Source organism: Heteronotia binoei, chromosome 5, assembly GCF_032191835.1.
Source record: "Heteronotia binoei isolate CCM8104 ecotype False Entrance Well chromosome 5, APGP_CSIRO_Hbin_v1, whole genome shotgun sequence".
NCBI lineage: Eukaryota > Metazoa > Chordata > Lepidosauria > Squamata > Gekkonidae > Heteronotia > Heteronotia binoei.
In genome coordinates this window covers 100541088-100671728 of record NC_083227.1, presented here as the reverse complement: position 1 = coordinate 100671728, position 130641 = coordinate 100541088, and the positions used below count along the sequence as shown (strand labels likewise).

The following is a 130641-nucleotide window of genomic DNA, read 5'->3' as shown; positions in this document are numbered from 1 at the left end:
TGTTGCAGAAGCTTAAATAATTGACACTCTTCAACATTTTAAAGTTTGTAACTGGTATTTTTCTACATACACATGCACACTGACAGAAACCCCTAAACCTTACCAAAGAGGAAGAGTGCCACCTAGAGTATGGAGAATCTCAGACATTGGGGTTTACATTAGAATACTTCACTTCCATTCTACATTGGAAAATCCTGACAAACCTAAATCTTTTTTTGACAACAGGAGAACCGTTTGAAATGAGACCCAGTCTTTGTCATGGAAGTCAGAATAATTAACTACTACAATGATGAAGTGTAAGACTAGGGCTTTTTTTGTAGCAGGAACTCCTTTGCATATTAGGCTGCACCCCCCTGATGTAGCTAATCCTCCTGGAGTTTACAGTAGGCCTGTAACAAAGAGCGCTGTAAACTCTTGGAGGACTGGCTACATCCGGGTGTGGCATAATATGCAAAGGAGTTCCTGCTACAAAAAAATGCCCTGAGTGTATCATTTTATTGATTTTCTCATTGGTAAAGATAGCCTTCATATTGGGGTTTGCATTGGACTGGCTCAATCAAATACTCATTCTTACAGAGGGGTCTGGCTTAGGTTGGATTCTATTGACCATAAATATTTGGACTTTTTGGATTTTCCATTGTCTTCAGCAGAAACTGGGGTTCACAGGAGGCTGGGTAGAGGTTAAAGGCTCATTCACCATCTTGTCACTGAAAGGAACCCGCAGGATTTTCAAGGCAAGAAACATTCAGAGGTGGTTTGCCATTGCCTGCCTCTGTGTTACAACCCTGGTATTCCTTGGAGGTCTCTCATCCAAACATTAGCAAGGCTGACCCTGCTTAGTTTCCAAGATCTAAGATTGGGCTAGCCTATGCTATCCAGGTCAGGGCTAAGCAAGGCAAACAATTTTTGAATGTTCAATGTTGCACTGCTCACATGGTGCAGAAATTAAAGTAGCAACCACAACTTACTATTTATGAAGGGTGAGAACTGGAATTTTAGTTTCATTATTTTTTGTTTCTCTATATTGCAGGAACTTGTCATCTGCCTTCTGTAGCATTCTTCCCATGAAGTATAAACTATTTCTCTTTATCAGCATTGTGTGATCAGTTTGTTACTTAAACAAAAAAGCTGTTTTGCAAATATAGTATGCTAAAGGTCAAGAGAAATTCCTTGATCTGCTGGAAAAAATGAAACAATTCTATGTTCTCTTATGTTTCAAAAAAGAAAAGAAAAAGACTGCTACAGTAGACTGCTCAAAGAAATTCAGCCAAGTACAAAATTTGATTTCCTCAAGATATTCTGTTTATAGCTTCTTACAGCTTAAAACACAAATAGCTCATAAATATACCCTGGAAATTATAGCATTACTGTGCAGGATACAGTAAAGGTACAATTACTAGTTTCCTGGAACATCTTGTGCTTAAAAACCAAACATTGGCCAGGTATGGACATAACTCAGTTACAAGGTCAGTTAAAAATCCTTGAAGACAGCAGTCACCTATGACTTGTTTTCCACTGTGACTGCTGCATGCTGCTGAGGCACATACTTGGCTGTCATCAGATGTATTTGAGAGTGTCCCTATTTTGCCTAGATATTTGACTTCTACCTACTTACCTGCAATTAATAAAGAATATCCAGAAGCACTGAGCTTGGAGGATCAGTACTGATGTGCATGTCCCCTTGTTTTGGGACCAAAGGCAATACAGTTATTTTTAAAAACACCATACACATTGCATAACTATTTGTACAACACTGAAAATGTTGTAGCATGCAAATTTTTGAGAAGAATGGGATGAAAAACTGAGATGAAGACAACATATTAACTGAATTTTACATGCCAAGCTGGAGGGAATCCACAATGCTCTTAAGAATTTAAGGTCTCACTGTTGTTGATTTTCCTGCAATATTAATCTACCCACTCGTTTTGTGAAAGCTCATTTACATAAACAATATATATGTAATTGATATTTTTGCACTTCTCTGTCAACAATTGCTAGGATTTTGATTTTTAAAAAATTTCTAGACACACTGAGATTTATGTGTGAGCAAACTTGTTTAGGATTGTTCCCTAAGTATAGTAGCAAGCAATACCAAATTGGCTAAACAAGAAGTAATTATACTACAGTCATACAGATAGCAAGATGCATGTAAGCAAAAATGCAAATTATAAGGGTTGTATCATTTTGCCTCTTTTTTTCCATTTGTAATATATGTTGCAATACTTTCGCAAAATAGTTCACGCTACACATAAAATGTGCTGTTTCTGAACAGGAAAGCCCACTTTCCTTACAGTAGCAAAGAACTAAGCACTGCATGTACTATAACTAATGTAAAGTGAACCCTAGTAAAATCCTGCAAAGACTATACCTACAGTACCCTGAAGAGGCTGCTTACAGGCTTTGGAGATTTGTATGTTCGTTTACGTCCTCTGGTATACTTAATAGGCAGAGTAAAATATTTGTGCTTGAAGATCTCCCATTATTTTGTGACTTAGTATGTAATCTCAAATCCTAGTCTGGGTGAGTGGTACAAACGATGCATATAGGCTGTTTCAACACTCAGGGTTGATTCTGATTTTGTGAGCATTTAGTCCGCCTGTAGAAAACTCCTGTTCAAAAGTACTCTTGTAAAGTGAGGAGCAATTTCAGAGTGAAACTGCTTTTGGTGCAATTCAAGAAAATGAGTGTAGACAATTTAAGATAATGTAAAGCAAGACAGAAGTGATGGTGGTATGCAATGTAGATGAACATTTTAAATGTGCACCAAGAGAGGATCTTTTGTCAAGTGTAGAAACAGCCATAGTCTCCACTAGCATTAAAAAGTGCAGAGTTTCTCAGTTCACTTCAGCTTTTGCACTGGGCTCTGTTTAAGTGCCACCTAGAGGAATACACAACAAACTACAGTGTTTTAATAAACCCAGGCTTCAGTTAAAGTAGATGGGATTGCCCATTCCAGTTCATATTATGAGGGAAAATTTACACTATATAAATCCAAAGACTGTAAGGAAGCTACTGTAAGGAAGAAAACCTACACCTCCATATCCACCCTCATTAAACATTAATAATTAAACACCCACATTAAACATACAGCAACCTGTACACAAGACTATATTCAATCCACGTTTTTATAATTAAAAAGTATAAAAGCATTTAAAATATACTAAATATTAAATGTTTACTTTTACATAGAATGAAAACTACCATCCACTGATTCTATACCGATCAGCACAGATCTGTGGGTCACAAGCAATGAAAGGCTGAGAGGAAATTCATCTATATCAATCCTAAAATACATCAAAAGAAGAGGGATTTCAGTAGAAGCAGTTATAGCCAAAAAATAGACTGCACACAGTAAGCCAAAATATAAATATTTCTTAAGATAATTCACAAATATAGAATTACCAAAAAGATGCCAACAGGCTATATACAAATAACAATTAGATAAGGAGAAAGGTTTAAATGGAATTTCTTCTTCCAAGCCTCAAAAGCAGGGATGGCCAAACTGCGGCTCAGGAGGCACATGTGGCTCTTTCACACATATGGTGTGGCTCTTGAAGCCCCCAGCACCGCATTGGCTGACTTGGAGAAGACATTTCTCTCTTTAAATCACTTCTTCAAGCCAAGCCTGCTGGCAGCTTGGAGAATGCATTTAAAGTTGCTTTCTTTCCACCTCTACCTCTCTCCTCCCTTTTTCCATCTATTTGCTTTCCTTCTTTCCTTCTGGCTCTCCAACATCTGATGTTCATGGCTTTCAGCTCTCAAATATCTGATGTTTATTCGATGTGGCTCTTATGTTAAGCAAGTTTGGCCACTCCTGCTCAAAAGCACATCAGAACACTATCAAAGTCAAGTTGCACTTTTAAGACCAACTTAGTTTTATTCAGAACATAAGCTTCTGTGTGCTCTAAGCACACTTCATCAGACGTTCTGAATAAAACTAAGTTGGTCTTAAAGGTGCAACTTGACTCCTATTTGGTTCTACTACTTCAAACCAACACGGCTGCCCACTTGAATTTATCTACATCAGAACACTGCATATCTTCATTCTGGAACTAATTACATGCAGTGATATTATAAAATAAAGTTATTATAACTCATCCAAAGCCTATAGTGTTTTATTTTCTATGGCCAAAACCTTCAAAAACTCAAGCAGCAGCCTTCAGGAATTCAAAACAGGGTAAAGTAGTTCTCTAAAATGTTTTCCCACTATAGGGACAGTAATACTCGTAGCTCTGAGATACTTAATTTCCAAGCTTAATCTTATGAAGATTAAAGGACATAGTATACAAATCAAAGTGACAATTAAAACCAAAATATATGAAAAAAACATCTGTAAATAGCAACTAATTAAAAGAACAGCCATTAAAAGCTGAACTCAGAGTCCTAAAAAGATATGATAAAACTACATTTCAAAGAGAGTGCGAAAGGTCCATGATAGAATTTAAACCACTGGGGATCATTGTTCTTAAAGTGCTTTTTACCGATGTTGTTTCAGCCAGTTTGATGTAGTAGTTAAGTGCATGGACTCTAATCTGGGAGAATGGGGTTTGATTCCCCACTCCTTCACATGCAGCTGGCTGGATGACCATGGGTCAGCCACAGTCCTCACAGAGGTGTTCTCTCAAGAGCAGTTCTTTTAGAGCTCTCTCAGCCCCACCTGCCTGACAGAAGTGTCTATTGTGTGGAGAAGAAGGGTAGGAGATTGTAAACCTCTCTGAGACTCTAGAGTGAAGGGTGGGATATAAATGCAATCTCTTCTTCTTCAGTCCTGTTTCACACCATGTTGTTGTTGTTCAGTCACACAGTCGAATCCGACTCTTTATGACCCCATGGACCAAGTCATGCCAGGCCTTTACTCTGAAGGACCCACAACAGTCTGCCATCTCATGCAAACAGGGTATAGAAGCAGAGAACCTTCCCTGATTTTGCCTCCTGCCAGGAGCGTAGCCAGGATTTTTTTAGGTCGGGGCATTTTTAAAGGTCAGGGGGCACTCATGGCCGCTTCTTGCCTTCCCTGCCTCTTATTTATTTATTTATTCGGGATTTATATCCCGCCCTTCCCACAAGTGGCTCAGGGCGGCTTCCACCAATTGATCAAGCATAAAATTTAAACAATTTTAAGTATAAAACAATTAGATACTTAAACATTTAAAACCTTAAAAACCAGTAACATTTCATTTCATATAAACAGATGGCTGCCAGTTACATCAAGTTTTCATCCCAGCTAGGTGTAAGCTAGCCGGAAGAGGGTCGTCTTACAGGCCCTGCGGAACTGAACCAGGTCCCGCAGGGCCCTCACCTCTTCCGGCAGCTGATTCCACCATGTGGGGGCCATAACGGAGAAAGCCCTTTCTCTGGTGACTTTCAAGCGGGCTTCTTTTGGCCCGGGGATAGAGAGGAGATTTTGTGTTCCTGACCTCAGTGCTCTCTGGGGAACATGTGGGGAGAGACGGTCCTTCAGGTAGGCAGGTCCCAGGTCATATAGGGCTTTAAAGGTAATAACCAGCACCTTGTACCGGACTCGGTACATCACTGGAAGCCAGTGCAGAGTCCGAAGACCCGGCCGAATGTGTCCCCACTTTGGGAGACCTAATAACAGCCGGGCCGCAGCATTCTGCACCAGCTGCAATTTCCGAGTCCGGGACAGGGGCAGCCCCATGTAGAGGGCATTGCAGTAGTCCAACCTCGAGGTGACCGTAGCATGGATCACTTGCCAAGCTGGAGAGGAGAGAGAGAGGCAGGCGTCCCCAAGCCGGGTCTTTGTGCTTCTGCAGCCGGCTTTGAAGCCAGCTGCAAGGGCACGATTACCCACCACAGCCACTGGCTCTCACCCTCCCCCCCCCGCTCAGCTGAACAGGAGGAGAGGACAAGAAGTGGCCTCCAAGGGCAGGTCTTTCTGCTTTTACAGCTAGCTCTGAAGCTGACTGTGAAAAGCACAAAGACCCACCGCATCTCAACCTCCAGTCCTGCTTAGCTGAGCAGGAGGAGAGAGAGAGGCAGGGCTGGCAGACCAGGTCTTCCTGTTTTCACAACGAGCTTCAGAGCTGGCTGCAAGAGCACAAAGACCCACTGCCTCTTACTCGCCCATCCTGCTTGGCCAAGCAGGAGAAGAGGACAAAAGACAACCTCCCTGGGCCAAGTCTTCCTGCTTTCTCAGCCAGCTTTGAAGCTAGCTGTTAGAAGCATGAAAGACCACTGCCTCTCACCCTCCCATCCTGCTTGGCCAAGCAGGACAGGAGAGAGAGGTGAGGCTGGCAGGCCAGTTCTTCCAGCTTTTGCAACTGGCTTTGAAGCCAGCTGCAAGAGCATGAAGACCTACTGCTACTGCCTCTCACCCGCCCTTCCTGCTCCTCTGGGTCAGAGGCCCTGAGTTGGGAGGCCTCCTCAAGAAGTTGAGGGACAGGGCCCCCAAATGCCCCCTATAGCTACAGGCCTGCTCCTGGCTACAGTATTGAAAGGTCTATTTGGAGTTTCCCTTTATTCACAATGGCTAGTAGCCCCTGGTAGACTTCTCCATGAACAGGTCTAATCACCTTTATAAGCCAACTTGGCCTGTGGTCATCACTACATCCTCTGGCAACAAAATCCATATTTGAATTGTTTGTGTAAAGAATCATTTCCTTTTGTCCATTCTTAATCTACTGCCCATCTGTCCACTCTTTTTACCCTGTGCATCATCATATCTATTTCTCAAATGTGGGCCCATCTGCAGACAGATAAATCCACAAATCAGGCCCACACTGACAGAAAAGAGATTTTTCTCCAAACTTTAGGAACCCTCTAGATTTCAAGAAAAATCTAAAAAAACTTACATGGAGTTAAATCACCCCAAAACAAAAACATCAATGCATGCAGAGTACTACCAGAATAAATTGACTGTTGCTGTAGCTTCTGAGGGCCCTGCAGCCATTGCAGCATCTCCCAGGGGCCCAGCCACCAACTGTTTCTGACAACCAGGCTGCAATAGCCAGCACTGTGGCTCTGGGGCCCTGCCGTAGCTACCATGGCCCCCATAGTGGGGAGAGAAAAGAAGAAGCTTGAGAAGGGGGTGGGGAGATTTCCTCAGAAGTGGAGTGGAGACGTGGAATGGGAAAGAGGGGTGGGGATTCTGGGAAATGGAGCGATTATCTGAGAAGGGGAGCAGGGACATTCAAGAATGAGGGGTTGAAGGAAGTGAGGGAAAACTGATAAATAGTTGGACAGAAAGAGAGAAGGGAAACACTGATAAAGAAGGGGAAGAGGGAAGGAAGCAAAGGCATGGTGATGTCACCTCCACACAAGTTTCTTACGATTCCCTAGTTTTATATTTGAATAGCCATGTCAGCCAAATCTAAGGATAATCAAATCCAGTAACTGGAGCTGTGAATGGACAAGACAGATCTTTCTACAAAGCTGAAAAATGCCCCAGGTTGCTAGAAAAACCTGAAACCTAAAAAATAAAAATTGGGTGGTTAAAAAATCCCAAAATGATAGAACAAATGCCTGTAGCTTTAAAAAATGGAAGACCTAAATGACAGTTGCTAGGCAACCACAGCATTCTAGGCTTGTCAGTAGAAGGTGGGGGTCTGGGCCCTTTCAGTCTTTGAGGGATGAATTATCAGGGCGAGGCCTGGCAGCAACCACTGAGTGACTTGATACCACCCAACTGCATGACTCACCTGGGCCTGGCTGCTTGCTACTGTTCAACAGAAGCCACCCTATTAAGCCAGCACAGTTTAGCACTCAGAGTTTCAGAGTAGGATCTGAGGGACCTGTGTTTAGATCACCAGTCTGCCACGCAAGCTCACAAGGTGATATTGTGCCAGCCCTCAGAGGGCTGTTGTGAGGATACAAAATAGGACAGGAGAATGATGTAAAGTTCTTTGGTCTTCATGGTGGATAAAAGTGGGATATAAATGAAATTAATAAATAATAAATATAGCTGGAGATGGGAGGCAGATAAAAAACAGGTTGGTGAATCTCTAAGACAATTAGGCAGGGAAAGTGAAGAGGGTATGGGGGTTTCCAGGAGGAGGGAAAGGGGAAATAATGTTGGAAGAAGACAGGGAAAAGCTGTGTGCTCCCCACAAGTCCTTGAAGGCTCCCTACCATGCAGGTGAGTCTGGTACAGTGGCTGGCATCACACAACTGGGCTATAGTTTTCCTAGGTAGAGGCTGATGGGGGGAGCTGATGACAGAGGGACAGGAAAAAGCACGTGGGACAGGAAAAAGTGGGAAGGACGAAAGGAAGTAGGAAAAGGGAAGAGGCTATGGGTACTTTCAACAAAGGGAAAATAGAAAGTGAAGGAAGAGAAAATGAAATACCTCCCACAAGTCCTTCTGGGTTCCTACTTGCAATTTTATAAACCTGCCCCGCCCCAGTCATCTCTTTTCTAAACTGAAAAGTTTCAGATCCTTCAGCCTTTCCTCATAGGATAGGTTCCAACCCCTTAGTCATCATTGTGGCCTTCTGTACTTTTTCCAGCTCTGTAATGTCTTTTTGAGATGGGGTGGTCAGAACTGCACACAGTATTCCCAATTAGGCCACCCCATAGCTCTCTATAGTGGATTATTCAAATAATCCCTAGCACAGAGTTAGCTTTTCCCTCCTCTGCCGCAGCACACTGCGTCAAACATTGTCAGTGAACTATTCACCCAAACCCCAGCTCTTTCCCTCTCAGCCAATTCAGATCCTATAAGGTGCAGACACGTAAAAGTTGGGATTTTTTGCTCTGATATTATTGCTTCATGCTTACCTGCACAGAATGCCATCTGCTACACTGTTGCTCTGTCACCCAGTTTGTAGAGTTCCTCTTAAGAACCTTCACAATCAGCATTAGTTTTCAATAACTTGAATGATTTTGTACCATTTGCAAACTTGGCCACTATGCAGCTCACCACCAGTTCCAGATCATGTAGGAACAAATTAAATATCACAGGTCCCAATACCAATTATTGAAGAATAGCTCTGCTTACATCCCTCCATTGAGAGAGCTGTCCATTTATTCCTACCGTTAGCTTTGTGTTGCTTAACCAATTTTTAATCCATAAGAATACTGGTCCTCTTATCCCAAGGCTGCTGAGTTTTTTCAGAAGTAATTTGTTTTTTCAGTCAAGTAATTTGTCAAGTAAATTTTTTCAGTCAAGTAATTTGTCAGAAGCATTTTGGAAGTATAAGTACATAATGTCTACCAGGTCACTGTTGTCTGTATGCTTGCTCAGTTTCTCAAAGAACTCTACAAGGTAGGTAAGGCAGTATTTCCCTTTACATAAGACATGCTGTTTTTCCTCATCAGGCTTTGTTCCTCTGTTCCTTATAAATCTATAATTAATTACAGTGTCTACTAATTTATCTGGGACAGATAGTAAGCTAACTAGCCTGTAAATCCCTTGTTTCCTTAAGTGCATGGACTCTTATCTGGGAGAACCAGGTTTGATTCCCACTTCTCCACATGCAACTGCTAGCAAAATTGGTAAAATGGCAAAAGATTGCCATGTCTGGAGACAAAGGAACTGAGAGGGAAAAGGATTGTTGGAGGGGGAAACACATTATAGGAGTTTGTATGTAAGTGCTAGAAGCCTCTGAGCCAGGAGTGGCCAAACTGTGGCTCTTTAACACATATTATGTGGCTTTCAAAGCCCCCATCACCCCATTGGCCAGCTTGGAGAAGGCATTTGTTCCTTTAAATCACTTCTCCAAGTCAAGCAAGCCAGCAGCTTGGAGAATGCATTTAAAGTTGCCTTCTTTTGTCCTCTCCCTCCCCATTTTCCTTCCTTCCTGTCTTGTGGCTCTCAAACATCTGATGTTTATTCTATGTGGCTCTTACATTAAACAAGTTTGACCACCCTTTCTCTGAGCCAATATGGGAGACCTGAAGTGCTTTATGCTAAATGACAGCTTAGATCAGGGGTGTTAAATGTCCGGCCCGTGCCTGATCTGGCCCCCAGAGGGTTTCTACATGGCCCACTATGGTCTGTTTCCTTCTCTCTCTCTCTCCTGCTTCTGTCATCACCATTTTTGTTTTTCTCTTTGGGATTGAGGCAGCTGAACAAAGCAGCTTCTCCTTGCACTTTCCCTCTCCTCCTCAGGAGGGGGAGGGAGGAGGAGTCTTAGCCATTGGAGGAGCTTGGCTCTGCAGCTCTGCTGTGTGAGAGAGCCTGGCACAGCTAGATCTCTCTCAATCAAAGCTAGAGCTGTGTTAGGTTCTCTCAATCACACAGCAGAGCTACAGAGCCAAGCTTCTCCATTGACTGAGACACCTCCCCCCTCCCCCTCTTTAAGAAAGAGATGCTGCTTTGCTTAGCTGCCTTAATTCCACAGGAGAAATACAAAAAGCACCTTTAAGACCAACACATTTTTATTCAAGGTAAGTAAGAGCTTTTTGCCTTGTTTATCTCTCTTTTTAGAGGGGAGGTCCTATGACTGATAGACAAATTTAAAAACTGATAAATCATCAGGCCCAGAAAACATACATCCAAGAGTGCTGAAAAAACTCAAATGTGAACTTGTGGATCTCCTGACAAAAATATGTAATTTTTCATTAAAATCTGCCTCCATTCCTGAGGACTGGAAGGTAGCTAGTGTCAAAGGGTTCCAGAGGAGATTCAAAAAATTACAGGCCAGTCAGTCTGACGTCAATACCAGGAAAGTTGATTGAAACTGTTATTAAAGAAGAAACTAGGAGGCACATTGATGAACAAAAGTTGAGAAAGACTAAGCATGGGTTCTGTAAGGAAAGATCTTGTCTCACTAACCTGTTAGAATTCTTTGAGAACAAGAATTCTATGAACAAACATATGGACAAAGGGGACCCAATAGATGTGGTTTACCTTGACTTCCAGAAAGCTTTTGATAAAGTTCCTCACAAAAGTAAGCTCAAGTAAGCCCTAAGTAAGCCCAAATGGACCCAAATAGGTTCCAGGAGGCTTTGTGGGATCCAATTCCCCCTGGCAGCCCATTGGATGAACTGGTGGAAGACTGGCACGGCCTTCTTTCTGAAGCCATTGCTGTGGTCACTCCCCGGCGCCCTCTGTGCCCCCGTACCAACTTGGCTCTTTGGTATTTCCTGGAGCGGAGGTGAATGAAATGGGAGCTGAGGCGACTAGAGAGAGTGTGGCGGAAGGCCCGAGATGAAGCTACAAGAATATCTTATAGATCGTTTATGAAGACCTATGAGATTGCTTCTGCAAAATCGCACTCCGCTCAATTATTTAGACTAATTCAGTCCTTAACATCTTTGCCTCAGGGCATGCCAAACGCTAGGGAATTGGATATAGGCTGCGTGGCTTTCGCAGATTATTTTGCAGATAAAGTCTTGTCACTCCACTGGGACCTCCCAGCCACAAAAGTAAGCTCAAGTAATCCCTAAGTAAGCCCAAATGGACCCAAATAGGTTCCAAGAGGCTTTGCAGGATCCAGTTTCCCCTGGCAGCCCATTGGATGAGCTGGTGGAAGACTGGCATGGCCGTCTTTCTGAAGCCATTGCTGTGGTCACTCCCCAGTGCCCTCTGTGCCCCCGTACCAACTTGGCTCTTTGGTGTTCCCTGGAGCTGAGGTGGATGAAACGGGAGCTGAGGCAACTAGAGAGAGTGTAGCGGAAGGCCCAAGACAAAGCTACAAGAATATTTTATAGATCGTTTATGAAGACCTATGAGATGGCAACGAAGTCAGCAAAGGAGTTCTATGCTGCCTCCATTGCTTCTGTAAAACTGTACTCTGCTCAATTATTTAGACTAATTCAGTCCTTAACCTCTTTGCCTTAGGGCATGCCAAACTCTAGGGAATTGGATATAGGCTGCGTGGCTTTCGCAGATTATTTTGCAGATAAAGTCTTGTCACTCTGCTGGGATCTCCCAGCCACAATTGATACAATAATAGAACTGGAAGCCCCTTGCCGGTCTTCAGGTCCAGTTTTGGACCATTTCAGCCTGCTCTCCCAGAATGAAGTTGACAAGACCCTGGCTGCCATGAAACCCACCACTTGCCCCCTTGATCCTTGTCCGTCATGACTGGTTAAAGCCTGCAGTGACAGTATACAAACTCCCCTGAAGGAGATCATCAAATTGTCCCTCTCAACAGGGGCATTCCCAGGGGCCTTGAAGGAGGCGGCTGTCCATCCTCTCCTGAAGAAACCATCTCTGGACCCTACAGTCCTAGTAAACTACCGCCCAGTTTCAAACTTGCCGTTCCTGGGCAAGGTAGTGGAGAGGGTGGTGGCAATGCAGCTTCATGCTTTCTTGGAGGATGCTGTTGTCCTGGATCCCTTCCAGTCCGGCTTCCACCCTGCCCATGGGACAGAGACGGTTTTGGTCACCTTGGTGGATGATCTCCAGAGGCATCTGGATCGAGGCGGTTCAGCACTGCTGATCCTTCTTGATCTGTCAGCAGTGTTTGATACAGTCAACTATGAAGTGTTGGCCCACTGTTGATGCAGGGATATGGGGGCTGGCCCTACAATGACTGGTCTCCTTTCTCCAAGGTTGGGGACAGAGAGTGGCACTTGAGGGTAAACTATCCCAGCAGCACCCATTACAATGTGGTGTTCCACAAGGAGCAATTCTCTCCCCAATGTTATTCAACATCTACATGTGCCCCCTTGCCCAGATCATCAGGAGGTATGGGTTGGGGTGTCATCAATATGCAGATGACACCCAGCTCTATCTGCTGATGGATGGCCACCCAGATTCGGCCCCAGAGGAATTGGATAGGGCATTGCAAGCCGTGGCTGGTTGGTTGCAACAGAGCCGGCTGAAACTGAATCCATCGAAGACGGAGGTGCTGTGTCTAGGTTACAGGGGGCTGAGATCAGAGATCAGGCTCCCATGTCAAGAGTGAAGGGGGTATATTTCTGGATTCCTCTCTAACTATGGAGGCCCAGGTTACCACCACCGCCAGATCGGCCTTTTTCTATCTGAGGCGGGTCAGACAGTTGGTCCCATATCTCGACCCCCATGACCTGGCCACAGTAACCCATGCAATGGTCACTTCCAGGCTAGATTATTGTAACTCTCTCTACATGGGGCTGCCTTGACCCTCCTCCGGAAACTCCAGCTGGTTCAAAATGCTGCTGCACGAATGTTGACTTCATCGCCTGTATGGGCACGGATCCATCCTGTGCTGCGTGAACTCCACTACCTACCCATTGAGTACTGGATCTGGTTCAAGGTGTTGGTACTTACCTTTAAAGCCCTATATGGCCAGCATACCTTTGGGACCACCTCTCCCTGTATGAGCCCCGTAGGTTCTTACAATCAGCAAGCCAACAACTTTGGTAATATCCGGCCCCCAAGACATCTATCTGGCCTCAAAGAGGCCAGGGCCTTTTCAGCCCTGGCCCCTGCCTGGTGGAATGAGCTTCCCTGGGAGATCCGGGCCCTGTGGGATCTGCTCCAATTCTGCAAGGCCTGCAAAACAGAGCCTTAGCTGAAAGCCTGGTGAAAGAGCTCTGTTTTGCAGGCCCTGCGGAATTGGAGAAGATCTCGCAGGGCCCGGATCTCCCGGGGCAGGGGCCAGGGCTGAAAAGGCCCTGGCCCTCTTTGAGGCCAGATGGATGGCTTGGGGGCCGGATATTACCAAAAGTTGTTGGCTTGCTGATTGTAAGAACTTGTTACCAGCCTCCCCCCCTCATTCCATCCCAGCACTACAAGATCTAGTGGACCTGGACAATAGGTCACATCTGTGAGGCAGAATCTGCCATCTTAGTCTTTGTAATTTTATTTTATATATTTTAAATTGGTTTTTTACTGGTTTTACTGTTGACTGTTTTATGATGTAACCCGCCCTGAGCCTGTTCTAGGGGAAGGGCGGGCCAAAAATCAAATTAAATAAATACATAAATAAATAGTCATGGGGTAAAAAGGACAAGTCCACTTGTGGATCAAAAACAAGAAATAGGAAACAGAGAGTGAGTATAAATGGGCAATTTTCTCAGTGGAGGGTGGTAAGCAGTGGGGTGCTGCAGGGCTCAGTACTTGGTCCGATGCGTTTTAACTTGTTCATTAATGATTTGGAGTTGGGAGTAAGTAGTGAAGTGGCTAATTTGTGGATGACACTAAATTGTTCAGGGTGGTGAGAACCAGGGAGGATTGTGAGGCACTCCAAAGGGATCTGTCGAGGATGGGCGAGTGGGCATCAACATGGCAAATGAGGTTCAACAAGTGCAAACTAATGCACATTGGGCCAAAAATCCTAACTGTAAATATACACTGATGGGGTGACAACTGGTGGAGACTGACCAAGAGAGAGATCTTAGAGTCGCAGGAGATAACTCACTGAAAATACAATTTCAATTAAAAAGGCAATGCTATGCTGGGGATTATTAGGAAGGGAATTGAAAACAAATCAGCCAGTATCATAATGCCCCTGTATAAATCGATGGTGCAACCTCATTTGGAGTACCGTGTACAATTCTGGTCACCACTCCTCAAAAGTGAAAGAAAAAAGGTAGTAAGAAGACAAAAAGCAACCTAGAGATTTTGGAAACATCCTCTCTTCAGGCCTCTGTCAGGTTCAGACCTCCCTCCGCCTGAGCCAGTACCCTGTCACCAGGGGCTGGTCACTCAGGCCTGGCCCACTTCACAGGGGTGGTGGGGATGGGACTGTGGAGTGGGGAGACTGGGGTGTGCCTCAAGATCCTCAGAGGCAGGTCAGAAACAAGTGCAAAAAACAGATCATAGCCCTGCTCAACTGCTGAGGCTGGGTGTATGGGGGAGTACTGAAACACTAAATAGTTATTTACTTGCAAGGATGATGACTTGTCTTCTAAAAGTGCTATATATACAAAAAGTAACTCATTTGTATGGAAATGTAAGACACATCCCCTTTTATAGTATCCCTTGGGGGCAAAAAAGCATGCATATGATTAAATATATTCATTGCTGCTTTTGTGAGTTCCCCAGTAAATCAATTGCTTTAACTGCTAGGAACCAATTGCTTTTGTTTGTATTTTGAATTAAAAATAATATTGTTAATTAGGTTTGCCTGTGTTCATTATAAAGTTTATATCTCCAGTACCTGGCATTACGTTTCCTGGAATATATGGCTCTGACTGACAAAGTAAAATTTATGTCAGATCTGGCCCTTGTACCCAATGAGTCCGACACCTCCGAGAGTGTGTTGGTTTTATCAAGAGCTGGATAGTACTTCTGAAGTAACTACAAAAGAAATCCAAATGGAGAGAAGTACAATAGCACACACCTAACACTTTTAAATTGAATCTTTATTACTTTGGAATAAATGTTACATTAGATTAGAATTTCTTTTAAAATTAATTTGCCAAATATTTCAAGGACTATAATAGAACAAGGTAAATGAATTAACAGTCAAATATGAATTAAAATCGTTCAAAATATTTGAGTTTCCCATAGTAGCTGTGACAAGAGGCAGTGATTTTTGTTTACATTTCCCCTACTACACATTGCTTGTCAGCCATTTTGTACGATACAAAGAGAGAAATCAGGTCTGCCCAGCATTTGCTCAACAGGAAACTGTAACCAATCCCAAGTCCCTTATAAGTGCACCAGCACAATGGACACTTTTAAAACTACATGTTTACTGCAATCATCTTTCCATCTTAAAATGTAATGTGTGAAACAGCCCTGAGGAGACAATATATGCTATAGATCTCTTGATCTTTGATGGAGCTGATAGGCAAGGAAACCTTTTAAAACCCCACTCCTAATTTATTTGGAAGCAAATCCAGTTGATTTCAAAAGGAAGTCAAAAGAAACTTTAAAAACTTATTTCCATCACAGCTTAAATTAAATTAGAATCCACAGCTTCTTAGTTTTTCATTTTCAAGTATTAACATAAATTTATATTTACACTTGCATACGATGAGTTTTTTCCTTAATTGTACATCCATCCTGTTTACAAGAAACCACTGTTATTACAGTAGATTTAAATGTAGCCTATAAAAATATCTACTATACATAAAAAAATTAGCCACAAAATTTTACAGCACGTTGAAAAACATGAAGAGTAGAAAGTAAGGAAAACAAAATATTTATTTCTTGTTGAGTAAAGGTTACATAAACATTTTACACACATCAATGAACTGCCTTTTGACTTACAGGAAAGTATTTGTGTGTTTTATAAGAACCATATTTATCATACATGGTTCAAAGGTATTCGTACACATTTTCTTCTTGCAGAACTTTGACTTTCTCACAATCTCCCTAACACTAGCAAGCTTCTTTATGCTCTGTGGTCCACATACAGAGAAACTGGGACCAGCTTGTCAACATGACTCATCTGTAAAACTATTACAGACTGGCACAAACCCTCAAATCAATTGTGCCATTTTGCTACGTTTCAACAGCAATGCTTTTCCAATCTAATATCTTCCACAAAGTGGAAATTACCTGAATAAATACAGAACCACATAAATGTATACAATCTTACTGAATGGAATACAGATAAAGCACTTTTGACAGGTGTTTGGTATATAAGCCATTGATAGTTTAACATATTCTTTTATTTTTCTGAATTATCTCTCTCTTTATGGCTTATCTCCAGAGCACTGAATATATTGCTAGAAATAGCTCATTGAAAAAATTCACAACACAACCGCAGATTATATTACAGCACCTAGCTCCATATAAACTAAAATTTACCCTCTCCACCTTGCAAAGCTACCCTGGTACGCTGCACAGTACTTAACATTATTAACAACAACAGAAAGCTAGAAAGATTCAATAAACTACCACTACAAGGATCAAGATAGCAAAAATTCCAATTGCAGAAGACAAAAGCTTTCTTCATCTCAAGATCTGACAGACACATAATCTGTTTCTTGCTGAGTTTCTGTGATTTAAAGAATTATATATACAATAGAGAATATCCTCAAGTAACAAATAAAATAGACAAACATGCAGAAACTATTCTCTAGCAGAAATGTGTCCTGCACAAATTCCATTCCTGGATTGTGTAGGATAAACACATTTCACAAATTCACACACAAGATTTGTTTCTTTTAGTGCAGAAAGATGTCTGAAAATCCTCCTGGACAAATCCATTTCTCCCTCGTACTTAATTTCCCTTTGGTCTCCAAAAGTAAGTAATGCAGCAAGGCTCGAAGAAAATGTGAAGAACTGCAGAATATTAATCATATCTATACTCTTTTTTTTTGTGAGACACTGCAACATTTCCCATAGGAATGCACAAATCTTACTCACTTCTGACAAGAGCCATGCATGGATAAAACCGGTATACTAAAGAATCCCTTTCATCCTATACATCCAATGCACCCTAATTTTCAAACAACCTCCATGCCACGTTATGCTAATCCACAATTAAAGACAATCAGATAATCAATTTTGGATGAAGAAAAAAATGAACATAATACCATTAAGTCACATGGCCATCTTAACAGGCTTGTCATTTGTTGCATGTCCTGCTCTATTAATGTTCAATTATCAATCTCTGGGAAATCTATGCCAAATTCCCATTATGGTAGTGGGAATAAGTGGTACTTATTATGTGTTATATGTAATTATGAACCATATGCTCTCTGTCATATGCTTAACTGGAACCTGAGTCTGGGTGCTTGGGTGTGTCTGTACAGATGTTTACTAGTAAGAAAGTAAAACAAAAACAATGTTTTTGCGGCTTTTAAAAGAACATGCTGACTCTCTCTATCAAACACGATTTTAAAACAATAGTCCAATGAGAGGGGTTGGATCATTTATAAAAGAAAGGAGTGTAGTGGTAGAACCTGCCCAGGAACCTGCCCATGAGAAATTGCACAGTACCAAGTAGAGCTTTTAAAGTATGAAAATGAAAAACTGAAAACAAGGAAGTCTGGAGCTAGGTGGCCTCTCACAGTAAGAACAGCTTCCAAAAATATTCTAGAAGAATACCAACATTTAAAAGCTAAAACAGAACATTAAAAGTGACAACTGAATTTTATAACCTTCTTGACATCCACGAATAAAGAAAAACAGAGTAAAAACAACAAGTTAATTTAAAAGAAATTTCATTCCCTGTTCCATAAATACTTGGTACATTTCACTCTCTAATGCCAAGCCCATCTTCCTCCGGGAGAGGAACACACATTCAAAGAGAGGAGTGCATGAATTTTAATGTCACTGCTTGGTTTTCTTGTAGGCTGTTTGTTCTCATGTCCCTGAGTTGTTTCTTTAACACTGCTTCAGCAGTTTGGGACGGTGTTGTAGGTCAAGGAAGCTACAAATGATTAGGTACTGTCTTCAAGGCTTCCTCTCGAGAGCGGTTAATGCATACATTCTGAAAAGCAAAACAAACAAACATACATTTCAGCATGCTGAACCATGTCCTCTCCATCTTAAAAAACTGTACTCCAGCATCAACCTGACCATGGCACTTTCTGCAATTAGTATTCCTAGATCATGCTAGATCATGAAATACTTATGAAAAACTCCAATCCCTTGCACACTTTCCAGGGACATCAGTGGTGCTTAGCTTGCCAAGAAAACATGAGCAGGATTGGGCTGAATTAAAAGAGAAGCTTTGTTCTGTGCATTTGTTCCAATGCTGATCTATGTCTGTCTGCAACATATTCCTTCTTAATTGTACCCTGGATATCAGATAAATTATACTGTAAACCAGTTTATCAGAGATTACAACTATCTCTTGGCTTGGGGCCGATGCAACTGTACTGAGATAGCCCAAGGCCAAAGACCAATTTTTAAGGTTCATTTCGAACTACTAACATGACAAATAGTACATACAAAGCATTATGTTGGCTATCCAAACCACCAAGATAAATGGCAAGGGCTTCCAATTCTACCAGGTAAACATAATACAAGCAAGGGAGCTGCAAGAAACTAACAGAAGAAGGGTAATCCCAGTAGTAGCTACACTCAGCTGCTGCCCTGTTCACTTGCTCACACATCCCCCTCTTCCTCTGATCTGCCTGCCTGCTATTATTGTTGCTGCTGTGCCTGCCCACTGTTATGAGACAGCAACAGATCGCAAGCCTCCTCCTCTTCTCCACCCCACCCACCTACAGTGTCGCCTTGGTAGCAGGGGGAGGGAAGGCAGTGGCAACACCTGGGTGGCAGTAGCTCAGACTCCTACACTTCTGCTCCTCCCCTCCCCCCCCCCAAGACACCTACAAGACATTCAGAGAAAGCCCTGACCTGGATGGCCCAGGCAAGCCCAATCTTGTCAGATCTTGTCAACTAAGTACTTGAATGGAATACAAGAGGTGGAAGGCAGGAGCAGGCCATCTCTCTGAATATCCTCCATGCTCCCAGAAGGGGTCAGTCACTGACTCGCCATGACTTTCAGGTGCACACACGTGCATGCACATATTAAAAATACAAAAAAAGGCATTCAGAGAAGGAATCTCACTTGGCCAGCCCTTCCCCACCACTCAGCAGGATGTGAAGGAGGGTGGCGGCAGCTGCCACTCTCTCCCCAGCCTTCCCCTACCCATCTGTAGCCCCATCAACTGTTCTTCCTATATATTTCAGGTTCTGCTATTTCCTCCAGACGTGCCCACCAAACCCCATTCATCTAAAAAATAAAGTTTTCAGATTTTTCTGCCAACCTGGGGATTCATAAATCTGCAGGAATATCTTTTCTCACTACATAGTATCAATCCATAGATTTAAGTATCTGCAGATGGGGCCATGGGAAAATTACACATAATGATATGTACCATGGAAGGAGAAGGGGGGAGCGACAGGGATGCAAGGATACAGAGACCAAGAACACTCCTGGGACAAAATCTCAAGACTCACAAGATTGCATTTACATTTCCTGCACATTTCATCTCTCTCTCTTTTTTTTTTTACTCCAAGTTTTCTTTGTCAAGCACAAAACTATGAGAACCTGCTGCTTGTCATAACAAAAGTCATGATCATGATCCCATTTGGGACATCTATCTAACTAGTCATACCATATACAGAGTTTCAGAATACGATGCAGCATTTTTGCAGAAAACAGGCTAAACCACAGGTACATGCAAAACATTTCAGTTCTTAGACATGTACTTTTTCAGATTTCTCTTCCTGCCAAAAGTAAACTATATTCTGCTGAGTTTTGTGGACTTACTGCTTTGATAAAATATGCAAAAAAATGACACTTAATCTCTGTTTATCTGCATTTAGAGTTTTCTACCTGTCAGCATAAGCTATTAATCAGCTTGGGTTTTTTATTTTTTTAGCAAAAAAATTACATTTCAATAGTTTAACAGCCCCCCCCCCCCCCATCAAGTCTCATCGGACTTATAGCAACCCCCTAGCGTTTTCAAGGCAAGGGGCCTTCAGAGGTAGTTTGCCACTGCCTGCCTCTGCATAGTGACCCTGGACTTCCTTGGTGGTCTCCCATCCAAACAGTGGACCAGGACCAGCCAGTATTTACCAGTATTAAAATCAAGCATTAACTACAGTGGCCTACAGGCCAGTACAATGTCAGAACTTGCCTTCACCAGACCAGAGGGCCTTGACTTGCAAAAGCAAAGGAGGACAAGATGGATGGTAGAAGGTTAGATTTCTACCACTACCCCAAGCCAACAGTTGCAGCTATCATTTCCCTTTATACATCATTCTAGCATCTGGATTGAGGGAGAAGGAAGCAAGCAAAATTCCCTACAGAGGGCAAGACTTGACCCAGGAATCATCAGAGGCTGTTCACTACGCTAAAAGAAAACACACAGGATGCCATTTGCTATGTATCCTAGGCCCAATCAATGCTGTAAGATGAGGTTAAAGGCCCCACAGGCTAAAAGAACCACATGGTTCAAATGGCAGCAACACCACTCAAGTAATTTCCCTCTTGCATTCAAACAAGTTATCTGAAATTTATGCCTCTGACATACTTCATGTAACAAATGCACACGCTTAACTAAAACAATTCTTGGATCTTCTGAAACTGTTCCATATGCAACATGGGATAATCAGCTTTGGGTTCACAATTTGAACATTTTCACCTTTAAGTCAAATCCTTCAAAAATGCATCCCAAACTAATCTACCTAGATCATCAAATACCATCAACTAACCAAACCTAGTTATATTTCAAAAGACTTAACCACCAATCCCCTATATCAGCAATTACTAGAAGCACTTTATATGATATGTACAAAAACTTTTCTGTTTATACAAGGTCCTAGCAAGCCTTCAAATTTATGAACTGTTTTTCATGTGTGTGGCTTAACAGCTAAAACGAAAATAAACCTCTATATGTACGATGCTGTTTGGAATGCTCTTAAAAATACTCTATGTAAGTAGAAAGTTAGCACGCCAGGAAGCAGGGCTGAAGTAGAACCCTCTCCCTTTGAGATGCAAATCTGGTATCTACAAGCAATTTTTTTAGATGGGGGAACATTCAAAAACAGCATATTCTACATGACATCTGAAGTGCTACAGCATATTCTATCACATGCAGTTTCTACCACTTAATTCTGCTACCCATGTGGACCAGTCAAACATAAGCCTGTCTAAGCTATAGTCATTAGCGTCCCATGCAGAAAGCCATGATAGCTAAACGACTGAGTTGACAGAGTGAACTGTGCCATTATTATCCTTGAAGAGATGTGAATACTTCCCCCCACCCCCGATGTCTTAGGATGCTTCATAATGACCCAATCTGAAAATTCCTGCAGTTCAGTCTACATTAATTTCACCACTATTTTTCAGACTCTTTATGGCTGTCATCTACTTCACTGACCTCCAAAGGCATTAAATGGGTTTCTGAAGGAAGATACGTGGAGATGTCCATAGACTCCAAATATAACATGACATTCACATATGCTTGTCCTGCATCACTAGCTGCTGCCACTGCCCCTGTTCATTTCCCTTTTCTCAAAGCACACGCACAAAAGGACAGACATGGCAGTGATTTTACAGGGATATCCAGTGACCCACCCACATCCTTGCCCTGACTGTAGCACTACAGCATGGAAAAGGCCCTTTACAAAGTTAAAATGGAGTGGTGGTGCATGGCAGTAAGGCACCCCACATCATACTGAAAAAGCACAACTTAGTTCTGCTCTTCTGTTTCCTGTAAAAACCAACCTATGAAGGGGTAAGAAATATTCTGTGGGCGGGATTAATGGGGATGTGTAGGTAGGCATCAGTCAGGACTACTGAAGTCAAGAGGATGGAGAGCCTCTGTTATCGACTTCAGAGATTCTGTGAGCAAGCCCTGAAGCTTGAAAAACTTTTTAAGAAACTTGAGATCCAAGGTGGCCCTCCAATCGGCATTCCTCTTGGAAAATGTGAATAAAATGGAATATACTCCCCAATCCTACTCTGGAAGGGGAATGGGCTGCATAACCCAAATGTGAAAAAATGTTGTATGGCTTGTTCCGTGATTATTCTCTGGGGGTAGACCTTGGGCACCAGAGGCTGAATGAGTTGTTCTGATGGGAGTTTAATACTAGGCAATGAAAAGACCACTGGGTAAAATTATATTTCCAAATTTGATTAAATGCATATTCAACTCAGTTCTCAAATTCTTATATCAGTTAGTAAAGCATTTAAACAATACATAGACAAAGTTCATTAATGAATTTCAGACACAAAAACAAATTTCCCACCTGTACAATCCTCAGCCAGTATATACTCTTCTCTCATAATTTCCTTTTAACCCCCCGCTACATTAAAGTCCATTGGAAAAGTGTGGAAGCATTGTGGATTCATATGAATGGACTTTAATTTATTTGATATAAGGATTTGAGAACTGAACTGAACATACGTTTAATCAAATTTGGAAATATTATTTTACTCAGTAGTCTTTTCATTGCCTTCCATTTCCTGTAGCAATTACAGACAGAGCATACAGATGCATGCTCCACCTGCAGCCACTCTGAAGTTTTCCATTTGGTTCAGAGAAAATGAGGATTATTTTTTTCTTTCAAAGCAAAGTGGGGGGAGGGGAACAGGAGAAAGATGTTCAGGCACAATATCATCTGAGCGCTCTTCCTTTATGTGGGGGCTTTCACTGTCTATGTAGTGAAAAATTCCAGCATGGAAACACCATTATACGGCTTCCGTGTTCATAATGCATACTGCAATACTCAGGGCCAGCCCTTGGACTAGGTAAACCAGGCAGCTGCCTGGGGCACAGCCCTGGCAAGGGCACCAGTGTGAGCCCCAGGAGGGCACTGAATGGCCCTCTCACCCATCCTCACCTCCATAGCGAGGGAAATACCGGTGAAAGCAGCCGCAAGGGAGCCACATGCCTGCATTGCAGAGCCCACTGCAAGGCTGCCTGTCACTCTGATGGCTGCATCAGATGCAGAGGCGGAACTAGGGCAGCCTCATACCATATTCCGCAGTGAAGGTATGCGGTTGCTCCCTGCCACTTTCGGAGGGAGCAAGGTGCTCTGCCTAGGGCACTGTTCTGCCTCAAGCCACTGCTGGTAATACTAACAATGTTTCTTACCAGCTAGTAGCCATGTTGGTCTGAAGCCGTAGAACAAAGTTTGATTTCAGTGGCAGCTTTAAGACCAACAAAGTTTTATTCAAGGTATGAGCTTTTGTATGCATGCACACTTTCTCAGATACCATGAAATGGAATTTACCAGTCAACAGGGCTTTTTTGGTAGAAAAAGCTCAGCAGGAACTCATTTGCATATTAGGACACACCCCCTGATGCCAAGCCAGCCAGAACTGCGTTCCTGTGCATTCCTGCTCAGAAAAAGCCCTGCCAGTCCATATGTATAAGGCAGAGGTTGAACAGCAACTTAGCATGCAACATAATTTAGATGTTTTAACAGATGCGTTTGACTTGAATTCTGGGGGGAAACAGTGAAGCAAATAAATATGTCAAAATGGAGACAGATGTGTAAATGTATTCTTCTTAACCGTGGAGTGCAAACACTGATTAACTGAGACCTTGTTATTACACTCCATCTGTCTCTTCTCAAACATGGAGGCAACCAATAGCATCTTTTTCTTTGAGGTGTGGTAATCTGTAGTGCAATGTTACGTCTCCTCTGTTATTCACTGGAAGGCTGTAAGACTGTATTTTCCTTAGAAACTCTGTAGTGTCACAAACATAACTAGGAGCACTCTGTCTTAGAACGGAGTCCCTATATCAAGATACCCCCATGGTGATAGTGTCTACGCCTAAGACAACGGGGCATCCGGGCTTGCCGGGTTTTTGCATTTTGGGTAGAAGATAAAAACTACTGTTTTGTTCTCACCCCTAACCGCTTCATAAAATTATGTTAAAAATCATAATCTGAGTCATATACTGTGGCCTCAAAAACTGCTAAATGACAAGTTATTTACAACACTTGGAAAACCTCCCCCACCCCCCCGGCTTAACAGGACTTATATATACAGATTGCTAAATTCCATTTTATTGTCTCTGAGGAAGTGTGCTTCCACATTAAAACTCATACCTTGAATAAAACGTTGTTGGCCTTAAAGGTGTCACTGGACTCAAACTTTGTTCTAATCATTCTTACGTTTACAGTTTTGTATTCCTGATGGAAAACACTCTTCTATCTAAAATATTTTTTTCAGTGATATCCAGAACTTTCAAGTACAGAGAAGGAGACCACACTCATTTTTAGAAGACAGTTTCAGGAGGGTAACCATGTTGGTTTGCAGTAGAATAGCTACACGGGAGTCCAGTAGCACCTTAGAAACCAACAAGATTTTCAAAGTCAGAGATCCTCAAAAATTTTTGAAAGTCAGAGATCCTCAAAAACTTACACCCTGACTATCTTGTTGGTTTCTATGGTGCTACTGGACACGAATCTAGCTGTTCAATGTTAGACAAATCAGTTTGTACCCCATATTTCACCCCCCCAAAAGTGTTCTTTTTAATATGTTATCAGGTTTTTACTATCTTAAAATTTAAATTGTTTCCTGTCGATGGACTCTAGTTTGTACCAGGGACAAAATATATTTGATAAGCTACTATGTATAATCCTATTGCCCTCAGGTTAAGAGGAAAGAATTTAGAGCAGCAAAGGAGCAGGAAAGGAGGTAGTTTCCCCACCTGCCATTTCCTCACTGCACATCGCTTCCAGCAACTTTTTCTCCTGGAAGAATTCAAAATAATGTTTGTTCTTGTACTAGTAATATCTAGTTAATATTTGTAAGGAAAACACTGCTTCTATTTGCCAAAGCAAAAATGGCTTCTAAGCTATCATGAGCTATGCTCCTAAAAAATCAGAAAATCACACACACAAAAATAGATTGAGCATACAATTCTCCATAAAATGTTGATTCTGAAAGGGTTAGCTAGCTAGCTATCATGTCTATATCACTAATGCTAGGCATGAGCAAGAAGACCTGCAGAAGGTTAATCTTCTCCTAAATAAAACAATCCAATCACTCCAGAGAAAAGAAAAACACTTTTTTGAAGAAAATCATAAAAGACTGCAGTTATCCGCCCTGAGTTGTAATAACTTGTCATTTGTTAGCCGCCCTGAGCCTGCTCCGGCAGGGAGGGCGGGATATAAATAGAATTTTATTATTATTATTATTATTATTATTATGCATCTTCTAATACAATTCAGTGTTCACAGTACTTAAAGCAAGTCTTTGTAAACAAAACACATCAGTTTTAACATTTAACGTTTACCCAGGGCAATCACAAAGTCTTAAATCAGATCATTCGGTCAATTAGTTCTATTTTGCAGACAGAACTGATTTGTCTCACAGGGTTTAATTATTTCCTAAAGCCCATGTGCAACACAAAGGCAGATATTATTTCTGGCTGATTCCAAAGTGATTGGAATGATTGAAAGGAAATGAATTTAATACAGTATGATGAAAACAGCACCACAGGTTTCATAGCTGATCAGGACACTGGATTCACTGGTGAGCAGGGACAGTTACAAGGGCTTCCTCGGGAGGTCTTGAAATGTCTACATTCTGTGTAATAATAAAAATACAGAGGAGAATATCATGTAGCATTACCAACCAAGTTTCCTGAAGAAGTACAGTTACACTTGCTAAATTAATTAATACTAGCCACTCATGTGTAGCACACTAATTACTTTTAATAGGCTAGCAAATACAGAGAGCTAGATCCCATTCCTAGTAGAGTTAAAATCATAATTCTGTGGACCATGAGTTCAGAGAGCCAACACACATATACACACACAGAAACTGCTATGGTTTAAAAATACAAAATTAATTATATACAGATAACTGTATTCACCTATACTTTCCAGACACCATCAAACTGAGCATGTGTGTTAAGGCTGCAAGCTCAGGTCAATTTTCTCTTCTTATTATCAGCCACTGCATATCAGCATCTATGTTTTAAAATATTTCATATTTTTTCATATTTTTATATTGAAGCTACAACCAGTCTTGGAAGACAAAGAACTTATTTAGAATGGATTTGTACATTCTGTACTATACAAACCACTAGACTAAGTTAGAAGAATTAAGTTTTGTGCTTTCTAAATGTTGCATAGTATAAACAAAGTTGGGCATATTAAGAGGCTCTGCAGAACTTTAAGTACTGCAAAATCCTGCTTTCTTCCCTTTCAGACCTCTAATCTTTCACCACTCATGTGCCATATCCATGTTACTATAGCTAAAACTGGCATAAATAAATCTTGAATTCTATATGTAATATTAAAATTCTGTACTTGTAAAGCAATCACACTGAATTCTGAGATACACAAGTTTTGCCATATTATTCCAAGGCAACACAGGACCAGGAATCAAAACAAACAAAAACCCTTTTAGCTTATTTCAGACTGCATTCATAGACAGAATTAAGCTCCTTAAATACTACTGATTAGGGTAAACTATTTTATTAACTTTTAAAGAATCCACACAGAAAACAGTGGCCTAATAGAACCAGAGAATGAGAGAGAGAGAGAGAGAGAGACTGTGTGACAAAATGAACATTCTAGAGGAATTTTGTTTGCTTTGTAAAAACTGCATTATATAATTACGTTTAACATAGTTCTTCAAAAGGAAAGGAGAACAAAGCAGCTGATCATGAATAAAATGTCATGTAAGAATTAAAATGGTTAATGAAGGAATGTTTTTCTGTGAGTTGTGTCTAAAGCAGAAAACTAAAACTGAAGGGGGGAAAGTTATTATTCAGAGTTAAGTATGTGCTAGGCCCAACAGACTTTTTTAAACACTGTGAGATAACTAGGCTGTAGCTGTCATTTCCTACCATTTCAGCTGTCCTAAATTTAAAAAGCAGTGTGTTTCATGTTTTGCTGTGAAAGATGCAATAGATGGCTCAGCAGATGCAAACTGCTCCTAGGAAACCAGCTAGTGACTTAGATCTCTAACGCATGTCTAGCTCTTTAAAACAAATTAAGAAATCCATTGCACAAGCTCTGTAAAGGGCTAAGACAACTTTCAGTATAGACTACTTTGCTCCCAGGCATCTTTGTTCTGTAAGAGACCCAATGTTTATTTTTGCAACCAACTGTAAAAAACTGATTAAGACAGGGAGGTCCGTCACAAAGTTTTCTGGGCATCCATGGGCTAGCCACTATCTTTTTTTAGCCTAATCTACCTCACAGCACTGTTGCAAAAAGGAAGGAGACTATAGCTGCCGCCATGAGCACTTTGAAATAATGTTTAGGTAAAAGTGTGCATTAAATAAAACACTACCAAACTTAAAAAGGTAAAGGTAGCCTCCTGTGCAAGCACCAGTCGTTTCCAACTCTGGAGTGACATCGCATCATGACGTTTTCACGGCAGACTTTTTATGAGGTGGTTTGCCATTGCCTTCACCAGTCATCTACACTTTACCCCCAGCAAGCTGGGTACTCATTTTACTGACCTCGGAAGGATAGAAGGCTGAGTCAGCTACCTGAACCTTGAGCCAGCTACCTGAACCCAGCTTCCGCTGGGATTGAACTCAGGTCATGAGCAGAGCTTGGACTGCAGTACCGCAGCTTACCACTGCACCACAGGGCTCATTGACTACCAAACTTAGGCTAAGATAAATACTCAATCAGTTCATGAATTGATCTGGAAGTTAGTAATTAATTCTGAGGCTGAACCCTGTAGACATATAAATTGCTTGTTTGTTTTTCTATTGATAATTTATTGTTTTAATTGCAAGCTACCTTGCAGGACTCTGAAGAGGCAGTATAAAAATGTCCTAAATAAAAAATAAATACGAACAAGCTCAGCTCAAAAATTATGGACCATCAGGAATGTCATGCTCCAAAGAAGACTTCAGAAATTTCCTATGAGTACAATTTATTTCATAGAATCATAGAGTTGGAAGGGATCTCCAGGGTAATCTAATCCAACCACCTGCACAATGCAGGAAACTCACAAACACCTCCCCCTAAATCCACAGGATCTTCATTGCTATCAGGTGGCCATCTAGCCTCTGTTTAAAAACCTCCAAGGAAGGAGAGCCCACCATCTCCCAAGGAGGTGTTCCACTGAGGAATCGCTGTAACTGTCAGGATGTTCTTCCTAATGTTGAGCCGGAAACTCTTTTGATTTAATTTAACCCAGTGGTTTTGGTCCTACCTTCTGGAGCCACAGAAAACAATTCCACATCATCCTCTATATGACAGCCCTTCAAGTACTTGAAGATGGTGATCACATCACCTCTCAGCCGCTTCCTCTCCAGGCTAAACATTTATGAGCTTCTGTATTCTAAGCATTTGTGAACTATACATTGCAGTATATTTATGTACTGCTGTCTGACACAAATGTGTTTTCATCATATGTGTTGGTGAATTCCATTTTTGGTTTACATTCTGAGATTAGAAAACTTTTAATTTTGCCTTTTTATACTGCTTTTTTTATGTACTAGAATTGAATTTTATACTGAACTAGAATTTTATACTGAATATACTAGAAATCCCACATCATAATTTTGCTTTTTTTATACTGAATGTACTAGAATTGAGAAACCCCACATCAAAACACTGAATATGGGAAGATGGGGGGTGGAAACACATATCTTTAGACAGAAAACTCAGTCGTGAACAGTTCAGCACAGATCTGTATGTCTTTTCTGACTAATCAGAATACAGGGAGGGGCATCAGAACCACATGAAGGGGCACCACCACCACCATGAAGTGCCGTCTTCCCTCCTCCCTTTGTTTTACCAAAACGGCAATTGCCCAATTCTCTCTACCCTTTTTCTTTTTTTAAAAAAACGATACAATTCAAATAGCTGCTGTTTTTAAAGCTATAGTTTTTAAGAGTTAGAATTTTTGAAAAAATCTACCTATGCTGGTAGAAAGTTTTGTAATCTGGGGATTCTTACTTGTAAGGCTGTCTTACACACCTACTGTAACAACTGCCATACTGTATCAGCTTTTAGAGCTTCCATCGAATAGCTCATTCATTAGCTGTTTAGCAGGAACTAGTATCATACATAACAGTGCTAAACAATGAACACAAGAGATACATTGGATACCGGTTGTCAACTGTTAAAATCTTAATCTGAGTCACATATTGTGTTCTCAAAAAAGAATCTCGATTATTTACTAAACACATTCAAATGGCATTCATTATGTTAAGGCTTGACCTGCAAATTTGTCAAAATGATGATAACTCCAAGCACTCAAATACCAAAGACACAAATATGACAATAAGATTCCTTCCTTTGTTCCACAGAGTACTGTCATCAGAACCACTAATATGAACAGCATCCTTCCTTTATAAGCAACTCCTTCTACCTCCCACAATTTCCAATTTATTCAAACACTGTGTTATTTTCCCCTCAGCCATACAAAACAATACTACTGTACCAGACCACTTTTTTCATGACATTTTTTAATCTTGTAGAATACTTTTCTCTGTTTCAGTAGTCAAGAACATATTAATTTATGTAAACCCTGTTCAGAGATGTCTTTTAAAAAACTGTAAAAAGTTTTTTAGATCAAAAAATGAACATAAAGCATGTATCAAGGTTTTCATCTTGTACAAATAATCTTTCAATTTGACCATTATTACTTAGGCTGAGAAGGGAGCACTCCCTGGAGAAGATCCTGATGCTAGGAAAGATAGAAGGCAAAAAAAGAAGGGGACAGCAAAAGATGAGATGGCTGGACAATGCTACTGATGTAACAAACACGAATTTGAGCAGACTTCGGAGGATGGTGGAAGACAGGAGGGCCTGGCGTGACTTTGTCCATGGGGTCGCAGAGTCGGACTCGACTGTGCGACTGAACAACAACAACACTTAGGCTGAAATTTAGCACATACTGAAATTAATGGAGGTATACATTACTGGGTACAAGGTTACCCAATCAGAGTAACCTTCTAACTTCCTACTGGCAATACTGATTATACTACTACTCCATTCAGTCATGGAAAGGCAACAAAACCAAAGTGATCTTGTATATGAACAACTGACATCACTGGCAGAGTCAGAAGCATGTGGTTCAATTTCTTAACATGTCACTATTTGCTAGACAAAAATATCTTTTTAAAAAAAATTGTAAAAAGCTGCTATGAAATATGGTCTTTTGGGGACACTCTAATCCCATTCCACAGGTATATGTACACTGCTAAAACAATGTTCTGCCTCTTTAGCTAATACATGACAGCAATGTTCCCTCTAAGCTGAATTAGTGTGAGCTAGTTCACAGATTTTTGGCCTCCAACTCACACATTTTTGTCTTAGCTCAGGAAAAATGACCCCAGAGCACAATAATTTATGCAGTAGCTCACAACTTTAATGCCAGTAGCTCACAAAGTTGAATTTTTGCTCACAGGACTCTGCAGCTTAGAGGGAACACTGCGTGACAGTATACATACAATATATGAATATGTTATCTTGGTAATATGATTGCCAGTGGGAAGACATACCACATGGGCATCTTCCCAAGGAGTCAGCCACATTTTAAGTGTGGTTCTTTGTATTTTAAAAGCTGATTTTAATGTTTTTTATTGTTCACTACTCTGAGGACCCTAAGCTGAGTAGAAATGCAACATAAAAACGTTTTAAAGAAACAAACTTAAAAGTGGTGATTAATGCATTTCAGATATATCTTTCCAACTACATGGTAATTCATTTGTCTATGGTCCACATGCTATGTTACTTTAGCAGCATGGAGGTTACAGTAGGGTGTCTTTCCCATTTTATTTCAGGATCGGTAGAAGAGACAAGTAATGTGGGGCAATGAGATTTCTTCCCATATAACTATGAGAGACATGCGAAGGGCTCATACTGAAGTAGCTTCCATGCCACTGTAGTGGCACTGGAAGGGATCCGATAGCTGAATTCATTATATGGTCCTTTCTAATAGACACAGGATAAGTCACTAGCAGCCCCCAAGATACTTAATGTACAGTTCTAGTCACCAAAATTAAGAGCTTGATATGTATTTCAGAAAACAAAGAAAAAATGGATCTCCCCAAACCACCTGAATCCATTTTGACATGTAGCTAACTCTTCTGAGAAGCAGCAATGTCTCAAGTGAGCAAAACTAGATAAGATGATCTGGAAATATGGGTAAGAGAAAGTGATGAAAAAAGGCAAAAAGATTAGAAACTAACACAGCCAAAATGAGCAGTGAGAAGTTTACAGGGGAAGGTGAAAAGGTACATTATGCACAACCCAGGTTAAATTCTTAACATTTATACAGCAAATATGAAACTATTTTATTCTTTACATTAAAAAAATAAAATAATTTAAGAGCCCTGTATTTTGTTTTTGTTTGCATCCTGCTTTAAGGAACAAACAAGATGTTATACATATACACACATACTGCAACACACACACACTCAAACACATCAAAAAAGGCTTTGGAAGAAAGTGATGGGAAATTGAGAAACAGAGGTGGTGGAGGAAGGGGTACTTAGCCTTTTCCTCAGCCATCTGTTTTCAGCTTCTAATTTTCTCCACCCATGGTTTCCCCCTGCAGAGCTCAAAATGAATGTTTGTGAGGACAAGGGAGACCTACCTGTGGTTTGTCTCTGTGAGTATTTACAGCTTCAACGTTCAGAAATATAGATTCCAACTTGCAACCTATAGATAGAAATCAACATTTTAGGTACTTCATATCCACAGACACTCACTATAAAAGGCCAACTTTCATTTCCATCTCCATTAAGACGAGAAGCACAGGAAAAGTGTTGATTAATGCATTTCAGATAAATCAGCTTCTTTCCAACTACATGGTAATTCATTTGTCTATGGCCACATGCTATGTTACACTTTAGCAGCATGGAAGTTACAATAGGGCATTTTTCCCATTCTATTTCAGGATCAGTGGAAGAAACATGGGACAATGAGATTTCTTCCCATTTAACTCTGAGAGGCATGTGAAGGGTTCATACTAAAGTAGCTTCCATGCTACTGTAGTAACACTGGAAGGGGTCCGAATAGCTGAATTCACTATATGGTCCTTTCTAATAGACACAGGATAAGTCACTAGCAGCCCCCAAGATATTCATGAACAGTTCTAGTCACCGTATCTCAAGCTGGAAACAGTACAAAGGAGGGCAACCAAGAAGATTTGACTTTGTTGAAGTGACTCAGCTGGGTTAGAGGAAGGTACTTGAAGCTGGGACAGAACTGCTGGTGATGTTAGTGTTAATTTTGCTTTTCCAAAACTGCTGGGGAGCATTAACTAAGGTTACTGTGTGAGATAACTGTGTGAGTGCTTGGAGCCTTCTTCATACTCCTATTTTTAAAGTTTACACAGTTGTAAATCTGAAAATAAAAAGTCAGCATATACTAAAGGTCAGAAAGTTAACAATCCGGAGGCAATGCTAACCATAGCAAAACATCTAAACACATTACGTAAATCTAAAAGTATCCTTTAAAAAACAACTCAAAAATAACTTGCTTTGCAGTTCATGATTGATATTAGACTTTAAGCATCACTTCAGAGTTCTCTTTGTAAAAGAATGAACCTATATAGGATGATCATGTTATTTTAAGAGGAAAAAATCTGGGGGTTTAGGCCTTCAAAACACATGCCCTTACAGAACAACAACAGGATGAATACTATAATCTTTTTATTTTAGCCAGAATTTTTTACCCTATGGGGCATCAAAAAGAAGGACATCTTCCAAGCGTATTTCATTTCTGAAGTTTTAGTTTAGTCCACAGTTGTGATGAAATAAATTGAAAAAGATGCTAAATTAGACTAAAATATGCCATGTGGTAATGTTTGAAGTTGTGACATGGCTGATATGCTACAGGAGAGCATAAACAAATACAACATTGTGACAAAGAAAACCAAATATGAAGTATGGCACAGACATAACCAATTCCACTTTAATTTTTAGACAAGCAACACTGTCACATGGTTTACAGATAACATTTTTGTCAATGAATCAGAAACAAATAACAAGGGGTGCAAATAACAGTAACTGGCAGTTTGGCTACCTCATATTAGAAGTCAATGAAAGAGATCTGAGTACTTTTACAGGGTAAATTTTGAATAGCTTACCATAAGCCACTGGGGTTAGCTTTAAGACAGTATGCAGTGGGCACTTGAGATAAGGCAGTTGTTCTAAAAGGGGAAAAGGTAAAAGTAAAATTGTGTGTTAACTACACAAATGAGCCTCTTCTGCCAAGTGACAATTAAAAAGTCTGCTGCCCCAAAAGAATGAAAAGCTGTGTGTATTCAAACTGTAGTACAACAACATGCTTCTTAGGCAGATAGGACTATGGGTCAGGAATGGGTCTAAACAGCATCACTTGCTTTGCAAATTTAAAATTTATTATTTATTTATTTGTCATTATTTATGGTCCACCTTTCACCTTTAAACTCAAGGTGGATTACACAGTGTAGGTCAATACAATCAACAGGACGGGACATCCAATTATCAATGCAATAAGATGTCACTGAAAACAAGCAGGAATCCGGAAAAAAAACCCAGCTGAAACAAGCATAAGCATTTAACTATGACATGTTAAATGATACAGAAAGCACAGCAGGAGTATATTTACAGTAACAGAGAGCACTCATTAGTACAGTCCGCAGACCCTAACCTGTTACCAAAGCATCTTTCTAAACCATTTTGTTATTGTACAGCTCTATTACCTGTGTAAAAAAACCCTCCTGAATAATTTAGTTTTGCATAGTTTGCACAAAGGCAGGAAAGGCAGCCTTCCTAACTTCATCAGACGGGTCATTCCACAAAGTGGGGGCCACCGCAGAAAATGTACATGTACAGGCATTTGTTGATTTTAGTCATTTGTAGGACGACACCTGGAGAAGGCCCTACAAAGCTGTCATGGCACAGCATAGGAAGGGAGGCCAGGAAGAGCTTTGTATATGATAGCTAATACCTTGAATTAAGCTCAGTAACTATGGGCAGCCAATGGAATGACTGCAGAATGAAAATAATATGCATATTCCACCTAGCTCCTGATAAAAACTGAGGAGATACCTACACAGAGTGCATTGCAGTAGTGTAGTCTTGATGTTACCGTAGAACGGATCCAAGTTGCTAAATTGGCCATGTCAAAGTAGGAGGCCATGTTATGGGCAAGAGACAGCTGGAAAAAAGCCTTTTTTGCAGCTGCATTAACTTGCTTGTCCAGCAGCAATGATGGATCCAGTAGCAATGCTGTATCAGCAGGGGATATGGCTAGAGAGATATAGAGATTGGCATCATGTGTACACTGATTCTAACATCTGATTCTAAAGCTAACATCTGATTTTAAAGCTAACATCTGATTCTAAAGCTCCTACAGGCTTTACATAGAGGTTGAATAACAAGGGGAACCCCAATTTGTAATTTCCAACTGTTGAGTCCCTAGGAAGAATTTATCATCTACACAGAATCTACTGATAGGCAAAGGTAAAAAATTTCCATTACAGTCTGTATGAGGGTTCCTACCTGCAGGCTTGTCCAGAAAGTAAGCGAGCAGACAGCGCATAACAGCTTGGTGACAGATTACAAGCACATTTTCCTGCCTTTCCAATTCCATAATTACTGGTTCCAATCTTTGAACAAGATCTTCATAGGACTGGAAAAATATAGGAGTTACTTGATGAATCAATCATTAAAAGCTATTCAACTGTAATCACTTCAAGGTAAGACAGGGCTTAAGGGATAATATTTTAAAGAAAAATCTTTCTAATATTTGTCTGTGGGTTGTGGGGGTTGCTGATGTGTTATCTAAACACCTGTGGACTTTGCAGAACAGAACTTTCATGCTCTTTTGTGCTGAACTCCAATGAAATTTTGTTTGTGAGGTCAGAAGACCCTCCGGAACAAAATGGGTAACAAAAAAGGGGGTGGATTGTGAGAGCTAAGGACTGGTAGAAATTTCCACCTCCTCTTCCTCAAACAGAAATGACTGGAGGAATTGTGAAGTTGGATACATGGCCCTAATGACAGGATATGATCTTACTGTGTGGGGCAATGCATAATATGCATACTACTATCATCATCCCCATTTCTCATATATACACAGACTACTTTGCTTGCATGAATGCACACACACACAAAGAGGATTTGTATTTACTATGCTTCTACACTACCCCAAGATATGGGGTGCAGAAGATAATAGTAGATACTGCTACAACCTTTCTATAGCTTTCCTGGTATATTTTAAGGATTCGCAGGCTGCTCAGATTCCTGGCACAGCCTCTTTTTTCTAAAATTAGGAAATGGTATGACAATCTGTAAAGTTACATTTTTCTGTTAAGAATAATTGGGTATGTTTTCTTGTTGATGGTTTTGGGAACAACTGAAATACTTCTATGGAAGTAGATTTTAGTCTTATACAGTAATTCTCAAGGCATACTTAGTGACGAATAGCAGATGGAGCTTGTTGGCTGGATAGGTTAGCAGGGGATTAAGTGAGTGGACTGAGATAGGTTAGCTGAGCAGAACTGCTTTGGGGAGTACTAGCTGTCCTTTTATACTATAAACTGAGGCATATGTCTATCTTTGGTGCCCTTAAGAACACATGAATTACACACCAATAAAATGACCTCATTGATTTGGGAAACAAATAGAAAACATATATCTCCTTCTGAAAGGTTAGCAAACATTATTAGAACACTTTCCACATTACCAAACATCAATTAAGACAGGGCTTGCTCATGTGTACAATAAATAACAGCCATCTGTACTCCAGTACTGTTCTCAGCATGATGTCCACATGGACAACTTAAGGTAGAAAGAGCACTCTGCTAACAGCAAGGTGTGCACATTATATGCATATTGTGACAGATGTTTTAATCAGTGTCTATTATTAACACTTGAATTCTAATACTAGGACACAAAGGTCAGGCCATTTTTTAATAAATGACTGCTCCAACCTAATGGCTTGACATTGCCACCTGCAGGAGATCACTCCTCCACTCCACAGCAATTATGTTATTCCAAAAAATGGCTAACAGACATTCAATCTTACCCAGGATTTAAATCCAGAAAGTTATATTCCACAGGAAAAGACTATACAGGTATGCCATAATATTAAGACTTCTCTAACACAAATGAGAATCTGATTGGTTTAATAAGTTTATAGGATAAAAACGTGCAAAAAGACTTTGTTTCCAGTTTCAGTTTGCATACTTAATGAGAAAAAACTTTCCCTGCAGAATATATACCCCCCCAAGCTTTCTACCTAATAACTCATCTGCTGATTAGGATTTTTACTTTCTTAGCTTACAGGAAGAAAAATATAATAAAGTAAACATACTTCGCCTTTAGGATATCTGTATCTGTATTTATCCTGGTCTCTCAAAGCAAATTCTAATGGATAATTTTCTTGAATTTCTTCATACGTCATTTCTTCACATACTCCCTAAAAAAAACCACAGAAAGCTAGTGTAGCTTACTAAGAAAACCAGGAAGTCTATCCCACCCTTCCAGTGCAGTGTTATTTCAGGACGTGGGCTAATAAATATTTCCCCTTAAGTATGCTTCTAGAAATTGAAAGTACTCATTTACAAAGTCATACTAGATCCAACAATTTCACAAAATATGTGTGGTGGTAGGGAAAGATAAAGGCTGCTTCAACACAAGGTGAGTTGTACTGTGGGCTGTTTTAGAATATCTACAGAGAGGGTTGTTTTGGAATACAGGGCAGTTGTTTTGGAATACAGAGCGGGTTGTTTTGGAATATCTACTGAGTGGGATATCTAAGGAGTGGGTTGTTTTGGAATATCTACACAATGTTGCCCTCTAGTCATCACATTATGTCCTGGTTTGCTATGATTTTCCAAAATCTGGTTGACAAATAAAGCATATTTCCATACCATGTAAGTGGTAAGGCACATTTATTTGCAAGTCATACCCACATTGTTTGCAAGTCTTGCCCACTTTAGAAAAATGACGCAAACCTCTTTTCCTCTGTGGGACAACCCTGTGTCTCCTCCTATCCTTCCCTTCAGATTTAGTTCACTTTTTCATGCCCACATCCCTAACATCAGCCCCAGAACTGCCATTCCCTGCCCCCACTTCCAGCCCAGAGTTATTTGGGAAGAAAAGCACAATACAAATACAATAAAGGACATACTATTGAAATTATGTACCCACTACCTGTTCTGAGAAGAGCCCCATGGCACAGAGTGGGAAGAAAAGCACAATACAAATTTGGGAAGAAAAGCACAATACAAATACAATAAAGGACATACTATTGAAATTATGTACCCACTACCTACTCTGAGAAGAGCCCCATGGCGCAGAGTGGTAAAGCTGCAGTACTGCAGTCGGAGCCCTCTGCTCATGATGTGAGTTCGATCCCAGCAGAAGCTGGTTCAGATAGCTGGCTCCAGGTTGACTCAGCCTTCTATCTCTCCAAGGTTGGAAAATGAGTACCCAGCTTGCTGGGGGGAAAGTGTAAATGACTGGGGAAGGCAATGGCAAACCACCCCGTAAAAAGTCTGCTGTGAAAACGTTGTGAAAGCAACATCACCCCAGAGTCAAAAGCAACTGGTGCTTGCACAGGGGACTACCTTTACCTTTTTACCTGCTCTGAATTCCTAGATCTAATTTTTTTAAATGCAGAAGAGTTGAAAAATAAGAAAAGTTGGTTTTTATACTTTGCTTTTCTCTACCCCTAAGGGTCTCAAAGCAGCTTCCAGTCACCTTCCTTCTCCCCACAACAGGCACCTTGAGAGGTAGGTGGGGCTGAGAATATTCTGAGAGAACTGGCCCAAGGTCACCCAGCTGGCTTCATGTGGAGAAGTAGGGAATCAAACTCAATTCTTCAGAGTAGAGTCTTTCTCTCTTAACCACTACAGTGCCTCTCTAGGCTTTTTTTTTATTCTGCTGCTGCTGATTTGCCACAACATAATAGTACACACACAACTGTTGTTTTGTGGAAGTGGCCAAAGATTTCAAGCAGGCACCTAACAGCCTGAACATGAAACAAATATTTATTATTTCCACCATAAAAAACAACAATAATTTAGATGGGATTGAGAGAAAACTGGAACTTCTTACAGCATCTATTTCATTCAAAACTTTCCATTGCTCATAAGGCACTCCCAAAGCCTCTGCAGTCTGAATGGTCCTTTTCATCTGGCTTGTCCATACTTTCAGGTCTTTGATGTTTTGTTCATTAATAAATTGTGCAAGGCTCTTGGCAAACTGCAAAGCACATTAAAATTTCATGAGGAAATTACAGCTAATGAAGCAGACACAAATTAGATATGCCAATAGGCCCTATTTTTCCATTACAAGATAACAAGGCCTTTCACAAAGAATGCAAGTATAACTTCAACAAAATAATTCTGGTGGCATTTGAAATGTGAATCACACATGAGAGACTTTGTATTGCAACTCCAGTGTCTTATCAACAAAGAATCTACTATCTTCATTCTCAGAAGGTAAGCAAAAGCAATACAGATACAAATGTAAGTGTTAAAGTTTAACTTGAAGTCTAGTTGCCACACTGCCAAAGAAAGGGAAAAGTATAGCTACTTAGCCAAACGGCACAAACCTCTTTTCCTCTGCGGGACAGCCCTGTGTCTCCTCCTATCCTTCCCTTCAGATTTAGCTCACTTTCCCCATGCCGACAGAGGTAGATGGAACGAGGCGTTACATGGATATTCATGAGGTAGTAAACAATCCGACTTTGGATGTGGTCCATTACTCGGTTCACAAGGTAACTCCTTCCAACATCCATGATTTTAATATAAGAAAGATCCCTGATGAAAAGAGAGCAACTTGCTTATAAAAATTATACTCAGTCTTGGGTTCATTTTACAAATCATAACTAAATATATTTATCTACTGCTCTTGTTGTCCTCGTTTTTCTTCTCTTCCTTTTCATTATCTGAGGTTTACACTGCAGAAGGGTTTTGTGTGGGCTTTAGGAATAAACATAGTTGCACTTACCTGTGACTGCTGTTCTTCAAGTGGCTTTCTGTGCAGGCACACATTTATTTACTTATTTATTTATTTAGCAGATTTATATTCTGCCCTTTCCCATGCAAGGGCTTATGGCGGATTACAGACATAAATAGACAACAATTAAAACCCAACAATAAAATTAAAACCTAACAATAATAATAAAACAATATCAAACAAAGCCAATAAGATAAAAATACAGCATAGGTGGTGCAGGCATATTTTACAGATTAAAACATATATATTGGCCTGAGATGTGATAGTCAGGATGGTAAAATGATAGTCACTGTGGGGAGGACAAACAGATGGTATAATCAATAGGATAAGGACAGCTGCTTGCCTCAACCAAAAGCCTGAAGGAATAGCTCTGTCTTACAGACCCTACGAAAAGGTAGGGCCCAAATCTTTGCAGGGAGTTGATTCTACCAGGTTCGGGCCATGGCCAAGAAGGCCCTGGCCTTGGTTGAGGAAAGCCGGATGTCCTTGTTCAGGCCAGCTGCAGAGAGAATTTTCACAAGTTTCTAGAGTTCTAGATGTGGAGAATGTTCCCCCCTCCCCTTCGGAGACAACCATCCTGTCCAAAATGGCACGTGATCAGGAGCAGAGGAGCAGTCTCCTCCTTTGTCTTCCTATTGTGAGTACCTGGAGTTACACCAAGCAGCCCACAGAGGGGAAAGGAGGGAGGGATGTGTGCCTGAACAGAAGCCCACTCAACTAACACCAAAGGTAACTGCAACTATGTGGCTTCTATGCAGTCCCACATGGAAGACTAGCAAGCTGACTTACTGAAGAGGTGGGTGTGAACTGATCAATTATATAATGATTGCAGCAGTGCTCCTCCCACAGATGCTTCCCTCTTCAAGTCCGCATCAATCGCATAATGCTTCAAGAATGTAGAACAGCTAGACCAGGTTGCTGTCTTGCAAATGTCTGATATGGAGACGCTGCCAATGAAGGCCACCGATGATGTTTGTGACCTGGTTGAGTGTGCCTTGAGTGAAAGAGAGCAGGATACCTCCCTGATTCTATATGCCATTCTGATGGTTGAAGTCATGCACCTAGATATTGACTGAGGTGTGGCCTCCCTTCCCTTATTGTGCCCCAAAAAATGAAGAAAAATTTGTCTGTGCTGAAACCTTTGGTGTGTTCCAAATAAAACAAAAGACACATCCTAACATCAGACTGTGCATTGCCTGTTCTGCAGGGGACAAAAGGGAGGGAAAAATACTAGTAACATGGAACTGAGATACAACTTTGGACAGGATGGAAAGGCTAGGTCTAAGGACCACTTTATCATTATGAAATCTAGTGAACAGGGGATCACAGCTAAGGGCCTCCAGCTCTCTAACTCTACATGCTGATGACTAGAAACACTGTTTTGTATGATACCAGCACTATGTCAGCTGTCGCCAAAGGTTCAAATGGTTTTCCTATCAGGGCTGATAAAACTAAAGACAAACTTCATAGTGGGGTTGGAGCAGTGGTAGGAGGGAATAGCCCTTTTGTATACCTCTTGGATGAGAGTGGGGAAGCAAAGAAAACAGCACATTGTGGTTGGCAGAGATAGCTGCTAGGTGTGCTTTAACGGAGGAGACTGACAATCCCCTATGCCTCAGTGACAACAGGTAACCAAACACTGCTGGAAGGGCAGGAGTAAGGGTCTAAACTGGGATGTCAAACATATGGCTCAAATCTGGCCTCCGAACAACCTTCTTCTCCTACTCCCTTTTCCTCAGCTGCTAATGCAGCCATACCATAGCTTGTTTCCCCCCAGCTCCCTTAGTGCCTTTTTGCTTCCTGCCTCTTGCCTGCCTTCCATCCTCCTCCCTCACTCACTCACTCTCAGACACAGAGAGAGCTTCTGCTTCTTACCCTGTCTGCTCCTCCTCTTGTGAGGAGGAAAGAGAGAGAGAAAATGAAGTTGGAGTGAGTCCCATGGTAGGTTTGAGACCAACAATGTTTTATTCCAGGTATAAGCTTTTGTGTGCAAGCACACTTCTTTGAGGGAGGGTGGGTGAATGAATTCTTCTGACAAGCACAATGTATATTGAGGAAATTATTTTGGTTTATTCAGAAAAGGTATTTTGAAAAAAGATTGGATTTCTCTGCTCCCATCTGGATTTTTCTTTCAAAAATACCCTGATGAGGAATTAGAAAACTTTGATTGGTCCTTATATCTTTGAGAGAAATAAGATGCTAAATTATAATAGGACGCACTGGTAATGAGACAGGAAAACTACCTCTGGGAGGATGCATTGTCTTGAGCTTCATTATCAACTGCAGTACAGCAGCCTCTCTTTCTAATCTCCCTTTGAAATTCCTTTGTAAGAATACTGTTAGCTACTCTTAGGTCAGCAACTGAATGCTGTGGTTTCAGACTTATGTCCATTTATTCTTTGCATCCTCCTGGATGGAATTGAGACCTCGGTCTCATTATCAATGCTGGTATCTCCATGACTGCTACCCTCTGCATATCACACCTAATCCAATCAAGCCTGCTATTGTCATTCACCTGCTATTGCCATTTGACATCTGAAATCACCTTTATAAAGTTTGTATCACTGGTACTTCATGTTACATTTTATGGCATGCACGGCCAAGCCCAGTGAAGTAACACTTATGTCAGATTTGGCCCTCGTAATAAAACAGTTCAACACTTCTGGTCTAAACTCTGCTCAGATACCCAGAATAAGAATTTTTCCCATTTTGAGGAGTATGATTTGCAAGTAGCAGGCTTAAAAGCCACTTGCAGAACCTCAATGACCCTGTCTGAATAGGCCTGTCTAAATTGGTCAACCATGCCATTAATGCAGGGACCTCACAAAATGGTATACCAGTGGGCCCTGGTAGAGGAGACTGGGCTCTGGAGGTAGGGTGATGTGTCTCACCTGGTCCAGTCTCCATAGGGCAGGAAACCAAGGTCTTCCAGGCCAAAAAGGATACTGCAAGAATACCACATGGTTTCTCTACCTTAAACTTCTGGATTACTTTGTGCAGGACAGGGAAAGGGGAAAAATACAAAGAAAAACTCCCCCTATCAAAAAATCTGGAAAGTAGCTCCCAGGGACTGAGGAGCAAATGCTGAGAGCATTTGGTGTTTGATGGGGATGTGAACAGGTCCACTGTGGGAAAAAACCACTGCTGAAACACTGGGTGTAGATAAGTTTGGTTGAGGTACATAAGTTAGACTTCTGTGTCTACTTAAACTATCTGCCCTATTGTTCTGAATGCAGGCCACATGAATGGCTTGGAGGGAGGCATCTAAATGGATGTCAGGGAACAGTCATTCTGTGCCCTCTGTTAGTTTATGTAATATTTGGCTGCTGTGTTGTCTGTTGCTATGAGGATCCTCTCTCCTTGAAGCAGCACCTGATGGCTCTAATCTCAAGCAAATTAATATGTTTGGAAGATTCCCCTAAGGACCATAACCCAAACACTGAGAATTCACCACACTGGGCACCCCAGTCTGACAACAAGGCATCTATAAAGATGTGGATGTCAAAATCTTTGAGCTCAAAGTCCACCCCTTTAGCTAAGTAGGCCTCATCAGACCACCAGAATAAAGATTTAATAACTCTTCTAAGGATGACAGATTTTCAGGACTGGAAATCTACATCGTCTCTAAACACTCTGAGAAAACAGTTCTGGAGATTCCTCTGCTTGAGCCTGGCAAGAGGCACAGAGGAGGTGGACAAAGCCTTCAGACTTAACAGTGAATGAATATGCACTGTTCTCTAAAAACTATTCAATGAAAAATTCTTTGCCAGTGACTGAATGGCCCTGATCCTGTTGGCTGGTCAAAAGGCTTTTCCCAGCCCCAAGCCCAGGGTAGCCTCTATGTAATCAACCTGCTGCAGGTGGAAAAATTGGACTTCTCAAGATTAACAAGGAGTCCCAGCTCTGAAAGGATCTGGAGGATAGTGCTCAAGGATGACTGGAGAATGGTCTCAGAATCAGCAACAACAAGCCAATCATTGAGATGGGTAGACTATACACCCCTGGAGCACTGGCCAGCCCAAAAGGTAATACACAATACTTGTAACAGGAGGCTCCACATTGGAGTTTTTAAGAACTTTTTGTAGTCCTCAAGACTGGCAATGTGAAAGTACGCATCCTTCAAATCAAGGACAACGAACAACTTACCCCTTTTCTAAGACTGGTAATATGTCCTGTAGTGAAACCATACTAAACATGACTACCTTCAAAGATCTATTCAGCGTCCCAAGATCCAATATGAGGCACAACCCACACCCTTTCTTCCTGACCAGGAAACATCTGGAAAAGAACCCCCTGACTTCTCCTTGGTGGGAAATCTCCCTGATTGCCCCTTTTCTTACTAGGGCCTTCAGCAGGATGGGGGGTGGGGATTTCCAGGAATGAATCACTGGGATTGTTGAAGGTAGGGGAAGAATGAAACTCCCGGTACTAACCACAAGCAATACACTTTAACACCCACTTATCTTTAGTAAGAGAACTCTAATTATGAAGGAATTGGCTCAAACAGTTGTTGAAAACCAGAGGGTTGGTTAGTTATGCCAAGGGCTTTCCCCTGTTAGGCTGCTCCCTGGAGGGACTAGGATGAGGTTTAACTCTGTGTTTCCCCTAGTGCTTCCTGCTGGATTGCTAGTGGGGGTAAGAGGAGCGGCAGCCATAGGGTCTTGTATACTAGAAAGACTGCCTTGGAAAATACTTTAGATCTGAAAGCTTTGGTTTCATGTGAGTCACTTCCAAGTCAAGAGCTTTAGACATGCAGAGCAACTGCTTGATATAAAGTTGGAGGTCCTCTATAGGGAAAACTGGTGAGCGTGATCTGACTGCATCTGAGGTAGGGTTGCTTGCCACCAGGTCCGTGTTGGAAAATACCAGATTTTGGGGTGGAGTTCAGAGAGGGTGGAGCTTGGGGAGGGGAGGGGCCTCACCCTTCAAAGCAGCCATTTTCTCCAGGGGAGCTGATCTCTGCCAGCTGGAGATCAGATATAAAAGTGGGAGATCTCCAGGCCCCACCTGGTGGAAGCTGGCAATTAGAGGTGGCAACTCTAATTGAGGGTGAAGGCAAAGATGGAGCTTCTGATTCCATGTTGGATCTGTGAGTGCAATCCCATCCAAATCCCAAAGACACTGCTCTGAGGAAGACCTCTGGCTCTGAGAAAACCGTGTCAGCACCTGAACTGAACTGGAACTGAAGAAGTTGGGTGCTGGTCTTTTTGGGCCCAATGAGGTGGAAACCATGGAAACCAGGTCAAGGCTGGAGGCATCTGCTTTAGACAGAACCAATGTTGGAAACTGAGTCAGAACCTTGAATACCTCATCATCAGATGAAGATGGGTATCCATGGATCTCTTCAGAAGCGAAGGGGTCTTGGGATGATCAGGGCTATGCAGTAGTTCAGACCGAATTAGGGAACAGCTCTGAGAAGGGGAAGCTGACTGGTGTCAAGATGGCAAGTTTCCAACAAAAGACAAACACCAACATCTAGGAGAGAGGTGTCTGACTTTTCTCTTTACTGGTGGTTCCAAAGCAGCCCTAAGAAACTGAGAGGGTTTCAGAACCTTGCTGATAGGATCCAACAAAGATGATTTTGGCACTGATGCTACTGTGGGCATTTGAGCTAGTTCCTCCGATGAGAAAGGGCACTTTTTGAGTTGAGGAGCCTGAGTCCCCAGTGACTTCTCCCGTAAGACAGCCTTGAGTCAGGGAGCCCTGTTGTCCCTGGCCTTGGGAATAAATTGTTGGAAGAATTCTGCATGCCTTGGTGTTGTGCTCTTCCCCAAACAAATTAAGCATGCTCATCTGACTGAGTAATTTTCATGCCACAGTCAACACATTTCTTAAAGAGTGAAGAAATACACATAGTAAAAAAGTGAAGAAATACTCACAGTAAAAATGCAGCTCTAGCTAGTAGATCCTCTCTTCACAGTGGCAAAGAGAAGACTGAGGAAGAGAATGTTCACCCGTTTCCAATCATGTGCCATTTGGGGTGGGAATGGCCATCTCCAGAGGGGAGAGGGAGTGCTCCACATCTAGAGCTCTAGAAACTTGTGAAAACCCTCTCCATAGCTGGCCTGCACACATGCAGTCCACATATGGGAGTTCACAGAAGCCACAAAAATGAACATATTGCTATAGCAAGCATTTTAACATTCTGTGCTGTAATGTACCTGAATTTGACTAAACACATGTATCCTCATTCACTTTCAGTAGACTCTCTCAGATTATTCTGCTGAACTCTCACCTCCATTTTCCTTTTACACCTGCTTTGGGAGCCTCACCACATTTTTAAACATTTTAGATATGTGTGTGCATGTGCGTATGATTTCGTTATGCCAAATATTAAAAACTAAACCCACAGTTTCTGTAGAACATAAGTGAGACGAGGCTGAAGAGCCCCTGATTGAGTTTTGACACAAGTAGAAGCAGGCCTCATTCACACTGGTGCACATCTGTCAAGGATCTTCTGTTCCTGGGCACACATATTAACAGGAGAGCCAGGGGCAGATATCCCCAATGATTTTGAAAACAGACATAGAAGCTATATGGGGCATTAATTTGTTTCAGAGCAGTGGTGCAGGGAATGAGTCCCTGGCTCCCCCCCCCTCCCCTTCTAGGATAAATAACAGCACACAGCAGCTGATTCAGACAAAACAGAAGATGAAACCTTCTCCGCACCTCATACTGGTACTGCAGTCCCAATCAGATCTCCACATATTTGCTATTTTCCTATTCCCTTTTCCTCTTTTTTTGAAGGAGAAGTTCCATTCATGCATCTCCCAGTGCCTCAGATACTGAAAGCTGTGCTCTTTAGCTGCTGACATGATGTCAATTTTATTGATCTGTAGGCACCAGATTAAGAAAATCACTTTATCTTAACATTCAGTATGGTTTTATCCTGCTGTTGCTGCTTTTCTTTCAATTTAATTATTAGAAACTAATTTTAATTTATTTATTTTGTTAAGTATTCTAGAAATGTATTGAACTGAAAGGCAAAGCCCAATATTTTGTAATAAAAAAAACCTATGCAACATCCGCCTCTGCTATTCTAACAAACAAGGACATCATCAAGCCAAAGTTCTTACATATAATATCGATTTTAGTAGAAGAGTCTAGCAGATGCTTAATTTGCTTTTTTTTTTTTTTTAAGTACAGGATAATGCTTCATTTTGGCCAGATCACACACTGATTATTTCAAAGAGCAAAACCTAATAAAAGTTTTATAAACTTACCACACAAAACAACATCTAAAGCAGGGATGTCAAACATACGGCCTGGGGGCCAAATCAGGCCCCTGGAGGGCTTCTATCAGGTCCCTGAGCAACTGCTTCCTTCTCCCTCTCTCTTGCTTCCTTCTGTGTAACAGCTTGCTTTGCAAGACTTGCTCAATCGTACATGAACTACAGAGCAAAACCTCTATTTTCTCCATTGGCTGAGGCTCCTCCCATGGAGAGGAAGGGGCGGAGGAATAGCTTGCTTTGCCAGGCTCTCTCAATCACACAGCAGAGCTACTAAGTCAAACCTCTTTTTCCTTCTATTGGCTGAGGCTCCTTGCCCTCCTCATCTCCTGGGGAAGAAAGGAAAGAGCCAGAGCTTCCTTTGCCCAGTTCCCTGGATCCCATGGGAGAGCTACAAAGAAAGCACCTTTAAGACCAATGAGCGCTAATGTTTTAAGTTTTTTTTTAAAAAAAAAACCTTTAATTGTGGTTGTCTGTGTCCTTTATAAAGTTTATGTCTCTGCTACCCATGTGTGTACCTATTTCACACATGACCTGGTTTGACAGATTTGTCAGATTTGGCCCTCATAACAAATGAGCTTGACACCCCTGATCTAAAGCTTTACTATTTACAGCTTTGTTCTGTATACTTTTATGAAACATAACTCACTGCTATCAAGATAGCTCAAACAGCAATTGCACAAAATTCTTATAGAGAATGTTTCCAAAGCTTAAATTTAGATCTTTAAGGCTACCTGCTGCTACTTTATGAACAGTATGAAGAACAATCACTTTTGCTTTGAAAACAGTAGCTGAGGTTAAATCACCGATCTATTGGAAACAGATGTCACTGTTTTTTTTAAAGAGAAGGAATAGAAAGATTTTATTAAGATAAATATACTAAATACAAGTAATTAGAAATACATCACTGTCCACAGGTGACAAACAGACCATGTAACAAAAGTAACAGAAGCAATTTATCATAAAAACTATATAAGTTATATAAGAAAAAAGATGAATTTATTCTGTTATGAAATTAAGTCTCCTATTCTGAAACCCATATATTTCGGAACAAACATGCACTGGCTGCTATAAACACATAATTGTTTTAGTCTAATCAGAAGCATAATCCAAAACCTCTGATAATGCAGACCTCAAACACTTTGAAATTATCTGACAAGAGACCACTTCTTCTGTAATCTCTCTGTACACATGCAAGAAGACTAATGAAGATCACTTACATAAAAAATAAGGCTGCACCTCTAGGTACTTGGAAGCAAATCCTACTGAAGAAAGTGCAAACTTGCTTCCAAGTAGACAAGCTGAGGACTGGACTGTAAGTGGGGAACATTCCACAAGTGAGGTATTATATAAATACTACATTACCTGCAGTGCCATCCTAAGCAGAGTGAATGCCCTCATAAATCCAATGACTACAGAAGATTCAACTCTGTCTAGGATACTGCTTCTGTATGAAATGGAAACTTGAAAGCTGATGAGGTACCATGGTCAGACCATCTTGCGCTGAAGGCCTGGCTGAGTACTCCTAACCCTCCCTATTTAGGTGGCGAGCAAATTTATCCTTCCCCGTGGAGCCTTATGGACCCAAGTAGGTTCCAAGAAGCTCTGTGGGATCTGATTCCCCCTGGCAACTTGTTGGATGAGTTAGCAGAAGACTGGCAGAGCTGTCTTTCCAAAGCCATCAATGAGATTGCTCCCCAGCACCCTCTTCGCCCTCGTACCAAATTGGCTCCACAGTATTCTCCAGAGCTGAGATGGAAAAAACAGAAGCTAAGATGGCTAGAGAGAAGGTGGCAACAAACCCACGGCAAAGCAAAAAATAAAAAAAAATCCTAGAGATCATTTATGAAGACCTATGAGACGGTAATGGAGGCAGCAAAGAAGGATTTCTATGCAACCTCCATTGCGTCTGCAAGCTCCCACTTGGCCCAATTGTTTAGAATAATTCGGTCCTTAACCACTTTGCCTCAAGGCATGCCAAATGCTAGGAAATTGGAATTAGGTTGTGAGCATTTGTGAGTCATTCTACCATGACTTTCCAACCACACTTGATACAATAAGGGAACTGGAAGCCCTTTGTCTGTCTTCAAATCCAGTTTTGGACTGCTTCAATCTGCTCTTCCAGGATGAAGTTGACAAGTCCCTAGCAGTGGTGAAGCCTACTACATGCACACTTGACCCCTGCCCATCGTGGCTGGTTAAAGCCTGCAGCGATGAGGTATGGGCCCCTCTGAGAAAGATTATCAATCTATCCCTATCAACGGGGACTTTCCAGGGGGACTGAAGGAAGCGGTAATCCATCCTCTTCTTTAAAAACCATCTTTGGGCCAGATGGCCCTTAGTAACTACCATCCAGTGTCTAACTTGCCATTCCTGGGTAAGATAGTGGAGAGGGCAGCAGCGATACTACTCCAAGTATTCTTGGAGAATGCTAACATCCTGGACCCCTTCCAGTCCAGCTTTCACCCTGCCCATGACACAGACTGTGCTAGTCACCCTGGTGGATGACCTCTGGATCAAGGAGGATCAGTGCTGCTGATGCTTCTCAATCTGTCACAGTGTTCAATATGGTCAGCCTTGCAGTAGCTAGCTTTCTTTTTCCAAGATCAGGAACAGAGGGTGGCACTTGGGGAAGAACGATCCCAGCAACACCCACTAGACTGTGGTGTGCCGCAGGCAACAATTCTCTCCTCAATGTTATTTAATATCTATATGCGCCCCCTCACCAAGATTATCCAGAAGTATGTGTTGGGTTGTCACCAATATGCAGATGACACCCAACTCTATCTACTGATGGATGGCTGCCTGGACTCCATCCCAGAAAATCTGGGCAGAACATTACAAGCCATGGCTATATGGTTGGAACAGAGCCAACTGAATCCATCAAAGATGGAGGTCCTGCACCTGGGTCGTGGGGAAACTGGGACTGGGAATCAGCCTTCGATGGGGCTCCACTGGTGCTGACACTGAGGATGAAGAGCCTGGGGATGCTTAAGGATGCCACACTGACTACGTAGGTCCAGGTTAGCGGCACTGCCAGATCTGCCCTTTTCCCTCTGAAGTGGATCAGGCAGTTGGCCCCATATCTCACTCCCCACAACCTGGCTACAGTGACTGATGCAACTGTCACTTCTAGGCTGGATTATTGAAAATCCCTATACGTGGTGCTACCCTTGACTCTGCTTCAGAAACTGCAGCTGGTGTAGAACACAGCATCACAGGTCTTTGTTATCTGTGCAGACATGTATCCACCCTGTGCTGCATAAGCTGCACTGGCTGCCTATTAAGTACCAGATGCATTTCAAGGTCTTGGTGCCTACCTTCTAAACCCTATATGGCCAGGGGCCAGCATACCTTAGAGACCACCTCTTCCCATATGAGCCCCATAGGACTCTATGGTCTACAAACCAATATCTCCTGGTGGTTCCCAGCCCCAGGGATGTCTGTCTTGCCTCGACTAAGGCCAGGGCCTTATTAGACCTGCACCCTACCTAGTGGAACGAGTTTCCATTAGAAATCAGGGCTCTGTGGGACCTATTATAGTTCCACAGGGCTTGTAAGGTGGAGCTCTTCTGCCAGGTCTTTAGTTGAGGCAGCGGGAGTTCACTCTGTATCTGGCTTTCCCTCCAGCAACCTCAGGTCCAAATGACTACTTGGACCCAATTTGATGGTTATCTGTAGAGGCATTATTTATTTTTAACACTGATGGACTTTATTGTATGGACTTTTATTAATTAATGGACTTTAATTGTATGGACTTTATTGTATGGTTTCTGATGGAACCTGCCCTGAGCCTGCTTATGTGGAGGACAGGATAAAAATGAAATAAAATAAAATAAATAAAGCAAGTGTCTACACAGTTTTATCAGCAGAGAAATAGCTAAACAATAAAATGAAAACACACTACAGAGCCCAGGTAGTTAGACAGCAGAAAAGAAGTACAAGATCATCCATGTGGGGTCAGTGGATTATCCTGACAAGACACCATCTGGCACCCAATGGACTGATGGCGCTTATAATGCTTAACACAAGAAGCCAGATACTTGGAAACTACATTGACATTCTCAGCAAATTGAGATGTACATGTCTGCAGAGAACTACTGTCTTAGTCACAGCACAATGCACACATCTCATGGCTGTCACTTTCAGCTTAAAGACACTCCTAGAAACTGAGTGCGTTATGGAGAATCAATAAACCATTTCATTTCACATAGAATTGTCTGTGCAGATCACAATAACGGAAGTTTTTTCCAGTTTCAGCATAACACAGCATAAGGTAAATATTATACCTCTGAAAACAGACATTAAGCTTCTTTTTTCACTGGCAAAAGCTTTAGCTGAACAGTTAATTTAGCTGTTCTTTCATACCTGTATTTGTGTGCATGTGTATGCTTAAAACAAAGTCAGAGATTGCTTCTTCTATGATGGAGACCTCCAACAGTAAAGCAGCATGATATACAGACACTTCTCTGATTGCCTCTGTTAAATAAGCAATGGCAGACTACAAGATAAGAAGCTTTTGTAAACTGGAAGAGTGCCAGAGGTTGTATTCTTCTTTCCACAATATCAGTGTGCCACAGTTCACACAATTAGGAAAATGCCCTAGTAACGTATTGACCTACTTGCATGGCTACTGAGCAGTGCAGTGTCAAGAGTGTCATTTTCAAAGGGGGATGGGGGGAACCTGTGTTCAGAGTACAGAATTTCAGATGGGGAGGGCTCATATGACTGAAAACTCATTCATTCAAAACAAGGCTGCATTCAAATATAAACAGCAAATCACTGTTATTTCAAGAATGAGCTTTGGAAATCCATGTATTTGTGCTCTCCCTTCTCCCACATGCACAGCTCAGACACTAAAGAATTCCCCTTTCCCAACACAGCATGTATCCAACCATCCATGGACCTTGCACAATCACTTCCCACTCCCCCCCCCAACTGCTGCAGCCAAAAAAAGCACCCCTGCTTTCTTCCTGGGTAGTCAACAGGATGGATAAATAGAATGTATATACAAATTTGGGGGATTCAACCAAAATTGCCACATGCAGGCATACACAGTTTTACATTTTTGGAACAGCATGGCTGGATACATGCTGTTGTGCTTTGACAGGAGTTGGACAAATACGATAAATGAAACTGCGATACTCTTGCTCACAATCCAGAATTACAAAACACAAGAGTCCACAAGCCCAAGGACTTCCCAGGATTTTTCCTGCAAAAACTAAATAGTTTGCCATTGTGTATGAGTACAGCCCTAATGTCCTACGTAGAGGGAATTATTTTTTTTATAGAAGAATGTTCAATTGCATTATGTCCCACCATCAGCAGCAACAAATTTACCTCCCCAGTGAGAACTAAGCCAACACTTCTTACACAGTGTTGAGAATCTGAGGGTAAACAAAGTACATAACATCCAGTTTTATGTGGACACTCACTTGTCTAAAGTTTCATCTAGTGACTCATATGAATTCTTGTAACACTCAATTCTTTTCATAAAATCTTCAGTAGCTTCATCACTACTGCAGTCAACATAATCAGGGCTGCCCAGTTTCACTTGCTAAGGGAAGAAAGCGAGGGGAGAGAAAACAGGAATACTTTAGAAAATGTTTATCCTTTCTCAAAAACATATACATCAGAAACCAGTGAGTAATACCAGCTAATACATCCCTGAATGGGCAAACATATCAGGCTTGACACCCTCAACAAAACAAGAGCTGAAAGCACTTTCTGTTCAAATATTTTAAAACACAAACACCATTGGAGAGCTTATATACTTTAAATCAGGCTTTTATGAAAACCAAACAATAGGAAGAACCTGACTAGTAAATTAGTATCCTCAGAGAAATCTGTTTGCTCATATGCTTAACAGAAACCTCTTCTTCCCATTTCAATAAGACCATGCCCACACCAACATTGTTGTTAATTTCAGTAACACAGAAATAGTCTTCACACAAGTCTCTTACAAATCTTCTGACAAGAGTTTCCCTATTACACAGTTGTATCACGTACCCATATGCCAATACTTGCTCTCCTAAATATTTTACAGTATTATTAAAGAATAATAATGAGGGTTGTGAAATGTATTCATGAAGTAGCTATATTATCCCCACATAGCTAGTTTTCCAGCCAGCACAGTTTTAAGTGACGGTTCGAAATTAAAAAGACAGTTCAAGGGGGGCCAAGTGGCATCTAGACATCACACCCAAGACATTGTGGGGCTTCCAGACTGCAGCCTGGATTTAGGTTTATAGGTATCAAGATTTTAGCCAAGAGAGTTCTTTATTTAAAACATTTACTAGCTGCCTTGCTACCTTACAGGAGCGCAACGCAGATGATAGCGGCTGGGTGAATGAGTACAATGGTCAAGTGTTGCAAATCTTCATTTAAAAGAAAAAAAGAAGGAACTGAGGCAGCACAATGTCAGACTTTAGTCAACACAAGTGTGGCAAAACTCTGTTCCTCTGCTGATACGTAAAGTCTACTGGTGTGGGGGTGGGGGTGGACGGTGGACCAGGAAGTGGTGCATGGGATATTATGTGGATTGCATCTCTCCTTTTACAAAACAGTAACTTACATGAAAAACAGACTGTGCCTGCCCAAGTAAAAAAAAAAAATGAAGAGATGAGATTAAAAAGAGACGATGTAGGGGCAGAAGGAAGAAAAGAGATTTCATGACTTGTTTGCAAACTACATTTACATCACAAACGTTTTTATTAAAAAAAAGGTCACTACTTACCACAATATTTGCAGCGATGACTTCTGGATCAACACATACTGACTCAACGAAAAAGGTCTTTGAACAGGACAGAAATTACATTTATGGATAATGAGGGGGAGGTAATAGAGAAAACATATCAGAATTTATCTACGAGTGCTCCAAATACATACACACACTTCTGCATATGTATGTTTTATATATATGTAAAATTTGTAACCAACTAGGTATTGGTTTATATATATATATATATATATATATATGTAAAAAACAAAATTTGTAACCAACTAGGCATTGACTGTCCCTTCAGAGAAGTACATATTTCCCTTCTAATTTCCAGAAAGCACAATTTTAATTAAATAGTTGATAAGACAATCCTCTCAAGGGAGCCAGGAACTTGGAAGGTGACTGACTAAGAGAGAGATCCTGGAGTCATAGTAGATAACTCACTGAAAATGTCAAGACAGTGTGCGACTTCAATAAAAAAGGCCAACGCTATGCTGGGGATTATTAGAAAGGGAATTGAAAAATCCGTCAGTATCATAATGCCCCTGTATAAATCAATGGTGTAGCCTCATTTGGAGTACTGCGTACAATTCTGGTCACCACACCTCAAAAAAGATATTATAGCATTGGAAAAAGTCCAGAAAAAGGCAACTAGAATGATTAAAACATTGAAACACTTTCCCTATGAAGAATGGTTAAAACGCTTGGGGCTCTTTAGCTTGGAGAAATGTCGACTGAGGGGTGACATGATAGAAGTTTACAAGATTATGCGTGGGGTAAGGAAGGTAGAGAAAAAAGTACTTTTCTCCCTTCCTTACAATACAAGAATTCATAAACACTTGAAATTGCTGAGCAGTAGGATTAGAACTGATAAAAGGAAGTACTTCTTCAACCAAAGGGTGATTAACACATGGAATTCACTGCCACAGGAGGTGGTGGCAGCTACAAGCGTAGACAGCTTTAAGAGGGGACTGGATAAACATATGGAGCAGAGGTCCATCAGTGGCTATTAGCCACAAGGTATAGAGGAAATTCTCTGTCTGGGGCAGTGTTGCTCTGTATTCTTGGTGCTTGGGCTGGGGGGGAACAGTGGGAGGGCTTTTTTTGCCACTGTGTGATAGAGTGTTAGACTGGAAGGGCGACTGGCCTGATCCAACATGGCTTCTCTTATGTTCTTATGGATATTGTAGATGATTGCAGCAGATGATTATAGATGAGTATCTATGCATTTATGTTTTAGATAACTGTTGTAGATTGTAATTTCCCTTGGTTTTGTGTTGTAAATTATTATTAAAAATACAGTGTTTCCTTTGCCAGAGACTACAAGAATAATGCCCAAGTGTTACTATGAGAAACGTTAGCAAATGGAGCTGGCTACTCATTACCTTCACAATATGAAATTGATAGCTAACAAAGCTCAGTAGAGGAGACACTTTTCCAAAATTGCTATGGGCATAGCTAATGCTCACATGGGACTTGGGTACTGAGAATAATAATAATGGCATCCCAGCAATATGTAATTCTATTATCTTTGCTCCTAACTCACCTTGTAACCATTTTCTTCCCCAAACTTATAAATAGTTTCTCTGCGTTCTCTTGTAGTATTTGTAGCATCAAAAACCTAGAAAGGAAAAAAAAGGGAGGGGGAGCAGGGCTGCATTAAAGAAAAAACCACAGGGTAGGGAGTGATATTAGAAAAGCTTTGCCATGCATTACATTTTGACAGTTATGCAGCAAATATGTGCAAACTGTACATGTATATTTCTGGTTCTGTACAGCAAGCAGAGACATCTATCTATCTGTGGTTCTTTGTCGGACATATAAAAAGTGGTCCACAAAGGCCAATGCAAATGAATCTGAATAAGACAACAGGGCTTTCTCTGACGTGTTTGGAGAACTGCAGTCTATTTTTCATTCATAAAACAACATACCATCAATATAAATTCACCAAACCATGAGTCTAGATAAAGAAATTATAGCACCATTTATATAGCTATGGGTCTAAAAGCTCATGGTACTAAGTGCTCAGAAAAAACCAAATGATCTCTATAAACTACTGCTATTCTGTTGGCTTTTTCATAGCTTAAAATTAGCTAAGTACTTAGTTCTGCAGGCAACTGTGGAACATACTTCCCTAAAATAAAGGAATATTTTAGTCACATAAAATAAACAATGATTAGTCCAAATTCTTTGTGTTACCAAAGTTTAGGAAGCCTCTAATCCTAATGCACCAATAGCAGAATCCTATGTAGAGATACTCCAATCTAAACCCATCTATTTCAAGAGACCAGACTATACTTGCATAGATTACTCTGCAAGAGACTCAAATTGAATAAGAAGGAACTTACTGTTACTGAAACACATAGCTGAATATTATTATTATACATATCTCACTCTGGTACAATACAATGCGCAATGCTTCACAAGCCTATTATCACAGCTGGAGGCATTCCCATGTCTATTTCCTAACATATGGTCACACCATATGTCAAGGGATCATGAATTTGAGTTACAAACCCACTGAACATATTAACTGAAGCTGGACAAAGACTGCATTTAACTTTGCAGGGGGAGGAGAGAAGAATGCTGCGATGGAGGTGGACTTGAATTTGTCATGTCTGAGCAACAAACAACAGCCAGTATGACATCTGTAGGAAGCCTGTCCGGCTTGCTTGATATGCCAGACTCTTTCCTATGCTTTTTGGTAGATGTACCCACTCTTGCCCTTGTGTGAAAATACAGAAAAGGAGAAGTAACAGAGCACTTTCCTGAAAGCTTTCTCAACAAAAGCAAAGTTTGCAAGATAGAAAACAGAGACATCAAAAGTTAAAACACATGACACAGCAGCACATAGAGCAGTCATCAAAAGAAGAGAAAAACTATATTAACTTCTTAGTTATCATCACTGTCTTCGGTTCCTAAAGAAATCACACAAAGCTGCATGCATGCCTCACGGGAGAGTGAGGAGCTTAAGAAGAGAAAAAATTTCCAGCACCAGCTGTTGAATACAGTGTTTCAAAATAGATCTTAGTTCCAAAGCAGAATTTACCACACACAAAAAAAGAGGGCGGCGGGGGAACCATGTCTTCCCTTTTTCTCACACAGAATTTTAAACATATCTTCGAACTATAAAATCTGGATTGATGTATACAGGGAAATATGGTGACAGATCTGAAGTGGTAGAATGGACTAGGTCAGTGTTTCCCATTTGCAGGGTTGTGACCTGGTACCGGGCCACGGAAGCCTCACTACCAGGTCACAAGAAAAGCCAAAGCTAGCCCCGCCCCATCTCTGTGTTGTGCAGAGAGGAGCTGGGCTGCCTCTCCTTCCTTCTCCCCCTCTCCCAGTGTTTGAGAGAAAAGCTGGCATCCATTGGCACTTTAGACCCATGAAGTGTTCTTCAAGGTATGAGCTTTCATGTGCCTTGCAGTATGTTCTTTTGGGGAGATTTCCCCAGGAGACCTGGGCAGCAAAGAAGGGTGTGTGTGTGTGTTTTTCAGCTGGGAGGGGCGGGGAGTGGGCATTCCAATAGCTGTTTTTTTTAACCAAATGACCCCTGGACAGAATTTTGGCTGGTCGGGGTCATCTGATGGTGAGGAAGGCTTTTTTTTCTTTGCCCTCCCTTCCTTCCTTCCTTCCTTCCTTCCTTCCTTCCTTCCTTCCTTCCTTTCTCTCTCTCTTTCTTTCTTTCCCTGCAAGTGATGCTCTGTCTGTATTCCTGGTGCGGGGGTGGGGGGGAAGCAACAGTGGGAAGGCTTCTAGTGCCCTGGCCCCACTGGTGGACATTCTGGTAGTTTTTGGACATTGTATAAGGGAATTTTGGACTGGATAGTCCACTGGCCTGATCCAACAAGGCTCCTCTTATGTTTATGTTCTTTCTTTCCATGTCTTTCCTTTCCTTCCATTTCATTCTTTCCCTTTCTTTCCTTCCATTTTTGCTGGATGAAACTTTTCTGTTCATTATACTGTTGTTGCAGACATAGGAGCTCTGCCAATGAAAAGTTGGCACCCCCAGTTGTAGCCAGGTGGTCTTCTATGAAATTTCTGTGTGAGTGAGTGAGAGTAAGAGGCATGGGGCAGAAAGAGATTATTGGAGATTACTGCAGTATATCTCAACAGCACTGGAAGAGATGGTACTATGAACTTGGCACCATTTTACTGGTCCTGCTTTTAACAGCAGTCTGACACCAAAATTAAACTCCTCCTGTAGATATTAAAAAGGATGAAAGTAGTTCACTGGCTAGGTATCTGTATAACAGGTTGCTTTTAAAAGCATGGGAAACACAGCCAGTAAAAAGCTGCAAGTCTCTCATAAATATCCTTTTTGGGACAACTGCAGAAAAGCTTGTACGAACTTCATATAACTTGAAATTAATTAATTAATTGCAGTACAATTCTCTGCTACCTTTCACAGCAATTTCCCAGTGTTTCAACCAAAGAAAAGTATGAAAAATACCTGTCGAAAGATTTTGTTGAAACCAAGCAAGCTTGGTTGTAGCTTGAGGCAGGGTTCCAGCAGAAGCAGCTGAAGGAAGGGACTACTAAATGTGTCAGCATATTTTGAGGTAGAGCAGCTGCCAGGGTCCAGTGTGGGTGGTACACAGTGCTGTCATTCCTGATGGCAATGGCAACAGCACTCCCAACTGCATACACTGGTCATACACTGGTTGTTGAGGAAGGGATGTGTAGGTGGTGCAGGCAATTGAACATGGGCATTAGGAGGGCTTGCAAGCTGGAGAAGAATACACAAAAATACCTCTCCCGGTTTTTGACGGTGTGCCGCTGAAAGCGGCGGGTTGGGTCAAGAGCCTGGGGGTCCTACTGGAGCCTTCACTGTCAATGGAGGCCCAGGTAGCGGCCACTGCCAAGTCGGCGTTTTTTCATCTGAAGCGGGCAAGGCAGTTGGCTCCTTTCCTGGAGCGCCGGGACCTGGCAACAGTGATCCATGCGACGGTCACCTCAAGATTGGACTACTGCAATGCCCTCTACATGGGGCTGCCTCTGTGCCGAACCCGGAAGCTGCAGCTAGTGCAGAACGCAGCGGCCAGGCTGTTACTGGGACTCCCGAAATGGGAGCACATACAGCCGGGGCTGCGTGAACTGCACTGGCTGCCAGTTACATACCGGGTTTGCTACAAAGTGCTGGTTATCACCTTTAAAGCCCTATATGGTCGAGGACCTGCCTACCTGAGGGACCGTCTCTCCCCATATGAGCCCCAAAGAGCACTGAGGTCAGCAGGGAAGAACAAGCTGACTATCCCTGGGCCAAAGGAGGTAAAACTACAGAGCACCCGAGTACGGGCCTTCTCTGTTATAGCTCCATGCCTTTGGAATCAGCTCCCGGAGGAGGTGCGGGCCCTGAGGAATCTAGACCAATTCCGCAGGGCCTGCAAGACCATTCTTTTTAGGCAGGCCTTCGTAGACGATTGACAAAGAGATGGCTGTTCAATCCACCAAATTGATCCTATTTAGTGACCTCTGCCATTATGTGAATGAATAAAATAACATCAAGAACAAGAACATCACCGCTGCTATTAAATTAAATTAAATTAAATTAAATTAATTATGGAATGATCAGACAATTGGAATGGTTTTAGATATTGTTGTTTTAAATTATTGTATAATTCAAATGCTAATTGTTGTTTAAATTATTGTATAATTCACATGCTATCTTAAACTTAATGTATATTATATGATTTTAATGAACCTGCTGTTAGCCGCCCTGAGCCTGCCTAGGAGGGGGAGGGCGGGATATAAATAAAAATTATTATTATTATTATTATTATTACAAATAGGTGCATGCAGGTGTGGGGGTGAAAAGAGAGGACCGCCCACTTTCCACCCCCATTTTGGCTCAGCATGAGTTTCAGAGAGATTTTTCTGAAAATGAATTTATTTCCAAAGAAGAGGCAGGTTTGGGGGAGTGCCCTGGAAGTGACATCGTAGGAAAAGGTTCAGTATGGTTCAGTATGCCCCGGAAGTGACATCACTTGGTCCTTGACACCACAGGAAATGACATAATTCCTGTCTCCCGGCTTCATCCCCAAAGTCTCCACCCCCCAAATTTTACACGAAGAAGTGTAAAAATAACTGGGCCATGGGAAAGAAACATTTGGGAAACCCTGGACTAGGTGGTTAATCACCACATGGAAAGCTCCCCTGTGCTTAAAACTCCCTGAAAACAAACACAAACAAAACAAGCAAAGAGAGGTTAAAATATTTCTCATTGCTGTGCTAGATCTCTATTGAGGCAAAGGAACATTCAAAGCTGCAATTCATTACCTATGGTCTGTACTAACGCTGTCCATTCTAACTTAATCTCAACACCGTGTCACATTTTCCCACACACATGAATCAAAAGTTTAAGACTACAGCCCACATTTGCTGTCACTTAACAGTGGCAAAAGGTTCATTTGTTTGAATACTATTGCCCCATAACTCTTTGCAAAACCTTTAAGAACTAAAAGGAGCATCTCTTGCAAACTTAAGAAATAACAGGATCTGGAAATTGCAGGCTAATCTTAGCTGAAGGTATTCCTCCTTAATCGCAGGTGTTGCAACATTATTTTGTAATAACACCACTAAGTGCAATGGACAGCTTCTGCTATCAAATCAGGACTTAGAGCCAAGATTCTACAGTGTACTTGCCCTACAGGCTGCTGTTTACTCTGTGCGTGGTTTAAGACTTATTTTTTTTTTAACAAAGCAAAGGGAGGGAGGGAGGGAGGGAGGAACTTACTGCCACATGCCCTTTTTCTTCACTGAGATACCAACGAACATCATTCAGTGCTGCTAAGGCGCACATTCTTAAAGAGAAAACGCAGCAGTTACATTCTTGATAACAATATATTAAATATACATATATAATAGTTATTTTGTTCCTAACGTTCTTAAAATACAACATAACCTTCAGGAACCCAGCTAACTTACAAAGTAACCAACACCACAAATGCAGAAATAGCTTAAGAGCATTCCATAATATATAGCTGGAATGGCAGTATCAAACTTTTGATCACTGTATTGTTTCTCATGAAGGATCTTACGTTAGGAAAGAATGTAGTTTTCAAAAGTGATGAATTATTTCTGAGAAAGTTGCCTCATTTTCTATTCCACCAAAAACGAGAACTAGCTAAAAACACTGAGAACAAGAACTAAAGGTTCTTAGAACACTGCCAAGCAAAAGGGGAGAAAAAAACTTACTTTCGGATTTTCAGGCCTTCTTCATTGTCTGGCAGGAAAAATTCAAAGGATTTGTACGTTTTTACCAAATCTCGGCGATACTGGCCAACATTAAATTCTGTTTAGGAAATTAACAAAAGTAAATCAAGTAGAGTCCACTTTTTATTTGACTGATTGTGCTGGTCTATGGCTGTGATCATCCATACTCCTAAGGCTGCCAGAAGTGTGGCATAGTCCTGTTTTCACAGTTTAAGGTACTCAGGCTATCCAATTCACAGCCTCCAATATCTTCTCCTTATGGAAACAACACACATGCAAATTCTAACACCTAAACATGATTCGCATAGTGGTTCAATTAATGTCTCTGTGAAAGTTCTTAATCTGAAGTGTTTAAATGCATCAGCCTCTGTTTTGGTTTGGAGTACATGAGCCATATTTCATGTTACACAATTGCTTTGACTTTTATTATTATAACACAAATATAATGCAGAACTATTCAAAAATACGAAGAGGTTAAAATTCTCTATTTATACACCCACACACACCAGAAGGATTCAAATCCATTCTAAAACATTCCATGAAGTTCAAAAAAATTTGGAGCCATTCCAATAATGCTGGAACAATATCTGGATGAAACAACTCCAGTAGTAGAAGTGAGAAGATTTAATATCAGCAACTTTATGGAAAGCTGCCATAATAGCTGCACCAATTACTGAAATCAGTTTGCTACCAAAAATCTTATATGTTACAGCAATTCCACCATTTAAAGAATCCTGGAGAGGGGGGAGTACTTCCGCATTTAAAACTATTCATATCAGACACTCTATTCAGTCTTGCTGGAGTGAAGTAAAAACATAAAAGGACTCCTTTCACTGTATAAATAAGAGAAGACAGCTTGATATTATAAACTTTATTCCAAATATTATCCAAAATAAGGAGACAAAGATTAATTTTCTATTAGAATTTATGCTTCTTTTATCAAAATCCACCAGTATTAAATATATTAAAGAGAGCACTACTTTATTTCTCAAATAAAACAGCATCAAATGCTCTCAGCTAGATAATTTTTACAGTTTTAACTGAAGAGACTGTAGGAAAAGAGTACTGGAACCATAATGGGGTTGAACCATTAATTCTCCTCCCAATGCAGTTAAAGTTTAGGACTTTTAAATATCAGCTCTAAAAGGAATATAGTAAGAGAGAAGCAACCACAATTCTGTCCCATACACTGAACCAGGAGTGTCAAACATGCAGTTTGGGGGCCGAACCAGGCCCCTGGAGGGCTCTTATCAGGCCCCCAAACAACTGGCTGTCATCTGCTTCCTTCTCACTCTCCCTTGCTTCCTTCTGCATCACAGCTTGCTTTGCCAGGCTTGCTCTATTGCAAAGGAGCTACAGAGCAAAACCTCTATTTCCTCCATTGGCTGAGGCTCCTCCCTTGGGGAGGGAGGGAGGGAGAGCTCTCTCAATTGCACAGCAGAGCTACTGAGCCACGCCTCTTTTCCTTCTATTGGCTGAAGCTCCCCCCCAGCCCCCTAGGAAAGGAAGGAAAGAGCCAGAGTTTCCTTTGCCCGGTTCTCTGGATCCCATGGGAGAAATACAAAGAAAGCATCTTTAAGACCAATGAGTGCTAACATTTAAACATGTTTTATGTTTTTAAAAAAATATAATTATGTTTGTCTATGTTCTTTATAAAATTTATATCTCTGCTACCTAATCTTGCTACCTAAACTAATAAAAAGTTTGGTGTAGTGGTTAAGTATGCGGACTCTTATCTGGGAGAACTGGGTTTGATTCCTCACTCTTCCACTTGCAGCTGCTGGAATGGCCTTGGGTCTTGTAGGAGTTGTCCTTGAAAGAACAACTTCTGGGAGAGCTCTCTCAGCCCCATCCACCTCACAAGGTGTCTGTTGTGGAGGGAGAAGATATAGGCGATTGTAAGCCGCTCTGAGTCTCTGATTCAGAGAGAAGGGCGGAGTATAAATCTGCAGTCTTCTTCTTCTTCTAATCTTAAATAGGTACACACATGGCTCAGCCCGACATGGTCTGGCCCAACAAGGTCTCATTTATGTCAGATCTGGCCCTCATAACAAATGAGTTTGAAATTCCTGCACTAAACAGGTTACACATTTTGATCCATAGGTTACAGATCACCAGTAGCAAACCTGCAACAATTCCTAAGAGTTACAGTAACTTCAGCCATTTTCTTCGATTCCTATAAAGAAGCACTGTTTACTGATCTGAACTCAGCCGCAAGTCATGTAAATCTAAGATCAAACCAGTTGAAGTTAAGCTTCATAGCATATATAATAATGAGCCAATATGAAATGTTAATCCACAGACAAGGTCATACTGAATCAAATTTATTTCCAAGCAAGGATACATAGGATTGGGCTGAACAGAATCTTAAAACATGAGTGGGTGGGAAACATGAAGTCATTTATTAGTTGGAACATGGTATTACAGGAATTATAAATTGGAACATTACTGTCTACCATTTGAAACATGAACAAGTGGGAAGGAAAGTTTCTCCACTGTAGTAGTGACTAACTGCAAAGGACTGGGATCGCATCTCATTGAACATGCAAACGCCTGATGTTGTGCAACTGTTTAAATTTTCCTACAACAGAAAACACTTTAGATACAATGATTGAAGAGATTTGTGGACTATCGGCCATTTCAAATGGAATAGTGTTGGCAAATCCTTTACATAAAATTGTATTTTTAATTGAATTGAGCATGTTTTGTAAATGGGTATATGTTATGAATTTATTAATGCACTTAAAAATTGTTTAATTATATAAGTACAATTATTAGTAATTTCATCATGGTTTAGGTTTCTTTTTGGTAAGCTTTCTTATCCTGAACTGTCAGAATTTCACCTGGCTGCATCCTGCTAAGTTTAAGAGGATGTACTCACACACAAACTCATGTCAGATAAGGAGGGAAAGAAACTGGATTTAAAACAGGCAGAAATCTGTGCAGTTCTGGTGAGCCAGTATAATCTACTGTTTAGAGTGTTGGATTAAGACAAAGAGACATGGGCTCAAATCCCCACTCATTAATGAAGCTAACTGAGTAATTTTGAACCAGCAACTATTGCTCTCAGCCACACTCATCTCACACATTTTTGTAAAGGAAAAATACCTACATGCCACCTTTCTGGAAGAAGAGTGCAATAAAACTGGAAGATAAATACAGTTCTTCTAATAATATTTTACATAGTTATCCCTGACAATTAATATATGTACCCTTCCTCCATATGTGTTTTCAATTTAAAATAAAACCACTTACCTTTTGTAGGCACTCCAATCCAATTTAAGTAGCGTGTCAATTTTTTGGAGATGTAAGTTTTCCCTCTTGCTGGGAGGCCAACCATAACAATTAGCGTAGGACAATTGGTCATACATACTACAAAAAAGGGGAGGAAAAAAAACACTTGTAGTTAGTATTCATACCAACAAAAACTTAACATGTACTAGTACTGAGATCTGCAGAGCCTCTTTAAGAAACAACTCTGATTTTCCAGGCTGGACATACACATACCATTTCTCCATTTCATTTCTCTACTTCTGCTTTTATCTTTTCCCTATAATAATCCAGGCCAACTGGAGGGGTTTAAACAATGTTTTAAGTTAGAGTTGTTAAGGAGATATTTACAGCTCTACATTTTTTCTTATAGGTTGTTATTCTTATTCTGAAGATATTCTTCAGAAATATTCTCATTTCAGCATCTTTGTAACAAAAGAAATGTTTCTACTTAAATCATTTAAAATTTTTCAAAACAGTCATAACTTTGGAGCTTTTTCAGAAGGTTCTCAAATCCCGTCACCTACCCTATGAGAGGATACACAATTTCTGAAAAGGCATCTGTGACAAGCTTTTTCCTTAAAATATAAATGACAGCCATAGAATGTTCCTGGATATTATTCTGTTACTGCTAACAGAGTACATCTCTTTTTGCTTCTACTTGTAAAATTTATTTCCCTTTGCGCAGCCATACAGAAAGCAAGACAATACACCAATTAATAAAAGGTGCTTGTGAAGCTCATTTCAAGTTTCAAATAAGTAAACATTATACCTATATAACTCCAAACTGTAATTACTTTCTGGGAAGAAATGTCAAATTTTATTTAGATAAACTTCTAGCTGATAGGGACCAAAACATTACTCGTATTTTGGAGAGCTCAAAAAGAGCCATCCTGAAGCATCCACATGCTCCCCCACAAGCTGTCCCCAATCCCATTCAAGGGGCGACATGGGCATGTTCAGACAGCCGTTGCACACCATTCCTGTCCCCATGCATGTTCAGTAGTCACACGCATGCGTGCATGTGTGTGTGTGTGTATAATGTCTATGCTGTTTCTCCAGAGAATCTGCTCAAGGGCAGAGAGAAGGCTGCAGAGCAGGGACTGCCCCCCCCCCAAAAAAAAACATTATAGCTCTCAGACATCTGAAATTCTGTTCCTGGGCAGGAAAGGGCTCTCAGCAACAGTGTGGAGGGCCAAGTTGGGTACGCAATATGACTTGGGGGGGGGGGGGAACAGGTCTAGTCATAAGAACAGCCCTGCAGAATCAGAGCAGTGGCCCATCTAGTCCAACATCCTGTCTCACACAGCGGCCAACCAGTTCCTCTGGACAGCCAACAACAGGGCATAGAGGCTGAGGCGTTCCCCTGAAGTTGCCTCCTGGCACTGGGATTCAGAGGTTGACTGCTTCTGAATATGGAGGCACCCTTCAGTCACCATGGCTAGTAGGCACTTCCAGACCTATCCTCCATCAGTCTGTCTAATCCCCTTTTAAAACCTCTGGAAGCAAATTCTACATTTTAATTGCTTGTTGTTGAAAGAAGTATTTCCTTTAGTCTGTCCTGATTCTACAGCTTCATTAAATACCCTTAAGTTCTAGTATTTGAGGAGAGGAAGAATTCTCTTTGTCAAGTCTCTTCATGCCGTGCATAATTTTAAAATCCTCTATTATGCCCGTCCTTCTTGTCTTGCTATCAAGACACATCTGATTTATGGTAATCCCGTGGGGTTTTCAAAGGAAGAGACATTCAGAAGTGGTTTGCCACAGATTGCCTTTGTATAGCGACCCTGATATTCCTTGGTGGTCTCCCATCCAAATTGTGACCAGGAGTGACCCTGCTTTGCTTCCAAGATCTGATGAGATGGGGCTACCCATGTCCCTTTTTAGTTGTCCCTTTTCTATACTGAAAAGTCCAAGACGCTTCAGCTTTTCCTTATAGTCAAGGTCATCTAAGCCTCTAATAGTCTTGGTTGCCCTCTTCCATACTTTTTCCAGCTCGGCAATGTCCTTTTTGAGATATGGTGACAAGAACCGCACACAGCATTCCAAATCAGGCCGCACCATAGATCTATACCAGAACATTATAATGCTGGCTGTTTTATTTTTGCTCATTTTCCTAATAATCCCCCAAACTGTCTCCCAACCTTAACTGCAAAAGGGGATCTCCTGGCTATGATTACCATTAGGGCATCCACCAGGAGAACTCCCAAGCTGCTAACTTGATTCTTCCAGGAGAAAGCTTTCTCATTTAGAGCCTTCCACTGCCTCCTGGTTCAACAGAAAGGGGAGACAGAGCTGAACAGTGTCACCATACCAGTGGCAACAAATCTAAAAAAAACCCCCACCTTTACAAGAAATTTCATGTTGCTAGTTAAACAGAACTGGGACAAAAGAGAGCCCCGTGGAACCTCACAGGCGAGACACAAAAGGCAGAGGAGTAGTTCCGTGAGGTCTACAGTTCTTAACCTCTATGCTGTAGCATTTTCAGGGCTCGTCTGACTGTACAAACAACCACAATAGTTACTAGTTGGGACCTGGTATTTTCAGGAATTGCAATAAAGTAATATATAACTGTAGCTACATGCCATGATTCAGTAGCCAACACCAGCCTCTGGTACTTGAAAAATTCATAACTGACAAATAAACCAAATATAATCTCTTGAGAAGCTTACAAATATCCCCATGAGATTTTATATTAAACTTAATTAAGTTACACATTGACATTGTTTCAGAATATATCCCCTGCTTACTGATAAACCAATACTGATTCATTATATTCAGCATATCACAATAAAATACCTTTATGCTAAACACGGGGTTTTTAAAAACCAGCTTTCTAATTTCCACATGGAAGCCCACTGGACTTATTTGCACAATGAGCAGTTCTCAAATAGCTCATTAATTCATTTTATTTTCAATTGTTGGGTAGTCCAGAAGATTAACCAACTTTGTTAAAAATAAAAAAAAACTGCATGAGCAGTATGCACTGATCAAAAACACAGAGCACACCAAGGGTCTGCATATGACCTCCATATTCTCTCTCCATCTTAATATATCAGGTGCCCATTTACCATTGGTATATTTGGGGAAGTACTAGTTCTTGAAACTCACTGGAATAGATTGAAGATTGGGGAAATTCAGGAGGCAGCTGTTGAAAAGTAATGGAAGGGAGAATGTTTAAGCACTTGCTTTAGTCTCAATAACCTCTCAGTGATGGAAAATCACCGTTGCCTTTAACAGCAATACCCAACATTGTGATCATGAGAACTATAGTGCCTGACAATGTGTTTCTTAGGATTGTCAACCCCCAGTTGGGGGCAGAGGATCTCCCAGCTTGGTGGTCCTCACCCCCAAAGTCCCAAGATAGTTCTTAAATTGGACCTGGCAATCCTAGTGTTTCTTCCCCAAAGCAGAGCACCAATACTGCTGTTCTTCCACCTCACTGGAGCAGGCAATGCCCCAGAAGAACCCACTGTGTTACACTATTGAGTTACATGTAGATTACAAAGATCACTACTGTGTTACACAAAGATCACTCCTAATACACCAAACTTCAAAAACAGTCTCTTAGTGAAAATGTTCTTAAGACCAATTTCGCACACAGCTTACCCGTTCTCCTGTTCGTCTTCTCTGCGTGGTGTCCGTCAGATTTCCCATTATTTGCACTGGAACTACAGAAGCCTCGCAATGTTCGTGCAGCAAACGGAAACTGCTAAAAACCAGTTTCCATTTGCTGCGCGAAAGCTGTGACACTTCCTGTAACTCCGGCGCAGATAGTGGGAAATCCAATGGATGCCATGCAGAGAAGACGAATGGGAGAGAGGGGTAAGCTGAGTGCTAAATCAGTCTATTTTAGTCAGAAACATCTATCCTATAGAAGCTGGGCAAAACATAATAAAATACTGATTTGTGGCTTTAAAAGTCACAAATGTAAAAAAAAAACATTAAATGCATCTGTAGCTAATGACAGGATAATTCTATCAAGAACTATTTTTTATATAAACAGGTTTCAGAGGCCACCTATTTGCCCTTGCTGGTGTGAAAAATACTGTTGATGTGGTATCATTGCCTTCGTCCTACAGAGATGAGTGGAATATAGATTTCAAACCAAGCACACAGTGTTCCAAGAGAATCATAAAAGAATGATAAGGCTAACTGGAAACAAGAGTTGTTGATTCATGGTAACCCGGAATCAACCACCTAAAGCAAACATAGCCATCTCTAATCAGGTTAAGAAGTCCATTACCAAAGAAGAAGCATGAAACCTACTTGTAAGCTAATGCACAATTACAAAACAAACTTTATGCAATGCTGCATTCCCATCTCCATGTATATTTCAGAAACAGTATGAAATATTGCACAATACACTTTTTATCATTTCATCAGAAAATGCTAAGCATTATTTGGCTGGACCTCATGGTAATTTCTGCAGACAGAATCAGCCTTTCTTACCTCTTCCCTTCTGCTGTAGTCAGACACACTATTCCAAGGGAAGGAGGACACTCAGGAACAGAATGAGGAGAAAAGTGCTAACATCACACTGTCCCCTCATGATCAGAATTTTGTTTTAAATTCTGACAGATTTTTAAAACATAAATTTCAATCATGCAAGAAGAAAGTAAGGTTAGATTATTTCAGTGTGCAGTCTATCATAAAAGAAAGCCAAAAATATTACAAAATCAGACCACTAAATAGCCATTCTTGCAATATAACTAGGCAAAGCATGAACAGTACAAGAACTGACATCTCCCAGTTTAGACTTTATTTTCTCTCCAATGTTGTCTCCTGGAGAGATCTCAAGGAGGGCTCAAGCTTGTGGACTGCCTTTCTGCCTCCCCCTCCCTGTAGTGATTAGTATATAACCAACAAAGCATCCTACCTGAACAAAGGTTCAGGTGATTCCAAAGGGCTGGAAGTGGGTAACTGAACTTTGTCTGCTGAATTAGAGCTGGAGGATGAAAGTGATTCTGAAAGACAGGTTTCTTACCTGTAACTGATGATCTTCGAGTGGTCATCTGTGCAGTCACACATATGCGTTATCCGCCAGGATCGAGCCCAACCTCGGAGAATTCAAAGCAATCTTGGAGTGTTAATTTTAGCGCGCCTTCCCCTCGTCCCGGGGAGGAGGCATCGTCTGCGCATGCCTGGACGAGGGGGAGGTGCCTAACCCACTCAGTTTCTTCCCGCCGCCGTATAGGTGGACCAATTCTACTGATAATAAGCATCCAGCAGCGGGGAAGGAAGGGTGGGCATGTGTGACTGCACAGATGACCACTCAAAGATCATCAGTTACAGGTAAGAAACCTGTCTATCTTCTTCATGGTCTCTGTGCAGTCCCACATATGGGTGATTGGCAAGCTATTCCTTCAGGAGGCGGGTGCCGGATCTGTAACCAAAAAGCACGGTTAGTTATTCATAAGAAGAATAAGGTTGTACTCACAGTGTGAATGGCGGGGGGCATCAGTCAAAAATTGATCGTAGCACAGCTTGTCTGAAGGATGTGTCACGCCGGGCACGGATGTCTAAAGCGTAGTGCAAGGCGAATGTGGATGGGGACGACCAAACCGCAGCGGCGCAGATGTCCTCCATCGGGACGCCCTTGCAGAAAGCTGTTGAGGTTGCAACGGCTCTAGTAGAGTGAGCTCATGTATGTTCTGGTATGGGCTGTTTTGCCAGTTCATAGCATAATGTAATGGCAGCCACAATCCACTTTGAAAATCTCTGTGTTGAGATTTTTGTACCTTGATTGTGGGCAGCATATGCTATAAAGAGTCTTGTGTCTTTTCGGAACTGTCGTGTCCTTTCAATGTAGAAGGCAAGAGCCCTGCATACGTCTAAGTTATGTAAAGTTCGTTGTCCTGCATCCGCAGGGTGCTGGAAGAAAGCAGGTAGAGTCGAGGGATTTCCTAGATGAAACGCTGAGACCACCTTTGGTAGGAATGCAGGGTCAGGGCGTAGCACTACTCTGTTGTGGTGGAAAATCGTGCATGGCGGGTCCGCTCTAAAGGCGCAGATATCGCTAGCTCTCCTGCCAGTGGTAAGTGCTACCAACAAGGCTGTTTTCCGAGTCAGGAGATGTAGAGGAATGGATGCCATAGGTTCAAAGGGTGGCTTCATCAACTGACTCAGTACGAGTGAGAGATTCCAGGTAGGATGGATTTTCCGGATTGGAGGGTGGAGGTGAAGGATTCCTTTCAAAAAGGCTTTAGTGGCATAGTGGGAGAACACAGTGGAGCCCTCGATATGTGGGTGGAACGCAGAGATAGACGCTAAATGGACCTTTAGGGAGGAGTACAAAAGTCCAGCATTAGAAAGGGCTAGGGTGTATGTTAGGATTTGAGTGATACTGGAAAGATCAGGTTTAAATTTATGTTGAAGTGCGTATTCCAAAAAACGTTTCCATTTAAGAGAATAAGATTTTCTGGTGGCAGGTTTCCTTGCATTGAGTAGGACATGTCGGACCTCTGGTGGAAAACTCAGAAACCGATTCTCCATGCTGTCAGTCACAGGAGCGTTGGGTTATGGTGTAGGACCTTGCCCTCCTGCTGGGAGATTAAGTCCTGAGCTTGAGGGAGCTGGAGGAATGTGTTGTTCGATAGGAGGAGAGTAGTGAACCAGGGTTGGCGCGGCCACCAAGGTGCAATCAGAATGTAATTGGTGTGGTCCATCTTTATCTTCTGTAATACTCTCGTGATGAGTGGTATTGGAGGGAATAGGTAGTGCAGTTGCCCGGTCCATGTCTGGAGGAAGGCATCCCCTGCTGACAGTGGAGACGAAGGGCCTCGCATGTAGAAGCGGGAGCACTGGGCATTGTCTGGGGATGCAAATACTTCTATTTTCGGAGTACCAAAGGTCTGGAACAGAGGCTGAAGGTAACGACTGTTGATGGTCCATTTGTGGTCGTTGACTAAGTGGCGACTCAGCACGTCTGCTTGGACATTCTGGACCCCTGGTAGATGTACTTCTGTTATAATAATAATAAGTTTTATTTATACCCCGCCCTCCCCGCCGGGGCAGGCTCAGGGCGGCTTACAATCTATCATGATGTAGTATCATGATATGACAATACAGGTAAAATCAATACACAATACAAATACAAATATAAATACAAATACAGATACAAATATAAATTAATGTTAAAAAGCTAAAAACTATATGGTGGTGCTACAGTCTCTATTTATACAGGCAGCGTAATATTCAGTCTGGTCACGTCTTGAAGGCTTCTTGGAAGAGGACGGTTTTGCAGGCCCTGCGGAACTGGTTGAGGTCCCACAGGGCCCGCACCTCCTCCGGTAACTGACTCCACCATTGGGGCGCTTTTATGGAGAAGGCCAGCTCCCTAGTTGTTTTAAGTTTGGCCTCCTTAGGCCCAGGGATTTCCAAAAGATTTTGTGAACTGGAACGCAGTGCCCTCTGGGGAACATATGGAAGGAATATACCCTGGGTGATGCTCCAGTGCCATAGGGCTAGAGCTCGTTTGCATAGTTGAGTAGAGGCAGCGCCTCCCTGCCGATTGATGTAGAAGACAGTGGCCACATTGTCTGAGGTGACCTGAACGTGGCGGTCGTGAAGGGACGGAAGGAAGGATCTTAGGGCTCTGTGGACCGCCAGGAGCTCCAGGCAATTGATATGGAGGGATCCTTCGTAGTCAGTCCATTGACCCTGCACTGTGAGTGTTCCCAAGTGGGCTCCCCATCCCCACTTGGAAGCGTCGGTGATAACAATCACAGAAGGAGGTGTCTGTGTAAATGGCATTCCTGCCAGGAGATGATGTTCCACCGTCCACCATTGCAACGATGGGATAATGTGGGACGGAACAGTTAGCACGGTACATTGGTGCTGTCGTTGAGGGTGGAATGTTCAGACAAACCACAACTGGAGGGGACGCATGTGAAGTTTGGCGAAGCAGAGGACAGAGGTGGTGGCCGCCATGAGGCCTAGCATCCTCTGAAAAATGAGAGCTGTTTGGGAGCGATGTATTATTATTCTGTTGGCCAAGAACTTGATATGTTGCACTCTGTCTGCTGGAAAGTAGGCTTTGCGGGAGATCGTTGACAGGTGCGCTCCTATAAATTGTATGGTCTGAGTAGGAGTCAGATTGGATTTTGTCCTGTTGACCTGAAGGCCTAGGGTAGCCAGGAGGGAGAGGGTAGCCGAAACGTCCATTTGGAGCTGTTCCTTGGTTTGGGTGACGACCAGCCAATCGTCTATGTACGGGTAGATGGATATTCATTGTTGTCACAGTATTGCTGCCACCACAGCCATACATTTTGTGAATACTCTTGGTGCTGTTGAAAGACCAAAGGGAAGAGCGCGGAATTGATAGTGTTGATCTCAGATAGCGAATCTGAGGAATCTTCTGTGATGGTGGTCGATGGTGAGGTGGAAGTAGGTGTCTTGCAGGTCTATCGATGCCATCCAAGCCTGCTCTGGAATCAGTGGCAAGATAAACTGAAGAGTGACCATGCGGAATTTTTTGTGGCGAATGTAAAGATTGAGCTTTCGCAGATCTAATATGGGGCGCAATCCCCCGTCTCTCTTTGGAACCAGGAAGTAGCGGGAGTAGAATCCCGTATGATGGTACTGTGGTGGAACTGGTAGCTTGGGTGGTGGTCATATCTGAGATTTGCTGTTTCAAGGAACAGTAGGTGGACAATACTGTTACCTTATTCAGAACTGTGCTGTAATGCTGAAATAACTGAAGTAGTGTTTTATTCATGGAGAAGGGTTAAAAACAGCTTACAATTTTTGACTTACAATTTTGGACTTGTCCACTAACAGAAGGTATTTATGTTATTGTAATGGGACTTACTTGATTCCACCCTCTTGCTGCTCCAAAATGCTCTTCCTGGGAGTTCTGCAGTGGGAACGGGAACTGGTAAAAATTAACCCCCCCCTTTCCATTAATGGGAATTTTCTGTAGGATTACACCCATCTAGCAGTTTGGTTGTCAGCTGCTGATTAAGTTAACATCTTTGCCTTTAAGTTACATGGATGAATATAGCTGGCAAAGATTGATAGATATGACCACCACCCATAGGAATTCCATACACAGATGAACTTTTACAGTAGGCATTGCTATGGCAGACTCAAAGTACTGTTCATTTTTAAAATCTAGTTCTACATATAGCTGCTGTATTAAAGTAAAGGTAATCCCATGTAAGATTCTCATATATAGTTCTATTGAATCATAGTCCATGTATCAGAAATGTATGCACAGCATGTAGAGTTTGGCACATTGTAGAAAACAGCTGATGTGCCAAAGCCCTTTTAAGTTAAACTGATAAGTAAATTGAGTGAATTACCGTTCGTCTTTTCATTGTGACAGACCAAACTGATCATCAATTGAATTTAAAAGGGCTTCTGGTACATCAGCTGTGTTCTCTACAGTGTATCAAACCCAAAAATGTTCAGAGTATTCATGCAAGAGTGGAGTTTTGAGCAACCAGAAATCCACTGAGAATTTTTCTGGGCATATGCAACTAGACAATAGGTAATAAATCTTTCCCTAGTACAGAAGCTAAGCGAAAGTGCAAAATGAAATAGAGAACCCCTACCCTTAATTTTCCACAGTTATACAGTATGATCCTTGGTAAAAAAAAAAAATCTCTGAAGAATTACCAGCATAAACTAGAGCTGCCAAACTTCAAACAGAAAGTGTATCTTCAAGGGGCAAAATACTTGCACATCATTTTCAGATATCCTATGTTTTTATGCATATTATCCAGAGGACATCTACACCAAAAACACCAAACAGTACAAGTCAAACTAAAACAGAATCTCTAGTCGGAAAACACCCATGGGTTATTTTCGCATACGTATGCATTTACTCAATTTCTATATTGCATTTCAAACCACTTAAGCATTCACAGAAAGATAATTGTCTCCAGGTGATCAGACAGAAAATCTACATTAAATTTGGGGTTTCTTCCTCTTTTAAAATCAGAGCTAACTAGCCAAGGTATGTGTGGACAGGCAAGCTAATACAAATGTCTTTGGATTTAACATTCTTGTTTCCTTATTTGCCAAATTGTGTCCAAATGTAAGTTTTGTCCCCAAAAATCCAAATATTTTGATTATTCATTGAAGATCCTGTTGCATTTTTTTGCCATGAACTTCAGATACACAATGCAGGGTGAACAAACTCAGCAACATGAACCGGCAATACTGTGAAAAGGGACTCTGAGACACAGTGAAGTACTACTCATCTTTATAGAGACATAAGATTTCTAGATCCTGAACATATCAAACATAGTCCGAAATGACTGAATGTCACCACTTATATTTTAAGATGACTTAGTGGAAATGGAGGCAACAACACTAATTAATTAATTTTCATATGGGACTGAGTACAGTGCAGCCACAAGATGCAAAGGTTGTCTGGCAGCCTGAAACTCTAGCTGTTTTTGTGGCAAGCTAGATTTTTTTTTTGGGGGGGGGGGTGGATTGAGAGAACTGTAACAGATCCAAAGTCACCCAGTTGGCTTTATGTGCAGAAGTGGGGAATCAAACCTGGTTCTCCAGATTAGACTCCGTCACTCTTAACTACTACACCTAACTGGGTCTCAGTATCAACACTGAATGCTGGAGTCGAATCTTTATCTCCAGACCTCTGTTCACTTTCTTAACCCAAAACACAACTGACAGCTGAGTAAACATAACTGAATTACTTCTGGGTTTTTGTATGCCACCTTGTCACTGACAGTTTTGTTGTTACTGTTTTGCTCCTGCGTTGTATCGGTCCAATTCAGCTAAAATATCTGTGCAGGCACATCCACATATATAGACATACATAGACTACAGAATTTAAAAGGGCTTCTGGTACATCAGCTGTAGTACCACAACACTTGGTTCTATGTTCTTAGTTATTAGATACAGAGAGCAAACCTAAGCACTTCTACTCAGCTGTGGTGCCACTACACTTGTATTCTCATGCAAGTTTTATACCTATACTGCTGCGCTCTTCAAATAAAAAATATAGTGTAAACTTTTAATGAAATTCTCGATTATATTGTACAGCCTTTAACACTCGTAAAAGCCCTTCAGATAAAATTGACAGGGGAAAAAAGCCACAGTACAGACTGCAAAAAAGACTTGGGGAGGTACGTTTTCAGCACATGGATACTTTTCCACACAATTTTGTCCAGAAAAACATGTGTAAAGGAGTTTTGAGCAACCACTAGGTATATACAATTCACTAGATATATACAATCCAAAATGTGTCATGTCACATTTATGACGAAGTGAAACCAAAGTTTGAAATTGATCTCCTCTGTTTGACAAACAGTTATATCTGCTCTGGCCTTCCCTCCAGCACATACAATCGCACTTTTCATATTCTATGCTAGAGTTATGACATCAAAATACTAATCAGTGTGGAGCTACTAATCTGCAATAATGCACCTCCAGATTAATACATTTGGGACTGTGACCCCGTGCACAACAGCAGTATTTACAGCAACATTTCAAAGTTCACAGAGTTCTGTGGGACAAGAGGGGGAGAAAACAACACAGATAACAATAAAATGCTAATATTTCACAGCTTCATAAACTGCAAAGTCATTTGGCTTCTTATTAACTCCAGTCATCTACATGTTAAGTGCATTCCTCTGCCTCTGAACCTTTCTTGCTCACAGCAGAAGTCAACCTCTTGAAGAGAGGCTAGAAAATTGCTTTGTGTTCTTCCAAGAAAAGATTCTAGGAGGCAGAAATCACACACATTATGTATGTATCTGAAGAAGTGTGCATGCACATGAACACTTATACCTAGAATAAAATTTTGTTAAGTCTTAAAGATGCCAATGAATTCAAACGTTCTGTTGCTTCAGACCAACAGGGCTACCCACCTGAAAATATTACTCAGAAATTCTTAAGCATGTTGTTTTTATTATGCACATATTGCATATGTAGGCAGAAACAGTGGATATGGGTCTATGTTCCATGTTATTAGATACAGAGAGCAAACCTAAGCACTTCTACTCAGAAGTAAGTTCCATTTTATTCAGTGGGGCTAACTTCCAAGAAAGGAGTAAGCCCTTTTGCAGCACATTGTTCTGGAAGAGAAACTTACCCATAAACACTGCCTATATATTTCGGCCACAGCCCAGAAAGAAGAATCCCCCCCCCCCAAAAAAAAATTACCCTGGAAGTGTAATTCACAGAAGTTCTTCAGTTCCAAAGCAGGCCTTTACAGGTGCCAGGACAGCTGCAAAGGAAAGGCTGGTTTTGGCCAGACATTAGCACTGGAAATGCACTTATGGAACAAACTTCTTTAATTAATGCCTTTTACTTGAATAATTTGAAGTGCAAAATGGATCAGGATGTCAACAAGAGGGGAAAAGTCCTGTCCCTTTAACAGAACCTTATTTGGTAACGGACAGTTAAAAAATTTTTTTTATTTATTTACCTTACATTTGTATGCTGCCCACCCCATACAGACTCTGGGTGGCTCACAGTCACAATACCATAATTCATGGCATTAAAGGTAAAGGTAGTCCCCTGTGCAAGCACCAGTCGTTTCTGACTCTGAGGTGACATTGCTTTCACAACGTTTTCACGGCAGACTTTTTACAGGGTGGTTTGCCATTGCCTTCCCCAGTCATCTACACTTCCCCCCCAGCAAGCTGGGTACTCCTTTTACTGACCTCGGAAGGATGGAAGGCTGAGTCAACCTGAGCAGGCTACCTGAACCAGCTTCCACTGGGATTGAACTTGGGTCATGAGCAGAGTGTTCATTAAGCCTCTATTAAAAGAGATAGCAATTCGTTTCCTGGCAGTAGACAATTCTACTCAAGTCCACTTTTCTTTTTTGCCATCAAGTCACAGCTAACTTTTGGAGACTTCATAGAGTTTTCAAGGCAAGAGATGTTCAGAGGTGGTTTGCTATTACCTGCCTTCTTGTCACAACCCTGCTATTCTTTGGAGGGCTCCCATCCGAATACTAGACAGAGCCAACCCTGCTTAGCTTTCAAGATCTGTTGAGATCAAGCTAGCCTGGGCTATGCAGGTCATGGCCTTGAGTCCATTAAACAGTAGTTTTAGTAAAACTGTTTAGGCCTGGGCCCAAATCTTATTCCAAAAGCACACTAAAAAAATTAACTGGGGGAGAGGGTGACATGATGACCTTAAATTCCAAGGGAGGGAAAGCCACTGTAACAAAAATAAATGTCATCAAAACACTAAGCAGTAATCAAGTCTATACCTTCTCCCCCTGTCATGAACTGACTACACACTGCATAGACGTGGAAACAATTTAAAACAATAACTTGAAAAGCAGCTTTGGTTTTGAGCCAATCATACTCAAGTTAAGTTGCAGCCAGGTACAAATTACCTTCAGAATAGATTACTGTAGAGAATAATAAACTTTTGTATTTCATAGAAGTGTTTATCAGTTGTCCATTTCAGGTAAAAACATCAGATTTTATTGGTATAAAGGCAGATCACTGGAGCCTAAGCTGCCCCCTCAATTTTATCTTTATTTTAGAACATAGCTAAAATTTCTACCATGTACCTTTAGCTCAAGTAAGAACTGTGAAAATACTGGCAGCAGTTTACAAAGTTATAAGCAAAAATGAAGGAATCTCAGTTCAATACTGGAATAAATTGGAATTATTTAAAATTATAGTTATTTTGAAGTATTTTACTTAGTCTCGTGTATTAAGACCCCATGGGTGGTTAAAGAAAAAGAAAATATACCATGCATAGTTTCGAAACTTTAAAAAAAATTAAAAGTCATTTTAAAAAACAGAATTGATATATCACCTACTGGCCACAATCCAATACAGAATAAACTGGTATGAAAAGTCTTCCCAGTTGCACTTTTTAAACAAAATGCATATAAAATTAGTTCAGCAACTTTGTCACTGTGGACACTGTTACCTGCACACCCCCAAAGTACACCTACTTATCACTTATAGTTTTGTTAAGAGAAAAGCTCTCTGATCGCTGATTTTGGTACTGAGATGCTTTGTTGTCCCAGCTAATCTAACATACAGGAATTTAATAAATATATTGTGTTATTTTTTGCAAAGAAAAATTGATCTAAAAAGTGCCAATGTGTTACAGATGCCAAGAGACTGGCACAAACAATGGCATTCAATTAAGAAATTGTGCCTCTACAGAGAAATATATGTGAGTAGAAAAATAATCCCACAAATAGAGTACTGCATTCAGTTTTGAGCATCACAATTAAAGAAGGATATAGACAAACTAGAACGTGACCAGAGGAGGGCAACAAAGATGGTGAGGGGTCTGGAGACCAAATCCTATGAGGAAAGGCTGAAGGAGCTTGATATGTTTAGCCTGGAGAGAAGATGACTGAGAGATGATATGATCACCATTTTCAAGTACTTGAAGGGTTCTCATATAGAGGACAGTGCAAAGTTGTTTTCTGTTGTCCCATAAGGTCAGACCAGAACCAATGGGTTGAAATTAAATCAAAAGAGTTTTCAGCTATGCATTAGGAAGAACTTCCTGACAGAGAAGTTCCTTTGTGAAACAGGCTTCCATGGGAGGTTGTAGGCTCTCCTTCTTTGGAGGTTTTTAAACAGAGGCTAGATGACCATCTGACAGCAATGCTAATTCTGCGAACTTAGGGGGACGTATTTGATAATTTCCTGCATTGTGCAGGGGGTTGGACTAGATGACCCTGGAGGTCCCTTCCAACTCTATGATTCTATGAATACCAAAAATATTAGTGATTTCCAATGACAGAAGTCAGACTGTTGTGAAAGACACTGACCTCTGCTGCCACAAACACCGGGGCTTGGATTCGAACTTGCTATTTTGTTGGGTAGAGGAGAGGAAATAAATTTTTACTGACTCTGGACTCCTGCTGCATACTTCTAATTTGTTCCTCACACTGTTACTTCAGGTCCCCAGATCCAAAGGAGCACAATCTTGGGAAGGAAAGAAGTCCTCACTGGCAGGGTGGAGGTGAGAATGTTACGCACTCTAATCATACTGCTTAGGGTCAAAGTGAGAGGGGGTGTAAATTTTACTATCTGACAATGCACTAGAAATTGAAGTAGCAGATATACCCCAATACAGTTTCTGTTACATTTTTCACACTTCTCTCAAAGGTTTTTTAAACATGTCCAAGTCCACTGATATCAACTGGATTAAAATCCATTCCACTCAGATGTCAGTTTTCCCAAAATTCCCAGAAGTCATGTTTCAGGGAAAAAACAAAAACAGAACTATGGGGGGAGGGAACTACAATTTATGTAATGTGGACTGCCATATTAAGCTTCTCTTACCCATTTAACTTAAAAAACATAATTCATGACTTTGTTAGCATATACAATTGTACTATTTTTCATATTTAGGAAATTTAAATGTCTTCGTTAACAGCACCTTAACATTACCAAAGCACATCTCCGATCTTGCCCTCTGAGAAACAGGAAAAATGTTTAGCTTTTGACTGGGCTTTGTTTGTAGAAAAAGCCCAGCAGGAACTTATTTGCATATTAGACCACACCCCCTGATGTCACCACTGTTTCACAAAAGGCTTTTTTGTAGAAAAGGCCCAGCAGGAACTCATATGCATATTAGGCCACAACCCCTGACACCAAGTCAGCCAGAACTTCATTCCTGCTCAAAAAAGCCCTGGCTTTTGCTAAACATGTAAACCACAGACATTGTAGTTAAACAAAAGAAGGTTTAGTATTATTCCAACTCAGAAGCAGTCTTTAATACAGTAAAAGTATTGAGGACTATCATATTTGGATACTGATTTACATTTAACGACTTCAAATACACTGACCTTTTCAACAATGTATTATCATCTTATGCACAGAATGGCATATCCATTATTGGCAAATGTTAGTCCCATTTAAATACATATATAAATGTGTAAGTCAGAAATGCAAATAATTAGAGTGGGGGGGGGACAATCTGGAAATTACCATTCCATAAAATCTCCACCCCCACCTCCTTTTAGTTATTTAGAAGGTTGATCCCTGACTTTCACTTTTTTCCCTTTTAGCAAATGTTCATCTCCTCTCTACAATCTGGTGTATGTTCATCAGATCAGTTTTATGATGGTTCTTCAGTTTACCAAGCTATATTTGCTTCATATTTAAGGAAGGTCACAAGTAGATAAAACTCCCTACGTTGTGGGTGGCCGCCCACTGTGTAGTTTGGGTTATCCAAATGGGGACCAGTCAGTTTACTATTCCATACTGTGAAGTAAATGCAGGAATTATCTAATGTTGCAGATTATTACATGCAGATGTTCATATGACAGTTCCTAGAAAGCATTCTGAGAGAGTAAAACCTCATCTTAAAAAGGCATCACATTCATTCAGAAAGACAAAGAGGTGACTTGTAGAAGAAAAATGGCTAGAGTTGTGATACTGATGATGACTGTTACATATCAAACCACATGTTGACTTTTTTCAAGGCTGATTTACCAGATCAGGTCTGGACTAACGCAGAAAGAAAAAAAGGGGGGTCATAAGTTTGAAAGGGAACTGGGAGGAGGGGAGCATTTTTGCAGTATACATTCTTAAGTGGATGGAAATGTGATGCTACCCAGCCAAACTGCTCTTTTATGTGTACACATGCAGAGAGAGAAAGAGAGAGAGATGCACCTTACATTGGCCCCCACCTGTCCATGCACCTAATAGCACTGACTGCGAGGCAACTGAAATCCTGCCACAAGGGGTATAAAGGTGATAGTTCTTTCTCAGGCTGCTTCCCGCATTCCCAGTTGTTTGGTATTTACTTCACTCCAGGTATAGGAACCAAGGGTAGCACAGAGATTTCATTACCAACGTGTCAATAAATAGCATTTCTAAGGTGCATTGCATTTCAATTGTTTTTAAACTTCACTCCAATTTTAAGTGTTAGTCATACTGTGCGAACAATAACGGGCACTCAGAGGTAATCGCTTCAATCCCCCTGGACCAGCTCCGTGTCAGGATCCTGCTGGATATCCGTCTTAGAGGAATTCTGACACCTAAGCAAAAAAAAGAGCAACTCCCACCATCATTGTGGCCATCCCATTACCCCGCCTCTCCTTGGAAGACGCCGGTTCCTCCGTCTGCTTCAAAACTGTTAAGATCCTGCAGTTTTTCGAGTTGCCCTGAAAAACTCTTTACCTGCTTCACCCCTAGTACCACACCGGGTCTTTGCTTCAAATGCTAGGTCTAGTTTCCTCATGGTCCAGAACCTCCCCGTAGGTGATGTAACCCCATCACATCTCAGCAGTCCCCCCCCCCCCTGCCATTAGTTCTCTGCTTGCCCCGATGGCCCACACACACTCACCCCCACGTTGCGCGCTGTGCTTTGCCGGGAGCCCGTTGTTGTAAGGCACCCAGATCTTCTGCAGGGGGTTCTGCGTGAGCTCTCGCGCCGGCGACGCCGCCATTCCCGCATCCGAACTCGAGCTTCACCGCAGTCGCGTCTGCTGCGACAGCAGAAGAAACTCCTAGCAAGATGCAGAGGGCGCGCCGCCTGCCAGCCCGCCAGCCTGCTTATGTCCGGGCTTCTTTCGGCGACTAAAAGAGGCTGGCGGGCAGGCAGGGCCCCCGGAAGGCGGAGTCTATAGCGAAGCTCCACCTCCTCAGGCCAGCATCGGGAACAAGTTGCGACGCCCGAACAGACGAGACTCGCCCCAGTGCGGAGCAACGCGCGGAAGGTGCAGCCTCGGCTCCGCCCCCCTGAGTGTCGCCGGAGACAAAGGGAAACCCCGGCAAGAAATATCGGAACTGCCAATGCCTGCTACTGAGAGGGAAAGCCTCCGCAAAAAATAAAGGGGGGGGGGGGCGCCTTGGCTACTTTATATGAAAATTCTGATCTGCTTTATTACTAACCCATGAAAAGAACCGCACCAGATCCTATGGAACATTTATTGAAATGTAAGTTCTACTGGATGCAATAGTGTTTACATTCAACATAATTATCGAGTTATCAAGGAGGAGTCTACACAGGAAATACATGTTCTTAAAAATCAGGCATCATCAGAAGATAGACTGTGTGTTCTTTAAAAACGTATAGTTGTGTTTTAGAGTATCCCTGAAAATATACAGAATGTCTATTGCAAGACAAAAGCTAAGTGCATGTCCAATCACATGTAAAACACAAGTGAAAAAAATTCAGGTTATCCTAATGGGCACAGTTAACTTCCATCCATCACATATAGCCATCTATATAAGCAGGATGTTAAGCAATTGTTAAGCAAACAGCAGCTTTCAGTTTGTATAATGAGCAAGCGTAATGCATGAGATTTCATCCTTCTAGAGCAGGGGTGTCAAACATGCAGTTTGGAGGCTGAATCAGGCCCGTGGAGGGCTCCTATCAGGCCCCTGAGCAACTGGCTGTCATCTGCTTCTTTCTCCCTCTCTCTTGCTTCCTTCTGCATCACAGCTTGCTTTGCAAAGATTGCTCAGTTGCACAGGAGTTACAGAACAAAACCTCTATTTTCTCCATTGGCTGAGGCTCCTCCCTTGGGGAGGAATAGCTTGCTTTGCCAGGCTCTCTCAATCGCACAGCAGAGCTACTGAGCCAAGCCTCTCTTCCTTCTATTGATTGAAACTCCCTGCTCCCCATCCCTGGGGAAGGAAGGAAAGAGCCAGAGCTTCCTTTGTCTGGTTCCCTGGATCCCATGGGAGAAATACAAAGAAAGCACCTTTAAGACGATGAGTGCTAATGTTTGAAACATGTATTAAGTTTTTTTTAAAAAAAATCTTCAATTGTGTTTGTCTGTGTCCTTAATAATGTTTATATCTCTGCTACTTAATCTTAAATAGGTACACACATGGCTCATCCCCACATGGCTCAGCCCAAGCCGACATGGCCTGGCCCAACAAGGTCTCTTTTATGTCAGATCCAGCCCTCATAACACATGAGTTCAACACCCCTGTTCTAAAGGGTCAGACTTGCACAGGAAATGCCCTGCAATTCAGGGAGTCTGCACTTTCTCACCAAAGGGTAATTTCCCCATACTTCAAAGCTAAGCAGTTACCATCAAGCCTACCCAAGACAGTATCATTAAAAAGTCATGTCACCTTAAAAACTTAACAAATTTATTGTGGCATGAGCTTTGGAAGGCAAAATACTGTGTCATCAGATACATGAAAGTAACTAGTAAAGACATACCATGAATGCACATGCGTACAAAGGTCTAGACTGGGGAGGGGAAATTGTTACACAAGGCAAGATCAAAAGATATGGGGAACATTCTGAAAACAGAAGTAGAACACATGAACCAAGGATAACATAGATAAAAGTTCTACAAAATTCAATCAGGACAGTAAAAGCAGTGAGACAGTAATACCAATTTTGCATTTCCTCTGACAAAAAGGGCACATGTGAACTGTGGCTCTCTTTTTTCTAGCACATCCGAAAGGTCTTCAACTGGAACACATATCTAGAAATACTATTAATGTACATAAATTAATTTGAATGTTTGTGGGCAAGGCCCCAGAAATGTTGAGTAGTCTTGGCAGCTGTGACAGACCACTTTTTAAAAGTTTAGAAGTGCTATACAAACAGCTAAAGACTGTGAAAGGTTAATTCTTCACATAAAAAGAGAGCTTTGCATGACTGGTTGCTCCAAGCAACCTGATAAGTTAGCATCAGCTGAGCAGAGAGAGCCTTCTGAACTGGATGCTGAGGAGAATTCAGTCAGATTTCTGCCTTGACTGAGTTGAGTCTGATTTCAGCCCTAGCTAAGAAGAGTCAAGAACTGACAGTTTCAGAATTCAGCCCTGATTGAGAGTGGTTTAACACACACAGGAAAACTGGAAGAAAGTTGCAGGGAAGTTTGGGAAGCAGGCAAAGACTCACGTGTCTTTGTGTAGTCAGTATCATAGTCATCAGCTGCAGGTGGATGTAAACCACTCTATGGACCACTGAATGTTGGCAGAAAGCTATAGGCTCCCTTGCCATTACTAGCCCTTTCCCTGGCCCAGCACTGTGATTACTCACTACCTTTTCCTGTCCCTGAGTAACCTTTTCCTTTCTATTAGTATACTGTGGCTGCATTCATATTATCATACCAAATTCTGATATGGTAATATTGCTAGTCCTGCACCCCAGGGAATGATCATTTTTCCAACTATAACTAATGTACTTGTTCACTGTACCCATGTACTGCCCTCATTCTCCCTCATGTAATGGACAAAGTTTGATTAACACTTTCCAGTTTGGCCAAGCTCCAGTTCAATATGATACCTGAAAACAGGCACCCTTGCAAACTGGAGACTCTTCTCCCTCTCACGCTATGAAACCTCTGAGAAACCTTAGTTGTAAAATTCCATCTTGTGGAAAGAAAGATGCTCTTATTTGCCATGGCACCTGTGTTCAGAATCACAGCAAACTGAAGCTTGATCAAAATGCAGTGTTCAATCATGCTGTCTTAGACTGTCTACACTAGAGGGGAAAGGAGATGGGAGAAGTGAGTGGCATGTGTGAACCCAGCAAACAAGCTGTGTTTACGCGTGATGCTGACAACCATCTGTTTAATTAGTTGGCCATGAAGTCAGAATGCAATCTGGGTCTATGTCCAAAAGGACTCTACTTTATGGAGCTCTCAAACTCCTGTTTCTTTCTACTAATGCCATTGCCACTGTCCACTTCTCTCCCTACAGGTATAGTGATTTAATACTTGTCTCTTTTCTCTGTATAGGCTGGATGATGAGCATTGTGAAGGTAGTATTCTATCAAGATGAAATACTGAGTTCAGTTTAATTTTTGGTCCAGATTTTTTTACATTTGAAGTCTGAGGAATTTTGCAAATTCTTCTGCAAGTGACTTCAGGTTTTTCAGGGCAGGAACATGAACTACAAGCATGCAGTATTCAATTTATGCATAGAGTGAGTTGTTTTAAAATTCTTAAGACTGATACAATAAAGGCAGCAATTAAACAAACAAGATGCAGGGGGACAAAGGAAAAAACAGACAAAGAACAAGTGAAACTAGATAAAACTAGTTAGGGTCCCTCTATGGAAAAACTCTTGAGTTATAATTTGGATGGGAGAAGGTGTAGGTAGAGTATTCTTTCTCCTCACAAAACTAGGATTTCTTTGATGAGGCCACATTAGTCTATACTAGCCAATGGCATGTATTCAACCCTCTGTATGTGGAAGTACACATTCCATTCCACATGTGCAGCCCTATCAGCACAGAAAAATAATTTCTAAAGTCATGGGAATCCAAGCAGAGGAATGGTAGTGTGGGCTGGAGTGAGGAAGAGAGAAGGGGGCGACATTTGCCCCACATCCTCAGCAGAGCAGTGCTTGTGGAAGAAGAGCAATTTTGCACCCATTACCCTGTCTCACTCCAGCTGCCACACTTATGTGGCTATTCTTTCACGCGGTCCTGCAACCCAGGGAATGATCTGTCCAGGAGCTGGAAGAAGACACAGAAACAGAGAGGAATGCAGGAAAGCTCCCCGTTGCATGGACAAAGAGGCCACTATGTCTGTAGTATAGGACTCAAAGCACATCGTTGTTGTTCAGAGAGCAGATATAAACTTCCATTTCAATTGTAGCTGTCAGGAGTACAAACAAAGCTGACTTCTGCTCAGACTGACTGACTAAACCCTCCACTGGCTTTGGTAAATTGTGCTTTAAATGTCTTGTAATCCTGTAATACTTGAAGTACTTTAAAGCACAATGCATAATTAAGCTATTAGAATAATTGGATGACCAGCCATTCCAGCATGACCCATGAAAATGGAATACATCTTGTACCCAAATGATTCTGTGGAGGAACAATGTTGGACTGGGCTGACCTGGGATGGCATTGGGCACACCACTGGCTCTTATGCCATGTATCCTCACAAGGTTACTTAAAGGATAATAATCCAGGGAGCCAAAGTGATTACAGTAGTAAGAGTATCAGAATAGTACTGGGGAATAAGAAATTACAAGCTAATGAACTAATCTACCTCAAAGGGTTGGTGTGAAGATAAAAATATAACAAGAGAACCATGCATACCGCATTAAGTTCCTGGAAGGAAGGGCGAGAAAAAACCACAAATCCATGAAGTTGGGACTACAGGAGATTTTGTTTGCTTGTTAATACTCTGCTTTCACCCAAAGCAGTTTACAATACTGTTTTCCCTGCCTCCAATGTATCCTCACAAAAACAACACCATGAGGTAGGTCAGGTTGAGAGAAAGTGACAAGCCCAACATCATCCAGCCAGCTTCCATGGTACAGTGAGTATTCAACCCCAATTTCCCCAGAATTTTAGTCGACAAAATCCTAACCAGTATACAGTGCTGGCTCTCCACCCAATCTTGTTACTTGGTCATTCTTCAAGCCAGATGGCCACTTTATCACATGCAAAGGGAAGAACACATGGCAGTTGCTTCGCTACAAGCCAATCAGAACACATTCCTACAGACTCAGCAGAAAGGCGTTTTGACTTGCAATGTAGTTGTATTTAATTTTCCTAAAAATGAAAGAAAAGTAATGGTGGATACAGAATGGAGTATGACCACAGATTCAGATTCTATTTTGTCTGGCTTTGTTTTCCTGAATCCTCTTTTCTGCTTTTGTACCTGCAGGTTATGCACAACTAGGAATAACACCCGTTGTGGATAAAAATACAATGGGCTCCAGAAATAGGCTCTGGGTAAGTGCCCCCCACCCTTGCTGTCTTCCCACCCACCCAAGTGAAGGCATTCACTCCCCCCTCCCGGGGAGCTAATCTCTGCCATCTGGAGAACAGTTGTAATTCTGAGTGATATCCATCTCTCACCTAGAGATTGGCAACAATGGTTCCCTAGGAGGAAATGGCTGGTTTGGAGAGTGGAGTCTATGCCATTGTACCTGTGTCAGTTTCCACCCCTCCTCAAATCCACTCTCTCCAGGCTCCACCCCACAAATCTCCAGGAATTTCCCAACCTGGAGTTGGCAACGGCAAATAACACAGTCTGTCATAGGGGGGTTGTTGCTGAACAGGAGCAAGCAGACAGGCCTAGTTAAGTAATGCCAGTCAGGTGGCAATAAGTCATCCAGAGGGTGCTGCCAGGCCTAGGGTAGCCATCCTCCAAGTGGAGCCTGAAGATCTCCTGGTATCACAACTGAACACCAGACAACAGGTCTCCCTCCCCCTGGACTCTATGCATTATATTCAGCTGAGGCCTGTCCTGTCCCCAAACTCTGGTTTCTGTAGACCCCACCACAAAATCTTCAGAAATTTCCCACCAACCTGGAAATGACAGCCCTAGTCAGGACTGGGCCCAATGAGTTCTCAAGGAGTCTCTCTGTTTCCCTTCCAGAGAAGGAGGGGGAGGATCCCTCAGCCAATTGAGGGAAGCTTTTCTCTAACTCTTACCCTCCTTCCCTCAGCCAATCAAAGGAAGGCTTTCTGCATGGCTGTTTTCCTCCTCCTCCCTCTCACAGCCAAACAAGGGAAAGTTTTCTTTCTTTCCACTGTGAAGCTGTACAACAGGCAGCTCAGCCAATGGAAGAGTAAGGAGAGCCAGGAACTGCCAGAACCAAAGTTGGTTGCCTTTTACTGACAGAATCAACTTGGCTGGCTAGCAACAGCCACTCAGGTGAGAGAGAGGAGCGGACTCAACCAATGACACGCAAGTATTCTTGATTGATTGTTTAACAGCCCAAAGGTTGATGGAGTACACTCCCAACCAAAGGGAGTTTTTGCCAGGAGTTTGTGAATCTACTGACTTGGAAGATGAACATGGAAGAAATAGCATAATTCCAAATACTGCTACAGAAGGTTCACTTCTGCTTTAAATGAAGCATATGAGAACTTTCTGAAAACAATCTAAGGAAGCAAAAATATCTTAGAAGTCTTTACAATCATATATGGAGAATGAATTAGTCACATATTCAAGTCAGGGCAAGTCAGCCGCCCTGAGCCACTTGTTGGGAAGGGCGGGATATAAATCATAAAATAAATAAAATAAAAATAAATAAATATAACATCCTTGGACACTATGTGACCCCAAAGAGTAGCAAATAGGGATGGGCACAAAACTATTCGTGCTTAAAATGGCCAATTTTGCAAACATCCTGGCGCTGATGCAATAAAGTTCCAGGCAACACTAGAGGAGACTTCTTGCTGTCATACAAACTCCTATAGCAGTTGTGCTGAGCTTGACTGGCAGGTCTAAGAGCTAATTATGGAACTTCTATTCCACTCCATAGGAGTAGATGCTACTTACAGCCCCCAACCTAAGCCAGCTGGGTTCATTTTGCAATACAGCAAGTCTTTGATTTCATCCTACCTGTCTTCCTTGGGCAAGAGACCCTTTCCCCTGGGGATCCAGGGGGTCTTTTAGTTACCTGGGCAAAACCTGCCCCCCATGGATCTTCCAGTTTTGAAAAGTGATATTGGGGTGACCCAACGCAAAAACCCTCAGGATCCATGAGGATCTGTGCTTTGGAAGCATTCTTTTATCACTACTGTGGTGCCACGAAGCCGTGGATCCAATTTCTGCACTGTGAGCTGTGGTCGCAGGCACATTATGTGATTTGATGGTGAACACAAAAACCCTGAGGATCCAGGAGGATCCATCCTTAAAAACCATGTTTTTTTTTCACCACTGTGATGCCACGAAGCCCTGGATCCCTGATTTCTGTACTGCAAGCTGTGGCCATGGACACAATATGTGATTTGATGGTGAAGTTGGGGTGACCCCACACAAATACCCTGAGTATCCATCCTTCAAACCCATGTTTTTTCACTACTTGATGCCACAAAGCCATGGGTCCCTGATTTCTGTGCTGCAAACTGTGGCCACGGACATGATACATGATTTGATAGTGATGTTGGGTTGACCCCATGCAAAAAACCCCAAGGACCCCAGAACACCTGTGGTAGTCCCAGGGGCTGGCAATCCCATCCCAGAACACTTGTGATTGTCCCAGGGACTGACAATCTACTCTACCCCCTGGCAATCGGGTTCCTGTATGTAGATCAGGAACTACCAGAAGTTCAAGCTGGGTTTCGAAGAGGTAGAAGAACTAGAGATCAAATTGCCAACATTCGATGGATTATGGAGAAAGCACATGAGTACCAGAAAAACATCTATTTCTGTTTCATTGACTACGCTAAAGCCTTTGATTGTGTGGATCACAACAAACTGTGGCAAGTCCTTAAAGAGATGGGAGTACCAGACCACCTCATATGTCTCCTGAGAAACCTGTATAAGAGTCAAGAAGCAACTGTCAGAACGGGATATGGAACAACTGATAAGTTTAGAAGAGGAAAAGTTCAACAAGGATGTAAATTGTCACCCTGCTTATTTAATTTATATGCAGAGTACATCACGCAGAATGCCGGCCTGGATGAAGCACAAACTGGAATTAAGATTGCTGGGGAAAATAACAACCTCAGATATGCAGATAACACCACTCTAATGGCAGAAAGAACCTCTTGTTGAGGGTGAAAGAGGAGAGCGCAAAAGTAGGCTTGAAACTCAACATCAAAAAACTAAGATCATGGCATCTGGCCCCATCACTCCTTAGCAAATAGAAGGGGAAGACATGGAAGTCGTGACAGATTTCTGGGATCCAAGATCACTGCAGATGCTGACTGTAGCCATGAAATTAAAAGACATTTGCTCCTTGGGAGGATAGCTATGGCAAACATAGGCATTATAATACAAAGTAGAGACATCACCCCGACAACAAAAGTCTATATAGTCAAAGTGATGGTATTCCCAGTAGTAATGTATGGCTATGAGAGTTGGACCATAAGGAAGGCTGAGTGCAGAAGAATAGATGTTTTCAAGCTGTGGTGCTGGAGAAGACTCTTGAGAGTCCCTTGGAGATCAAATCAGTCAATCCTAAGGGAAATCAACCCAGCCTGTTCCCTGGAAGGTCAGATGCTGAAGTTGAAGCTCAAATACTTTGGCCATCAAATGAGAAGGGAGCACTCACTGGAGAAGATCCTGATGCTAGGCAAGACAGAAGGCAAAAGAAGAAGGGGATGGCAAAAAATGAGATGGCTGGATAGCATTACTGATGTAACTAACATGAATTTGAGTGGACTTTGGAGAATGGTGGAAGACGGGAGGGCCTGGTGTGATTTGGTCCATGGGGTCGCAAAGAGTATTTCCCAATATTCCTGAATCCCAATATCGGTATGGTATTTGGATTTGGGAAATATTTGGGAAACCTGGATTTTTCAGCTCCATTATACCAATGTATAATGGAGAATTGATCCAGTGATATTTGGGGCTCAGGGGGGCTGTTTTTGAGGTAGAAGCACCCAAATTTTCAGCATGACTGCTGGTGCCTCTCCTAAAAAAACCCACCCACATCTTTAAAAGACTGCTTTCAATGGATGGTGGGAAGGCATTTAAAGAGATTGTGAGCTGCTGGGTTTGACACAGAGCTCAAGTGGCTCCCTAATAGCACTGACTAATGCAATTCCATTTTGTGGCAATTTAAAAACCCATTTTTTATTTCATATTTTTCTACAAAAGTGGAGGGATTTAAATATCCTAAATGGTGGCCACATGTGGCTAACAGTATATAGATTACTGGATTTTATATTTGTTTGGGGCATGATTGAGGAGCAAGGCTTTTTTTCTGAGGGAACATGGTGGAACAGAGTTCCAGAACCTCTTTGTGGAAACAAAATTCTCAAAAAATATTTAAAAGTTCATGAGGGGCACCTAGGTGTTTCTCCTTCTTTTCCTTCTTGAGAGTTCTAGCACCTCTTTTTCCAGAAAAAAAGACCTGTCGAGGAGTAGTATATACATCTTGGATATGTGTTAACTACATTTTAATAATTTTGATGTGTAATTAGATGAATGTGCTCTAGCAAATGTTTTAACATGTACTTAGTCTCTGTACAAAAACCTGAATATGGCAAATGCATTATAAATTTTTACAAGCAAAAGCCATCATTGCCAGTAGATGGCACTTCTGCTGCACAGCTAAACAGTAAAAATTGTATACAAAAATATATCCTGATACTAAGTAGGTCTAAATAACCCACTGTCCTTTTTCTTAAATTAAAATCAGAAAGTTCTGAATAAGAAATAGATTGGTCTCTATCACCCATTTGTCCTTCCCCAAGAAGACAACAGAAGCTGGAGGACTTAAAATACATCACTGTGTTCTATTCATGAAAGGCTGTACCTCATCCCACCTCCAGTCCCCGAAGCAGGAAACTTCAGCATCTAGAAGAAAGAAGAACCAATTATAGGCATGCTGTGCCTTAGTGGCAGAGTACATCCATTGCATATATAAGGTTCCAATCCCTCGCATCTTAATTTCAAGAATCTCAGTAACGCATTTTGGAGAAGACCTTCCTCTGCTTGAGACTTCAGAGAGCTGCTGCCAATCAAAGAAGCCGATACTGAGCTATCTGGAACAAATGTCTGATTTGCCCACACCATACAAGTGGTGTTGGAAGTGAAAGAACTTCAGCCAAAAAAACTGTAAGCAGAATCAAAATTAGAGCACACAATTCTCATGTATCTAATTAGGTTAACCTTCATATTTTACTTCTGGTTTCACATCAAGGATTTAAGTCTGCTGATAAACAGTGTTTGCAACTAGTATTGAGTAAACTGAAGTGTGAACCAGAAAGCCCGTGGTTCAGATCTTACACCTATCATTGGCTTCGATGTGTGATTCTCTCAGCACGGTGTAGAGGTTAAGAACGTCTGGCTAGTATCTGAGAGAGCTGGGTTGGAATGCTCCCTCTAAGTTGTGGAGTCTTGTGAACCAAACTGCTACTTCGTAAGCTACTAGCATTAAAGTTGTGAGCTACTGCACAAATTAGTTTGCTCTGGCGCCATTTTTCCTGAGCTAAGACAAAAATGTGTAAGCCAGAGGTTTAAAAACTGTGAACTAGCTCACACTAACTCAGCTTAGAGGGAACACTCATACCAGGGAAGCTCGCTCAGTGATCTTGGGCCAGTCTCTGAGCTCAGGCCTCATTTTGGGCAGGAGCTCACAGGAGTGGAGTTCCAGAACCTCTAAATTTTATTGTTCTTTCTTTCTTACATTCCCCCCCCCAAAAAAAATAATTCAGTACACCTTCCAGTGATGTCAGGGGTATGTAGCATATGCAAATGAGTTATGCAAATGATTGTGCTAATGTGCTCTGGCACCTCTTTTTCTGTTAAATGACCCCTGTCTGAGCTTAACCTCTGAGCCTAAAATGGAGGTGAGGAGAAAGATGTAAGCCATTCTGTGTTCCCACTAGATAGAAAGGCAGAATATAGTGGTTGAGAGTGTCATGGAAGCTTACTGGGTACCTTGGGCCAATATTGTGAGGAGAGAAGCAGAAGACAATTGTAAGCCACTCTGAGATTCCTTGGGTAGTGAAAAGTGGATACAAAACCCACTCTTCTTCTTCATAAATCAATCAATTAAATAAGTAAGTAACGTGGGGAGAATATGGCCCTACCTTAACAATCTGTTGTAAGGAATACTAAGATTGTATGTGAACACTACAAAATGCTACATGGTTTTATTTATTTAAGACATTTGTATACCCTTCCTTTCTTTCAACATATTCAGCACTTTAGACAGGGGCACAAATAAGTAAAATACAAAAACATTAAAATAAGTACTTTTAAATAATTCTGTCTTCCATTCTTGCTGGAAAGTTACAGGTACCTGCCTAACACTGTTTGGGAAGCTTTTCCACAATAGTAAAGCAGTAACAGAAAAGGTCCCAGGTATTGCAGACCATATCTCAGACTGTGACATAGTGGTTAGAGTGCTGGGACAAGCCTGGTTTCAAATCCCCACTTGCTTGCTGGGTGGCCTTGAGCCAGTCCACACATTCTAATTTATCTCAGAAGTTAAAAGGATGAAACAAAGGAGAGGAGAAATGATTAAACCACTTTGGGTCCCATTGAGGACAAAGGTGGGGTATAAATGAAGTAAATAAATCCTTAAGAGCAAAGCAGACTTTAGAACATGGATACTGGTATTATTTTACAATAGAACCATTATATGTTTTGCAGCTTCATACCTTCATCCCCCAATATTGTGCATCTAAAATATTTTGTGACTGATCTAGCTAATCTGCTCCTGTAAATTAGTTCTATAGCTGTCATATGCCTTTTTCATCCAACAGTTTCTATGGACATTGAATGCTGGGGAGTGGAAACGGCACCACAGCAAGCTTCATCTTAAACATGTAGTTTGGGCTACGTCGCCTTGCTCTCAGTTGGGTCCGCGAGCTCTCCTGCTTGTGGCCCCTCCTGAATCAGACGGGGAGGGGCCCTGGAGGGGTCTCTTTTTAGCATGGGGCTTTTACAGCAAGATGGGGGTGCAACAGTAGTTGCTCCTGTTCTTTCTGTATGATCTTAAGCTCTCCCTGTCGTGATCGCCATTACAGCAGCAAGAGGTGAACGCCCGATCGCTTGCTTTTCTTCTCTTCAATAAGCTTTTGATCTATCACCCCTCTATCTCAAGCATGACAAATCTACAATGCAAATAAGTCGGCTTTCAATTGGCAATGGCTAATGGGTCATTTTTACATTTCAATAAACTGGCAGTCCAAAGGAAGGGAAAGAGGTCGATACCTCTAATTTCCCTGTGAATGAGGCCGTGAAAAGCTAAAGAACATCTCTAAGTACTGGAAACAATTTGAATTAATCTGAATATGGATACTTAAATTGACCCGGATAATTGGATATTTGTTAAAGAGACTATTATTCGGCTGCAATACGGTCAGAACAAAATGAGATACTTGTTAGAGGGATTTCTCCTTGTCGTCTGATTTGAAATTCATACGCTAACATTTAAAACTCCACTTGGAGGAGACTGGGAAGAACGGACTATTTGGGACTCTGAGCTACTTTTCAACTTGGATTAATGGACTGAGTTTGCTAACAGAGAAAAATGGCTTTGCTAAGCGAAATTTTTCACAAAAAAGATATTTTAAGCAGTTTGAAGTCTCTGAGGCAAGATCTTGGTTTATTGACAGAATTAGTTAAGAAGCAAATGGGAGCTTTTGTGCTGAAAACTAGCGAATTCTCAAATCTACGTGAGCAGAGTGCTAAAGAGAACCCAGGTGACGTCTGTGAAATTGAAATGGGAGAGCGACTTGTTGGGAAACGAACAAAAGAAAATCAAAATGGAACCTTATGGCTAATTTAAAAAGATGACCGGAAATGGAGACTGATTCAAGTTAGGTCGAGAGGAACAAAGGCTGTGGAATTTTTCCCACTTTCTTAGAGAAGGATGACTGCATTAAGAAGTAAGAAGATGTATTTTAACCAGAAAATCATGATGTGGAAGCCTTTCAGAAAGAAGAACCTCCTGAATTAGATTTTTCTCAGTGGATAGTTGGATATGGACTTTGTAAGAAAATCTGATATGTGATATTAGAAGGCTAAGTGACATTCCTTTTTCCTTTCTTTTGTTTTTTTGGGGAGCTACAATAAGTTGTCTTGTTTAAAATAATATGGATATAAAAGCTAAAGGACTAAAAAGTTTTTGAAAAGAACCTTATGTAAAAATAGTTAATTTAGACTAACTTTTAAGAAGGCAGATAGCATAATTACTTGATAAATTGGTGAACTTGTCTTTAACAGATAATGATATTAGCTTTTTATGTTTGTTATTGACATGGGTAATCCTACAAATTAATCTATAACTGTTAAGAAGGTAGATACTGTAATTATTTTGTTAATTAGTAGATCTCCTAATATGTTTGTTTGAAGAAATTGTCTATAATAAGATAGATAAATTATTGTGCTCTATTTCTAATCTGTCAAGGATAAAGACATTGGTCACAGTCCATGTTAAGGAGAGAGAAGGTGCATATTAGTTACAAATCAGGAGATAAGATTTATTTTTAGTAAGAAGGGTCTCTTGAAATGTTCTTATCTTGGTGGGTAGTTGGGTATGAAACTCTCAATAAGAACAGACATTTGATTTTTATTTTTGGGTTATAATAAGTTGTTTTTTCTAGCCCAATAGGGATATAAGAGTTGGATTAATTGTTAAAAAGGCAGACAGCACAGTTGTTATGTAAACTGGCAGATTTGTCTTTAGTATGTCTCCTAGGAGAAACTGTTTATATTGAGATAGACAAAATACTATGTTGTATTTTTCTTTTAGTTTTTTAAGGATAAAGATATGAATTTTTGTGTCTATGTTAATGAGGATAATGTTAAACTAACAACCTAGTCTGTGTTTTTAACATGGTTAAGCCAAAGCAGCTAGTTCCATGTTGAGATTGCTGTGACTTGTTTATACTTATATGTGTTGAAGAACTGTTTAGACTTGTATTGCAAATAATAGTTAAGTAAAATGTTTTATAATGAAAGATAAAGACGGTAAAATATATGGAGAACTCTATACTTGCAGCTAGAACGAATTGGATATTTTATTTGAAGGCAGAATTAAAATTGATATATTCTATTTTTCTTTTTTTTTCTGCTTTTCCCATTCTGTATATGGCCTCCCCTCTTTTTTCTTGTATCTATGCTTATTTCTTTTGTAGTTAAAACCAATAAAAATTATAAAATCCATCTTAAACATGTACATGTTCACTTGAAAATGTGCAAAACTCATACAGGAATTCAAGTGTATGCTTGCAAAGTATGTGATCCGGATGATACAGACAGAAGCCTTCACACATGGATAAAATACTCTTCTTGGGGCAAAGAAAAGTAGTTTCGTGCCTGGATTGAAGCTGATCCAAAAAACACCATTCTCCCAAGAGAGACAAGTAATGCTGGCATAGAGGATAAAATATTTACTCCAAAGAATTAACAACCTGTCAAAATAATGGGTACACTTCAACACAGGTGGAGATCAAAGGAGAGTTTTGTGTGGTTTCTCACTTCTTACATCCTTCCTTGCACACAATCACAAGCCTTTCATGCAGCCCCCAAAAGTCCAAAGTGCAAAGCCATGCCCAATCCTATGGAACAGTTCATTGGCCAAACTCTTTACACTGGGAATTTGGAAAATAACTGCACTTTGTTATTCAACAAGCAATACACCAAATCAGGAGAGACAGCTAGAAATACAGAAAAGAAGAGAAGCTTTTGTTGAGCTTCCCGAAGTCCAGCAATCCAGATGTGTGGGTATATAACCCAGAGGGCACAGGTGTATGAAAACACTTAGCTAGCCAGAATCTGTAACTTTTATTATTTGCTATTTTGCTTCACAAAAAGGCAACCTGATGAAAAATACAAGTGTAATTTGTTTGTATGGATGGAATACTGGAGCATAAACAGAATCCATTAAAACTATAAAGTTGGCACTAAGGTTGCCAACCTCCAAGTGGTTCATGGAGACCCTCCAGAATTACAACTGATCTCCAGATTACAAAAGAAGAAGGCTTCTTTGGAGGGTGGACACTTTGGCATTATGCTCCATTGAGGTTCCTCCCCAGGCTCCACCTTCAGATCTCCAGGAATTTTCCAACAAAAAGCTGCAATGCTAGTTATTACTACTTTATTAGAAAAGGAAAAATAACTGTACAGGAAAGAGTCAGTGAGTGGATATGGTGCAGGGCTACAACATGACTAAAATATTGAAAATGTAGCTACTGAAGTCTTGCCTTGTCCAATTTTACAGGATACCAATTTACTGAGTTTCATTTCAGGCTAGCTATAATAAACATCACTTTTATTCATGCAATGTACGGATTATTTTTAAAAGAATGACATCTAAACCAGAAAAAATAAAAAAGTCTAGCCCTGAAATGCTGATCATTTAAAAAATTCTAACTGAGTCCAATAAAATGAAACCTGATAATCATGTCTAGTTAAAGTAAGGATGAAAGCAAGACTGTCAGATTACACATTGTTGAATATTTATTTATTATTTATTTTATTTCTGTCAATTTATAGCCCGCCCTATCCTATAATGAGCTCAGGGCAGGTTCCAACACAATAAAACAATCAAGCCAACAATAAACAGAATCAAACAATTAAAAACGGATTAAAATTTAAACACGTTAAGCCGTTTAACTCAGTGTTGATTTCAAAGCGGCATGGAATGGTATGGACACTTCAATTAAATACAGCTTTAGGTGTCAAGGATGTCAGCTGTATTGGCCCGACTTAAATAACAGTGCAGGGAGGCCAATTTGATGGTATAATAAGGTAAGGACGTCCGCCTGCCTCAGCCATAGGCCTGGCGGAACAGCTCCGTTTTACAGGCCCTCCAGAATAGCAACAGATCCAGCAGGGTCCGAGTGTCTATAGGGAGCTGGTTCCACCAGGCTGGGGCCAGGGCTGAGAAAGCCCTGGCCCTGGTCGAGGGAAGCCGGACGTCCTTGGGCCAGGGATGGTCAAAAGATGTTGATTTGCTGATCTTAATGACCTCTGGGGTTCATATGGGGAGAGATGGTCACGCAGATATGTCAGTTCAAGGCCGCATAAGGCTTTAAACGTCAGTACTAAAACCTTGAGGCGGATCTAGTACTTGATCGGTAGCCAGTGCAAACTGCGCAGCATTGGCCAACTGCTTGCCCGTACAGAATATGCGACCATTCTAGTCCTTCACTGAATTTAGTTGCTCTAAGCTTCTTGGAATAATTACCAACAGAAAATCTGACATACAACAAATTAAAAGGTAAAATAAAATCCCTTACACCCTTCCACTCTGTGCAAGAAGGAGAACTCTAGGATCCTTCCTGCCCATCTCTCTTACATTTCCCAGTTCCCCCATACTACCTTTCCATGCTTAGACTATTCTTTCCTGTTCCCTCCAACTAGTTTTCACACACTGCTATACATACTTCCAAATAATTTCTTCTTTACTAGTCAGTCCTCCTCACACAAACTCTCCAACATCAGTTCATTATCATTCCATATTAGACTAGCATAGTAAAATGGAACAGAAGTCCAGTGACACCTTAAAGACTGAAAAGTTTATTCCAGCATGAGCTTTCATGAGTCAGTCAGAGCTTGTCTGAGGAAGTGAACTCTGATACATGGAAGTTCATGTAGGAACAATTTTCTTGGACTAAGATGCCACTGTACTCCTGCATTATTTCCCTATTGCAGACTTCCTTGTATGGCACATGCTCGAGCACAGCATCTTGAGTTTTCCAGCACTACTTACATGAGGAAAATAAAAATATCTCATTATGAGAGTTAACTCTACTAGAAATAGAAAAGAGTTCAGTAGCATCTTAAAGACTAAGAAAATTTATTACAAGGTATGTATGACGTTTTGTGAGACCGCAAATTTTGTCCGTCTTTATGGCGCTATTGGATTCTTCATCTTTTCTACTGCTACAGACAGACTAAAATGGCTACCCTTCTTGATCTATCTACTAGAAATGGCAGCTATTCCAAATGTGGAAACACTATAATAATATAACGCAATAATATGAAGCATGGATATGGAGTACATTTCTCTCGGGACACTGAAGGACCATTTCTAAAAAATTTGCCCATACAAATTCATCCAGTTATTAATTTCATCAGATTTATTCAACACTTACAACAATAATCTTTTAAAACAAGGCTAAGCAGTCCTTTATCTCTTACAGTGGAAAACTATCGTGTGGTTTATTAATCATGCTAAGCCATTATGTTTTTCAGGCTGTTTCATTTTAAGCTTTGTCTCAAGGTCAAACAAGGGGTAAATTCTTGCAGCTTCACCTAGCCTTTAACCAGGTTCAGAATGAGATCAGGGTGCCTGCTGTGTATTTCTTCAGTGATAGTGTTAATGTACACTAGTGATACCCCTAGTAGTGATCATGTACACTAGCAAAAGTAGATGCATATACAATCATTTATTTCCTAAACAACTGTCAAGACAAATCAACTTTTAGGTCTAAAATCCAAGAGCTACAAAATTCCTTAATTTGCTCATATATATCTGCAGTTGCATCCTAAAGAAAAAAGTGTCCCACCAATTTTTGGAACATTAATTGGAGAGAAGGCACACTTTATATTTTAACTGCTTGATATGATTCACTAATTATTCAAAGAGGAATACAGAAGTGTACATAAGAGCAACAGCAATGTGGGAGAAGAGGGAGACAAATGGCAGATAGGTAATGCAGAAGACAGTAAATACCAACTGATAAAATCAAATTAAAGAATTGTTAAGGGAGAAAATACTGAATATCTTCATAATCTCACAGCTTCCACAAAATCTCAGTTTCTTTTACAACTTTCATTTTCTTTTTTAAGTTATACTGCCATGATGCTTTATAAACAAAGCTAAAAGCATTGGTATTAATGTGATAACTGATCATTAAGCAAATTCTAAAAAATAATGTTGCAATGAATTAATGCTGTTTGAAAATGTGTGAGGTAATTACTTAGTTGAGAAATACAAGGAAAATCCCAGAAATGCAAGAGGAGGAAATAGTGTCAGTGACTCTAAAGGTGAGCATTTCCCCTTGTAACTGGCAACCAATAAGTATCCAGGCACAACCTAAAATGACATTATCCAGGAAGCAAAGTATTATCCCATAAACTGATGATGCAAAACCAGATACATTTCTACTTCATGGCTGTTCCTCCTGGGAGCCAAATAAAAAAATTGTTTAGAATAGTCTTTGTTTCATGGAATAGCCAACTGTTTCAAGTTAAAATTACTGCCACCAATTTATAATCTTTTATGTAAATGAAATACAAGCAAGTAAATCTCTATAGGTTTTCAAGGAAAGAGAAGAACAGAAGTTACCATTGCCTGCCTCTTCATAGCAACCCTTGGACTTCCTTGGTGGTTTCCTACCCAAGTACTAACCAGGGTTAACCCTGCTTAGCTTCCAAGTTCTGAAGAGATTGGGCTAGCATGGACCATCCTGGTCAGGAAAATGTTATGCTTTACTGTTCCCCAAATAAGTGATTCCAAGGAAACCAACAGTTTCAGAATGTAGGAAACAGTTTTACTAATTAACCACTTAAATATGTTTATACAAACACCAGGGCCTAATGTCTGGATACATAAAGAATAGAACAAATCTGTAACTACAATGCTATTTCATTAAATAAACAATTTACAACAATACACGTGTGAATCTTCTTGTAATAATAATTTTAAGTGCAACTTCCAAAAATACAAAGAAACAGGTCTCTAGGAACAGTCTACAATATTCTCATGTTCCCGTGCCAAAGTTTTATAGAGTAACCAAAGAGGCACAGATAAAACTTTCAAGCTCTGTATCACAAAAAAAAACCTCCAACATTCCTAAGCAGTGGATTTCAAAAAAGGAACAGTCCCAATCAGAAGTCACTGAAGTTGAAAATCACCGAAGTCAATTAAAAATAATCTAGACCAATTCAAGATCAAGGATGCAGCTCCTAAGTGTATAGCGTTTCAGATTCCTTCTTCAGAAAACAGTTAAGATCTAATAAATACAAAGCAACAATGCCAGTAGCAACAATGCCAGTAGCATAGGAAACGTGCCCTTATATCGAATCATAGAGTTGGAAGGGACCTCTAGGGTCATCTAGTCCAACCCCTGCACAATGCAGGAAACCCACAAACACCTCCCCCTAAATTCACAGGATCTTCATTGCTGTCAGATGGCCATCTAGCCCCTGCTTAAAAACCTCCAATGAAGGAGAGCCCACCACCTTCCAAGGAAGCCTGTTCCACTCAGGAATCGCTCTAACGGTCAGGAAGTTCTTCCTAATGTTGAACCGGAAACTCTTTTGATTTAATTTCAACCCATTGGTTCTGGTCCTACCTTCCGGGGCCACAGAAAGATTAGGTAGCAGAGATATAAACTTTATGAAGGACAAAGACAAACAGTTTTTTAAAAAAAACTTAAACCATGCTTAAAATGTTAGCACATTGGTCTTAAAGGTGCTTTCCTTTTATTTTTCCCATGAGATCCAGGGAACTGGGCAAAGGAAGCTGTGGCTGTTTCCTTCCTTCCCCAGGGGACTGGGGCGAGGAGGAGCCACAGAAAACAATTCCATACCATCCTCTATACGACAGCCCTTCAAGTATTTGAAGATGGAGATCATATCACCTCTCAGCCGACATCTTAATATTCTAATAACAGGTTATCCAAATGATACTCTAATAAAAGATTTATTTTACTGAAATTGGTGAGTGCATTATATATGTATTTGATGAATGTATCTATTGCTGACTTACATGATTTTGAGAATGGAATTTGGACAAGTGGTGTGAATTTGGAGAAGTGATGTCTACATGGCCATAGACAAGTTGTGTGAATAGAATATAGTTATATATGAGATCTGACCAGTTGGAACTTTAGAATGATAAAATGCAAATACGTAGTATACCCCATTACACAGGAGAGGCTTGAAAAAACCTCCCTTGAAGCAATGAGAACATCCTATTAGCTGAAGGGTTAATGTGTTAACCTGGTCTGAAAGCCTTGACTGACAGGGGATTCAAATGGAATTCTACAGTTAAAAGTCACAGTTAAGAATATCAATTAGAACCATTAAGGACAGTGAAGAAGAGTGAAGGGTCAAGGGAGGATCCAGAATCTGGGAAATGGGATGAGTAGTCCTTCCATGAGAGAAACAGCTCCTAGAAAAAGGGAGTGATCCCAGTCTTAAGAAGGAAAACTGGAACCTGTGTGTTCCTAGTTTTCAGACTTAAATTAATTCTGAAACAAAGAAACACTAATTTAAGCAAGAACTGTAAAAAGATCACAGTTTTAAAGACTTGTCTGTGTATCAAAATAACTACTTGATTGTGACAAACTATCTATTGTTTATAACTATACAAAGTTACCTTGTTTCCTGTACACCAGCTAAATTCCAAACCTGACACCTACCTGACCATTTCCCCGTAGAAGTAAAATAAATTAGTTTGTTTGTTTTGAATTACTACCAACCTCTGTTGTGCCATAATCTGACATACACAAGGATTTTATTCATCCTCAGCTGGGTCACATACTTATTTAAACAACAGAAAAACAAAGAAGAAAAGAGTCTGTTCAGCTAAGAAAAAGGGAAGAAGGGGAAATTGTTATATACAACTTAACAATGTTATCAATACATCTTCCATATGCATTTCAATATCTCTTAACTAAGAGTCACAGGTAAGACATATTCAAAAATCTAATAAACAGAAACCAGGTTCATTTAAATACATGTTTCTTGATTCCTAATCTTATTTGACAATATGAATTCATAGATGGCTATCCTTTCTGTAAGCATCATTTGCCAGACTCTGTCTAGGCCTTTTACATTATGTACAGGTGGTTGGTGGCTGTTTCCACAGTTGTGCCATTAACATCCTTCTTGAATCTTACCAAGGTTACATGTCAGTGGTTTTAATTCTCCATGATATAACTCCTAATAAACTAGGGTTGCCAAGTCCAATCAAAGAAAAATCTGGGGACTTTAGGGGCGGAGCCAGGAGACTTTGGGGGTGGAGCCAGGAGACATTGGGGGTGGAGCCAGGAACAAGGGTGTGACAAGCATAATTGAACTCCAAGGGAGTTCTGGCCATCACATTTAAAGGAACAGCACACCTTTTAAAATGCCTTTCTTCCATAGGAAATAATTAAGGATAGGGGCACCATCTTTTGGGGCTCATAGAATTGGACCTTCTGGTCCAATCATTTTGAAACTTGAGGGGTATTTTGGGGAGAGGGACTAGATGCTATACTAAAATTTGGTGCCTCTATCTAAAAAATTGTCCCCCCAGAGCCTCCAATACCCACGGATCAATTCCCTATTATTCCCTATGGGAGTCGTTCTCCATAGGGAATAATAGAGTGCCCAGTAGACATTTCCCTCCCCCCAATGCTTTCTAAAGGGGGGGAGGGCCTCCAAACCAGGGAATCCCCTGCCCCCTCCCTCTCTCTCACACACAAATACTTACTAGATCTTCTTCCTGCAGAACTTTACTTGCAAAAGAAAGGGAGGGGCCGTTCTCCATGGAAACTATTACTGAGCCCTTCCTGTTTCCTGTGCAGCCTTAAAGACACACATTTTACAAACGGATCAGTTTGCAGGTTTCTAACCTGCAGGAGCTCTACAACTACAGGATGACTGGGGGGGTGGCCAGCTGACTGGGGGCAGGGAGAAGCCTGTAAAAATGGGGGAGCCCAGGCTGGGACCTGGGGATTGGGGAGCCTACACGCATGTTCTTTTCTCTCACTGGCCCAGAGCGAGTGGCACCAAAATTTGCACCGTTTCCCCCCCCCCCGCTTCCGGATTTTTGGAGAGCGGGGGCGGAGGCTGCAAATTCAGGGGGTCCCCCCCCCGCCAGGGCGGGGGGGGGAGGTTGGGAAGCCTATAATAAACACATTTCCAAAGTCAAATAAAAGGTATATCCAACTATAAAGAATTTTTTCTATGCAGAAGTGTCTATATCACTGCACATTTTCACCACATTGCTTTTTCTGCACTGCATTTCCAAGAGGACATTTGGTGTGAATGATAGTGGGAAACTGAAAAGAAAGCTTATTCTTCTTTCTTCCTCTTCAAAATATTTTGGATTTTTGTAAGCATTGGATGTTCTGACTTGGGACAAAAAAACTGAAATAACTGAAGTAATTTTCAATGAAAACATGCTTAGTGCATAGAACATGGCATAGAATATTCTACCACTTTCACAACACACCCACAGTCTAAACAGAGATTGTGTAATCCAGTACGTGCTGTTACTGTAGCAACAACATTGATTACTCTCAAAGCAAGGCATAAAGGAGAGTCCTCAAAATACTTACTGTCCTGTTAGTGATTGAAATTACAGCAGTGAATCCCTCAACACAACAGGTTTCACCATTTTTCTTATAAATATTTGAAATATCTTAGCTTATAACTGAGCCTTGCATATCTTAAGGCAGGCAGTAAACTAGGCTAAATGGCACAACACACTGAAAACACTTTAAAGAATTTTTTAAAATCTTAAATTCACAAACTTCAAATTTCTCAGCATTACAATACTTTTTAAAAGTTCTCTTCTACAACTTGTAGCACCCTTCTGCAATTTTTATTTACTTTATTTATAATCCATCTCTCTTGGTGACATTCAAGGCATATCACAAAATATAAACAGACAGCATAAGTCGGGTGTTGAATTCATTTGTTACAAGTGTGGGATATGACATAAATGGGACTTTGTGAGGCCAGGCCATGCATATCATAAAATGTAATGCCAGGTAGTGGAGATATAAAGTTTATAAAGGATACAGAGAAACACAATTAAAGATATTATTTTTTACTTAAAATACAAAATGCTTTTACGTAAAATGCTTAAAACTCTTGCAATGTTTTGTTTAAAATGGAAAAGTGTGGGGATAGTGGGATTTGACAATGCAATTTTAAAAATAAAACATCAAGAAAAAAGCAAAAGGATCACAGCAGAAATTAAAAATATAAACCAAAAATATAAAATGCTCTGGGCTTAGGAAAACATGAATGGCTTCTCCCCCTCCTCTCAGCTCTACTCAGATTGGCAATGGCTCTTCAGTGTAATAAGAGCCCCATGACACAGAATGGTAAAGCTGCGGTACTGCAGTCGGAGCCCTCTGCTCACGACCTGCGTTCGATTCCAGCGGAGGCTGGTTCAGGTAGCCGGCTCAGGTTGACCCAGCCTTCCATCCTTCCAAGGTGGGTAAAATGAGTAGGCAGCTTGCTGGGGGAAAAGTGTAGATGACTGGGGAAGGCAATGGCAAATCACTCCATAAAAAGTCTGCTGTGAAAACACTGTGAAAGCAACGTCACCCCAGAGCCGAAAACGACTGGTTCTTGCACAGGGGACCTTTCCTTTTCCTTTTTCCTTTAGTGTAATATTCCTCTTTGGCTCTGGGTTCCCAGGTTAGAATAAGCACCAGTTCTAAGGTCCATTCAGCAGAGACATGCTGGCTCAAAGCATTGACCCTTTATTTGCAAGGTCACACACATTGCAGCACAGACAAAGCTGTGAGGAAAACACAGAACAGATTTCCCATTAAGGTCTCCGTGCCCAGACAGACCACTCCCAGATAGACTACTTCTCTGCAGCTTTGCAACCCCAGAATTGCTTCAGTCTGCAAAGACAAGGAAGAAGGAGCTGGGAACTTCAGCAGCCTCGGAGCTTCAAAGGGTGAGGATGGGGGGGGGAGGACCCTGTGGGCCTGGCTAAATCCCTGGGCAGGCCGGTTCAGGCCCACAGGTTGGATGTTTAACACCCCTGCCATAAGTCATCCAAGAAACAACACAACTGGACAACAATTACAAAAGTTAGAAAAACAATGCAAAAAAGGTATCAGAAATGATATATCATAAACAATGCCATAAATGTAAAGCTGTTAGTTTTATATGAAATTTAAAAGCACTTGTACTGAAAAATATGTACTATGAAACCACCAGAACTATGATCCACAGGAACAACCTATGTAATGTGATGAACAATTAAACTCTTAACCATCTGGAGTAAAATTTATCCTCAGTTCAGGTAGGCCTGGGAGACAGAAACCTCATGAGGTTTTGTAGAAAGCACTGACAGGGCTGGTGCGTGAGAGTAAGTGAGGTAGGTGGCTGCCTAGGGTGCCACCTTGCAGCAGGGTCACATCGACCCTGATACTCCATGTCATTCTTTCTTGGCTCCAAGCAATCAGAGCCAAGAAAGAATGACGCATCCCCTGCCCAGCGCCCTCCGAAGCCAGAGAGAGCTGGACAGGGGGCACACCAAGTGTTCTTTCTCAGCTCCGAATGATCAGAGCCGAGAAAGCACAACAGACCCCCTGGCCAGTTCTCTCCAAAGCCAGAGGGGGCTGGGTAGGGGATGCAGCAAGTGTTCTTCTTCAGCTCCAATTGCTCAGAGCTGAGAAAGAATGACGCGCCCCCTGCCCAGCTCCCTCTGAAGCCAGAGAGAGCTAGGCAGGGGGCACACCAAGTGTTCTTTCTCGGGTCCAAGCAATCGGAGCTGAGAAAGAACACTTGTGAAAAACATGCTGTCACGATGATGTCACTTCCTGTGACATTATTGTGCCATGACATCATCATGCCATGAATAGGTCCAACGGGGGGGGGCGGCCCAGGGTTCTGCCTGGGGCAGCAGAACCCCTAGCGCCGGGGCTAAGTACTGATCCGATGAAGCTGTGTTAAGTGCTCTGGAAAGACGCAGTACATTCCTCACTTTGAAGATGTGGTTTGAGTTAGTAAATATGCAAATGAAGGCATCCAAAAAAACAAACGACTACTATTTTCTGAGATCAGGCAGGTGGCAATCCAGGAGAGGGCCTTCTCAGTAGCAGAACTCTGGAACTCTCTCCCCAAGGAGAACAGTCTGTTCATTCACTTCAGTTGCCATCTTCCACTGATGAGTGAATTTTTATTTATTAATTTATTTTTGCCTAACAGTCCCTCTGTTATCCCACTTTTCTGGCTAATGTTAACTTTTGCTGTTACTTAATTATCCATTGGTGTTCTGGGGCTGATTTTAATAGTTTTTAAATGTTATTTTATTATGTATAAATTGGCTAGCTGGCTTAGTAGCCCTTGAGAGGGTAAAAAGGAACAGAAATTGTGTAAAATAAATAAATTGATAAAATCCATCTCCCATGAATATGTACATCAAGGCTCTGAGTTTTTAAAAGAGGTTCTGGACTTGTGATATACTCTGACTTTTGCCACCAAAGTCCCAAATTGCCCATGGGTGCCATGGCTCTCACCAACATTTTTCCTGGTGCCTGCCAAAGGTATTTAGAAAGTGGGTGGGGCCATGTGGTTATTTAACCCAGCAATGCTTATGATTGGCCACTGGATATCTGATTGGCTGTGCGGATTTTTTAAACTGCTTTAGCAGCAGAAAGATGTTTACCATATGACCGAAAGTAAACAAAGGCAGCCATTTTGTGGCTGACTCCCCCTCCTGCAGTAGCAATTTTGTGCCAGAACTGCAAATGTATCTTCTGGCTTAAAAAGGCTGGGGACAAAAAAAGGTCAGTACTGACTACTTTGACTAGAAGCTGCTTCACAGAGTCTCAGGTATGGTAACTTTGTTCAGGAATATCTTTGTTGTGCTGTGTGACCCTTATAATGGATAAGTAAATTGACTTTCCCCAAGGTCCACTATCATCAACTGCCTTATCCAACTGCTATTTCAAATTGCTTTTTTTTTTTAGCCCTCTGTCATGTTCAGTCATTTATAGTTGCAATAACAACTTCTGGAATCACTGAAACTAAAAATAGATCTGGATGCCTTCAGCATGCTGATGACAGGTGACTTAAAGCCCACACAGTATCCCCTAGCAGACATATTTTAAGAAGAGAGACAATGGAGTTTGTAGGCACTCAGCAGAACAATTTGTGGGCACTGTAGGAAACACCCCCCCCCCGACTGCTAACTCTTCCAGGCATCTCAGCAAATATAGAGAAAATAAATATTAAAATCTTCTCAAACCCAATCAAATAACATCACTTATCCTCTACCTCTTGGTGTGTATAGTTTGCTGGGGTCACCATAATGGAGGTTACAGAAGTTGGGGCCACTGCAAGAGTTGTATTTGGCATGCTTATCAGAAATGCTGGTTTATTAAATTGCTGGTTTATTAAATTATTCAGCCACACCATTGTCAGTTGTCGAATGAATGTCAGCGACAATCAAGATTGTCATTCTTTCTGTATACTTGGCTGATGTTTAAGGCCTAGGCTAGCAATCCTCAATCATATACAGGAGGGGGTTGGGAGTTTGAAAACAGTAAGCAATTAAAATGAATGATGAATGCAGAATTCTTTCCATGCCTTACCACTGTTCTCCACCCTCAAGCATGTTATCCCGCAAATAGCCAATTCTAGTATCTGTGATCATTTTAAAAAGAAAGCATCAAGTGATCTAAGTCAAAGAAGAAATAAATGGCTGGTAAGGAGATGGTTTCTAACACTTAACACACTTACTTCATACATAGAACTGCCACACTCACATGAAATATGGTGCTGAGATGACTCCAGTTTGTAAAATAATGAACTCATTACATACTTTTTGCAAGGTTTCTTCCATTCAGCACAGTACCTATAAAATAAACTGATTTTCCCCCCATTTCTCCGTAAATTATACCAGTATTTTGTCCTGGCCCTGACTTGGTGGAAAGCTCTACCAGAAGATATCAGGGCCCTGCGGGATCTTCTACAGTCCCTTAGGGTCTGTAAGGCAGTGATGTTCTGCCCAACTTTTGCCCAAGGACAGCGGTGGTTGCCATGCTGGCACCTTCTTCTTCCCACCCCATGTTGGGGGGATCCCCCCCACCCTTGATGTAATGACTGAACAATAACACTTTAAATGAGATGCTGTCAGGGTTTGTAATGTATTTTTAATGTAACTGATTTTATTGATGTTAATATATGTATTTTATTTTAATGTTGTACATCGCCCAGAGCCTGGCACTAGCTGGGATGGGGCAATTCATCAAGTTTAATAAACAAATAATAATAGAATCCTTGGAGAACAGGAGAGGTGCCAGAAAATTGTAGATGGGCAAATGTCCCCATCTTTAAGAAGGGGGAAAAGGAGGATTCGGATAACTACCGACCAGTCAGCTTGATGTCTATACCTGGAAATGTTTAAGAACAAATAATCAAACAGTCAGTTTGGGAACATTTAGAAAGGATGACTGTGATTACTAAGAGCCAGCATGGGTTTTGCAAGAACAAGTCAAGAAGAAGAAGATATTGGATTTATATCCTGCCCTCGACTCCAAATCTCAGAGTCTCAGAGCAGCTCACAATCTCCTTTATCTTCCTCCCCTACAACAGACACCCTGTGAGGTGGGTGGGGCTGAGAGGACTCTCACAGCAGCTGCCCTTTCAAGGACAACGTCTGCCAGAGCTATGGCTGAACCAAGGCCATTCCAGTAAGTGCAAGTGGGGAATCAAACCTGGTTCTTCCAGATAAGAGTCTGCACAATTAACGACTACACCAAACTGCCTCTCAACCCAAGTCATGTCAGACTAACCTGATCTTTTTTTGAGAAAGCGACTACCTTGCTGGATCAGGGGAATGCTGTAGACATTGTTGATCTTGATTTCAGTAAGGTTCCACATACTGTCCTTGTTGACAAGTTGGTAAAATATGGTTTGGATCCTGTTACCGTTAGGTGGATCTTTAACTGGTTGACAGATTGCATCCAAAGAGCGCTTGTGAATGGTTCCTTATCCTCTTGGAGAGGAGTGACAAGTGGAGTGCCTCAAGGATCTGTCCTGGGACCTGTTTTGTTCAACATCTTTATAAATGATTTGGATGAAAGAGTAGAGGGAACGCTTATTAAATTAGCAGATGATACTAAATTGGGAGGGGTTGCAAATACAGTAGAAGACAGAAACAGGATACAGGATGATCTTGACAAGCTGGAAAACTGGGCTAAAACCAATAAAATGAATTTTAACAGGGATAAATGTAAAGTTCTGCATTTAGGTAGGAAAAATCCAATGCATGGCTATAGGATGGAGGAGACAGTCTTAGCAGTAGTATGTGCAAAAAGGATCTAGGGCAGGGGTGTCAAACATGCAGGGGGCAGAATCAGGCCCCTGAAGGGCTCCTATCAGAACCCCCAAGCAACTGGCTGTCATTTGCTGCCTTCTCCCTCTCTCTTGCTTCCTTCTGCATAATAGCTTGCTTTGCAAGACTTGCTCAATCGCACAATTGTGGTACAGCACCATGAAATGGTTTTAAATTGTAACTATGTTTTATTAGTTTTAACTTGTAAATATGAATGTTGTTAGCCGACCTGAGTCCGCTTGCGGAGAGGGTGGGATAGAAATTTAAAGTAAATAAATAAATAAAGAGCTACAGAGCAAAACCTCTATTTTCTCCATTGGCTGAGGGAAGAAGGGGGGGGGGAGGCAGAGCTTGTCTTTCCAGGCTTTCTCAATCACACAGCAGAGTTACTGAGCCAAGCCTCTCTTCCTTCTATTGGCTGAGGCTCCTCCCCACCCCAGTCCCCTGGGGAAGGAAGGAAACAGCCACAGCTTCCTTTGCCCAGTTCCCTGGATCTCATGGAAGAAATAAAAGGAAAGCACCTTTAAGACCAATGTGCTAACATTTTAAGCATGGTTTAAGTTTTTTAAAAAACTGTGTTTGTCTTTGTCCTTCGTAAAGCTTATATCTCTGCTACCTAATCTTAAATACACACATGACCCAGCCATTTATGCCAGATCTGGCCATCATAACAAATGAGTTTGACACCTCTGATCTAAGGGTCTTAGTGGACCATATGTTGAACATGAATCAACAGTGTGATGTGGTCGCTAAAAAGGCAAAGACAATTTTGGGTTGTATCAACAGAAGTATAGTGTCTAGTGTCAGAACTTGTAACTTTCTCTCTCTGCATTGACCAAACTGACTCCATGCTGTAACCTAACACTAACACAGAGTCCATAGCCTGAGCAATTAACCCTGTGTCTCATAGCTATTCCAAATATTTAGGGCTCCTTGGCGGGCGACAGATAGTCTCTGTTCAACATCCACAGGTGCCCTTTTGAAGACAGGCCGTTTGGCCTTCACCACAGGGAAGCATCCTCCCTTCTGATAACGAAGCCTGGGAAAGGAGACACTTGTCTGTAACCCGTGTGAATGATGGCTTTATTGTACTTCGTTGATAGCATAAAATGTAACCAACTGCCAGGACTCGGCATTACTGTTATCTTGTAGCTCTAGCACTGTAGTTCTTCAATAAAGATCCTTACTTTGTAACAAGTATTGGAATCGTCTGAAGTTCGTTCCAGTTCTGACATCTAGGTCATATGAAGTGATGGTATTGCTTTACTCTGCTCTGGTAAGTCCTCACCTGGAGTATTATGTTCAGTTTTGGGCACCACATTTTAAGAAGGACATAGACAAGCTGGAACGGGTCCAGAGGAGGGCGACAAAGATGGTGAGGGGTCTGGAGACCAAGTCCTATGAAGAAAGGTTGAAGGAGCTGGGCATGCTTAGCCTGGAAAGGAGGCAGCTGAGAGATCATATAATCACCATCTTCAAGTACTTGAAGACTGTCATATAGAGGATGGTGTGGAATTGTTTTCTCTTGCCCCAGAAGGTAGGACCAGAACCAATGGGTTTGAAATAAAATCAAAAGAGTTTCCAGCTCAATATTAGGAAGAACTTCTTGAGTATTAGAGTGGTTCCTTAGTGGAACAGGCTTCCTCAGGAGGTAGTGGGCTCTCCTTCCTTGAAGGTTTTTATACAGAGACTAGATGGCCATCTGACAGCAATGAAGATCCTGTGAATTTAGGGGGAGGTATTTGTGAGTTTCCTGCATTGTGCAGAGGATTGGACTGGATGACCCTGGAGGTCCCTTCCAGCTCTATGATTCTATGATAATATTTATATATATGTAGCTTTCAGAGTAAAGTACATCTACTCAGAATCATACTCACGTCTACTGAAAAGGGCTAACTCCCAGAAAAGTGTTCTGAGCACTACTAATCTGGATATCAGTATTTTCTACCTAGATAGTACCATATAACCTAATGAATATTTAATTAGAAGAAACAGAATCACATTATCACCCACACTAAAAATAATTAAGCATTTTAGAATGATGTTACAGTGAAAATAAATGCACAGTTTCAAAAGAACAATTAGGTTGAAAACAAGTTTTTAAAGTTAATAGTATTAAAACAATTGCATTTTTCAAATACCCAAAATGCCATACCTATAGCAGTTCAAGAGTATTAAGAGACTGAATGTTAAGTTATTAAAAAGTAGCTCATTCACAGAAACAATTTTTGGAAACACAGTAGCCCAAGTTATTTCTTACTACATAAGTTAAAAACAATTCATATGTAAAAACAATGCATATGTTAGCCACAGAACATACCAAACGTATGTTTTCTAGGGCAACTCTGATAAACTAAGGGGTGGGGGGGACACAAAAAAAAATTGTAGGCTGACCATAGAACTTGCAAAATATATACTTAATTAAACAGTAAAAATTCTATCTGGCTACTAATAAAGAACAATATATCAATATATTCCCCACACGAGCCCCAGAGAGCACTACGATCAAGCTCGTTAAATCTGTTAAAGATCCCTGGGCTAAAGGATGCCTGTCTGATACTACGAGGGCAAGAGCCTTTTCTGTGGCTACGCCAGCCTTCTGGAATGCCCTCCCTGAAGAGACCAGGGCCCTGCGGGATTTGCTACAATTCTGCAGGGCCTGCAAGTCATACCTGTTCAGGCAGGCTTTCAACAACTAATTGGAGGTGCTCTTAACATCTACGGGGGTGCATAGTATCCACCATCCCACAGTATTAGCATAAATGATTCTGAGCAAGACAGAACACCATCTGAAATTGTATTTAAAATTGTTTCAATATTTTAATAATGTTTTATTTTAATAATTTAAGTTGTTAACAAATTGTTGGCTGTTGTTAGCCGCCCTGAGCCCGACAGGGGAGGGCGGGATATAAACATAACAAAATAAAGAAAAATAAATAAATAAGGATCAGAAGAATGGGCACACAGAGAGCCCCAAAGATGTATGGCACTTTAACAGACACCATCAGGGTTTAATTTGCTTTACTCTAAATAGTTTTATTGGTTTATATGCATGCATTTTTTTTTTTACTTTGTTGTACATTGCCTAGAGCAGGGGTGTCAAACCCATTTGTTAAGAGGGCCGGATCTGACAGAAATGGGACTTTGTGGGGCCAAGCCATGCATGTCCTAAAATACAATGCCAGATAGAGGAGATATAGGAGATATAGATATATAAAGGACACAAACACAATTAAATATATTATTTTACTTAAAATACAAACATGTTTAAAACTCTTGCAATAATTTGTTTAAAATTGAAAGGTAGGGGAATAGTGGGATTTTACAATGCACTTTTAAAAATAAAACATCAAGGAAAAGGACAATGATCATACAGCAGAAAATGAAAAAAAAATGCTCTCAGCCCAGGAAACATAAAATGGCAAGGCACTGCAAGCTTCGCCCCCACCCCCGAGTCTACTCAGATTAGCAATGGCTCTCCTGTGTAATATCCCCCTTTGGCTGTGGGTTCCCAAGTTAGAGTACTCACTAGGCACTAGTTTTCACTCCACTGAAAAGAGACAGCACTGACTCAGAGCATCGACACTTGATTTGCAAACACACAACTCCAGGAAGCTTCAGCTGGCCATAGGAACGCTAGGAAGTTAAACCTGTCCATTTAAACTAAGTTGCAAGGAAAACGTGGAGTGGATTTCTCATTCTGGTCTGCTCTGCCAATGGGCCTGAATAGGAAATCCATTCCACATTTTCTTTGTAATTTCGCTCCTGCTTTAGCTTCTGCAAAGAGAAGGCAGTTGTTTAGGAATGGGAGGGAAGTACTTGAAGGTTTAATCTGTAATTTAAAAAAAAATTACCTATAAACTGCCTTTAGTCAAGGGGAAAGGTGACATATAAATATTTCAATAACTAAATAAATTTGCTGCCAGCTATTTAAGTTATTGGCTTTTAAAGTACATTACTTGAAAAATGGGCTATACTGTGATTTTAATAGTCTCTTGCTTTCTTTGTGTAAGATCAAAAGCCTGTGGCGCACAGTAGTTAAGGATTTTAAATTTGTCAGTGAAATAAAGAAATAAATTTTTTACTATGTCTCAAGGGGTGCTTTAAGGAGGTTACTACCTCATCACAACTGAATTAAAAATATGCCATCCCACAGCAAATTCTTACTGGAAGACAGATAGAACTGAGAACTAGTCCTTTTAAATATGAAATGTTCAAAGAGTTTTGTATTTTAGATCTGTTAAAAGCTCAGATTAACTTTGTATCAATATAGTTCCAGTTGTTCAGTTGATCCTTCAGAGGTGACTTCCATCTTACTCAACCATACAATGATCACAGGCTGTCCTACCTAAGCCTTTATCTCCTGTTCTTCTACAACTCAGCAATTTATGGTACCTAATTACTAAGCTGTTTGGATCCTAATTCTGATATGAGTTGATAAACATTACTGACAAAGACAAGCACTGTCTGTCCTCGATGGATTGGTGATTTCTTCTAAACATTAGGTAGTATAACAAATATTGTAGATTACAGATTTTAAAGAGGTGTTTGCTTGCATTGTTTCCTAATTATCAAGCACCGCTGCAAGTTGATTATTTATGGTCATAAATGACAGTCAAACCTCAAATCTGTGTTTATACAAAGAAGCTCAGTGATCTACAAGCATTAGATTCAACAGAAATGCTAGGCAACTTCATAAGAATTCAGGTCACCTTAACCTTCCCTCCCACTCTGATGTATTTGTTAATAAATACTTTGCAAGGTGCCAAGTTTTAGCAAGGTTCCAGCATTGATAAGAACTTCAAATCAGGCACAAACTAAATTACAAACCAAATTTTGTGATGAACCAGGTCAGTTTGCTGGATCACAAACTGCCATTTTGATGATCACACTGTTTGTTAACTGCTCATGAAATGGCCTGGGTTTTGGTTCTTTCAGTTTAAGTTCGTGGGCCAGACATCCTGGTGCCCAAGGAAATGGTGGACTATTCCACCAACCTTCAGTGTTCACCTGTTAGAGCCGCAGTAGCTTCCACTTGGGGACAGGGGTTTGATGCAGGGGGAGGAAGCTGTCAACAAGGAAATGGGGGTACAGTAGATTTGACTGTGGTTGTGCGAGTCATGCCAGTGGTCTGACCATCGAAGGTGGTAGTGGAAGGCCAGGAGGTGTGAGCAGTGAAAGAATAGGTCTTCAGCACCCTAAAAAGATACTTTTGCAGGAGGAAGGTGAAAAGGGAGGCTTGCTCATAGCAGCAGCAAGGGGGGGGGTTGGGAAATGGACCCCTGTATATTGGAAAAGGTGCCCAGGAGTATATTTTGGATTCTTAGATGGGACCCCAGCACCCTGGGAAGACACTGTTTGATGCAGGGGAAGGAAGTTGTCAACAAGGAAAAGGCGTACAGTGTGTATTTGACAGTGGTTGCAGGGGTTGTGCTGGCAGGCCAACCCTTGGAGGTTTTAGAGGAAGGCCAGGAGGTGTGAGCAGTGAAAAAAACAAGGTCTCCAGTACCCTGAGAAGGTGATGATCCAGGAGGCAAAATGGGGGACAGTTTGCTCATGGTGGCAGCAAAGCAGGGGTTGAGAAGTGGGCTTCTGGAGAGAGTGCCCAGGAGCATCTTTTGGATTCTCAACTGCAAACCTAACAGATCATGAACCATTTGGCAAACTGAAAAGTTTGTGTTGGTTTGGGAACCACCGGTGGTGGTTTCTCACGAACCACCACCAGTTTGTGCCCATCCCTAATTCAAACTAACATACATCCAGTGTTAAGGGAGTTGTCCAATGAGGGTGAACTGATTCCTGGCTTTCTAATTAATATAGTTCTGAACAAGGATTTACAAAAATTACTCATTGTTAACAATTTAAACACATTTGTTTTCAACTAAACAAAGTATGCTTCCCAAGAGAATAACCAAAATTATTGATTACGTAGCCCACATGCCCTTTGCATTATAAAATTCAGATCTGTTTAGGGAAACCATAAGGAACATGCTGTGGTCTTGCCTTCCTCGGGGAGGGACGGTGGCTCAGTGGTAGAGCATCTGCTTGGGAAGCAGAAGGTCCCAGGTTCAATCCCTGGCATCTCCAAAAAAGGGTCCAGGCAAATAGGTGTGAAAAACCTCAGCTTGAGACCCTGGAGAGCCACTGCCAGTCTGAGAAGACAATACTGACTTTGATGGACCAAGGGTCTGATTCAGTATAAGGCAGCTTCATATGTTCATATGTTCTTCCCATCCCTCTCCTGTTTACCTATATGCTAATTTCCCCCTCCACATTTTTTGTTAGTAACTAGAATAGGTATGGATCTCAAAAAAAGGGGCAATTTTTGTCAATTCACCCCCTACCACTGCAGACTCAATTATGCCCCTATGCTGTCTGTAGGAGTGAAGTGCTTGGGCTACAGTGGTAAGGAGAAGGCAGGGAAGTTCCACTCCCTCAATGGAAATACCTTCTCTTCACAGAAATCTCCCAACCCAGAGTTTATATTGTGACACAGTAATCAAATTGTGACACAGTAATCATGAAACAAACAGCCAGAGCAGGGGTCTGCAATCTATGGTTCCAGAGCTGGATGCAGTTCAGTATGACACCAAATATGGTTCTTTAAAAAAGAAAAACATATATTGAAGGTGTATCTGAGATGCTAGAATAGCCAGTATATGAAGGAAATGGCAGGCAAAGACTTTAATGCACTAAAGGGATTCTGAGATATGCTTACAGAAAAGGCGATGATTGGATAAACTGTTCTAGTAATCTAATTTATGTCAATACACCAAAACAACTGCTCTGAGTGCTCCTGCATATGTATATAGTAAGACCTCATGTGTGCTGCTTCCACTAGCACTAGTGTTTGGGTTGGAGAAACTTTATGGATCTACATATTAATTGACATTACTTATAAATGACATGTTGATTAATAATCCATAAAGTTTCTGCAACCCAAATACCATATCAATATATCTCTTTCTCAGTGTGAAGAATGATGTAAGGTGCTTTAGTACCCATCTGTGGAGAACAGTGGAATATAAATGAAGTAAATAAATAATAAATATGGCTGAGGGTAAAAGCAGATAAAAGTTAGGTTGGTGGCTGAGGGAGGGTGAAAGGAGCAAAGCAAGCACAGAAAACTTAGAATATGAAAGTTGCCAGGTAGAGAGAAATAGTGTGGATAGCAGATACAGGGGGAAATTAGGTATCCCCAGCAAATCCCTGCAGGTTCCTCACTGTGCAACTAGCACTGGCTAGGGTGGAGCCAGGAGACATTGGGGGAGGAGCCAGGAACAAGGGTGTGACAAGCATAATTGAACTCCAAGAGAGTTCTGGCCATCACATTTAAAGGGACAGCACACGTGCTTACATTTCAATATTGATCTTTATTTTAGTCACTGGTTTCCTTACCAGCCCACTCCTCAGAACTTCACTCACACCCCCAACCAAGCTAAGGGAGCAAAGGCTACTCAGCTCTTGTTGAGCCCCACCGGCCCCCATCATTAGGGAAGCGGACAGGGCTGAGGGCACCGGTCTGCCCTGAGATCTTTCCTACTCCCTGTGAAGAGCAGACTACTATTAAAACCCCCAGCCTCCCCTCAGAGCCCTGCAGCCAGGCCCAGCGCCAGCGCGACCACTTACCTCTCCGGTGGGGCGGCGTGGCGGAGAGCAGGAGCCCTGCAGCCAGGCCCGGCGCCAGCGTCACCGCGGGCAGCCCCGAGGCCACGGCAAGCAGCCGCCCGCGCCGTCTGAAGCCCCTCGCAGGCCCCAGCAGCCACCTGACAAGGCCATGCGCCGCTGCAGCCCCGAGGGGAGGGGAGGCTGCCCCGGAGCGCCGTCAAGGGCCGGTTGGTGGCGGCGCGGACGAGCCACTGGCTGCCTCCTCCTTTACCTCAGCCTGAGCCTTGGCCATGCGCCGCTGCAGCCCCGAGGGGAAGGGAAAGAAGGGGAGGCTGCCCCGGCGTGGCGGAGAGCCAGCGCAACCACTTATCTCTCCGGTGGGGCTGCATGGCAGAGAGCAGGAGCCCTGCTGCCAGGCCCAGTGCCAGCGGCACCGCGGGCAGCCCCGAGGCCGTGGCGAGCAGCCGCCCGCGCCGTCCAAAGCCTCCCGCCGGCCCCAGCAGCCACCAGACAAGGCCATGCGCCGCTGCAGCCCCGAGGGGAAGGGAGGGGAGGCCGCCCCGGAGCGCCAGTTGGTGGCGGCGCGGACGGGCCACTGGCTGCCTCCTCCTTTACCTCAGCCTGAGCCTTGGCGCCGTTTTCCCCCTCCTCCCCCCGCTTCCGTTTTTTTGGGGAGCGGGGGAAGAGGCTGGAAAACCTGGAGTTCCCCGCCAGGGCGGGAGGTTTGGGAAGCCTAGGCTCAGCCAATACCACTCAGCTCAGCCGCAATGTTTCTAGGCTGCTAGGATGAGGGAAGGAAGGAATGCTGAACACAGGGTAGGGAGCAAAGATAGGTTGGCTAGTGATTGGAAAGGGCAGAAGGACAAAAAAAAGGCAAGAAGCTGTGTGGGGGGGGGGGTTCAGGGAAGGAAAAGAAGAAATCTATGGGACCACTTCTTCCGTTATGTCCCTAGGAGAGCATTACCCTCCTCAGAAAGCAATCTGCCGGTGGTCCCTAGTCCAAAAGACATCCAGCTGTCCTCAACCAAGGCAAGGGCTCCAACCTGGTGGAACTCTGCCAAATTCTATCTGGACCCTGTGAGATCGTCTACAATTCTGCAAGGCCTATAAAGTGAAGATGCTCCTTCAGGCCTTTGGTTGAGGACAGCAATGGTTACCATCTTGGCTGACACCCTTTTTGGCTCTCCAAGTCAATCCTGCCCTCTTCCCCCCTGCCCACAAAATGGCTAGCAGTCTGCAACAACAACAGCAATATTTTGCCATCTGTTTTAACACTGTAAATAACTGTTGCTTTAAATTGTTTACTTATGTTTGATGTTTTTATTTCTTGCTGTACATTGCCAAGAGCCTTGGTAGGGCATGGGCTATTCATAAATCTAATAATAACTAAAAATAGTAGAGGAGATGAGATGCCCCTGTCGAGATCCCTTGCCATTTTACTGTTCTGTTCTAAAACACCTGCTATGCTTCTTGAGACAACAAAAGTATTTGGGCCCTCTAATACTGTCTGCCCATAAAAGTCATCACTATCTGTTAGAGTGTTTTCCTAACAACTATTGTAGTGTAAGAATGTCTGCCTCATAGCGATTTAGTATTTTGAACTTATCTCATGCCAGAAAGGCATGCATGTAATGGCTAACCGCTTCTATATATATTCACCCACCTGTGAATCGCCTTAATTTTGCCACTGGTCTTGCCAGTGGTACTATCCTGTCTTCAATAAACACTAATCCTGATGAAATGGAGAGTTGTTGTTCTTGAAGATAGTCATAGATCTGATAGCCCCCTGCAAGTCCCACATTTGTAAATGTGTATTTTCAGATATGCATTTTCCGTTGTGCAAACAGATTTTCTTATGCTGGCTCTGTCAGTCTCTTGCTCTAAATACTTTTAATAGTTTGGTTCTTTAATTATAGAAAAGCTGCTGACTTCTGAGACAAAGATCCTAAGAACACAGTGAAGAAGTATCAGATAATTTTCCACAGCAAAGAACAAAATTTTGCAAAGCAAGCAAGGAGCAAATGTTTCTAGCCAGGAAAAAAAAAATCACTATCAGTCTTATCACCTATTTATCCATGTAATCACTATCAGTCTTATCACCTATTTATCCATGTAATCATGAAAGGATTAAAAAAAAATCCTCACCAATGGAAAAAGGATGATATAATTCTGTTCCAAAATCTCATGCTCAAAACCCTTAAGGCATACTTCACAGAAACTGGAAGAGAGCATTTTTTTCAAAAAAAACCCTAACAATCTTTGTTATGTTAAATTCTATTGTAGGCAAGCCAAAAACACAAAATTTGGTCAGTAATAACTATCTTACAAGCAACACATTTCTTTTAAAGTCACAGAACAGTATACTAGATTTTTTTTCAAATTCTAGAAATTAAATATCCCAATGTTAATTATAAGCATACAAAGTCACAACACTACCTACCATAATCAGGTATGACAAGACAATTCCTCCCTGCTTATTCAAAACCCACTTCCCATGCATGGCCTTGTGAGCAGACAGTCACTTTTCCTAGGCTGTACAAGCATGAACTCACTAGCAATCTACCATAGCACAGAGCACAGAGAAAGAGAATATTAACACTCTAAAGCCATTAGTGCTTTTAAAATCACTCAAAATTATTACTAACAATGAAATTTCCACATATATCAGAGCTCTAACCCAATGCTTTCCAACCTTTCTTCTCTTTTAAACTGAAAGAACAATTTTAAAAGCTTTCTTAAAAATAAACAAATCACATCACATTTTGTTTTATTAATGAAAGTTGAAAGTGAACTCTAAAGCAGAATAGAATTCTGAAGCTTTTCATGATAGCCAGCCAATGAATACTCTTGACTATATTTGTCAGATTTACTGAGGTACAACACAAAGTAGATATATAAAACTCAGGGCACAATCAAATCCACCTGAAATACTATAGGCTAAGGACACGTCAAATTAAAAGTGGGTGTGCAGTGCTGCAATTTGAACTGCTGAATATTGATTCGACGCAGGGCTGATCAGACAAGTATCTAAAAATGTGACTCATCCTGATATCATCCTATTGTTGAATGATCAGACTTATTGAATGCTATCATGCTCTTTTGTTGGAACATGCACACAACCAATCAAGCAGATTCAAAGTTGTCTCACTTTCATTCAGTTGCTGAGCAATCATACGGTGATTCCTGTCATGGTGTTTTCATTAAACATGCACCCAAATGTTGGGAGGTGGGGAATCAAACATTGCTTCAAAGGGGCGGGGGGGGAGTTCTGGGAATTAACGTTGCTGATTCAAACTAGGGGACTGCCAGGAACTACTTTTCTGAAAATGGGCAGTGACAATGATATCTGGAAATCCTCCACATTGAAAAAATATATTTTTTTCTGTTCTTCCACTCACGTGGATTCTGTGTTGATCGGAGAAGCAGAAGCCTCACCTCAGATTCCCGATGATCTGCTTGTGCGCATGTCTCCTGGGGCTTTTATTTTTTTTTAAAGGTGGGAGGGGCAAAAAGCGGGTGTCAAACATTCCAAGGGGCAGTATCCCGCATGAGCTGTCCAAACAGGAAAAACCCAAGTGTGTGCCACTTCTACAGAAAAGGACCGGACTTTCTCTGGTGTCTAATTATGCCGACATCAAACCAGGGCAAGTCGGGATGCTTACGAGTTGCATTCAAGGGGCAGATGTAGTTGTCTGGACGTGCTAATAAAATCCGAATGGAAACCGTGGGTAAGACGGAGCTAAAGGCACATGTGAACGCACCCTTTCTTGAGATTAACTTGCACTGAATAACACAGGATTTACCTTTCAATAGAGCTGCTTGGGATCTTTTTTAAAACTGCTGTCAAGTTGTACCTAGCCTACGGAGACCTCATAGAGTTTTCAAGGCAGGAGATGTTCAGATGAGGTCTGCCATTGCATGCCTCTGTGTAGCAACCCTGGTATTCCTTCATGGTCTCTTATCCAAATGCTGACCAGGACTGAGCCTACTCCACTTCCAAGACCTGACAAGATTGGGCTAGCGAGGTAAGGGTCTCTTTAGGAAAACTCTTTTAAATCCCAAACTACCACCGAGATGGTAAACGCGTGTCTGGGTTCCATCCACTTCAGACTGCAGAGAAGAGTTCAGATAGCTGAATCTTCCTTCAAACAAAGAAATTCCCTTTACATGTCAGAGACAAAATGATTAACCTTCACTCTCACTTGCTATGCTTCCTAGGAATTTTTTCCTCACAAGAAAGATACTGTCTTGTAAGCTCCCACCAGCAGTCCAAAGAGGCATTACCATATTAACAAGAGCAAGGCTTAAACTCCATTGATTCCAGTGGGGAAAAAAAGCAGGTGTTTAAGGCTGCATTCCTAAACACAATATAGAAAATTACCCCATTGATCTCAATGGGACTTTTACATGAGTAAACATGTTAGAATTCTACTGCACATTGATTTTGAGTATCTTTTTAATGCAAAATTAATGATTTATTTAGTAATCTTTACATACATTAAATAAATACTTACATGAATATTATTTATTTAATTAATTAATTCATATCCCGCCTTCCCTGCCAAAGGCAGGCACAGGATGGCTCACAAATTAAGGGTCCCACAATCACATTAGTGTGACCAAATAAGATAAAACAACAATAAAAACATAAAACATAAAAACAATTACTAAAACATCCACATGTGCTAATATCATGGTTTCAAACAGCGATTAAATTCTAGTGGTGGTTAGTTGTTCTAAGAGGTCCCAGGATCATCACAGTATGATGAGGTAAACCATTGGTAGTATTTTTATGGGCCAGTCTTGTTGCTGCAGGTGTTGCCATCATGAAAATGCATGGTGGAAGAGTGCTGTTTTGCAGGCCCTGCGGAACTGTGGAAGCTCTCACCTCCTCCGCCAACTCATTCCACCAGCTAAGGGCAGCAACGGAAAAGGCCCAAGCTCTCGTTGATTTGAGCCTCACTTCTCTGATGCTGGGAACTGTCAGCAGGTTTTTAAAATCAGGTTTTACTTTACTTTCCATAAAAGATGTCAAATGTTTCTAATTATAACGTAAGCCACATTACTCATCTAGGAGAACACATGTGGAATAAGACAACCATAACTATAAAATAAAATATTTCACTAAGAAACATGACTAGCTTGTGTGTGGGGGGGGGGATAGGTTTTTGTAGAAGGTTGCAAGTCATGTCATCACAATGCTGTACTTCCAAAGAACTTTAATCATTACATTCAGGAAGTTCATGAACACTTAAAGTTCATGAACCCCACTGTTTTAAGATTTATTTTATTTTTAGATTCATTCTAAACAAATGCAAGAAAGAAAATACCCTGCAGAAGTATTTGGCAGTTTTCTACGAATTTGGAAGATTCCTATGAATTAAGTCATGAATGCTAAACTAAAGATTTACAAAAGCAACATAGGAAAAGGCACAACAGAAGGCTAGAACCAGGATATTGACTGAAGTGGGTCACATCACTCCAGTCTTGACTCATCTACATTGGCTCCCAATTTGTTTCCAGACACAAATCAGGGTGCTGGTTTTGACCTTCCAAGTCCTATATGGTTTGGGAGCAGTGTATCTGAAGGAGCACCTCCTCTCTTATGAGCCCACTTGACCACAATAGTCATCTAGAGCCAGTTTGGTGTAATGGTTAAGTGTGCGGACTCTTATCTGGGAGAACCGGGTTTGATTCCCCACTCCTCCACTTGCACCTGCTAGCATGGCCTTGGGTCAGCCATAGCTCTGGCAGAGGTTGTTCTTGAAAGGGCAGCTGCTGTGAGAGCTCTCTCAGCCCCACCTACCTCACAGGGTGTCTGTTGTGGGGGAAGAAGGTAAAGGAGATTGTGAGCCGCTCTGAGACTCTTTGGAGTGGAGGGCGGGATATAAATCCAATATCTTCTTCTTCTTCTTCTTCTTCATCCCTCCTTTAGGTGCTCCTCCTTCAGATCTTCTGAGATTAGGCAAGTGACAACCCAAGAGGTGACATATGATTCTCTTATGGAAAATGCAACATGATAATCATGCTCATGTAACCGCTGCACATACACAAGTGAAGAAGCTGCACCCCATCATGGCTTTACAGTACAAAGCAGAGCAATTCACATGCATATAGCACTGCCATTCCATATAACGGAAGTTATTTATGCAGTATACAATATAGGTAACATGTAAAACAGCTTGGAGCCATGGGCGTATCATACCACTCCCAGATGCTCAACATAACAATGTATTAGAATGCATTTGCATGTGAGCCTCTCTGGTTTCCTCTTCAGCACATCATGTATAAACTGGAAGTTCCGGAGTAGACACACACACACCTATAAAAATATTACATGGCATGAGTCAATCTTGCTCTGACAATACAGATTATCCAGCTAGGTGATCCCATATTGATTCCACAGTTGGACTACCAACAAATTATGCTGCTGAGCAGGAAATTTAACATGGGCTGAGGGCCTGCATCAGGACTGCAGGTATTTAGAGGCACATCTAATACCTGGCAAAAACCTTGTACCTGGCAAAAACCTTGTGCAGATTTATCTTTGGCTAAGGTGACCAAGGCAACCAATAACAAATCTTGCATTTCTCATTAACTGCATGCTTAGTCTGCTCAAAGCTCATCATGAAAACCAAAATATTACAGCTACTGTCAGAGACAGAATTTAGAAGAGATTCAACAGACCCCACAGCAGCACAGTTCGCTGTGGACGAAAATGCAACATACTGAAAACACTGCTGGATTCAGTGGCAGTACAAGGATTCAAGCTCTGCATGTGATATATAAATAACAGAAAAAGTGGAAATTCCCTCACAAGCCCAATGCTGTTGAAAAGGAAAATAGAGACTGCAGACCAACAGTTAGCATTTTCAGCTATGAAAACCTTCCAGCTAACTCATCTACCACTACCTCAAAAGTCCTGCACTCTGTTTTCAAGGTTTAACTCTGGGCCCTGCATTTCTTTAAATTACTTATTTGCTACTTTGTGGTTTAAAAACCCCTCAAAACCTTCGGAAGTAACAGACAGCCATTGCCTCTGAGCATGCGAAAATACCGTTTTCCTCTCCTTCCCCTCAAATTTGGTCTCAGGACCAAAGGCTTATAGCTCAGTAGGGCTCACTGCCAGTCAGGTATGAACCCCTCTGATTTCTGCCAGTGAATTATTGCCTAACGACATAAGGAGTGGAGCGGACGAACCGGACAGCACACGGTTCCGCGCCTGGCTCAGCCCGGTAAGTAAAAGAGGAGATGGGCCAACAGAAATAAATGCAGCAGGAAGACAGGGATGTAGTTCCATTCGTTTTAAGTGGGGTTAGAACAGGACGGAAGGTCTGGGATTGAGAACTGCGACGCCTCACCAGGAAAGGGGCAAATGAATTATCACAGGGGGGAGAGAAGCGCCACCGACAGAGACTCATCTCCTTGTGAGAGTAAGGGAGGAGAAAAGGAGGACAAGTTGCCCTCTTCGTCAGAAGAAAGGGACAGATCTCGGGGCCAGGAACAGAAAGACTTCTCTCCACAGGGACGGCAGGAGACTCAGTCGGCCCCCGAAGAAAAACAAACAACATGCGGCTTTCCTTTGGGCGAGGCCAAGGCGAGAAAGGCAGCCTTCTCTCTACCCAGGCGCCAGCGGCAGAAAAAGAAACAGCAAAAGCAACGGCCGATCAACATTCCCCGGCGCAGCCTGCAGGAGGCGGGATTCAGCGGCTCCTGCCTTTCGGCAGTGGCAGTGTACGTGAACGCTGCCTGGCCCCCCTCCCGGAGGCGCTTGTACTTTATATCCACACGCACACGCCATGCGATGGTTTACCTTTCCAATCCCGGCCCTGCAAAGGACGCTTCGCTCTGCTGCCGCCGCCACAGCACCTGGAGACCGACATCCGTGCCGTTCCTGAATGAGGACGCCGTCGCCACCCGCTTTTCAACCTTGCGCCCGTGACTGGGCCAGCGTAACCCAGCCTCAGCCGCTTTACTGGGGGCGGGGGGAGAAGGAGAGCACCCAGTCAGCCCCGCGCCTCTGCTAAGGAAAGGCGCAAGGACCGTAAGGAGGGCCAGCCCTGCTAGCTCCCCCGCGCTGGGGAAGACAGAGACGGTGCATGAACGCGGCGCAAGAGCATCCTGCTGAGGGCGCAAAAGCCCCTGGAGAGGGTCCCCCCTCCTCCGCGGCGCTGGGAGGGGGGGGCGTGTGTGCTCCGGGCGCCAAGGGCTTCAGCCGCTCCCGCCGCTTGTGCAAGCCGGTTGGAGGGACTCGTCGAGAGGGGCGGGGAAAGAGGCGGAGAGCTTCCCTACAATCATAACTGCCTCCTTCCGTCCCGAAAGGTCCCAGAGAGCCTCGTGTATGACTAGAGAAGGAAGGGCGCGCAGAAGGGGGCACGGCAAGAATCTGGCTTCGGCTGGGCGTCGCTGAAAGTCCTCTGATCGGAACTAGTGTTCCGGATTCCCCGCAGTCCTCCGTTGCTGACACAACTTGTCTGTCCTCGGATTTGTGGATGTTTGTTATTAATGTTCTACTCCAAGACAAACTTAATTATTTCAAGAAACCAGCGGAGTATTTTTTCCCCCTGCCCAATGGTAGGAGTTACATTCGCCCGGAGAAAAGCAAAACCCCATTTGACAGAATTGCGCTTAAACTCCTGCATGTCCGGGGTCATGCTGCAGGTCTGAAGACTCATACGTTAATGGAAAGACATGGCTGCTGGCGAAAAACCTTTCCCCTGTCTTTGGAACTCGACTCACATTTGTACCCACATGCATGCTAAACATAGGAAGTACTCCCATAATGTCTGTGTCATCTTATATTTTGAATGAGGTAGACAGTCTGGGGAGGAATCACTGCAAAAATTGTTTGGGGCAGTAATCTGAACATCTGCTCTCTGTCCTTTTGTCCAAGAGGTTCTGTTGTGCCTCCTCCCATTTCTTTTAGCCCAAAGTACTTCTGGCTCCACATAAAAACTAATTTGAAACCAACAGAATCATTTTGGCCTTATCTAATAGCTTGTTACCCTTGACTTTAATTCCAGAAAGAATTATTTTAAAACTCATGTATTAAACATATGAAAGTTTTATTGTATTTACTTCATGTATACATCGCTCTCTCCTCCATTTTCTCCCCACAACAACCCCGTGAAAGCCTGTGACTGACACAAGGTTACCCAGCAAGCTTATATGGTAGAGTGGGCAATTTGAACCCAAGAGCCCCAAATCCTTATCTGACACTCTAACCAACATACCACACAAGCTCTTAGTTTTAAAGTGTCAAGCATTTCTCACAGTAATATGCTTCATGTCATTCCCCCAAAGCCATATTATGAAACAGAGAGCTGTAAAGGGAAGTTGCAAATTATTTTCACTATTCTGATGCATTACCATATGTGTTTTGTTCCCATTGTTGCAACATAGTTCTCTGTCTATTCTTGGACAGAAGACTGCATGGCACAAACAAACTTTTAATAAGTCTGTCAAGCCAAAAAGCCTTCCAAGCACTATATCTCTACATTAAGATCCATTTGTAATGTTGCCATAGTGCCCACTACTGGACTAGTATTTCCTTCAACAGAAGCTTTTTGTTTACAGACTACTATGCATATTCCTTTCAGGCCTATGTAACCCTGATATGATTTTAAACTATTGTTAAAAAAAATCAATGGAGACAATTATATATGGCTGAATCCTATGGTTCTAAGTATGATTCAACCAATGCATGCCTAAAGCTCAGTAGACAGAAATATTCCAAATAACTTTTGCTAAATATTACTAAATTTACTAAAAAATAACACACAAGGAACAACAAAGAAAATAAAGGCAGCAAATAAGCAAAGCTGGAAAAGAGACAGCAAAAACATGATAAAACAATCAGGAGAACAAAAAACAAATTACACTGCCCGGCTGCTTAAAATATTTACAGTGTGGTACTTGGGAGCGTTTTATGGTTATTATTTAAGAGAGGGTTGGATTGCAGATTGCAGACGCTATAAGGTGCTGGTTATCACCTTTAAAGCCCTATATGGCCAAGGACCTGCCTACCTAAAGGACCGCCTCTCCCCATATGTGCCCCAGAGAGCACTGAGATCTAGTTCTCAGAACTTACTAACAATCCCTGGGCCAAGAGAAGTTAGGTTGAAGGCTACTAGGGAGCAGGCCTTCTCGGCGATAGCCCCTCGCTGGTGGAACGATCTTCCAGAGATGGTGCGAGCCCTGCCCATTTCTGCCCATTTTCCGTAGGGCTCAGTGCGGCGTACAACATACAATAAAACAATAAAATACAAATAAAAACATTCTATAAACAGACATCTCAACAGCACTCAGATTACCATGTCATCACATATTGCCCAGTCCAGCCATCCCACATCATTGCAGTTTTCATGACATGCCACATTTTCCATGGAATCAATTTACACATCTAGTGTTTCATAATCTAGTAATACCCATGCATACATTACTTGGTCCATAATTCCAAATAAGTTCCCTGCACATATCAGGATACATAAAGTTAGCAATTGTTCTAATTACAGACCTCTTCCATAGTCTATTATATTCTTTCATATCTGGTCAGCTGGCTTTGCTGACTGGTCTTTTGGAATTGGAGGAAGATGTTGCAGACCAACTCTGGATGTATCCTCATATAGCAGTTAAAGGGCAGCTACATCTCCATTCTGATATAATGAAATGATTTCTTTGTCCTCTGCATTAGTAAACACGACTGCAGAGGAGGTGAACTGGAATAGCCCACTATTTTCTCCTCTCCAGCTGCATCTGGGAATTTAAAGATATGCTTCTGGTGTCTCAGAACAGAGAAGAAAACCCTTATACCAGCCATGTTCTCCTATAGCCTACAGCAGCCTCAGGCCATCATTCTATCATATGAACATATATGAACATATGAAGCTGCCTAAAACTGAATCAGACCCTCAGTCCATCAAAGTCAGTATTGTCTACTCAGACTGGCAGCGGCTCTCCAGGGTCTCAAGCTGAGGTTTATCACGCCTATTTGCCTGGACCCTTTTTTAGTGGAGATGCCAGGGATTGAACCTATCAGCATGTACCCACTATTTTTTTTCCTCTGCAGTCTCTGCAAACTTCCTAAAACAGAAGGGAGGAGGAGATACAGGAGTGTTTATGAGTGAGATAAAGAAAGACATATCTATTTCTACATGCATCACTGTTCCTCTCTCTGACTCAAAGGTAGCTGGAAGATTTTCTGGCCCTCTAATTGCCAAAGCTTTGTCAAGAAATGTATGAAAACAAAACTTTCCTGGTTAGTGGGTAAACCTTTCCACGCCCATTATCCTTCATGTTTATTCAATATACAACAAAGGAATCCCCATTTTTAGAGTTGATCTTCTAAATGTTTTCAAAGTCCATTTCCAAAAATTAAAAAAATGGATTAGTAGAATACTCAGCATACTTAAAAATAATGTTTTATAAAATATACCACACTAATAAGTCAGCTCCTTTATGTCCTAGTTATTATACTGTTAAACGTCTTGGAGCATAATCTGCATTCGCAAAGGAACTACATCCTGTGTTGGTCCTTCCTATTATTCCTACAGCATTTAATTATCATTTAATGTTATCAGAAATTTGGAAAAGTTGAGCTTCTGATGTTTTCTGTTTTTTATCTTGTGAGCCTCAGAAATTTCATCAGGGCAGCTATTTCCCACGTGGGATTTTAGGAGTCTCTCAAGGACCCATGCTCTTGAGCATTTATGTCAGACTACTTAAGAAGATCATCCAGAATTTTGGGATCAGGGTGTCATTCAACTCTTTATAGAAGAAAGCCCCCAAAAGCAACAGTATTTGATCAGTGCCTAGATGTGGTGATCAAGAGGGAACAAACTAAAACAATCAAGACAAGACGTGCTGATTGGAGAAGCCAGTGTTCTAGATGTGAGGTCTGTATTGGATGCTACTGTCTCTAGTAGACAAGGGTTTTGAGGTAGATTTGGTCCCAGTCTTGTTATTAGAGAAGCAAGGTTGGCTGTGTAACTAGAAGTGTTCCCTTCCTAATAGCTACTATATATATATTTCTTCTTTTTTAGCTTACCTTACCACACTAAAGATTACTGCAATGTGCCTTACATGAAATTGCCACTGATGACAACACAGTGTGCTGCTAGGAACATAAAGTAGAGCATCAGTTTGGCTTACAGAAGATCCCAAGTTGAGGGTCCAGCAATCCCAGTTTAACGATCATGTAGTAGGTGACATAAAAGACCTCCAGCTGAGACCCTGGAAAGGTTCCAACAGTGTGAGCAGATAATACTTGCCTTGATGGACCAATGATCCTATTCACTATGAAGCAACTTCATGTGTCCATATTATATTATATCAAAGCAATATACTGGTTTTCTAAATGCTGTAGATTCATTTTTTGGTGCTAGTTCTGAAGATCTTCCTTGCATCAAATAGAAATACACCATAATTCCTCACTCTTATCAGGCACTGCATGCTTATGACAGATGCATTAAGAATTTCATCTGCATGATGAGAAAGGCCTTGAACTTGTGTTCTCCTGTTTCCATTGAAATGGAAAATTTCTAATCCATAAATCAAGTTAGATTGATCATAAGCCGTTATGTTTGTTTATTTCGAACAGTACTAAGCAGATCCAAAACACATGTTTTTGAAACGTGAGATCTGCAACGCAGATCTCCCTTTCTCCCTTTCTCACAATACAAGAACTCGTGGGCATTCGATGAAATTGCTGAGCAGACAGGTTAAGACGGATAAAAGGAAGTACTTCTTCACCCAAAGGGTGATTAACATGTGGAATTCACTGCCACAGGAGGTGGTGGCGGCCACAAGTATAGCCACCTTCAAGAGGGGTTTAGATAAAAATATGGAGCACAGGTCCATCAGTGGCTATTAGCCACAGTGTATGGAGCACAGGTCCACCAGTGGCTATTAGCCACAGTGTATGTGTGTATATAACATTTTTTGCCACTGTGTGACACAGAGTGTTGGACTTGATGGGCCGTTGGCCTGATCCAACATGGCTTCTCTTATGTTCTTATGTTCTTAAATTGAAATATGGGAGCTGTTAATTATCATGTCTTTTGCTGTGAGCATTTTGATAATTACTACAGTGGGCAGAACTATAGAAATGCTATAGGGCCAACTTTCCAAAAAGCTACTTTATGTCTTACCTCAGGAAAAAAGGTAACAATGTCATAAAGACACAAGATGCAAAGTTCAAACTTCCTTCCTATATGGAATGATCCAATAAAGGAAATTGTTAGGAAGAAAGAAAAAAAGGAATTAGCAGGGGAATAGAGAAGAACAAACAATGGAACTTTTGACGGTATTACAGTTTTCCAATAAAAATAGTATTATTTGAAAATATAGGTTTCCTTTTTTTAGCTGTAATGAATCTGTCAAGCGCTGACATTTCTCAATAACCAAGTATTTTGTTTTAAATCAAAAGTAGGTTTATTGTTAGAAACTCAGGAGCTTTACCAAGGACACAAACCTTGGGAGTAATGGAGTACAAACAGTTACACAGTTGCTATATAGGATATCATCAAAGGTTACTCTACAGCTGCATACTTGAGTCACAGGTTCAAAGGTTACTAAGCAACTATCTATTTTATTACTAAGGAATTTTAGGCTATTGGAAACATCAAACCTTCTCACACTTCTTTGGGAAGAGATAAGGGTTGTCTGTGTGAAACCGTGGGAGAGGCGACTTGAAGGTAATATCAGCCAGTCTGTAGTATAAATATCCCAGGGCCAGATGGATTTATTACTTGCCTGCTGGCTGTAAATAAGGGGGGGAGATATGGAGAGCTGGTGACCTGCTCTCAATCTAGAAAATGGCAGGACAGAAATGAGCACGCTTGACAGAATCTTTAATGATACTACTTTAAGATACTTGAGAAATAATGGTCCTATGAAAAGTCACTCATGCAGAAAGTATTAACATTAACTTTTCTAAAAGGCATATTCCATTGGTCGCAAGGATGTGAATTAAGTCATCACAGAATCACATACCCTGGAATATTCCTGGAATGAAATATACATCAAGGATCTAAGATCTTTTCTGATGGAATTCTATGGGAAATAATAATTAATATTTATTTATTTATTTTATTACATTTGTATCCCGCCCGGGGCAGCTAACAACA

General features: G+C 41.5%; 1 protein-coding gene across 5 annotated transcripts; it reads right to left on the bottom strand.

Moving 5' to 3' along the window:
• Positions 1-17753: 17753 nt before the first annotated feature.
• PFKFB4 (6-phosphofructo-2-kinase/fructose-2,6-biphosphatase 4) lies at positions 17754-124757 on the bottom strand. Of its 5 annotated transcripts, XR_009555446.1 has the most exons (16): positions 80868-81091; positions 63585-63701; positions 60312-60408; positions 59851-59917; positions 54658-54732; positions 53127-53183; positions 51826-51947; positions 38755-38962; positions 38256-38402; positions 36508-36612; positions 34692-34821; positions 33293-33355; positions 31796-31860; positions 25710-25801; positions 24921-24963; positions 17754-18223 (listed from the first exon to the last, which is right to left on the bottom strand). XR_009555446.1 is itself a non-coding variant. In XM_060239901.1 (15 exons), exons 1-14 carry the CDS (start codon positions 124396-124398, stop codon positions 25742-25744), a joined length of 1383 nt encoding a protein of 460 aa, XP_060095884.1. In that variant the 5' UTR covers positions 124399-124757; the 3' UTR covers positions 17754-18223; positions 25710-25741. The 5 variants fall into 5 exon arrangements, 4 of the variants coding, with proteins under 4 accessions (XP_060095884.1, XP_060095880.1, XP_060095882.1 ...); XM_060239901.1 differs by lacking the exons at positions 24921-24963; positions 80868-81091 and adding an exon at positions 124329-124757; XM_060239897.1 differs by lacking the exon at positions 24921-24963.
• Positions 124758-130641: the final 5884 nt, after the last annotated feature.

What these genes read in the sequence shown, in the direction of transcription:
- PFKFB4 (XM_060239897.1), bottom strand. Translation starts at nt 80,970, where the DNA reads ATGGCGGCGTCGCCGGCGCGAGAGCTCACGCAGAACCCCCTGCAGAAG. An exon ending in GATTGGAGTGCCTACAAAAG is followed by an intron (nt 60,409 to 63,584) that starts GTAAGTGGTTTT and finishes TTTCCTAAACAG; the next exon opens with AATTTAATGTTGGCCAGTAT. An exon ending in ACAGATATCCTAAAGGCGAA is followed by an intron (nt 34,822 to 36,507) that starts GTATGTTTACTT and finishes ATATTTTTCCAG; the next exon opens with TCCTATGAAGATCTTGTTCA.